This window comes from Watersipora subatra, chromosome 5 (assembly GCF_963576615.1).
Source record: "Watersipora subatra chromosome 5, tzWatSuba1.1, whole genome shotgun sequence".
NCBI lineage: Eukaryota > Metazoa > Bryozoa > Gymnolaemata > Cheilostomatida > Watersiporidae > Watersipora > Watersipora subatra.
The window spans coordinates 29,428,790-29,572,968 of record NC_088712.1 but is presented as its reverse complement, the minus strand read 5'-3'; the positions used below and the strand labels follow the sequence as shown (position 1 = coordinate 29,572,968).

The window sequence follows — 144,179 nt, the reverse complement described above, 5'->3', positions numbered from 1 at the left end:
CTCAACATAGAATGGAACAGTATAAATTGGTAAAAAATTACATAGTGTACTTATTTTCTTCCAGCTACTGCCAGTTTCTTGCTTGCGCAATCATCAGGCTGTAGATTTCAACTGAAATGAGATAATGACTTTTCAAATATCCACTCTGTCACGTGATTGGTGGATTATGTTGTGCTGTGATTGGCTTACTAGTAAAATTACAGAGAAGATAACTCTTAGAATGAGGGCAGGAGGAGGCAATTTCTGTTCTTCTGGCATGTCAGGTTTTATAATATTGTAATATTTTTCTGTAAGGCACAAATTGCACCTTTTGCTTAAGTTATTGTGCGGTTTAGCATGTTTTAGTATAGTCCAGTTCAATTTGAAGTCAATGTCTCTGTCTTCAAGTGCCCATATATGTTTACTCAGTTCTGTAGCATTTCTTTTGGTGCTATTATTTATACTGGTCTTATAATTACAGTATCTTGTTTTAAAATCGGTTTCACAAAGCCTTACCTAGGTCTCAGAAGTGTTGCTGTCTAGTCTTGTCACTTGTGCTTTGTATACTAGGCCCTTCTGAAGGCAGTTATGGTTCAGTAGACAGCCTGATTTCATTGTGCAGTTACATTTCTTAATGTCAGTTGTTGGTGGCTTTGAAAGTAGCCTTTTTTATGGCAATATATTTTGTTTTTAATGTTAAGCATAGTACAATAGCTTAATTTTAGGATAGTTTTGTTAAATAGTTAATGTAGGGTATTTGTCTCTAGGAAGCATTTGTTGATCAATGTCAAAAACTGTCTTCCTATGTTTGTTTTTACATTTGAGCTAAATGGTGGATTATACCGAGTTATGGTTCGTTGTCTAGTTTGTCTTTTTCTTTTGTTAACTGGGGCTGTATTTTCAATAGTAAGTATATGGTTGTATCCACTGTTTGTCAGTGCTGTCTGGTATGGTTGTTTTGCCTTGTCAAAGATCTGTTTGCTAGAAGAAAATCTGTTCAGTCATTTATTTATGTTAAGTAGTAAGTTTTTAGTTATGCAAGGGGGATGGTCGCTCATTCTATATACATACAAGATAGTGTTGTTAGGTTTGGTGTATGGGCTGTATGAGCCTTTGGCTAAGACAAGAGTCACATCTAAGAATTTGAAAATTTTCACGTTTGCTCCAATTGTTTTTTTGCAAATTGTTTGCTTTAAATATTTTGCAAATCGTCTTTTTTATTAAAAACTAACATTAAAAAAATAGAATGCCATAACAAAAGGCTATTTTCAAAGCCACCAACAACTGACATTAAAAAATGTAACTGCAGAACGAAGTCGGGCTGTCCACAGAATAATCAGAGAGCAGGATAACGTTATCTGTCATAAAAATAATTTCTATTCCTTTTCTCAACTTATGCAATTTTTTGAATTGAACCAGTAGTTTTAGCCCTTGTGGTGATAAGATTAAGCCTTGCATCCTGTACAACCATTCTGCTGCTGTCGGCAGCACTTGAAAGTTTATTCGGAGTTGTGTTACCTTTTCAGAGTTGTAGTACCTTTTTGCCATTAAGATTGCATGTTAAAAGAAATAAAACTAATTCAGGGAGAGTGTTCAGAGGCGAGAACTGTTCAGAGAACACTTACTAACATCTGTTGTAATACATAAACTTGGTTAAAGCATTTGATTTTGTTTTATTAAATAGTTATAGTTGGTTAGAAGATGAGATAACTCCAATGGAAAAATACTTACACTTCGTTGATGCTTCAACATCAATCGGTTTCATCTGCAAATAAAAAAATGTACATAATAGCACCATCCCTCCTGATAAAAATTTCATTTTGCTGACAATAATTATTAACGTTTTGAGGATAGCAAACCTTCTAAATATCAACAACAGTGATTAGCTACGAGTGTAACAACACACAAAAAACTAGTGTTTGGGCCTCGGCGGAATCTTTCTCAATTCTTGGTTAAGCATATTATGAATACACACAGATTAGCTTTATTGCAACATACAGTATAGGAAATAGATGCCATTTTGCCTGATGGGTCACACGCACACACAAATACAAACACACCTGGCTATGCTATTCTTTAATACTATTATGATGCATAATGTAAAACTTGCCAGACAAACACAGAAACCTTATAGTGTCTGAGACACAATCATCTTTTACATTCCGGTTTGAACAGCTATCTATAGAGCAGGCGCAGAGATCAGTGCAAGGTAATCCTTGCTTCTGGCAAAAGCACCTCCCAACACATGAGGTCTTGCATTGGCAGAACACAGTCTAAAATAACATCAAATAAGGTGTTACAACTTGGAGCAAATATAACCAATCTATAATTTGTCAGCCCTCCCCGCTTTTACTGTGTTTGAGGGTTTAGTATCTATATTTGTGTATTTGTGTATTGAGAAAGCGATGTGAAGCTACGATCGCTACAAAGCTAGCATTAAAGATTTTCATTATTTTACTTTGTAGCTGGTCATTCCGCTGCTGTTGTCTTTTGTATGCTTTCTGAAGCTGCATGTCACAGAAAAGAAAAATAAATTGAAAGTTTTAAGTCGAAGGCATTAAACAAAGTTCTGCTCAAACAATATACATGTACCACTGTATATCAGTCAAATTTAAAATTCTACTAATACTACACAACAAGCATTGGGTGTAAACTATTTAGTAAAATTAGATTGCTTGAATCAAATACAAGTTAAAATCAAACATTTTCTGTAACTCCTTATTGTCAATGTTATATATTACTTCTCTCATCTCTTCTCTATATCAATGACGATAAATTCTAGCATTGTTGGAGTTTGTAAATTTCAAATCCCTTAAAACATCCTTTAAATCTCAAGCTATTTAATTATATGATTAACAAACTTGCGGAATCCTAGTCACTTTTAAGGCTGTCATGGGAACTATGGCTAGTAGTTGTGTCATGAGAAGTATGGCTAGTAGTTGTGTCATGAGAACTATGGCTAGTAGTTGTGTCATGAGAACTATGGCTAGTAGTTGTGTCATGAGAACTATGGCTAGTAGTTGTGTCATGAGAACTATGGCTAGTAGTTGTGTCATGAGAACTATGGCTAGTAGTTGTGTCATGAGAACTATGGCTAGTAGTTGTGTCATGAGAACTAAGGCTAGTAGTTGTGTCATGAGAACTATGGCTAGTAGTTGTGTCATGAGAACTATGGCTAGTAGTTGTGTCATGAGAGCTATGGCTAGTAGTTGTGTCATGAGAACTATGGCTAGTAGTTGTGTCATGAGAACTATGGCTAGTAGTTGTGTCATGAGAACTATGGCTAGTAGTTGTGTCATGAGAACTATGGCTAGTAGTTGTGTCATGAGAACTAAGGCTAGTAGTTGTGTCATGAGAACTATGGCTAGTAGTTGTGTCATGAGAACTATGGCTAGTAGTTGTGTCATGAGAACTATGGCTAGTAGTTGTGTCATGAGAACTATGGCTAGTAGTTGTGTCATGAGAACTATGGCTAGTAGTTGTGTCATGAGAACTATGGCTAGTAGTTGTGTCATGAGAACTAAGGCTAGTAGTTGTGTCATGAGAACTATGGCTAGTAGTTGTGTCATGAGAACTATGGCTAGTAGTTGTGTCATGAGAACTATGGCTAGTAGTTGTGTCATGAGAACTATGGCTAGTAGTTGTGTCATGAGAACTATGGCTAGTAGTTGTGTCATGAGAACTATGGCTAGTAGTTGTGTCATGAGAACTATGACTATTAGTTGTGTCATGAGAACTATGGCTACTAGTTGTGTCATGAGAACTATGGTTAGTAGTTGTGTCATGAGAACTATGGCTAGTAGTTGTATCATGAGAACTATGGCTAGTAGTTGTGTCATGAGAACTATGGCTAGTAGTTGTGTCATGAGAACTATGGCTAGTAGTTGTGTCATGAGAACTATGGCTACTAGTTGTGTCATGAGAACTATGGCTATTAGTTGTGTCATGAGAACTATGGCTACTAGTTGTGTCATGAGAACTATGGCTACTAGTTGTATCATGAGAACTATGGCTACTAGTTGTGTCATGAGAACTATGGCTAGTAGTTGTGTCATGAGAACTATGGCTAGTAGTTGTGTCATGAGAACTATGGCTAGTAATTGTGTCATGAGAACTATGGCTAGTAGTTGTGTCATGAGAACTATGGCTAGTAGTTGTGTCATGAGAACTATGGCTAGTAGTTGTGTCATGAGAACTATGGCTAGTAGTTGTGTCATGAGAACTATGGCTAGTAGTTGTGTCATGAGAACTATGGCTAGTAGTTGTGTCATGAGAACTATGGCTACTAGTTGTGTCATGAGAACTATGGTTAGTAGTTGTGTCATGAGAACTTTGGCTAGTAGTTGTATCATGAGAACTATGGCTACTAGTTGTGTCATGAGAACTATGGCTAGTAGTTGTGTCATGAGAACTATGGCTAGTAATTGTGTCATGAGAACTATGGCTAGTAGTTGTGTCATGAGAACTATGGCTAGTAGTTGTGTCATGAGAACTATGGCTAGTAGTTGTGTCATGAGAACTATGGCTAGTAGTTGTGTCATGAGAACTATGGCTAGTAGTTGTGTCATGAGAACTATGGCTAGTAGTTGTGTCATGAGAACTATGGCTAGTAGTTGTGTCATGAGAACTATGGCTAGTAGTTGTGTCATGAGAACTATGGCTAGTAGTTGTGTCATGAGAACTATTGCTAGTAGTTGTGTCATGAGAACTATGGCTAGTAGTTGTGTCATGAGAACTATGGCTAGTAGTTGTGTCATGTGAACTATGGCTAGTAGTTGTGTCGTGAGAACTATGGCTAGTAGTTGTGTCATGAGAACTATGGCTAGTAGTTGTGTCATGAGAACTATGGCTAGTAGTTGTATCATGAGAACTATGGCTAGTAGTTGTGTCATGAGAACTATGGCTAGTAGTTGTGTCATGAGAACTAAGGCTAGTAGTTGTGTCATGAGAACTATGGCTAGTAGTTGTGTCATGAGAACTATGGCTAGTAGTTGTGTCATGAGAACTATGGCTAGTAGTTGTGCCATGAGAACTATGGCTAGTAGTTGTGTCATGAGAACTATGGCTAGTAGTTGTGTCATGAGAACTATGGCTAGTAGTTGTGTCATGAGAACTATGGCTAGTAGTTGTGTCATGAGAACTATGGCTAGTAGTTGTGTCATGAGAACTATGGCTAGTAGTTGTGTCATGAGAACTAAGGCTAGTAGTTGTGTCATGAGAACTATGGCTAGTAGTTGTGTCATGAGAACTATGGCTAGTAGTTGTGTCATGAGAACTATGGCTAGTAGTTGTGTCATGAGAACTATGGCTAGTAGTTGTGTCATGAGAACTATGGCTAGTAGTTGTGTCATGAGAACTATGGCTAGTAGTTGTGTCATGAGAACTATGGCTAGTAGTTGTGTCATGAGAACTATGGCTAGTAGTTGTGTCATGAGAACTATGGCTATTAGTTGTGTCATGAGAACTATGGCTACTAGTTGTGTCATGAGTACTATGGCTACTAGTTGTATCATGAGAACTATGGCTACTAGTTGTGTCATGAGAACTATGGCTAGTAGTTGTGTCATGAGAACTATGGCTAGTAGTTGTGTCATGAGAACTATGACTAGTAATTGTGTCATGAGAACTATGGCTAGTAGTTGTGTCATGAGAACTATGGCTAGTAGTTGTGTCATGAGAACTATGGCTAGTAGTTGTGTCATGAGAACTATGGCTAGTAGTTGTGTCATGAGAACTATGGCTAGTAGTTGTGTCATGAGAACTATGGCTAGTAGTTGTGTCATGAGAACTATGGCTACTAGTTGTGTCATGAGAACTATGGTTAGTAGTTGTGTCATGAGAACTTTGGCTAGTAGTTGTATCATGAGAACTATGGCTACTAGTTGTGTCATGAGAACTATGGCTAGTAGTTGTGTCATGAGAACTATGGCTAGTAATTGTGTCATGAGAACTATGGCTAGTAGTTGTGTCATGAGAACTATGGCTAGTAGTTGTGTCATGAGAACTATGGCTAGTAGTTGTGTCATGAGAACTATGGCTAGTAGTTGTGTCATGAGAACTATGGCTAGTAGTTGTGTCATGAGAACTATGGCTAGTAGTTGTGTCATGAGAACTATGGCTAGTAGTTGTGTCATGAGAACTATGGCTAGTAGTTGTGTCATGAGAACTATGGCTAGTAGTTGTGTCATGAGAACTATGGCTAGTAGTTGTGTCATGAGAACTATGGCTAGTAGTTGTGTCATGAGAACTATGGTTAGTAGTTGTGTCATGAGAACTATTGCTAGTAGTTGTGTCATGAGAACTATGGCTAGTAGTTGTGTCATGAGAACTATGGCTAGTAGTTGTGTCATGAGAATTGCTGCAAGGAATTGACTCTTGTAGGTGGCTGTCACTGTTAGTACTGGAAGAGACATCTGCAAAGCGACTTATAACATAGGCCAAAACTATCTTATTGATGTTAGAGCGCTCCATAGCATAACATTAGGCTACGACATGTTAATTCGAACCATGCCATAGGCTATACATGCCATCAAAATTTAGAGAGTATAATAAATAATTAATTACTAGAAAATACTTACTCATAAATATGTAACCATGGTCAATATGCGGGGCTACAGATCTACTCCCACTCTCATCGCCAGCTACAGGCACTTGTTCTGTAATGACAACATAAAAATAAGGTCACTTTAAACTTATATCTATAAATTCAACTAGTAAAGAGGGTGAAATTGCCACTCGGATATTTCAGTATTGCAAAAGGGCCTAACATGTTTTCATCTTGCCATGCATTCAACAACTTCTTGATGTTACAGCAAATTAAACTAAGTAGGAACAATGTTATTATAATTACCAGATGAATCTGCTAAATCAGAGTGCGCTCTTCTCCTTGGCTGTGATTTTGCAGGTGCAAAATTAAACACTGTAGGAACTGCATCTTCTTGAAGATCTTTACGCCTCTCCTCACTTCTGAATAGCAGTTATCAGTAAAGTGTGCCTGGAATAAAAATCAAATCAGAGATATTAACAGAAGTAATACTTACATATTTTCATAACAATAGACCTACCTAGAAAAGTTCGTACAATGTGCCGAAAATATAGCACTAGACAAGGATGTTAAACCTAACCAGTCTACAAGTAAACAAACCAGTTTAAGTGGCACAATGGGTGATGACATGAGTTGCCTTCCAAGACTAAGATTTTCTTCAAACTTATGAATTCTTAGTCCTGTAGAAGATTCCTTCACACTAAGCGACATCTTCTACTTTTACTAGCAGCGCTATTGTTAAGACTCATTAAATACGTGATCTTTTGTACTTAATACTAAACTTTATCTATTTATAAAATGTTACAACTTTTTGAGGCCATGCCAATGGAATGTCTGTGGCTATGGAATTGAAGGCATAGTTTGCTGACATGCATGATATCCTTGTTCATGGTGGAGACACAAGGCGCTCGAAGCAGTGTTAACTACTTTACAAGAGCAGGGGCTTATCCTGAACTCCAAAACATGTAAATACCGGAGAACTTTCATTTCCTTTGTAGGTCATCTCAACAACAGTAAGGTGAAAAGGCATGATCTATAGACGGACAGAGTTGAGAACGGTTACCTGCATGCTTAATCAGATGGCCAAATTCATACCCCATCTAGCTACTTTAAATGCCCCTATCATAGAACTCTTCAAAGAGCCATGTGACAAAATCTGTGGAAGGTCATGGCACATTACAGCCTGATGTCGGAAACTACTGTGTTCACAGATGCCAGCAGTAGCGGCAGCAATAGCAGCCAAGTGCGAAGCTGTTCCAGACTCAAGTTGATGGTTCACAACGACCAGTAAAGTATGCTTGGCACTCCCTTTCAGGTGCAGAAAGGAACTATGCCATGATAAAAAAGGGAGCACTAGGAAACATGTAGCTATGGAGAAGTATGATCAGTTCATTATAGGATTGTCTTTCACTATTGAGACAGACCACAACCCCCTGGTGCCATTGAAGACTAAGAAAAACTTAGATCGGATGTCAGCCAGGATTCTACACATGAGGCTAAGGATGATGTGATATAGCCCAAGGTTTCGATATGTGCCTGGAAATCATCATTACCTGCCTGACACTCTGTCGAGAATTGCGAACTCTGCACAAACAGATGAGCTTTTCATTGAGGAACCAAAATGGCTACTCATCACTTCACTCAAATCAATCTGCAGGTTGTTAGACTGCGAGGAGCACAGCACGAAGATCAATTGTGTAGAAAAGTATTTGGGTACAGAAAAGCGGCTGGCAAGCATATTAGAGTGGCGCTGAGTTAGCACCACAGCCTTTTTGGCAAGCCCAATCTCATCTAACCGCAATCGATGATTTGTTGTAGGACAGCCGCATTGTTGTCCCAAGGAGTCAGCGGCTGTCAATGTTAGACCGATTGCATTAAGCCCATCAAGGTATTATCAAATGCCACGCAAAGACAAAAAAACCATCTGGTGACTCTAAAGTTAAAAGATTTAACAAAGAAAACTGGCAAAATTTACACGATGTATTTAGGAATGTATCTGGCAAATGTATTTAGCTGTTTATTTAGCAATTGTATTTAGCAAGGGTTGTTGAGATTGTCTTTAGCAATGTATTTAGTATTGTATCTAGCAATTGTATTTAGCTGTGTATGTAGCAATGTATTCAGCAAGTGTATTTAGCTGTGTATGTAGCAATGTATTCAGCAATTGTGTTTAGCTGTGTATGTAGCAATGTAATTAGCAATTGTATTTAGCTGTGTATGTAGCAATGTATGTAGCAATTGTATTTAGCAAATGTATGTAGCAATGTATTTAGCAATTGTATTTAACTGTGTATGTAGCAATGTATTCAGCAAGTGTATGTAGCAATGTATGTAGCAATGTATTCAGCAATTGTATTTAGCTGTGTATGTAGCAATGTATTTAGCAATTGTATTTAGCTGTGTATGTAGCAATGTATGTAGCAATTGTATTTAGCAATTGTATGTAGCAATGTATTTAGCAATTGTATTTAGCTGTGTATGTAGCAATGTATTTAGCAAGTGTATTTAGCTGTGTATGTAGCAATGTATTTAGCAATTGTATTTAGGTGTGTATATAGCAATGTATTTAGCAATTGTATTTAGCTGTTATGTAGCAATGTATGTAGCAATTGTATTTAGCTGTTTATGTAGCAATGTATTCAGCAAGTATATTTAGCTGTGTATGTAGCAATGTATGTAGCAATTGTATCTAGCTGTGTGTATATAGCAATGTGTTTACCAATTGTATTTAGCTGTGTATGTAGCAATGTATTTAGCAATTGTATTTAGCTGTAACATAGCAATGTATTTAGCAATTGTGTTTAGCTGTGTACATGTATGTAGCAATGTATTCAGCAAGTGTATTTAGCTGTAACATAGCAATGTATTGAATACTTGCATTTAGCTGTGCATGTAGCAATGTATGTAGCAATGTATTTAGCAATTGTATTTAGCTGTGTATGTAGCAATGTATTCAGCAAGTGTATGTAGCAATGTATGTAGCAATGTATTCAGCAATTGTATTTAGCTGTGTATGTAGCAATGTATTTAGCAATTGTATTTAGCTGTGTATGTAGCAATGTATGTAGCAATTGTATTTAGCAATTGTATGTAGCAATGTATTTAGCAATTGTATTTAGCTGTGTATGTAGCAATGTATTTAGCAAGTGTATTTAGCTGTGTATGTAGCAATGTATTTAGCAATTGTATTTAGGTGTGTATATAGCAATGTATTTAGCAATTGTATTTAGCAATATATTTAGCAGTTGTAATTAGCAATTGTATTTAGCTGTGCATGTAGCAATGTATTTAGCAATTGTATTTAGCCATTGTATTTAGCTGTGTATGTAGCAATGTATTTAGCAATTGTATTTAGCTGTGTGTATATAGCAATGTATTTAGCACTGGCATTGAGCAATATATTTAGCAATAGCATTTATTTATAGACTGAATACACCATGTTCTACATAAAAATAAGTTTTAGAAAGTAAACAAAACAACCAAGACCATTGAAAACAGATAAAAATGCTGCCACAAAAAATAGACATCTCTGAGAAAGAAAAGCAAACAGCAGAGGCTAATACCCTAGGTGAAGTTAGAAGGGAAGTGTCAAATGTCACGAGACACATGATTGGGTACACTAGAGGTGATTACATGGAAAAAAAATCTTTGACAGAGGGGTACAGAGTAGGTATATAAGACTCCCACGACCTCTGCGCTTTTTTTCTCAGCCAGAGTTCGATCTTACGATCTCCAATAATTAGCAACTTGGACTGACTGACATCAATAGCCTCAGGGAGCTGGAGGTTGAACTTGTAGGTGAGATTGCCAATAGAAACTCTCACCTGTACAATCCTATAGCCAAACATTAACGAATATTGAAACATGACCGAACAAGCAGTGACAGCTGTGTTAGTAGTAGTGTTAACTAATACAATTGATGAAAAAAATTGATTATTTCATACCCTAGGACACTTATGTATTCGCCTCATCTAACTTTCGCATTTTCGCGGAGTCATCCTCTCGCGAAAATTTCATGAGCGAAACTAAACTATCATAACGAACGAGCGAAAACGCGGAATTGAATAGCTTTGTTCATTGATACTGTAGAATGGAAATTTATAACGTCATTTATTTTCACGTTTTTAGCTACCACTATCGCATCGTTAAATTATAAACCAACAAAATAATTTGACTGTCAAAATTTATTACGTTATTATTTTGCAATTAATTATCATTATTTTTCCATTAATAATGATTTATAATGATAGGAATTTGATGTCAATGCACACGCATTAGTAGCTGTATTGTTTGTTGGGGACATCAATCAATGCGGTGAGCACCGCGTGTTGAAAGAAAATAAAACACACTGACTCTCATAGTACTAAACAAGCAGCATGGCTCTGGAAAGGTTTGGATTCACCACTGACACCTCTTCAATAACTTGTAATGATTCAGAAGATGAGGCAATAGAGAAAGTGTTAGCTCTGATAAATAACACTAATAAAAAAGGAAGAGAAGAAGTTATAATAACTACACACTGCTAGTATCTGTAGCTGTAGTATTACTAGCAGCTGTATCATGTATGTATTTTTATACAACTTTTAATTACTGTAATAAAGATGTTCAGCAATTATTAGCAGCAGTTGGGTGTTTGGGAAAACGTTAAAGTTAATACCTATACACAACACCGTTGATCGTTAAAATTAAAATACGTTAATATAAAAACAAGCTAAATTGTGACAAAAACGTTAAAATTTTCAGCGTAATTAAATTCTATTCTACAGTAGTCCAAGAAACAAATGGCAGCGAGCGATCAAATTGCATTATGGATCTCGGCCATACAAATCTACCTGCGGTTCACAATTACAAACTAGTCCCAAATTGGAAATTTTTCCTTACCGGCGAACCGAACCTGAGGAATATAATTATGTTTGTTCCACTGCATTTATTTTCACATCAGTATATTTTCGCACTCATCAGAGTTGCGAAATTAAATTGCAGCGAAATTTTACTCTGTATGCTACTCACGAAACTAAATACTAGCGAAATATAAGTGTCCTAGGTTAACAATAGTATAGAAAGTGAGTGTTATATCATTACAATATAGAGAGTGAATATTATATCATTACAATATAAAGAGTAAGTATTATATCATTACAATATAGTGAGTGAGTATAATTTATACCATTACAATATAGTGAGTGAGTATTATATCATTACAATATAGTGAGTGAGTATTATATCATTACAATATAGAGAGTGAGTATTATATCATTGCAATATAGAGAGTGAGTATTATATCATTACAATATAGTGAGTGAGTATTATATCATTACAATATAGAGATGGAGTATTATATCATTACAATATAGAGAGTGAGTATTATATCATTACAATATAGAGAGTGAGTATTATATCATTACAATATAGAGAGTGAGTATTATATCATTACAATATAGAGAGTGAGTATTATATCATTACAATATAGAGAGTGAATATTATATCATTACAATATAGTGAGTGAGTATTATATCATTACAATATAGAGAGTGAGTATTATATCATTGCAATATAGAGAGTGAGTATTATATCATTACAATATAGTGAGTGAGTATTATATCATTACAATATAGAGATGGAGTATTATATCATTACAATATAGAGAGTGAGTATTATATCATTACAATACAGAGAGTGAGTATTATATCATTACAATATAGTGAGTGAGTATTATATCATTACAATATAGAGAGTGAGTATTATATCATTACAATATAGTGAGTGAGTATTATATCATTACAATATAGAGAGTGAGTATTATATCATTGCAATATAGAGAGTGAATATTATATCATTACAATATAGTGAGTGAGTATTATATCATTACAATATAGAGAGTGAGTATTATATCATTGCAATATAGAGAGTGAGTATTATATCATTACAATATAGTGAGTGAGTATTATATCATTACAATATAGAGATGGAGTATTATATCATTACAATATAGAGAGTGAGTATTATATCATTACAATACAGAGAGTGAGTATTATATCATTACAATATAGTGAGTGAGTATTATATCATTACAATATAGAGAGTGAGTATTATATCATTACAATATAGAGAGTGAGTATTATATCATTACAATATAGAGAGTGAGTATTATATCATTACAATATAGAGAGTGAGTATTGTATCCTTACAATATAGTGAGTGAGTATTATATCATTACAATATAGAGAGTGAGTATTGTATCATTACAATATATAGAGTGAGTATTATATCATTACAATATAGAGAGTGAGTATTATATCATTACAATATAGACAGTGAGTATTATATCATTACAATATAGTGAGTGAGTATTATATCATTACAATATAGAGAGTGAGTATTATATCATTACAATATAGAGAGTGAGTATTATATCATTGCAATATAGAGAGTGAGTATTATATCATTACAATATAGAGAGTGAGTATTACATCATTACAATATAGAGAGTGAGTATTATATCATTACAATATAGAGAGTAAGTATTATATCATTACAATATAGAGAGTGAGTACTATATCATTACAATATACAGAGTGAGTACTATATAATTGCAATACAGAGAGTGACTCACACCACAACCTTTGCCATAGAGTATATATTTACTTTTCTGTGAATTTATGTTCAACTTTCGTGCCGTCTACTGGTTTGCTGCTCATGAATTTTGTCTTTAGTTCCATCACCTCCAGGAAGATCTTGAAGTCCTTCCCTTTATCCTCTAAGGAGTCTGTAATACATACACTTCAGTGAAACACTACATAACTCTTTATAATTTCTGATACTTCCCTAAATTTAAACAGGCCACCATGTCATTGTACAGGCCACCATGTCACTGTACAGGCCACCGTGACATTGTTCAGGCCACCGTGTGATTTTTCAGGCCACCGTGTCATTGTAGAACTTAGGAACTAGTATAAAGGTTTAACAATTGAACACCTAACATCACATGAAACACCAACTTGAGAAAAAAGACCTCCAGTAGGACATGTATTTACAAAATCCTGTTGTATAGAACCACAAAGGCTGTTTACCTGACCTTGCTTTAGTTTTATACCTAAATGGTCACTCATGTTAAACTTTAAAAGATTTTATCAGAAAGTATTTTTTATCATTTGAGATTTTGATTGTTTTTTCATGTGATCTGACTGCCAGGATGTTTCAAGAATAAAATCAGCAAAACTTGATCGCGGTTAAAACACTCAAGAAAAACACGTGCAAAGACCTGCCCAAAAATGATGTTAGTAGTCGTACATATTGTTCTTAAGTGATAAATATACAACTTCATCAGCATCACATGGTGCTCACATGTTTACACAGCATTTAGAGAGCAAAAAATGAAACAATTTCTAACCAATTTATCTTTTAAGTCATTTGAAACATCTATAGAAATGTACCTGAGGCTATATTTGAAGTTTTATTCTAACAATCATGAGCAAACACAACATAAAATATATGTCAATAGACAATAGAGACGTGTAACTCTGTTACTTGAACACAATAGCCGATTTCATAACGAGAGGGATAAACAGGAAACACTGTCTGTCATCATTTATAGAGACATCCTTTTCTTTTGAGAGTTTTAACAGCGATCAAGTTTTGCAAACTTTAATCTTAAGACACCCTGGCAGTCAGATAGCATAAAAAACAAACAAAATCTCAAATGATAGAAAAATACTTTCTGATAAAATTTTGAAATATTTGATGTGAATAACCTTTCAACACATGTAATTTATGATGTGGGTCCATAATAATTCAGCGATAAGCAAGAGTCAAGTTTGCATCTGTAACTACTATTAACAACCCATCAGCTAGTTGGCAGTTATTGCACACCATCAACCAACCACATTTTTCCTGTAGAATTGTATACAATCTAATAGCACTCCATCTCATAACAATAGATTTTCCTAGGTGACCAGGTGCGATGTGTCCTAAATCTGGGTATTAATAGTGAAATGCCTAAATGTATTTTACCACAAATAATGGCTTGCAGGTGAACTCAGATTGAAACAAGGAATCATGATTCTCAGAGGCAACAGATCGGTGATTAGACAATTCCCATTCATTAATAAAAACGGTCTCTCCATTTTCCCTTGCTAGTACAGCTGACCTCTGCTTCTTCAGACTCCACCAACCTGGACTTTTATAATTGGCAAATAATTGAATAGCCGCCACACGAAATGATTTATTCGTTCAATCTGACCAAATTCACGAAATGAATGAGTAATTCGTGACCTGGGGCTGTACCTGTAAGGTAAGGCCAGACGATTCGAATTATTCGTTCATTCTGACCAAAATCACGAAATGAACAAAATTGTCTGAGCTGTGCATGTACACCGAATTCGTCGACGAAACGCTTTTAATTGGTTTAACAATTTTTTAGCTAGCAGGATTCTAGCAGCGTTTGCAATAAATATTACTACAACTCGCCATAGGAAATACGATGCATCTTACTTGATTGCGCCAAAGATGGCAACTCTTTTTACTACAGGACTTTGGTTGCTAAAATGAAATTATTATTATTAAAAAGAAAGTATTTGTAACCATGCTGTCCAACTAATAAAGAACCAACAATAGTGCAATTAAGGCAGCCGCATCGTATGTACTATGTGTAATTGCGCTGATACTTTTACTGCGTGTCATGGTACAGGTCTTGGACTATACCAATTGCAAAAGCTGCTAGAATCGTGCTCGCTAAAATAAAAAATTGTTTAGCTAATTAAAAGCGTTTCGTCGACGAATTCGGTGTACATGCACAGCTCAGATAATTCTGTGATATTTGGCCGAATAAATCTGTGAATTCTATGAATTTCGTGAATTCGGTCAGATTGAACAAATAATTCGTTACATGTGGCCGTACCTTTACACTGAGTATCGGTACTTTAACGCTATTGACATCTACATAATAACATCTAGCCTGTCTTGACAAACTTGTTTTTGCGGAGTTGTTCTCCCGTCGAGCGGGCGAGAGACACAACAGCTTGTCACAAGACGTACTGCACCTGATGCATCAGCTGCACTTATAGGGAGTTGTTCTCTTCCATTTATGCGGCTTGGTTGCGATGTTATGGCGGTCCCTCCATTAGTAATCATAACGGATTTCGCGCAAAGATTTATGTAGAAAAAAATAAGATTACAACGTTTAACCAGCGACCAGTCTCTGCGGTAAACTTTAGTAGAACTTGAGAACTTAGGCAACAACAGCGACTAAACATGTCGTTATTTGTGCACTCAGTCAGTTTTATTTCTATTTTTGTATCAGTCAGTTTTATGTGTTCTTATAGATTTTATTTTCAATTTATTTTATCCTTAAATTCTACTAACATTTACAAGAGAGACCGGTCTTTGGTTAAACGTTGTAATCTTATTTTTTTCTACATAAATCTTTGCGCGAAATCCGTTATGATTACCAATGGAGCGACCGACATTACTTCGCAACCAAGCCGGTTAGATGGAAGAGAACAACTCCCTATAAGTGCAGCTGATGCATCAGGTGCAGTACGTCTTGTGACAAGCTGCTGTGTTGCTTGCCCGCTCGACGGGGGTACAACTCCGCAAAAACAACAGGTTGTCAAGACAGGCTAAATAACACCTTATATTCTCTTAGCTTAGTAAAACTAGGAATATTATATAGCTTTCAATAACAACAGTGTTTATTTGCTATATAGCATATATACTATATAGCATATATGCTATATAGCATATATAGCATATAGCATATGCACAAGCTGGTAGACTGCATACAGCGCTATTATACATTCTTTAATTTCTCAATGTAAGTTGTTTGTTTTTCCTGGTTTTGGACAAATGTGAAATATTAAAGGTTGACTTGCAACAAAAGTCACATTACAGTTATTTGGTATCAAAAGATTCACCATGTCTTACTCTGTTGTGTTGTAGGTGCCAAATACGTGGAAATGTGATTACAAGCTCTTAAAAGCTCAAAAACGAAAAGCCGCCGTAGATTGGAATCTCTTTATTTATCTGACGTAGTCATTACAGTTGATTATTGTCTTGTCACGTGATGTTCTCACATGCATTGAAAGGCCAATAAAAAGCTCAATATAAAACTTATTGTACCACTAGTTTATGACAAACACTTCGGGCTTTACCGAAGACGCCGTATTTATATAGATACGCCGTAAATATAGATGTTCGCCACTTTACAGTTTTGTTTAGGCTTGGACTAATCGTCAAGTCGTAATCTGATCATGTGACCCAATACTTCGTAAATGATTTTTGCAGCACTTTTCGATTATCACAGGTAACCAACAGGCTCGTCATGATTATCAGACAATGATATGTACCCATTCGAGCTAAGGTTAAAAAGCTTACCGTAAGTCCTCATGCTAAAACCGCGCGGCTTGTGCTCAAAACCAGATGACTCACAAAAGTAAAAATAGTCCTCCAACAAGCCGCGCACGCCCACAGACCGCGGCTAATGAATGAGGTTTTGTCGTCCTTGACCCCTTCAGAAGCGAGAGTGTTGAGAAGAGTTTCGCTATACCCCCATTCTCTTGAATAAGAAAACAGGCTACATCAGTACGCGTGAAAAAAATTTTCTTTTACTTTCAAGTTCGAATTAAAAGTCCTAAACCCTTGCATCAAGAACTTGCTTGCCATGTCTCAGCTAGATTTTTATTGCGCTGTTAGAGGCTTCACGTTTATGTAAAGATGCGGTCAGGAAAGAAACGGTTTTAATGACCTATGACTGTGGTGAGTTAAACATTAGCGATAAATTCTTCGTTAGTCTAAACCCTAAAGTATTCCACAAACATGACCTTGAAAATAAACGAGTAGGTTTCCAAAATCCTGTACATAAAAGTGTATCATGGCTGCGATTCTATGGTTATAGCGTGGAACCAAGAAGAGACCGTATTTATCGAGAAGCCGCCCTAAGCCTCACGTAAGTTTTAAAAACTTGGCTTTAGCTGTGGCCTATGACTTTGAACTAGAAGCCGCACCCAACGACAAGCCGCGCGGCTTGAGCATAAGGACTTACGGTAACGATTTTTTACGGTAAGTTATAAGATATCAGTGCTAAAAGTGACAGCATTTCAATGACGATAAAACAGACGTGTAAGAACAATAGACATGGTTTTATTGAATGCGTGAAGCATATTTATTAATATATTTTGACGAATGAGATTGCATAAAAGTGTAAACAGAAACCATCCTGTAACAACTACGTCCCATTTGAGCCGTTTTGGAAAGCGAAGCCAAATTACGGCGGTCTCGTGTGGCTGCGATTAACTGTTCGTTTTTTAGCTTTTAAGAGCTTGTAATCACATTCCCACATATTTTGCACCTACAACACAACAGAGTAAGACATGGTGAATCTTTTCATATCAAATAACTGTAATGTGAATTTTATTGCAAGTCAACCTTTAAGCATATTTAAAATGTTTCGTAATCTTGTTTTCTTCAAAGCTTTTTATTTCTTCAATAGAGTTTTTGTATAATATAATACATAATATACAACATAATATAACATACAATATAACATGTAATACAATATACAATACAATATATAACATAATATACAATATAATCTATATATATATATATATATACATGTACTTCTCAAAGTATGTCTGTCTGTCATTCCGGCTATAGCTATTATCAGAATAGCTGTATCTGGACAACAATGCTGACGCAACGTCATGGCCTACCACTATTAGAAGCCTAGCCCCTATTAACTAGCTTACTGGCATTACTAGCTTACTTATTGTATAAGCTGATTTTTAACACCCGTGCAACACCGGGAGGCACAGCTAGTATAATATACAATATAATATACAATCTTTACTATAATAAGAGCAGTGTTAGTCTTAGAGAAGTGAACTTTTAATATACATTTATATATTCTGTGTGATAGGAATATTTTCATGTGATACAAGTGACATTGTGAGACAGAGAATAAATAAAAGAATAATAGCTACAGTAATAGAAAACTCTCACAAGATGGCTCTTTGATATCGCCTGCACCAGCCATGCTTCTAGTTCCTTCTAGATAGCTCTAGTCTCCTCATTCCAGTTTCTTCAGGACGTTATCACACTTTTGTTCATGGGAATAAAACACCTGGCAATAATTGATATGGAATGTCAATATTATTTCACACAGAGTGTGTCCGATATAACGCTTGTTGATGTTTTCTGTGTGACCTTTTAAATAAATCAATAATCATCATTGCCAATTATATATGTTAAAATTCTGATCAGCCTTCTCTACTTGCAGAAATCCTGCACCAGCCATGCTTCTAGTTCTTTCTAGATAGCTCTAGTCTCCTCATTCCAGTTTTTTCAGAACGTTATCACACTTTTGTTCATCGGAATAAAACAACTGGCAATAACTGATATGAAACGTCAATTATTCTACTCAGAGTGTCCCCGATATAACGCTTGTTGATGTTTTCTGTGTGACTTTTTAAATAAGTTAATAATCATCATTGCAAATTATATATGTTAAAATTCTGATCAGCCTTCTCTACTTGCAGAAATCCTGCACCAGCCATGCTTCTAGTTCTTTCTAGATAGCTCTAGTCTCCTCATTCCAGTTTCTTCAGGACTTTATCACACTTTTGTTCATGGGAATAAAACAGCTGGCAATAACTGATATGAAATGTCAATTATCCCACTCAGAGTGTGCCTGATATAACGCTTGTTGATGTTTTCTGTGTGATCTTATCACTTCTCACTGTTTATAAACTGATTTTTAATACCCGGGCAACGCCGAAAGGCACACCTAGTATAATATACAATGGTCTAAATAAGGACTATATTTCCAGGGTCTTATTTTACAGGTTTGGCACAAAAAACAAATGATTTAAATACTGATTTTGCTTAAAAAAATAAGATTTTATAATTTTGCAGAAATCAGTGTATTGACAAATAATCTTATTTTGATGTGTGTGTAACAAATCTGTAAACACTCCTCTGTCATGGATTAACAGGTGTGATGAAGATACAACTGAATTTATGTGTAGTACAATGCTACTTAAGGACATTTGATGTTGGGACCAGTGAGTTTATTTAGTAAACCTCAAAGCAAGATTAATTGTAAAGTAGCAACTGTAACTGGCAGTTTTCCCTCACTACTCTGTTTAATGAATGACATCACTCTTCACTGCAATCAGCTCAGGTGCAAGCATTGAAGAGTACACTCCACCTTTGGTTTCATTCATTAAAATCTAAAAAACCAGCAAAATGGTATTTATATTTAGCGTGATTAACCGCCTCAACCACACCACAGAAGAATGTTCTTAAATATTTCATAATACCTTTATTATGTCTTTAGCTCTTATTTGTACTTTGTGTGAAACTGTTAGTAGCTCTACTCCACTAACTTACATGCAGTTTGCACATTATAATGCTATATGGCTATTGAACGCAAAAAAATATATGATGTCAAATTAAAGCATGCAAATCACTAATATTAAAATGTGGACTCACCAGCATTCTGACTGGCAATGCAATTTACAGACAGTTTACACGAGCAAAAATGAGCAGACAAATCTAATTTATCAAAAAAATCAAAATAAATAGAAAAAATTTCATTTTTTTGAAACAAATATAATTTTTTTCAAATCTCCCAGTTAAATTCAATGCAGCGTATATATTATCTCATTCATCAAGTTTCATTATGAGTCACTGAGGTATTCAAACTAGGAAGCTAGCTCTCTCTTGGCTATTCCAAATGTCTTATGCTTCAAACTGATATGAGTAGGCAACTCTCAACACCATTTATCAACACTTAATGTACAGTGGTGTGTATAAACTTGGAATCACATTGTTTTGTTCACTCTATATCGAATGGATCTTCCATTTGCTTTCTATTTTCCCGCCAATTATGATGCCATGCCAGATATTATATATCAATCTGATCAGCAGAAGATGTGCTTTCAAACAATGCATTGATTGAAACGCAAGCAATCAAGACTTGGACCTCCAATGGCAGTCTTAAACCCACCTACTCTGCTGGACGACCCAAGAAGACGACTATCCGTGAAGATCGGTACCTGGTACGAAGATCCCTCGCTGACAGACATCTGAACAGTACTCAACTTTGTAAGGAGATCAAGGACAACAGAGATATTGAGATTCACCCCAGTACAGTGCGAAGAAGACTGCTTGCAAATGGTTTGAAAGGCTGCAAGACAAGGCGCAAGCCCTTAGTTTCTGAGAAACAGCGGAAGCGGCGTCTAGAGTGGGCTAAAAATAAACGGTTCTGGACAAAAGCCCAATGGCAAAGGGTCTTGTTCAGTGATGAGTCAACATTTACCATCCAAAACCACTCTGGAAATTGTTATGTGAGGAGACGACCTGGAGAGGAGTACAGCCCGGCTTGTACGCTACCAACCATCAAGCACCCTACTGGAGTCATGGTATGGGGTTGCATGACAGCTTTTGGTGTGGGAAGACTCTCCATTTGTGAAGGCATTATGAATGGAGACAAATACATCAAGACCATGGAAGATGTCATGCTTCCAAGTGCTCGGAGCCTGTTCACCAGCAACGACCAACCCTGGTACTACCAGGATGACAATGCACCCTGCCACCGTGCCAAGAGAGTCAAGGAGTGGATGACCAGAAGTAATGTGAGGGTAATAGACTGGCCAGCACAAAGCCCTGACCTGAATCCCATTGAAAATCTCTGGCAGCGTATTGGTGTGATAGTCAGCAAAGATAAACCAAAGACAAAACGAGAGCTCATAGAGAAGATTATTCATGCTTGGCATCACATCATCACTCCTGAAGAGCTCAGAAAGTTGGTAAACAGCATGCCTCAACGGTGTCAGATGGTGATCAAGAACAAGGGCTGGCCAATAAAATACTAATGCTCAGCTCAAGACACCTTACCAGTCCTTCTGAAAACCAACAATAACCCAACGGCCCTTTTCAGGGCCACCAATTTGTATAAAAGAGTTTGTTTGTATCCTATTTTATCAATTTTCACTAACAACATTCATAGCCTGCAATAAGTCTGCCTTTCGGTAGATCCACCCCCAGCGATAAAAATCTGAGAATATTTTCGAATATTTGGCATCATCTTGTTTTTCAGAATTTTCTCTTTCAAATGATATATATATTGATGGGGTTGAGGCACTTAACTCCAAAGAATTTCTTAGACAACAGCATATAAACATACATATTTGAAGATTTAACTGGTGATTCCAAGTTTATGCACACCACTGTAGAACTGTTGTAATGAATTTCTTACATTTGAAATTGAATAAATATAAATTAAGGAAATCAACCAAGTGCGGAGTAGTAATAGTGCAGAGTTGGCTGCATTTACCTTCTTGAAATGTCAATGTAACTCATGCATACGGCTCTCATCAAAATTTCTAGTTACTGCACACCAAATGGTTTTTGACAAATAAAATGAGTACATAAAATAAACAAATACAATAAATACTAAAAACAATTTAATGTTATGTTAAACTTAATTCTAACTATGTTTTCATTTTCAGGTTTTTACAAGTTTGTCTTCTACTGGTTTGGCTCCTTTCGACTCGCTTTCACTTTCACTTTTTTGCCAGTCGCTTTAAAACTTTTTCAAACTGATTTGACAAAAAAAGACCGAGCGATACACAGCCACCTAGTGGTCACAACAAGAGCCATCGTGTACACTTGTATCCCAAAATTGTCTCGTATCTCAAGGCAAATATTTGCTTGGAATTTTCCCCGTATCTCAAACTTTTCGTGTGTTGGGACACTCGTATGTCGAGGTATGACTGTATAGAGGTGCCTTTGCATACGCAGCTCTACTGAGTTTAGTCAGTAATTGCTTATCAATGAAATATCTGTTTTTCATGTCTTTTAATCCAAACATGATGTCTATACAGTATAACACTAATGAGAAAAACACGGCTGTTACAATGACTGGGTGATATCAAGCTATATATACATACATGAAGCTTCAACATTCTTCTGCCTCGTCAGCTAAAAACAACGCATCAGACAAGACTGTTCTGCATGTATGACAAAAACTTTTTAATCGGGATTACTTACATGTAGCCGACATGTTTAAAAGTTGACTTGCAACAAAATTCACATTACAGTTATTTGGTATCGAAAGATTCACCATGTCTTACTCTGCTGTGTTGTAGGTGCAGAATATGTGGAAATGTGATTACAAGCTCTTAAAAGCTTAAAAACAAACAGTTAATCGCAGCCATCACGAAAAGTCGAAAACGCTATAGGTTGGAATCCCTCTCCAAAAGGGCTCAAATGGGACGAAGTTGAGCACGATGTGCCTATGTTTTCACTTTTATGTAACCTCATTCGTCGAGATATTTCACAAATATACTTCACGCATTCAATAAAACTATGTCTGTTGTCCTTATGCGTCTATTTCATTATCATTTATCATGTAAAGTTAATAACATAAGCAAGTAAAGTAAGAAACGTTGAAACGTTTACTAAACACACACTTAAGGCCAATCACTTATCTGTTTTCGAATTCATTTTCACTATAACTTATAACGAATAGCGTTGAACTGAGATAGCGAGCATCATATATCTCTTTCAGGCGCTATTGCTATAGCTGGACAGACAGACGAACGACAAACAAAATTATGCATATTTATATATATTTATATATATATGAATAAAAGCGTAAAATCTGAGCAGAATGCTCAATGATACATGTAAAATTAGAGTTAGTAAATATTGGTAAAACAACCATCACTTTAGATAAAACTTCATTACTAATAATTTCATGCTTGCTGAGAGCAATCTTCAGATAAAATGTTTGTACCAGTTTTGGTTATTATATAGATAGCTAAAACTACTAACATTACTAAAACTTTGTAGCTTGATTATGGTCGTTGAAGGCTTCATAGAAACATCAGGTTTTAAAATTTGACAGTAAGTATTTGCTAGCGTGTCTACAGGCACTGATAACATCTGTAGTCATCCTTGAACATCACCTTTGAACCATAAAACAGACAGTCATTAAGTCTGTTTTATGATGCTCGGTGTAGCCTGTATATGATGTAAAACTATTCTTGTAGACACAAGGCACAGTTTACCCTGGGGGTAATCTGGGACATTTCACGACAAGTAGAGAAAATCAAAAAAGACCTTTGTGGGATATTAAAAAATCATGGACCGCAGATCACAGTTGAAGCGAATAGAGAGTCAGTCAACTATCTCGACATCACACTGGACTGGAACAACGGCAATGATGAGTTTTCAACAGGCCAAAAAACTTGTTCATCAACTTAAAATCCAACCACTCGAGAAACATCATCAAAAACCTACCAGTGGCCAGCTATAACCAACAGACTTTTGCACGATATCCTCTCACAGCAATGCATTTGAATCGTCAACCAAAATCTACCAAACAGTCTTAAAGAGCAGTGGGTACAACCACAAATTACAGTGCTCCCTATAACAACAACACCCTAAACTAAAAGGATAAACACCACATGGTATAAACCCCATTCAGCAAACACATCGCAATCAACCTCGGCAGACAATTCTTAAGAATCGTCAAAAAATAATTTCTCAAGAGTCATCCAATGCACACCATATTCAACAAGAACACTTTGCAAGTCAGCTACAGTTGTATGAAAAGTGTTTAACAACATCGACTCACACAACCAAAACCTCTTGAATGGTGAAAAAGAAAGAATAGAAACCAAAAGAAAACATTAGCAAACTCCTGTAACTAACTCCTGTAACTAACTCCTGTAACTAACTCCTGTAACTAACTCCTGTAACTAACAAATCCAGCAAATACATATGACGATTAAAAGACTCCAACAACGACTATTATATCAACTGGAGAATACTAGAGCAGTCCATCTCACTCACTAATGGCTTTAAAAACTGTGCCTTGCGTCTAAAAGGAAAGTTTTACATCATATACAGGCCACACCAAGCATCATTAAACGGACGTAATAAACTCATCAGTGCCTGTGGACAAACTAGCAAATTCTTACTGATAAATTTTAAAACCTGATGTTTTTGTGGAGCTTTCAACGACCTTAATCATCTAGCTACAAAGTTTTAGTAGTTTCAATAGTTTTAGCTATCTATAAAATAACCAATTCTGGTACAAACGTTTTATCGGAAGATTGCTCTCAGCAAGCATGTAACTTTTAGTAATGAAGTGTTTTATCTAAAGTAATAGTCTGTTTTACTGATTATATATAAAATCTAATATTTATACATATATTCATATATCTTTAATTATACATATACCGGTAAATGTAATTAAAGACCTCAGCGAGATATATATATATATATATATATACATGTTATAAATACATTGACAGCACGCATTCTTGTACAGTCTATCAGAGCTCAATTCACTGAAAATCTGTGGTCATTTGTCGTGGATTTCGTTGATAGGATCTTGAGGTTGCAGTGTGTAAGGCTGACTGTTTTTGGAGTGACAGTTATATGTTATCATGTTTATCCCTTATTTAAGAAAAATGTGTTCACTGAGTTAATTCCGACAATAACGCAAAATTAGCCGGTTTTGTCAAAAACTAGTTGCAACAAAAAACTATCTAGAAAGATAAAATATGCTTGCTTCAACAATCATTGTACAAGTGTATAGACCATCAGTTAAATTAAATGATCATTCCTGTGATATCATTTTGTTTGCATGTCGTGCAAACTATAGGCCTACTAATTGCGCTTATACCAAGGTTGAATACAAGCAAGCGTGGCACATCAAACTATATCAGTTTTATAAATTAGGTGTTAAAAAATCTGAAAAATAATTAAAAACTGAAAAAAATTACATGAGGCAGTCGCTTTAAGTCGTCGACCCTAATTTTGGCGCTTTAAGTTGCCGACCCTAATGTTGGCAAACACTCTCAATGGGCAGAAACCACTAGATGCTAAAGAGAATCACAGTCAAAAAGCAAATTAGGTATGTTAAGAGTAATGTACAAACAGAGCACAACTGTTAATTTTTTAAATAATAAAATTAAATAGCAACTTTTTATATCGTAGCTTATAAGTTCACATAATTTGTCAGACATCTTTAGTTACCAATTATCCGTTTGTTCTTTTCTGTCAATCGTTGCAATTTTTCTAAGAAGTCGCGCTCTTGAACGTATTTATACCTAGCCTTACTTACGGCTTAAAAATCACGTCCTTCGACTAGAGCAGAATGTTATCATTACTTCAAATCCACTCCGTGACGGTGGATGGGCATCTTCGCGACTTCATAAACGATAGAAACAAGTCTATCGAGCAGGTTGTAGGTCACTCACTGCACGCTAATTGGCTCGGGTGCATAATCAATAACTTTATCGGGTCTAACGAGCCTCTAATCTAGGTGGTGTATGACTCACAATAAAGGCCCAACCCTCGTGGTAGGGTAATTAAGTGATTAGTAGGACAATCCTAATTTCTCTTTTCTTATGGAGTCATAAAGAACAAATATTTTTGTATGTCACAATAGGGTCACAATATAACTTAGCTATTAATTTAGTTTAAAAATACCAAGTGCCACAAAAGAGATCATAATTATATTTGAAAACCCATTCAATTTCTACTGGCTGTGGCTTGAATGTATAGAGCTGCAACAATTTAGCAATTTTAATAAATAACAAAATGCAAATGCTGAATTGGCATGTATACAATGGCCTACAACAGCAAAATTTTAAAAATATTGAAGGGTGTGTGTTGGTAGGTTGGTTGGGCTCAGTGTTTCCTGTTAGGTCCGGCAAAAGCTTTCGATTTAGCCTGTGATCGTATGTATACATAAGATCCTAAACAATAACATTCTATAACATAGGTTTAGCTGATTTCACATGAACTAGTACTTTTGGCAGTCTTGTCTACTGTGAGGTTTTTCAGGGGTAATCAGTGCATGCATAATTATCCTCTGAAGTAGTAAGGCAACCGAGTCGCGTAATGGCTAGTTTGCCTGTCTGTGAAAAATGAGTCTGAGTTGAAGTCTCATGCGATGCTCCTGTTTTGGCTAACACTGTTACTATGACAGTCGGTCGAACACAGCTCTTATTATACTAAAGAGTAGAAACAATGCTCTGAATTTTTGCTTCTCCACTTGGTTCAGTCCTACTATGCAACTGTACTAGTGCCATGGCTGGGCTAATTACTATTTTGGCAGACCAATAAACCACCAAACTGGTCACTCAGAAGTCTTGAACTGAACTACAGACAGTAGTTTAAGATGGTGTGCATTGTAAGTAGTGCTATTGCAAACAATTGTTCCGGAACCTTCTATCGTGTAAGGCGTTGTCACCTTTTTAATAAAAGCATAGGAGCATGAAAAGTGTTATTTTACGTAAGCCAATGAGAAGAGTTCTCTGCATCTTGTACATTCTAAAAGACACTGTTAAGTCAGGGCTTATGTTTAATTCATTTTTATTGGTGTTAGTTGGGGATATACAGTAGATATCGATGTGTTAGTCTACCATCATCTTATTAGCATGCTGACCATCCGTATGTGAGTCAGTGAAAAGCAGTGCTTTAACTAGATTCCTGCCTGAACAGCACCTACCTGTGCTGTCTCTGTCCTCTTAAAGTTTCCTCTCTTCCTAAAAAGGTAAGGCTGCTGTTCGAAGTGACGAGTTACTCTACTTGGTCTAGTTGTCAAGGTATATATATAGGTATAAAAGGTATATATAGTATAGTGTATATATACACTATAGACCACATATATGTGGTCTATAGTGTATATATACACTATAGACCACATATATGTGGTCTATTTTGCGTTTCCAATAGCAAACTCACGATATTTGCATTTTTATATATACTATGTCTATATGGTGTATATATATACGTTATATACAGTGTATATACTATGTCTATATGGTGTATATATATACGGTATATACAGTGTATATACTATGTCTATATGGTGTATATCTATACGGTATATACAGTGTATATACTATGTCTATATGGTGTATATCTATACGGTATATACAGTGTATATACTATGTCTATATGGTGTATATATACGGTATATACAGTGTATATACTATGTCTATATGGTGTATATATAAGGTATATACAGTGTATATACTATGTCTATATGGTGTATATATATACTGTATATACAGTGTATATACTATGTCTATATGGTGTATATATACGGTATATACAGTGCATATACTATGTCTATATGGTGTATATCTATACGGTATATACAGTGTATATACTATGTCTATATGGTGTATATATACGGTATATATAGTGTATATACTATGTCTATATGGTGTATATATATACGGTATATACAGTGTATATGTATATAATGCAAAGTATGGAGTGACTAAACTTCAATTGCACTGCAACATTGCTTTGTATGGTTAAAAGCACAGGCTTAAAATCTGATCAAACAGACTCATCAGGTGCTAAAACAATGCTAAGTTTACTGAGTGTATAGATCAGCTAGTAGCTACCAAAAAAAGCTTATGTTTAAATGCTCCATAAGGTGGTGTTGAGGGTGTCAACATTGTTATTGTAAATTATGAGATGCTTTCCAACTAGGTAAAGGTCATATTGCTGATTAGTATTGCTTTGTAGTCACTGTTACATCGTATTTCTCTCCTGTATCTTTCATAGATTCAACTAAGAACATCACCATACTAAGTAAGTAGTGAAATTAAATTTTAGTCACTCTTCGTCGTGTTTTACTCAGCTCCTTTCTTATGTTGAGCACCTTTATAGTGAAGTCATCACTGGTTTCATGTATACGTGTATATATGAACACATATGCAACCGCTTCATCTAAGAAAATCTGGCAAATCAGTGAGCAAAGCCAAAATACAAAACTGCTTGCAAAAATCTGTAACTCAGAAATGGACCTGAGTTTATATATATTTTGCTCATGATAAGTAATAATATCTTGTTTCTTCATAATTGAGTACTATTTTATTCTTTATATAATGATATATATACATAATGCCACATATATTATATAGTATTATACAATATATATAGTATATATTTATATAGTATAATACTACATATAATAAAAATACCAATATAATGAGTTAGGCTGTATAGATTTGTCAAATAGACAGAGGCAAACTTGCAGAAAGAGGAATTTTGTTACATTCAGTTTAATTGATACAAAATCTTTTTATATGAATAAAAGCTTCCACTGCTTTTATAATGAAAAGTTGTGTTTTGTAATTCACTAGAAGCTCTGAATTTCCTTGCTTAACTTTGTGTCATTATTTTGAAGAAATATTTTTAAAATGAAGCTCTTACATGATGGTTAGATAGTTTGATTCTTATAAACGTAGCGATAACGGAGGCAGAGAGAATATGCTATGGCTGAAACTGAGAATAGGCTGCTAGTAGATAGACTCTACTAAACAAAATCATTATTGATATCTAGAAGAATGAGCCAACTAGAACATAAGCGCATAAGTATTTTCCCTGTAGACTCATTAGCAGATGTGATGAATCGTAATTGACTGGCCAGTACTTCCTCTGAGATAATGCGCATCTACTATCACTCTTTATCTTTCCGTCGAACATGATGGATAAACAGAGGAGAATGACAGCAAAAATAGTGAAGTTAGCAAGCTGCATGAGAGAGAAAGGCTCTGTCTCGATTGTATTAAAAGTAATAATTCTAAAACTACGTGATATGAGAAGTTTTACAAACAAATCAAAAAGTATCATTGGATTCCTTGTTTTAGCCAAATAGTCCTGCGAGCATGCCAGCAGGTAATATTTAACTATCAAAGGCCACAACAGCCACCGTAAAGTTGAACTAGTTGAACTGAACCGTAAAGTTTCAGTCTTGGTGTGAAAGCTGAAATCATTATGATCCAAAATTTTTTTGGTAGATTTCCATATGCAGTTTAACTTGGCATTAGATTATTAGTATTATTATTATTTCTTATTATTACTATTATTATCATGGTCATCCAAATATATATAGAATATAGCTGTTCGTAACGAAAACTGGTTCTACTTGAGAAGGCATCATCAAGTTTGCCTAAATATTCATAAGGAGGCAATATAGGCAATGACCCTCTCAACTCTGACTCATTGAATGGAAATTAGTACATATATCAATAGGAAAACCTGTGCACCTTTTTTTAAAACAAGCCAAACAAATTTCTTTTATCCCGGAGGTGCAAGCAGTTTTGCCACTGATTACTGTAAACCGGAAAGGTTGTTATACTGGCTAGTGGGCTAATACATACCAGCAGTTTTACTCAGAGCGCCTATGTAGTAGTCTATCTCATCTCTGTCACCGAGCGTGTTTGGAGGAACATGAGGCTATCTTTTCCTAGTTAATAACTTAAATAAAAGAGAGTGATTTTGATGCTTCAGTTGTTCTATAAATAGCTATAAATAGCTGACTAGCTAAAAATAATAATTTATTAAATGCATCAACATAATAAGTGACTGTGAATAAAATAGACAACATCTACATCAAGCACTGAGGCTATTCAAGGTCAGATGGCCATCTTGCCACCACCAATGAACTTTCACTCAATAAAATCTTTCTGTTCAATTTTATTTTTTACTGCCGGAAGAGTTAAATTACAGGAACGATAACTTCTATTAGAGAGCAAAATTAATTGGGTACAAATGTAAAGGAAAAAACTGCGGTTGAGCGAATCTGTTAGAGAATAAAGTATATAGTTTTCTGTCATAATAAAGCGAGGCAGGGCATCATCAGACACGTACTGACTCAACTAGATAACTAACACTTTCCCATCGTGTTACTCGACACTTGAGTTATCTAGTTGCAAAACCTCTGTACTTAATTGCTGTGATATCACAATCCTTTAACCCGGTGTAGTGTCCAGTGTTTGTCATCATAAGATAAAATTAACAAATATGACACACCTCCTTTGATAGAGGATATTGTTCTGACGAAGAGTTAGGTTGATTACCCATAATGTTTTTGGAAAGACAACTCTAACTTTTTTATAATTCAGTTTTGTAGGCGCAGTAAGCGTAGTAAAAAAATTAGTGATGGTTAATAAAAGTAAACCATGCTAGTATATTGTTAACAGTAGAAGAACATATTAGTATATTGTTAACAGAAGAAGAACATATTAGTATATTGTTGACAGAAGAAGAAAATAGACTTTTATTCAATCGAACACCGTCTTGTGTTATTTAGCAGCAAATAATAGGTTGTCATATTAGTTCTAAACACTTTGGCTTCAGGAGGAAAAGCCATAAGGGTCCCTGCAGCTCTCACAGCTACATGCATTTTTATCATAGTTATTATTAATATTACTATTATTATTATGCATACTATACAAAGTTTATTCAAATATAATCAATCATGAACTAGTTTCTGATGTTTTTTTATTTTGTATGTATAATTATCAGAAGTTATCAGAAGTGAGTTGCCTAAGTGACAATCATTCCTTGCAATTATTTGGTGTTTGCTCTATATGAAGTCAGTGACCTTGCCTCATGGCTAAATAGAGCAAACTCCAAATAATTGCATAGAATGATTCTCACTTGGGCAAAAATCAAAAATCATTAGTGGGTCCATTGTGTGTCTACTGGGTGTCTATTGCGTTTCTGACGTGTTTGTAACGCGTCTGTCTGCGCATCCGTTGCGAGTTTGTCATGCCCTCATTGCGCATCTGTTGCGTGTCTGTTGCACTTCCATCACACCTCTGTGCAATGTGCATCGCACATTTGTTGCATGTTTGTCGCGCGGCCATGGTGCCTCTGTTGCATGTCTATTGCGCATCTATTGATGGTTACTCAAAGTGACTTTACAATACCTTTTATCTACTTTAAGTTTTTACTTGTTTATGAAAGTAGTTGCCTAAAAAGTATTTATAATGTAATATATTAGCCAATCACAGAGTATAATTATACTGTTTTTGTTTACAAATATGCCCATAGCCTGATAATTAAGGCACTGCAAGGCAACTCCTAACGAAACAATTTAGTATTTTTGAAGTATTGATATTAAATGAAAAGTGTTTCTGTATAAATTGTGACAGACTTATTGGTAGAGTATTATTTCTAAGTAAACAAAGACACTGCAGGTGTTATTAAAGCCACATGTACCTGTTACATCTTTGTTTTATTACATCTTACATGGAGCAGGTAGATAACTGTCCTACCTACAAGCAGAATCACTGAACATTTTACAATGATAACCAATATAATATTTACTATAATGAGAGTCGTGCCCCTCCATTGGAACCCCTGGCTTCCAGGATTGAAAAAACATTGCTTTCAATAGGATTCAAACTCATGTCTTTCAGATTAGTAGACCAACACTCTACTACCTGCTCAAATCAACCGCATTGCTGTGTTATGGAATAATTGTGCAGTTATTTATCACACCTGCCGATCTCGCACGACAAACTAGACTGCTAGAGTACTAATGATAAGGAATTTGTAGAGGTAAATGCTACAACATGCTATAAAAACAACTTGATGAAACTTACCACAACAATGGTGTTGCAGAGTGTCAACTGTACAGGAAATGTCTGGAATACTGGACCTTGATGATTACATTACCGAGTGGGCCTGGAAGATGTTTGATGCTGTCAAAACAAAAGATGAGGCCAAGATATCAAAAGACCAACTGCAGCTCCAGATAAACTGGGGCCGGGTACGGTTCCAGCATGGTAAGATTTTAAAAGTATATTTACTAATGAACAATTAGATTGGTGGCTGCATTACCAATGTGGTTTGGTAAATTATTTATGAAAATATTTTAAATATAGTCTATAGCAAAAATTTCTGTTCAAGCTGAAGAATAGTTGAAATCTCTTTTCATGTTGTAGAAGTTGTCTTCTCCTGAAAATATTTGATTAGCACAGTTCCAATGTTTGAGCCACTCACTCACTGCCACAGTTTGTGTTATTAATCTTGTGATTTTGCCTCTGGCAGCTAGTTTTATCAAGTTTTATTGAATCATGTTTCGATTTGTGCCTCTCCCGTTAGGCAGCGCTTGTTTGCTGCTTGCGATACCAACAATAGATAAAAAAACAACGTTGTAAAAGTCTGTTGTGTTCACAAAGGTAACAATACAGCTGTAATCAATAATTAACCAGCATTAGATAATAATATACAGTTTATTAGATAGCTGTAGATCAGAGCATGTAACTGAGGAGAATATAAAGGAGAGTAAAGGACACTTTTGTTAAGAGTTCTCGATGTCAATTGATATGATCAACATAAATATTTGGTTCACTAAAATCGTAAGTATTAACATTATCAACAAAAGACGACTGCCTTATGAAAAAATAGCTCATGGAAATCTAACCTAGGTGCGCTGGACAAAAAATTGAAGGTTTGAACTTAAATGCACTAATGCATTCTTATCGAGTCTGAAATCTTAATGTTGATTGGTTGACATAGAGAATTCTTAAAGGTTGACTTGCACCAAAATTCACATTACAGTTATTTGGTATCAAAAGATTCACCATGTCTTACTCTGTTGTGTTGTAGATGCAAAATATGTGGAAATGTGATTACAAGCTCTTAAAAGCTAAAAAACGAACAGTTAATCGCAGCCACACGAGACCGCCGTAGTTTGGATTCTCTTTCAAAAACAGTCTTTCATAAGTCTTTTGTTGATAATGTTAATACTTACGATTTTAGTGAACCAAATATTTATGTTGATCATATCATCTACTCCAATTTTGCGCTGTTACGGAATTCTGAACTGATTGGTTTAGTTTAAATTTTCTAGCCTGATATGTAAGCATTACGGTGAAGTTAAGACTAAAGACTATTAGTGGAAAAAAGTGTGAGCTTACATTATTTGGTACATAAACAGAAAAGGGGAATCTTTAATAAAAAAACTGTATGAACCATGAAAATGACATACATGCATATCGTAATTCAAATCATACGTATATACAATGAATTTAATAACTAAATTTAAGAAACTATAGCAAAACTGAACATTTTACTGGGGAAATAATTACAAATCTTCATCCAAGAGTTACAGGCTTTATTTAAAACTGTCACAGTTGGCACAAATAAAGAGAAATAAATAATATTCCTCTATGTAAGCATGTCAGGTGTCACATGTCAGGGGTCAAACGTCACATGTCACATGAGTGGATGCAGGATGCTGAGCAGCTGTTGAGACTCCACATAAAGCACACTTGAGTTTCAGTCTTCTTTTTATGTGCGCAAAATATAATTTATATAAATGTAATTTATTTCAGAGAAAAAATATCAGTTGAAATCGCTTGATAGCTCTGATGGTTTACCAATGATTTTGATGCTTTTAAAGGGGAGCCAGAATACAGTGACAAACAAATACCAGTTGAACCCAAAGGTCAAGTGATATTCACAACAACGTTTGTAAATGATACCGAAGTCGAACATGAGTATAGCTTTAAAACGGAGAGGTCTACTAAATCGACTTGTGAAATAGAAGTTTCGAAAGGAGTGACAACAGGAGCCTCCATGGAGCTTACTCTGAAGACGCCTTGCGAGGTAACTGTTACTAGTTATTTAGATGTCTATGGTAAGAGTCTATGGTATAGATTCTTAGCCATGGACATCTATGTCTATGGTAAAAATCTATGGTATAGATTCTTAAATTACAATTGGTAAGTTTCATTAGTGTTCTATAAGTTTAATTAATCTAGATCAGATCTTAGTGAGTGTGAATAAGAAGCTGGTTATTTTGGGCTTATCTACTCCTGAAGGTAATGTGTATAAAAGTTGGGCAGCTTATTGGGTGGCCTGTACTATTGCACATGATTGTGTGAAATAGCAGAAACTTGGCATATTGCCTACTCATTGTCTACAGTTGTCCAATCGGGCACTATCTTTGCTAGTCCCCGAGAAGACAACTTACATCAAGTATAAACATGGCCACAGAAACTTCAGTAGCCATTGTTAATAGGTCTGTATTTAATTTAGATATATATTGCAATTTGCAATATAAAATATTTCTACCTACTCCAACAAATAACTAGATAAAATTGTGATGTTTGTCTCTAACGCTATGGTAGAGAGTATTGTTATGTGTTCCTCTAAGGCTATGATACAGAATGTAATAAATTCATTATATCCTTGACATTCAATTTCTTTTCACTTAACGACTTGAGCATTTAATGGCGGCGTAGAAAATATGCAAAATGTACTCGCTGTGATGCTGACTGCATACCGCAAGTTATGCTGACTGCAAGTTATGCTGACTGCAAGTTATGCTGACTGCAAGTTATGCTGACTGCAAGTTATGCTGACTGCAAGTTATGCTGACTGCAAGTTATGCTGACTGCAAACAGCGCTACTATGCATCTTTAAATTTTTTCATATAAGCTGTTTGTATTTTCTGGTTTTGGACAAAGTGTAAAGTATTAGGCAAATTTAAACTGTTTCGTAATTTTGTTTTCTTCAAAGCTTTTTATTTCTTCTTTAGAGTTTTTTGTATAATAAAAGATAATAAACATACTATACAACATAATATAATTATAATACACAATATAATATACAACTTAATAAAATATACAATATACTATATACTATACAACATAATATAATATACAGTTAAACATGGATAACTCAAACTTCACAGGACTGAGTGAAAGTGTTTGAGTTATCAAGACTTCAAGTAATCAGAGCACTGTCATAAGTCCATGTATTTATTAGCAAATACATGTACATACACAAACTATAATATAAATCAAAAGCATGAATGGCTTGTTTCAAATTAAATGCTTTTAATGTAAAGTTTGAAAATCTTTTATCAGAAAGTATAGAGATTTTTCTATCACTTGAGATTTTTTGTTGTTTCATATGATGCGACTGCCAGGACGTTTTCAGATTAAAATTAGTAAAATTTTATCGCTGTTGAAATGCTCAGAAGAAAAGACATCTTTTTATTTTGAGCGTTTTAACCAAGATCGGTTTTGCCGATTTCTCTTGAAGTTTATGCAAAGGTTACTTTGCTTTTCCTAGCTTTTGTAGGACCATCGCTAAGCGGATGTTTGGTAAAAATCAAATTGCGCCAAACCTTTAGAAAAGTCGTTGACGAAAATATTTTGCCGATGGTGGTAATAACGACGCCTACGAACTCCTAAAAGTTGGAGTTTATCTCTATGGCTTGGAATAAAGTGATATTCTAAAGCGATAACAACCGTCTCGGTAGCCGTTGAACAGAAAACTGTTTGAGTTAACGAAGCTGAGGTCGAGTTATCTGAAGCAATTTATCATTGCGTGGGAACGGACCAAACAAAACTGTTTGAATAAACCATGTGTTCGAGCTATCCGAGGGCAAGTTATCCATGTTTGACTGTACAATATAAAAATGCAACATATTATAATGTACAATATAGTATACAACATGATATAATATACAACATAATATACAACATGATATAATATAGAATATAATATACAAAATAATATAATATACAATATAATATACAACATGATATAATAAATGTATACAATATGCCTGAATAAATACTATGGAATAACACTGAGCATGCTGTGTAAGGTGTGTGGGTGAGGTTAATACATGTACAACACTTGTGGCTATTTAATACACTAGAAATTCCCCTGTCATACAGCCCACGACCAAAGTGATATTGGAAAGAGAAAGGGTACTGATGGTTGAAAAATGCAATATTAGCAGTCAAATGGCACTGCAGTGCAATAGGATAACTGCAATAGTAGCTGCAGTTATATTATATACAACAAACAGCAATAGTGAAAGGAAAAGATTATATGTTTATATCTTCCCCCTGCAATAGGAGAAATGCAATATTAGAAGTAAAATGCACTGATATTATTAGAATAACCAGTATTAATAATATAGTAATACAGTAATAATAGAAAACCAATGCACAATTATGTTTACATTTCAAATCGTCATAGCAACCACTATCAAGAAGTTGTGATATTTATCTAGTTTTTTAGAAAATCTATTTAACAAAATTATTTAGAAAAAATAATAATAGTAACATATTGCCCAACATCGGTCACTATATACTTCAATCTTGTAAATTCGAATGACTATTCTTATAACTAAATCTTATAAAATCGAATAATCATTCTTTTAATTAAGCATCGTAATAATCTTATAAGAATTGTTAAAAAAATATCATCGTCATTTCCTTTACTTTCACTGTTTTGAACATCAGTTGGAATACCAAAGTACACATTATAAGTATCTAAAATGTCAGTTACTTTGAAATCGGCAAAAAAGAAACAATTACTTTTCAGTATTTCTACATTAGTTAAAGAAATCTTTGGCAATTCGACAATGCTATAGACTGTTGAAATGTGCATGATTTTGTTGTGAAATGCGCACGACTTAATGGCTCTACTTTCTGTTTCTCGGCCTTCTCGGCGTTTCGTTGGCCAGTCTTAATTCTGAATAAAAAAGTCTTGTCAAAGCTTTAATAGCGATTTTAAGCCAAATTAATCTGTCTATTTATGTATAATCCAATCACATGGGTAAGGTTTAGGGTATTGTCTACAAATTTCAAAGACTTGGTAACATATCTACATGTAAATAGATTTATATGTGTTTTGTATTGTTATTATAGTTAAACACCTCCATTGAAAAATGGTTAAATTTGTTGATGAGATTTTGGTACAAGGGTTTGCGACGACCGTTGATGAATAATTTTCGTGAGTTGTGTGCACATATGCATTTATCATAAATCTCCCAAACAATCGCTTCGCTCGTGTTTAGTCGTGGGATTATACACTAGAAGAGACGCTTGCCATTAGGAGCAGTAAATTGTATTTTCCTTTTTAGGTATTTGAATTGAACGGTGGGTTCTCTCGTGAGGTTGCTGTGAGTCGAAGTGAAGGAGAGATAATAGAAAAGGAGCTCATCTGGTCAGTCGACAGTAACATCAGACTACCTTCCTTTACGAAGACTCTCGCTAGTTTGGTAATCAATCAGCAAGAGTTCGACGGAAGGTTCAAGGTTAAGACGAAGTTTTGGGGAAGAATAATAGTTAGTTTCCACAACCGCAAAGACAATAACAACTTCGTGAGATCAGTTGAGGGAGAAATGAAAGACATATTTAGATCTCAGGACGGTTTTACTGTGAATGGACGGATTGTTAGTTATATCAGTGAAGGAAAATGCCACTTTCGGTTTGGCGTCGAACAAAAAGTCATGTTACAGCAACTTCCGATTGATAAATCTATTGACAAGTGATCAGGATGACATGACCTTCACCTTAGCTCAGTGATGTATTTCCGCACTGATGCTCACTGATAACATTCTTGCTTGTCGTGTACTCGGACCAATGCACTAGTTATTACTGAGTGGTTAGGATGCTTTGGTTCCAGATTTATATCATATTATAATAATAGTATATTATAATAATGCAAATATATTTATTGGGATGATTGGTTGGTAAACAGCAAACTTCTACTATAGCAAGGGCTTAACACTAAGATCTAATAAAATGCATTGGAATGAAAGAGTTGAAAACATATTAGTGCTTTACAAAATTCAAACAGTGAATATAATTTTTTTAACTTGTATGTGTATTTTGATTTGGAAGAGAGAGCAAATAGTGAGCGATTTAAAGTTTACATATATATATATACATATGTATGTATATATATATGTGTATATATATATATATATATATATATACATATGTATGTATATATATATGTGTATATATATATGTGTATATATATATATATATATATATATATATATATATATATATATATATATATATATATATATATATATATATATATATATATATATATATATATATATATATATATATATATATATATATATATATATATATATATATATATATATATATATATATATATATATATATATATATATATATATATATATATATATATATATATATATATATATATATATATATATATATATATATATATACTCATGCTACAGACAGTACTGTTTCGGCTATTGAAGCCTCATCAGTGCAGCTCAGAGCTTTGGCAAGGGACACAAATCCCATTACCAATGAGAGTTGACTTCCTGCCATGAAACAACTAGGTTGCCTCACAGACTTTAAGAAAGTCAATGCGCTGGCATATATATATATATATATATATATATATATATATATATATATATATATATATATATATATATATATATATATATATATATATATATATATATATATATATATATATCAGATTGTGCTACATGGTAATGACTGTATGTCAACATGCCCCCTCAAGCATTAGCATGTGTACAGCCTGGCGGTGGCGTATCTTGTCAAATAATTATTTTGTAAGTACGTCGGCTACGTTGTTAGCTGCTGCAACATATTTGTATTCGATTGCTGGCTGATCTTTGATAAAATGATATCATATGTCAATATGTTTCATGCGGTCATGCTGGCTGCCTGTCTTACTAGCCCGTGCGATAGTCCTTTGATTGTCACAGTAGACAGGAGTTTTATCGTTGAGCGTTCGACCAAGTGCTCCAAGAAAGTTTCTTAAGTAAAGTGTTTCCTTGACTGTATCTGTCAGTGCGAGATACTCGGCCTCACATGGTGAGAGAGCCACTGTCCTTTGCTTACGTGTATTCCAGCTAATTGGTGCTGTGCCTAAGGTTACGGGGTAACCACTTGTCGAGCGGCGGTCTTCAGTGTCACTGGCCCAATCAGAGTAGGTAAACATGGTCAGCTCGTCTTTTGGTTTAGCTGAGAATTTTAAGGTATAGTGTTTGGTTCCTTTCAAGTAGCAAAGATAACGTTTGACGGCTTGTACGTGTGTGATGTTGAGTTTTTCGAGAAACTGAGAAAGCTTTGACATGGTCCAACCAATATCTGGTCGTGTACCAGTCATAAGATAAATGAAACATGTAAGGGCTTGATGATACAGAAACTGAGCGTCCTGATTGGTCTCTTGTTTGTCAGCGCTAGCTGTCAGAAGGCGTGTGTTCGTGTTGACGGGCGTTGCAGCTGGGTTACAGTCAGTCATATTGAATTTTGAGAGTATGGCATTGACATAACGTTCTTGGCTCATACAGTAGCTGCCATAAGGTTGTCGTTGGAAGTCAATACCTAGAAACCATCTTAGTTGGTTTCTTTCATCCATCTTGAAAGCAGTTTTTAGCATCTCCTTCACCGTGCTGACTTGTTTCATGTCACTGCTAGCAACTATGATGTCGTCAATCCAAAATACATGTAGCAGGTATATGTCATTTGTGTTGGTGTGTTTCTTGTATACACAGGCATCACTATCATTTGGTGTGAATCCATTTGATTTTAGGAATTCTGTCAATAGTTTGTGCTAGTTCTTACCAATTTGTTTAAGTCCATACAATGACTTGTTTAGTTTGCATGTCAGGCATGCGTTGTTTTGGTGCGTTACATACCCTGGTGGTTGTTCGACATATATTTCCTTATCTATCAGCGCATTTAAATATGCCCCCTTAACATCAAGTTGGTGTAGACGTAAGTTGGAGTTTGCGGCCAGCTGAAGAATTGTACGAATAGATGTGAATTGAGTGGTCAGCGAGTACGTTTTGTCGAAGTCTTGGCCTGGTATTTGTGAATATCCTTTGGCTACATATCTGGCCTTGTACTGAATTTGTCCATCAGCGCTTCCTTGTTTGTATGTATACACCCACTTCCCTTTAATCTCGTGCTGGTGAGGTGGTAGTTCTGTTACTTCCCAGATGTGATTGTCACCTGGCAAACAAATTTCAGAATCCATTGCTGCCTTCTATTTGTTGGCGTCGTTGGCCTTTATTGCTTCATCATATGTTGTAGGTAGTGTGGGCAATGCAGCACATGCGTAGTCGATGTTAGTCAGTAATTGATAGTCATCAAGATACGACGGAGGCCGTCGAGCTCTCTGTGGTCGTGACGATGTTGATGTTGGCTCTGCGTTAGTGATGGTATTAACTGCACCTGGTGCTGGTATGGGAGTTGTGCTCTCATCATCTGAAAGAGAGTCAACTTCTGGTTCGTTGTGTGTGTACAGGTTACGGGTTGTCATCACGTTGTTATTGCTGTTGTTGAGAACAAAATAGCCATTGTTAGTCGGGTTGATACCTAGGTTCTTTCCACGCTGTCTTCAAAGATGCAGTTTCTGTTTGTGAGTTTCGGTGTAGAACATACAGTTTGAACCAAATTTGTGTAGGTTCCTCATATCTGGTTTTCTATCTGTGAATAGATTGTAGGCGGTCGATTTTGACTTTTGCTGGAATGATCGGTTATGTAGGTGTTGAGCATAACGTATAGCAAATGTCCAGTATGATTTAGGGAGCTTAGACTCGTTTATGAGACATCTAGCCATATGTAGTAAGCTACGCCAAGCTCTTTTGGATTGTTCATTTTGGAGCGGCAAATATGGAGTGGTTGACGAGTGTTTTATACCATTGTTTTGTAGGATATTAGCGAATTCATTACTAGTGTTTTCGCCACCATTGTCTTTGTGTATTTCTAGAATGTTTCCTATCAGAGCTGTGTCAGCAATGAATCTCTTGAGTGTGGTTGGCACTTCATTTTTAGATCGATTGGGAATACAAAAATCATGCCCGAGTAGTCATCACAAAAGTTTACTATGTATCTGTGTCTACCACGTAAAACGGGTTCTATTGGCCCACATACATCAGAGTTCACGCGTTCTAGCGGTTTTGTTGCACGAGGCAGTGTGTCGTCACATGATTTTGGACTTCGACTCAGTTTATTTTCCTTGCATGTTTTTACCGCCTTTGTGCTGCGGACAGTCATGTTTTAGTCACTGTCGGTAGTTTTATGAGATCATTGTGACTCATGTGTTCGAGCGCTCGGTGCCATTGCGCAAGTGTACAAACATTGAGTGATATGTGTACTTTGCATGTCGATAAAAAGTACAAAGGTCCTTTTCGTGTAACAGTAAATGTTATATTTCTTGAAATAAGCTGTGTCTTTTCTTTACAGATTGTCAGGCTGGCACCTGTGTCAGTAGCAGGGTGCACAGAAAACAGGCTCATCAGAAATGACTGAGCGAGTAGTGCTTTAGTGAGCAGTATTTGTTTAGGATTACTGTCGGTGTTGTATACATGGAATTCAGCTGTTCCTCGTGCTGTTGCCATTTGATTACTTCAAGTACCGTTGGCAAGTTGAATATAATGGTTGTCGGCCTTAAAATCCGGGTCGAATGAAATAAAGCATTCAGCCTTGTTTACAATGTGTGTAGTGGCACCACAGTCCACTAGAAGAGAACGGCTGTCGTCGGATTGTTTTTGATTGGCTTTACTTTGAGCAATTGTGGTGTCTATTGCAAATGAGTATGTTGCTTCAAATTTGGAAGCAACAGTATTGGCGGATGTTGGCGTTTCACTGCCACTGCTCTTTCTCTTAGTTAAGCATATACTCTCAACATATCCAGATTTTCGGCAGAAGCTACAGCGTAATTTCGAACGTTGATGGCACGTTTTCGTATTGTGTCCAGTTTCCCACAGAAGAGGCATACTTTGCAGCTGCTAGGTTTTGCTTTTGCGTTGTAGTGACTGTTGTAATTGTTAGTATTACAGCGGTTAGCAGGCAGCTTATACGTCTTAGAGCTCATGGCGGTTGTGTGTGTAGGAGTGCAGATAGCTTCCGTATTTGAGTGGCTTGTTAGCGCGGCCTTAAACTCAGTGAGTGTTTTGATGAAGTCGGTTTGAGTATGTACTTCTGTGAACGAATTAAACAAAGCAGGCAAACCCTTTAAGAGCATAGCTATAACTAAATTTTCTGATATTGTTTCACCTGCAGAGCGAAGATGAGTTGCGGCTCTCTCTGCTCTTATTAGGTAGTCAGTGACATCTTTGGTTTCTTTCATTGATATTGTCGTTAATTCTTCATAGCCCTGAGTTATTACTCAGGGCTTCTCTTTACTGACATAATGCTACTAAAGCCTCACGCCTATTGTTAGAAGCGTCATTTATGATTAATTGCAGTGATCTGTCATCCAAAACTTGGACAAGTTCAGCGAAGGCTCTTCTGTTTTTGACATTAAAATCCTCATCTTCTACGCCAGTTGGTAGTGGGAGTATAGCTTTGTGTATCGAAATATCCAAAGCGTATAGATAGTTAATAAAATGCATTTTTCATATGCTGTACGTTTCTATATTACCATCAAAGTGCAGTCTGTTCCTGGGCCCATAACCTGTTGAGAGTTGTTTATGATGCTCACTGGCAGCCACTTATGTGTGGATGCTGCACTAGGATAGCATAAACATTAGATTTTACAGCAGCAGTTTTATCATATAGAACGCTTGACGCTGCATCGAACAGAAGAGAATAAAAAGGATATGACGTAGCGTAATATAACAGCGATGTTTGTAGTATAACTAAATATGACTTTTCATTCCATGGTGCACATAACTCTCAGTTTGGTGTACATAATATTCAGTAAAACGCATAAACTAGCAAGTTTAACAGGAGTATTGATATGAGTATTGATATAGATAGATGATATAAACATAGTATATATATACATTGTATATATGTATATATATATATACATATATATACAGGACAGATAGCGCAGTTGGTAAGGTATTGGGACCGTGATCATTAGGTCCTCAGTTCAAACCCCAACAACTGCACTTTTCTGGTGGTCCTTGGACAAGACCCTTGCTTGTATAACGTCTACAACCTCTATGATGAGTGCAATAACCAAACTGCTCGGACGTCGCCCGGTCAAACAAGGTCCGCGCTGCCTGTAGCTGAACCAGGACAAGGCAGTGAAAAATGGGCTACTGGTTCAAAACAGATGAAATGGACTCGGACTGATAACACGGACCTCATGCAGTGCTACTTTATGAGTGAACCTCAAAAGTGGGGCTATATGGGAAGGATGCATCAACTGTGGATAAACATGCTCCCTGACTTGCCACTAACCGCTAAGCAACTTGTAGCTCAGAGGAGTAACATAGTCAAGCGGCACCTCATATCGGAACTTGAGGTAGATGAAATTAGGGAACAGTTCACCCAAGTAACCTCAACCAACGAGGAGTGCATATCATCACACACTGTCACACATACACGATCATGTGTTGACTCACGGGTTGAAGAAGACATGCACTTGGACCTTGATCCAAGGATGAGAGAGCATGCAGAAAATATCATCAACAAGATGTCAGCTGCTAATGATTATGGAAGCAGGGTACCACTACGAAGAGTTAGCAAGTCCATACCTAAGAAGCTGTTAGAAGACATTAACATGGCACTGGAGTCAATCTCAACTGGATCAATCAGTGAGACTAATGCCTTAATCTACAGTACAGCAACCGTCATCTTGGAGGAGATGGATGGAGCCAATGCCAACAAGTTGTTAAGCCAATGCCAACAAGGCTTCAAGCCATTCCATCCTGGCAGCTGAGGCTACAAAATAAGATCAAGGACTTGCGCAAGAAAGTTAGTAGGCTCAGTGAGAGATGTAACCACAGTTCGGAGCGTCCAAAAGGGAAGCCACAATAGAAGCTCTAGAATCTGCCAAACAGCAGCTACTAGTAGCTCTCTCGGCACGACTGAAGCGGTACACCAAAGAGCGGGATAACAAGAGAATGAACAAACTGTTCATCAATAATCCATCTAGAGTGTATTTCCAGTTCAAAGGTGAACTGCAGAGGCCAATGTCTGAGCCTCCCCGATCTAGCACTTCAAAGTTCTGGAAGGACATCTGGAAGAAAGAGACTACTCATAACACCACTGCAAATTGGCTGAAGAGGCTTAAAGAGAGCCATCAACACACTGTGGCCCAGCAAAAACTCACCATCAGCAAAGAGGACATCAAGTGCAGAGTGCAGCGTATGAAGAACTGGGCAGCACCTGGCCATGACATGATTCAAGCCTTCTGGTTAAAGAAATTGACATCACTTCACACTAGAATGGCTAAGCAGATGGAATGCCCAATAGAACAAGGTGACCATCCAGAATGGCTGACCAAAGGTCGAACTGTACTTCTGATAAAAGATCCAAAGCAGGGGCCGATTCCTAAAAACTATCGACCAATAACGTGCTTGCCCACCACTTGGAAACTGCTCTCAGGAATAGTTGCAGACAAACTGGAAGAGCACATGAGTCACTATATGACCAGTGCTCAGAAAGGAATTGGGCGCAACACCCGAGAAGCTAAACATCAGTTACTGGTGGATCGGACGGTCTCTCAAGACAGCAAGAGAAGGCAAACCAATCTTGCCATGGCTTGGATTGACTACAAAAAGGCCTATGACTCAATTCCTCATAGTTGGATACTTGAGTGCCTCAGTATGTACAATGTTCACCCTGCTCTTGTGGCATTCATCAAGATGTCAATGACCAAATGGAAGACAGAACTGGAGGCTAATGGCAAAAAGCTGGCGAGTGTACAAATTAAACGAGGCATCTATCAAGGTGACTCCTTATCACCGCTGCTCTTCTGCATATGCCTAAACCCTCTAAGCAATACACTGGAGGAGACTCAATATGGGTACCAGTTTAAGAGTGACACCAAGATAAACCACCTTTTCTACATGGATGACATCAAGCTGTACGCTAACAAAGAAAGGGACATTGATTCGCTAATACACCTCACTCAGGTATACAGCAAGGACGTCAGAATGACCTTCGGTATTGAGAAATGTGGAAGGCTATTTCTTAAGAAAGGCCATTCTATGCTCACAGATGGCCTAAGAATGCCAAATGGTACCATCAAAGATATAGAAGAAGGGTACAAGTACTTGGGGATTATGCAAAGCAACATCAACCACGAAGCCGAGGTACGTCACAAAGCCATTACCGAATACAAGAAACGCCTTCGGCAGGTCTTACGGAGCCAGCTCAATGCCAAGAACCAAGTCATGGCAATAAATACCTACGCACTACCAGTAATAAGATATCCAGCAGGCATAATAAAGTGGACTGAGGAAGCCATCAAAGAAACAGATATAGCAACTCGTAAACTGCTGACCATGCATGGAGCACTCCACCCAAAATCTGATACTACTAGATTGTATCTTGATAGGAAAGATGGCGGTAGGGGACTCAAAATTGTACAGCAGACAGTGAAAGAGGAGGAGCAAAGCATCAAAGCATATGCAGCCTCCATGGCCATCTCAGATAAGTTGCTAGCTGAATTTCAATCGGCTGCTCTTACAACGGACCTACGCCCTGATGATGAAGAAATTGACTGGCACACGAAACCTCTTCATGGTGCTTACCACCAACAAATATGTAAGGTTAGCGATCTTCACCAGACATATATGTGGCTGAACAAAGGAAACCTAACGGCCAATACAGAGTCGCCAATCATGGCAGCCCAGGAGCAAGTGCTCCCAACAAGGCAACTCCAAACGAAAATCTATCACACTAGAGACGATCCTAGATGCAGACTGTGCAAAGATGCACCTGAGACCATCCAACACATCATCAGTGGATGCAAGCAGCTAGCAGGGAACGCATACACTGAGCGGCATAATCATGTCGCAGGTGTTGTGTATAGAAATCTATGTGATGAGTATGGCCTTAATAAACCACAACACTGGTGGGAAGCTCCTGGTAAGGTCAATGAAAATGACCGGGCTAAGATCCTCTGGGACTTCTACATCCAAACTGACAAGCATGTCCTAGCAAACCAACCAGATATAGTGGTGGTAGACAAGGAGAACAAGAGGGCTACTATAATAGATATAGCAGTATCCAATGACTACAATACAGCCAGCAAAGAAAAAGAAAAGGTAGAGAAATATCTCCCTCTTGGAGAAGAGATTGAAAAATGCTGGAATGTAAGAACAACTGTAATCCCAGTAGTCATTGGGGCACTGGGCGCAATAACACCGGCGCATAAAATGTGGCTTGCCCAAATACCAACAGCAATCAACTCAGGTGAGTTGCAGAAAAGTGCGCTATTGGGAACAGCTAAGATCTTGAGGCGAGTGCTCAAACTCCCAGGTCTCTGGTAGGAGACCCGAGTTAGAGCAGAATTTACCACCCATACGGGGTATCCGGGGTGAGGAAACAATTTATATATATATATACATGTACGTATACATATATGTATATATATATATATATATATATATATATATATATATATATATATATATATATATATATATATATATATATATATATGTATTAGATTGTGCTACATGGTAATGATTGTATGTCAACATGCACAACAATTCTAAAATCCAATAAGGTGGATAATGAGTGCAGTTGGTTTTGTGACGGGCTGCAAAGCTAAAGGTCGGTAGTTCAAATTCTGCATGGTGTAATATTTTTTCCAGCCTCTATCCATGACTCCGGACAAATGGACAGACACGGCTCTTATTGTAGTAAATATTATACAATATTATTTTTATGTATATTGCAATGTAGGATATATTATATTAATTATGTTTTATGAGCAGACAGTAAATGCCGAATTAGAATATAAATTCTGCATACCTAGGCTTAAAGAAAAAGGCCCTCCAAAGTAGCATTGCCAACAAGATTAGCCCCAAATATCTGCACCAACTAATCCTTCTATGACCTTGCCTTTTTCAAATTTTGCACGCTGGCCATTCTCTCACTTTTCTGAGTTTATCAGAGTTTTGAAGATACGGTTACAATGTATTATTTTTTTTAGATCATTTGCTTCAAAACCTGCATGTTGATCAAAACACCGCCGTATGATTAAGCGCGATAAAAAAAGAAGTTGTCTTCTCTCAAATCAAAGACTAGTAACTTCTATTATACCTACTGCGTGATATCGTATTGCTGTAGTTTTGCAATGTGTCATAGAATAAGTGAGTAATAGCTGCTAGCTAAGTTATTTAAAGCTGTAACCAACAGAAGTCAAATACATTCTGCGTAATCGTCGCATTTGTCAGAAGTCGCTGCATCTGAAATATGCAGTGACTCTAACTTATGAGATTTTTTAGATCTTTAAAAAAGGACAACAGATTAATTTTACTTGATGTACCTATGACTTTCACTTGATATGACTGATGACTATGATATAACTGGGGACTATGACTTACTACTAACATACCTCAACCAGTTATGAAATACCATAGAATTTCTATATGTGCTTCTCTAACCAGTTACCAACCTACCATTACCTATGACCGATGACAGCTAACTTACCAATGATGTGATTTTACATGCTTGGCATTTATTTGTTGAACTTTACAATTTAATAATGCTTATGACCAGCTCTGACTCAAATTCTTAATAATATCTACTTTAATTAATTGGTTTCACACACTCATCTGACCCTCAAAAACACTTTGCTATTGAGTTGAATCTTTGTTACCCATTTTTCACTTACAACTATCCCATGTCATTTGCACAGACTATTATTCAAAGCCGCAACTGGTGTATGTTTAATAAATTCAACCTAGCTAACCTTCGATGATGCCTTTCAATATTAAACACTGCCTTGCCCTTTGCTGCATTGTATTTAAAACATTAATTTACATTTACTCTTCCTTACACTTACAACATATACACATTATTGAGAGATTCAATCCTCTCCTTTTCGGCCCTTTCTCAATTTCCATTTAACTGAAGCTACACCATATCCATACTCCTATGCCGTACCCTTTTTATTTATTATTCGATCTGTTGGTTATAATGGTTCAGCAATGACTTCCAGCAGTCTTATAGTCTTAACAAATATTTCATGAATGTGAATATTAGTTTAAAAAGAAATATTAAAACATCAGAACAGAGAAAATAACTTGACATATTTTAATACAAAATTTTCACTTCACTATTTCCTTTGAAGATTGATTGTAAGATCGCCAAGTTAAAGTAAAAAAGCTACTGCTGGAATCACAACCGAATTCTAACTATAACAGACTGTTGACTTTCATTTTGTACGAACATCTTGTTTATAAAACTTGTTTTCTTTTACAAGTAACGCACCGGATTATTATTTTAGAAGTGGCTAACTGATTGTAACTGATAATTTTACTTTTGATTAATGCCTTCTGAAAAAAAATAGTTCGCCATATTAAAGCTAGCAGCGTGCCTCACAATAATGTTATAAAGGTTCGGTTTTCGAGTTTCTAAAATAGATCTTTTGTTGTGAGTAGATCGGCCATAGCAAAAAACGATCACTTTATTAAAATCTTTTTCTCTTTGAACTTTTTGTAACTTTTCACTTTTTAGTGTAAGATAGGCTAGCCAAAAATATGTATGTGTGTGTTTTAAATAAACTATTAAGTAGCACCACAAAAACAAACTTGCTGAATAAGTTCTTCAATAGTAACTGCTGTTAGTTTTTTTCCTTTTTTTGGAGGTACGACGATTTGTGTTTGGAATGTATGAAGTTTCTGTTTTATGTTATCATCTTCTTTTCCTATACAACTGCTATCCCAATGACCAAAGCAAAGCTTTCAGCCACCCGCACATACCGATATATGGAAGGACCCGTTTACTTTGCCAAAGGAGACGCGATACAAACAACAGGACAATAATACGTGATTCCAAAATGACAATTGAAACTTGCTTAAAACTACGCGACAAGCTAGCAACCATATCCTTCTGCTACTCTTCATATATGCCTTAATGCTTTGAGAAAATAAAAAAGTTTTGTAATGCTTTGTATGGTTTTTTAACTCATGGTTTTGTTATAATATGGTATAATATTATTATATTATACCATTACTTTTATTATATATAATGTGGTATAATATGGTTTTCAGATTATTACTGTTTAGTCACTATCTTTAACTGTTATTTTTTTCTATTAGCTATTATAGTTTTTTGCCCTTACGCCAGCGCCAACCTTACCATAGAACGCCGCCACTTACTTGAGGACATATCGTTCTTTAATGAAGAGAGATATGTTATATTGACATTTCACTAAAACTCAATACTGACAGAGAATGGAGTCAGACCATTGGATATACATGCATTATGCGTTGCTTGGAGATATTAAAACACCAACGAAGAATGAAGTCAGACCAGAAGATAGACATACGATACACACAATGGGATGTACAGATACACCACACCAGCAACAAAACTCCTGAAGGCATCCAAATTCCAATAATTAGAAAGCAGCAACAAGCTAACTAGGAACTCCAAACCGAAAAGAAACAACCACAGAAAAAGAGCTAATCATATATCAAAGAAACCATCAGAAAAATTTGAACTCCATTCCCCTGCCAGCTAACGCCAGACATTGACAAAATAACTTGAATATACCATCTCATTAATCTGGTGAATTTCCGAAGACGTACCCAAAGACAGTGCTCCCTCAATGACCAATCTCAGTAACATAAAGACACAATGCTGAACACTTATACATCTACCCTCCGGCTAATCGAATGCCTATAAAAGAGAACAATTATAATAGTTCATCCTCTTTTGAAATTGAGTCCTTGTAGACGTACAAGACTGAGCTTAAGGGCAGACACGGTCATGGCGTAAGATATATATTATATTACTTAGCTTTAACTACTGGTGATTATCTTTGATCTATTTTAGATTTTGCTACTTTATGTATTAAGTTTTGGTAATGAGAATAAAGAATATTGCTAGTGCTACATTTGAGAAATAGCATAGTTAGATCTGGGTCAAATTCTACAAAGTGAAATCTCAACTCTTGACAACCATAGCAAAATAAGGCGACTTGCCTTTGAGTAACCAACCATAAAAGCATAGTCTGAATAAAGCGAGAACATAGTAGTGACTAATCACTTATGTTAGTGCAGTGTTTGAGTGAGTAAATTCCTTAAATACCATACATAACACCATCCATACGGGAGTCAGTGAAAAGCAGTGCTTTAACTAAATTCCTGCCTGAACACCACCTACCTGCGCTTTCTCTCTTCTCTTAAAAATTCCTTTCTTTCCTAAAAAGGTAAGGCTGCTGTTTGAAGTGACGACTCACTCTACTTCATCTAGTTGTCAAGATCTATTCGAATTAGGCGCCCTAAAATCATGTGTGTGCAACTAAGGATAAAGAATAACTAAAAATCCACTAGTTCTTTCCAAAAAGCCTGCTTATTTCAAAGATTTTACCTGTTCTAATCATACTGTATTTAACAGTCACAACAGACAAACATGTGAGAATTTTCTCTCCCAACGCTTCTGTCTCTGATGTAAAATTTTTTTTTTCAGCAATCTAAAATAGTGTGTTCAAGTTACTTCATGAACAAATTCCAAGTATGCAGTATAAAAGTATAGATTTTGAAACCATATCTGAAGGCGTAGACAACGCTACAAATGGATTCCAGTCAGCCTTGTTGATATGCTGCCACTAACATAAGTGAAAGAGCACTGATCAGCAGCCATTTCGTATATTTTACTTTTGTTTCTCAAGGATATTTTCCTTAAGTTACTGTTTTGCAACACTGATTATGATGTTTAAAAAACAATACATAGATAGAGGCAGCCTGCCATGCATCCAAACTTTTAAAGTTGTATTACTGCACGACTTGAAGCTTATGATCAAAGTTTTATTGCATATTCAAATTTTATTTGAGAAGTTAACTCTTATGATCAAAGTTTTATTGCATATTCAAATTTTATTTGAGAAGTTAACTCTTATGATCAAAGTTTTGTTGCATATTCAAATTTTATTTGAGAAGTTAACTACTTTTAATTAACTCCAAAAAAAATTATATATAAAAGCAATTATATATAAAAACAAATGTATATAGAAAAACATCCTATATATTCTTTTTCTATGTTGGTCCTCAGGCGTTCTATATGTTCAGCAATAGCAATTAAAATCTTGGAATAAAGAATCTGTATCACCGAGGATCTGATCTCGGAACCTCCCACTAGTCAGTCTCAATACCTTTCCATTTTAGCCACACAAGCTTAATAGATTTGCTTGGCAATATATGTTGCTATATGGCAGCAAATGAGCTACAGCTTTCGGCCACAACTTAAAGTCATGGTGTAATGTCATGAGGTAGCTTTTATTAGTAAGCTTACTCAAATTATCCATTGGCAATGTGCCAGGCTAATAGCAAGTGGCAGACGGCTCTCATTATCTCTCATTGTTTATAAGCTTATCTTTAACATCCGGGCAACGCCGGCTAGCACAGCTAGTTATATATACAAAAACAATTGTTTCTTGAACCTGGCTAACCACACAAACACCCAGGGCTTCTATACCAGAGACCTGGGATTTTGTGTAAATAGACAGGTTTACTCATACAGGAGACCTTGACTGAGAGACCTTTACTGGGAGACCTTTACTGGGAGACCTTTACTGGGAGACCTTTACTGGGAGACCTTTACTGGGAGACCTTTACTGGGAGACCTTTACTGGGAGACTTTTACTGGGAGACCTTTACTGAGAGACCTTTACTGAGAGACAGGTTTACTCATACTAATACACTTTTTTTTTAAACAAGCCAAACAAATTTCTATTATCCAGAATGTGCAAGCAGTTCTGCCACTGATTACTGTACGTCGGGGAGGTTGTTATACTGGCTAGTGAGCTAATACATACCAGCAGTTTTACTCAGAACTCCTATGTAGTAGTCTATTGCATCTCTGTCACCGCAGCCCGAGCGTGTTTGGAGGAACATGAGGCTATCTTTTCCTAGTTGATAAGTTAAATAAAAGAGAGTGATTTTAATGCTTCAGTTGTTCTATAAAGAGCTATAAATAGCTGACTAGCTAAAAATAATAATTTATTAAATGCCTAAACATAGTAAGCGACTGTGAATAAAATAGACAACATCGAATTCCCAGACTAATCGATCACTGTGTCTATTCAAGGTCAGATGTCCATTCTGTCACCACCAATGAACTTTCAATCAAATCTCAACCATAAAGGGTAAAGCATGGCAGCACTCCATGAAAACATATGAAATTGTTCAATTTTATTTTTTTGCAGCAGGAAGTGTTAAATTACAGGAACGATAACTTCTATTAGAGAGCAAAATTACATTTGGTACAAATGTAAAGGAAAAAACTGCAGTTGAGCGAATCTGTTAGAGTATAAAGTATATAGTTTTCTGTCATAATAAAGCAAGGCTGGGCACCGTCAGACACGTCCTGACTCAACTAGATAACTAACACTTTCCCATCGTGTTACTCGAAACTTGAGTTATCTAGTTGCAAAGCCTCTGTACTTAATTGCTGTGATATCACGATCCTTTAACCCTGTGTATTGTCAAGTGTTTGTCATCGTAAAATAAACTATCAAATATGACACACCTCCTTTGATATAGAATATTGTTCTGACAAATATTTATGCTGATTACACACAGTTTTTTGGGACGACAACTCTAACCTTTTTATAATTCGGTTTTGTAGGCGTGGGGTAATAGTACTTTAGAGAACACAACTTAATAACTATAATAAGACACAACAATGCTAAAAATTAGTGATGGTTATTACAAGTAAGCCCTGCTAGTATATTGTTAACAGTAGAAGAACATGTTAGTATATTGTTAACAGATGAAAAAATAGGCTTCCATTCAATCAAACAATATCGTGTTATTTAGCAGCAAATAATAAGTTGTCATATTAGTCCTCAACATTTTGGTGTTCAGAGGAAAAGTCATAAGGACCTATTGCTGAACAAGTTATCTAGCTTTCACAGCTACATGCAGTTTTATCATAGTTATTATTAATAGTACTATTATTATTATGCAAACTATCCATAGTTTATTCAAATATAATTAATCATGAACTGGTTTCTGATTATTCTTTTCTGTTTGTATAGTTATCAGATGTTAGCTGCCTAAGTGAGAATCATTCCTTGCAATTATTTGGTGTTTGCTCTATTTAGCCATGAGGCAAGGTCACTGACTTCATAAAAAATCAAAAAGCATTTGTGTGTCTAATGTGTGTCTACCATGTGTCTATTGCGCCTCCGACGTGTTTGTTATGCATCTGTCATGCATTCCTCGCGAGTTTGTCCTGCCCTTGTCGCATGTTTGTATCCCTTCTGTTGCGTGTCTATTGCACTTCCATCGCACCTCTGTTGCGTCTGTACTGCGCGTCAATAATTTGATGGTTACTCAAAGTTACTTTACATTATTTTTTATCTACTTCAAGTTTTTGCTTGTTGATGCAAGTAGTTGCCCAAAAAGTATAAAATTATGTGATATATTAGCCAATCACAGAGTATATACTGCTTTTGTTAACAAATATACCCATAGCCTAATAATTAAGGCACTGAAAGACAACTCCTAACAAAAACAATTTAGTATTTTTGAAGTCTTAGTGTTAAATGAAAAGTGTTTCTGGATAAGTTATGACAGACTTATTGGTAGGCCAATATTTCTAAGTAAACAAAGACACTGCAGGTGTTATTAAAGCCACATGTACCTGTTGCATCTTTATTTTATTACATTTTACATGGAGCAGGTAGATAACTGTCATATCTACAAGCAGAACCATTAAACATTTTACAATGATAACCAATATACTTTTACTATAACGAGAGCTGTGCCCATCCACTTGAAGCCACACTTCCAGAATAATATAAAATATTGCTTTTAATGGAATTTGAACTCATGGCTTTCATATTAGTAGACCAACACTCTACCACCTGCTCAAATTAACCTCACTACTGTGTTATGGAATATTTGTGCAGTTACTTATTACCCCTGACAAACTACAAACTACTCACCCATGACAAACTATACTAGATTGCCAGACTTCTAATGATAAAGATTTGGTAGAAGTAAATGCTACAATATGTTATAAAAACAACTTGATGAAACTTACCAGGACATGGGTGTTGCAGAGTACTAACTGTACAGAAAATGTCTGGAATACTGGACCTTGATGATTACATTACCGAGTGGGCCTGGAAGATGTTTGATGCTGAAGAAGATGAGGCAAAGATCTTTAATGACCAACTGCAGCTCCAGATAAACTGGAGCCGGGTACGGTTCCAGCATGGTAAGATTTTAGGAGTATATTTTACTAATGAACAATTAAAATGGTGACTGCCTTACCAATGTGAGTTTGGTAGATTATTTATGAGAAAAAATTTAAATATAGTTTATAGCAAAAATTCCCTGTTTAAGCTGAAGAATAGTTGAAATCTTTTTTCATATGTTGTAGAAATTGTCTTCTCCTGAAAATATTTGATTAGCACAGTTCCAATGCTTGAGCCACTCACTGCCACAGTTTGTGTTATTAATCTTGTAATTTTGCCTCTGGCAGCTAGTTTTATCAAGTTTTATTGAATCATGTTTCGATTTGTACCTCTCCCTTTAGGCAGCGCTTGTTTGCTGCTTACGATACCAACAATAGATAAAGAGACAGCGGTGTAAAAGTTTGTTGCGCCTACTAAGGTAACAATACAGCTGTAATCGATAATTAACAAGCGTTAGATATTAACATACAGCTTATTAGATAGCTGTAGATCAGAGCATGTAATTAGGAAGAGTAAAAAGGAGAGAAGAGGTCACTTTTGTTAAAAGTTCTCGATGTCAACCAATCAACATTAAGATTTCAGATTTGAAAAGAGCGTAGAAGTGCATTTAAGTTCGAATCAAAAATTTTTCATCTAGATAGTTTTCTATGAACTATTTTTTCAGAGTCATTTTTTGCTAAAAATATTAATACTTTCTGATTTTAGCGAACCAAATATTGACATGCAAATTCTTTGCGCTGTTAGCGGCTTTATGTTGATCATATTAGCTACTCCATTTTTATGCTTTTGCAAAATTCTGAACTGATTGGTTTAGCCTTCATTGTCTGCTTGAACAGCATCAAAGTAAACTTAAGACTAAAGACTATTAGTAGAGAAGAGTGTGAGCTTACATTATTCGTTACATAAACAGAAGAGGTAGACATTTAATAAAAAAAAATGTGTGAACCGTAAAAAGGGCATACATCGTAATTCAAAAAATATATACAGTGAATTTGACAACCAAATTAAAGCAGTTATAGCAGAACGAAACATTTTACTGGGAAGATAATTACAAGTCGTCACCCATAAGTTACACGCTCTATTTAAAACTGCTACAGTTGGCAGAGGTCAAGGGAAATAAATAATATTCCACTATGTCAGCGTGTCAAGTGTCACATGTCAGGTGTCACATGTCAGGTGTCACGTGTCACATGAGTGGATAGAAGATACTGAACAGCTGTTGAGATGTTACATAAAGAACACCTGAGTTTCAGTTTTTTTGGCAAAAAATGTACAGTGGTGTGCATAAACTTGGAATCACATTGTTTTGTTCACTCTATATCGAATGGATCTTCCATTCGCTTTCTATTTTCCTGCCAATTATGATGCCATGCCAGATATTATATATCAATCTGATCAGCAGAAGATGTGCTTTCAAACAATGCATTGATTGATTTAGCACAATCATTTCTGAGTGATTTATATTAATCCTATTAAACAGATTAGCAATTTTATCTGGTCTTGTACGTAATCTGGTTATAACAGGTTAGCACAAACCTTCCCAGCTGAGAAAGTTTACTGCTTGTCAAATTTCAAAGAAAGTGAAATATCCTAAATCCCATCATGATGGCATTTCAGTTATACAATTTGCTGACTGTTGCATATTTAAAGCAGGACACTTGAAGTCGTATTCATTCTCAGTTTAACTTTGAACTCAGTTTGACTTTGAACTTTACCATGCCCAAAGTGTTATCTACAGAGAGAAGAGCCATCATTCTGCACCTTCACAAACAGCAAAAGACCCAAAGACAGATAGCTGCGGAAGTTGGTTGTTCTCAGAAGGCAGTCTACACAGCAATCAAGACTTGGATTTCCAATGGCAGTCTTAAACCCACCTACTCTGCTGGACGACCCAAGAAGACGACAATCCGTGAAGATCGGTACCTGGTACGAAGATCCCTCACTGACAGACATCTGAACAGTACTCAACTTTGTAAGGAGATCAAGGACAACAGAGATATTGAGATTCATCCCAGTAAAGTGCGAAAAAGACTGCTTGCAAATGGTTTGAAAGGCTGCAAGGCAAGGCGCAAGCTCTTAGTTTCTGAGAAACAGCGAAAGCGTCGTCTAGAGTGGGCTAAAGATAAACGGTTCTGGACAACAGCCCAATGGCAAAGGGTCTTGTTCAGTGATGAGTCAACATTTACCATCCAAAACCACTCTGGAAATTGTTATGTGAGGAGACGACCTGGAGAGGAGTACAGCTGGCTTGTACGCTACCAACCATCAAGCACCCTACTGGAGTCATGGTATGGGGTTGCATGACAGCTTTTGGTGTGGGAAGACTCTCCATTTGTGAAAGCATGATGAATGGAGACAAATACATCAAGACCATGGAAGATGTCATGCTTCCAAATGCTCGGAGCCTGTTCACCAGCAACGACCAACCCTGGTACTACCAGGATGACAATGCACCCTGCCGCCGTGCCAAGAGAGTCAAGGAGTGGATGACCAAAAGTAATGTGAGGGTAATAGACTGGCCAGCACAAAGCCTTGACCTGAATCCCATTGAAAATCTTTGGCAGCGTATTGGTGTGATAGTCAACAAAGATAAACCAAAGACAAAACGGGAGCTCATAGAGAAGATTATTCATGCTTGGCATCACATCATCACTCCTGAAGAGCTCAGAAAGTTGGTAATCAGCATGCCTCGACGGTGTCAGATGGTGATCAAGAACAAGGGCTGGTCACTAAAATACTAATGCTCAGCTCAAGACACCAATACACCAAGACACCAACAATAACCCAACGGCCCTTTTCAGGGCCACTAATTTTTATAAAAGAGTTTGTTTGTATCCTATTTTATCAATTTTCACTAACAACATTCATAGCCTGCAATAAGTCTGCCTTTCGGTAGAACCACCCCCAGCGATGAAAATCTGAGAATATTTTTGAATATTTGGCATCATCTTGTTCTTCAGAATTTTCCCTTTCAAATGATATATATATATATTGATGGGGTTGAGGCACTTAACTCCAAAGAATTTCTTAGACAACAGCATATAAACATACATATTTGAAGATTTAACTGGTGATTCCAAGTTTATGCACACCACTGTAAGTTATATAAATGTACTTTATTTCAGGGAAGAAATATCAGCTGAAATCGTTTGTTAGCTCTGATGGCTTATCATGATTTTAATATTTCTAAAGGGGAGCCAGAATACAGTGACAAACAAATACCAGTTGAACCCAAAGGTCAAGTGATATTCACAACAACATTTGTAAATAATACAGAAGTCGAACATGAGTATAACTTTAAAACGGAGAGGTCGACTATATCGACTTGTGAAATAGAAGTTTCAAAAGGAGTGACGACAGGAGCTTCCATGGAGCTCACTCTAAAGACGCCTTGCGAGGTAATTGCAACTAGTTATTTAGATGCCTATGGTAAAAATTTATGGTATGGATTTTTATCATAGACATCTATGGCTAAAAATCTATGTTTGTTGTAAGATTCAATGATGTGTTTGAGATGGACAGGTAAAAATGTTTTGTCTTAAGAGCATTGTCACACAAGCAATGGCTGTGTGATCCTGGTTGGACATGTCTGAGTTCAACGTGAGACATGCAACAGACCTTGCAACAACTGGAGACACACTCAGTTGCTTAGATGTTATCCCTGCCACCACCAGTGGTCTTTCTTGGGAATTGAACCCTAACATATAGCTTATAGGTCAGGTGTTCCAGACCGTTAGGTCACTGCTTTCTCTTCGTAGAATCTTGGTCTAAGTTTCATGTGTTTTATAAGTTTTATTTTTCCAGAGCAGATCTCAGTGAGAGAGAATAACTTTCAATTAGGAGGATTAAAATTCTAACTAGCAAACAATACAATAACATCACAGAGCAGAGTCCATTTCTAAGATGAAAATGATACATAAGCTGATTATTTTGGGCTTATCTAGTCCTAAAGTTCATTTGTATAATAAAAGTTACGCAAATTATAGGGTGGCTTGTATCTTTTAACATGGCTGTATAAAATAGCAGAAACTTGGCATTATGCCTACTCATTGTCTACTCAGATGCTAACGTTGCTAGTCCCCGAGAAGACAACTTACATCAAGTATAAACTTGGCCAAAGAAACTTTAGTAGCCATTGTTGATAATGTCTGTTTTTAATTGAGATATATACTGCAATATAAAATAATTCTACCTCCAACAAAAAACTAGATAAAATTGTGACGTGTGTTTCTAAGGCTATGGTAGAGATTATTGTTATGTGTTCATCTAAGGCTATAATACAGATTGTAATAAATTCATTATATCCTTGACATTCAATTTCTTTTCACTTAACGACTTGAGCATTTAATGGCGGCGTAGAAAATATGCAAAATGTACTCGCTGGGATGCTGACTGCAAGTTATGCTGACTGCAAGTTATGCTGACTGCAAGTTATGCTGACTGCAAGTTATGCTGACTGCAAGTTATGCTGACTGCAAGTTATGCTGACTGCAAGTTATGCTGACTGCAAGTTATGCTGACTGCAAGTTATGCTGACTGCAAGTTATGCTGACTGCAGGTTATGCTGACTGCAAGTTATGCTGACTGCATACAGCGCTATTATGCATCCTTAAATTTTTTCATATAAGCTGTTTGTATTTTCTGGTTTTGGACAAATGTAAAGTATTATGCAAATTTAAACTGTTTCGTAATTTTGTTTTCTTCAAAGCTTTTTATTTCTTCTTTAGAGTTTTTGTATAATAGATAATAAACATATTATACAACATAGTATAATACACAATATAATATACAATATAATATAATATATACAATATAATATACAGTATAATATAATACAAATGTATTATACAACATAATATAATAAAGAATATAATGTACAACATGATATAATAAATGTATACAATATGCCTGAATAAATACTATGGAATAGCACTGAGTATGCTGTGTAAGGTGTGTGGGTGAGGTTAATACAACACTTGTGGCTATTTAATACGAAAGTGATGTGTTAGTGCAGTTATATTATTATACAGAAGAACAGAAGAAAAGACGCTTGCCATTAAGAAAAGTAAATTGTATTTTCCTTTTTAGGTATTTGAATTGAATAGTGGTTTCTCTCATGAGATTTCTGTGAGTAGAAGTGAAGGAGAGATAATAGAAAAAGAGCTCATCTGGTCAGTCGACAGCGACATCAGACTACTCCCCTCTACGAAAACTCTCGCTAGTTTAGTAATCAATCAGCAAGAGTTCGACGGAAAGTTCAAGGTTGAGACGATGTTTTGGGGAAAAATAATAGTTTGTTTCCACAATCGCAAAGACAATAACAACTTCGTGAGATCAGTTGAAGGAGAAATGAAAGACATATTTAGATCTCAGGACGGTTTTACTGTTAATGGACGGATTGTTAGTTATATCAGTGAAGGAAAATGCCACTTTCGGTTTGGCGTTGACCAAAAAGTCATGTTACAGCAACTTCCGATTGATAAATCTATCGACAAGTGATCAGGATGACATGACCTTTACCTTAGCTCAGTGATGTCTTTCCACGCTGATGCTTACCAATAGCATTCTTGCTTTTCGTGTACTCGGACCAATGCACTAGTTGTTACTGAGTGTTTTGCATGTTTTGGTTCCAGATTTATGTCATATTATAATAATAATAATATAGTATAATAATGCAAATATATTTATTGTGATGATTGGTTGGTAAACAGCAAACTTCTACTATAGCAAGTGCTGAACACTAAGATCTAGTAAAATGCATTGGAATGAACGAGTTAAAAACATATTAGTGCTTTACAAAATTCAAACAGTGAATATATATTTTTTAACTTGTATGCGTATTTTGATTTTGAAGAAAGGGCAAATAGTGAGCGATTTACTGTTTACAGCTTTGTTTGGTAGACATGCTAAAAGTGTTGAAGAATAGGGAATTTAAAATCTGCATCGAAGATTTACACCAAGTATTGCTTAGACTAATGATTGGCACAGGTATTCACATAAGTTTGGGGGCTTAAAGAAAACCCATAACATAGTAAGTGGGAAACTTACAGTAACATATGACATAATAAGTGACAAACTTACTGAAATATACGACATAGTAAGTGGGGAAATTACAGTAATGTGACACGATAAATGGGAACTTACAGTAACATATGACATCATACGTGGAGAACTTGCAGTAAATATATTCTGTTCACCTTTGTGTACCTTGCTTTTGGCCCAGGCATACATTTAATTGTACAATACATCGTTTGGTCTAAAAGCAAATGTTTTATTTTGGTGAGTTTTCTTTTTAATGTGGTCGTATATATTACATGTATTTATAAAATGATACTAGTGCAGAGGTAGTAAAGCACATAGAATAAGTATGTGCACAACAATTCTAAAATCCAATAAGGTGGATAATGAGTGCAGTTGGTTTTGTGACGGGCTGCAAAGCTAAAGGTCGGTAGTTTAAATTCTGCATGATGTAATATTTTTTCCAGCCACTATCCATGACTCCGGACAAATGAACAGACACGGCTCTTATTATAGTAAAAATTATATTTTATTATTTCTATGTATATTGCAGTGTAGTGTATATTATATTAAATACATTTTATGAGCAGACAGTAAATGCCGAACTAGAATATATATTCTGCATACCTAGGCCCTCCAAAAGTAGCATTGCTAAAAAGATTAATCCCAAATATCCGCGTCAGATAAACCTTTTATGACCTTGACTTTTTCAATATTTGCATGCTGGCCATTCTCTCACTTTGCTGAGTTTATCAGAGAGTTTTGAAGATGCGGTTATAATGTATTCATTTTCTTTAAATCATTTGCTTCAACAATCGCATGTTGATCAAAATACTGCAATAGACCCCATCAAGCGTGCTAGAAAAAGGAGTTGTCTTCTCTCAAATCAAAGACTAGTAACTTCTATTATACCTACTGCGCGATATCGTATTGCTGTAGTTTTGCATTGTGTCATAAGATAAGTGAGTAATAGTCGCTAGCTAAGTTGTTTAAAATCGTAATCAACAGAAGTCAAAAACATTCTTACAAATGCAAAGGCCACAGCATGGACTTCAACAAGGAAAATAATTGGTGTCAATGGAAAGTCTACCACAAATACGCATACTTCCGAGATATTTTGTTTTTTATTATAGATGCAATATAAGTACAATATTTCTAATTATATTTTATCTTAAATAGATTTTTCGCATAAATACAATGTTTTAAAAATATTCTGAAAAGCAAGCTAGCTTTGTAACATTCACAAACATTGCAGCTTTGACATGAAGCCACAACTATCAACTTGAGAGTCGGGTGGTCTGCCACTTGTCCCATTCTCTGGTATAACTTTTTGAATTTTATACAAAGCTCTCAGACTGGTGAGAGATATCTAACATCTTTTATGTTGTATATATATTGTTTGTTTTAAGCATCACAAAGGCCTTTCGAGAAAAATATTTTACTGAATGATAACGATTGACTGTCTAATCTTTTTAGGTGTCAAAAATTTTTTCACCTTTTTGCTGCGTTTGTGGCATTCTGCATTCGCAATGAGTTGATGTTTGAGTAATTACGGAGTTCAGTAATTATTTTAAGAATTGCTTCCTTATTGAGGAAGCAACTCCTAAAACAAGGTGTTAACTGTGAGCTAGTTTTTCCGGTAGTGGCTGTCACCAACTCACATACAACTGCTTAAAATTAGGGTGTTTCAAATATGCCTTACTTTTTGTCCAGTACCCCAATAGATTGAAAAAAATGCATGAAAACCCTTGTATTATATGATTGGGCCTAAAAAGTAATTGCTTGAAGGTACATCATTGAAGGCCAATCAGCAGGCCAGGATGAGTTGGCCAATCAGGATAGCGAATCTCAACTATCCCAGAACAATGGGCTTACATCGCTAACACAAACTTCTGAGGAAACATCTCTTCTGAGGACAGATTTCACCAGAGAAAAGACGAATGAGTTCTCATCTGGTAATCTACTTAGACTACACCAGCCACAAATATTCATTTCAGTTGTCAGTTTGTTCGGCATATATGCATGACATTTAGTTGTCTCGGTCTTCAGGCAACTCATCTCCGATTCACCAACAAGAAATATTGGGGTACATCAACTTTAATTTATTAATGATCACTGCATGTAGTGCTATTTGATATCAGTCTAAAATTGTCATTACAGAAATATACAGCAGAAACCAAGGCTATTTGTTGAAAATGGAGCCATAAGCTCTCACCTTTTAAATTTCTACGATAGTTTAGTAGTAACTTTGCCATAATTAAAATCATAATTATTATTACATTCAACTGTATTCATTTCAGCCAATCATTCATTTTTGTTTTTATTCTCAGGAGACTATTAGTAGAAACTTTGTACAAGTTACGCCAATGACTAACAATAATGGAGTTGCCCACCCTACCATAATGTTCAAACTAGATAACTGCCAATATGCAGATAAAAAAAAAGAAATGTTTTAGCAATAAATATAATTTTTATAAGTTGGGTTCTGAACAATGTGTTGATAAAGCATAGAGTAAACAACTTGTGGCCATTAAATGAGGATTAGAGACAACTGTACAGAGACAAGCTGACATATTTATGAAACAAAGACCTAATTGGTTAGCTCTATAAGAGCTTCTACAACATTGCCCTGATGTTGCTTTAGCTTTCGTTCTGCGACTGACTTGGAAATTTCCATCTCATGAACCTATAAGAAAATACCACAAAAGCGTAAATGGTTCCTAAAACTAAAGCAAATGTGTGTTCTAATGTGGTGCATACTGTCATAGCTCAATTCTGCTTATCATGATTTATTGAAGACATTAAACACTTACCGACAACTCCCATAATATTGACAAAACCCATGGTTCCGACAAACCCTATTGTACCGACAAACCCCATAGTACCGACAAACCCCATAGTACCGACAAACCCCATAGTACCGACAAACCCCATAGTACCAAGAAACCCCATAGTACCGACAAACCCCATAGTACCGACAAACCCTATAGTAGCGACAAACCCCATAGTACCGACAAACCCCATAATACCGACAAACCCCATAGTACCGACAAACCCTATAGTAGCGACAAACCCCATAGTACCGACAAACCCCATAGTACCGACAAACCCTATAGTAGCGACAAACCCCATAGTACCGACAAACCCCATAATACCGACAAACCCCATAGTACCGACAAACCCTATAGTAGCGACAAACCCCATAGTACCGACAAACCCCATAGTACCAACAAACCCCATAGAACCGACAAACCCCATAGTACCGACAAACCCCATAGTACCAACAAACCCCATAATACCGACAAACCCCATAGTACTGACAAACCCCATAGTACCGACAAACCCCACATCACCGACTAAACGTAATCTAATCTATTTTTACATCTTCTCGCAACCCAAAGCTTTAAAACAATAAAATGATGCGAGAAACTGTCCTAAATAACAGTTTTAAATGCATGGCATATTAATAACTATGTATTCAATGGAAGATGTCATGAGGAATGTCATCGATATTTATGCTGTATTACATTCAACGATTATGTTTGACCATGACTATACTATGGTGTTTAAGAAATTGTACAAAATCAACTGAGTAAACGACAAATATTCAAAAGTATAATAACATAACATATATGATAAATAAATATGATAAATAATAATATAAATAAATATTATATAATTGATAAATACAAATGTCGAATGACATCGTGGAAAGCAGCTTCAAATAGACCGACTATGAGGAATGTAAACCTTCAGAGCCCGATAGAATGCTCACAGAACAAGAGACTGATACAAGTGGACTAGATGTTTCCAAGAATTAATAAGTTTCCATCGAGCGACACGTGTAGCGACACCTGGGTGCGCCACTACCGAAGCTTTACGCTGAGCCAACAAGCGGATCATGTTTCCAAAGGGTGATGGTCGTACAGCGACGGCTGTGTATCACCATATGTCTGCATTTGAAGCAACAGGAAAGCAAGACCTACGCATGCGCACAAGTAAGATGTTATAGGGTCGCTAAGACCATTTCCATGGCGCAAAGATAGCGCATCACACGGGTGTTTCGATTCCAAACAGCGACACTGAATCACGGACAGAATGAGATTGACACGACTGTTTTTATGACGATATTGCAGTGTGATTTGTGGTGTGTAGCTACTCTACTGCTGTATGGAAACTTAGCCAATAACCTGAGTTTTGTAAGGCTATATATGCTGAAGCCCGACACAAATCTTAAACAGAAACTAGTCAAATACTAGCACAAATACTACTCTTATCAATGTGAACACGATGGTCACTTGTGTTGTCTTTTGAATAAGGCAAGGTCATTAGGTTGTGGGCTCTTAAAAAGGAAAGGAAAATATCCATGTCTCCAGTTGTCTACCCATGTCTCCAATTGTCTACCCATGTCTACCTATGTTTACAGTTGTCTACCGATGTCTACAGTTGTCTACCCATGTCTACAGTTGTCTACCCATGTCTACAGTTGTCTACCCATGTCTACAGTTGTCTACTCATGTCTACATTTATCTAGCCAGGTCTACAGTTATCTAGCCATGTCTGCAGTTGTCTAACCATGTCTAAAGTTGCCCTAACACGACAGACAGGCGAAAGAAGACATCAGCGCACCTGGGTGTCAGTAATGATCAAAACAACTTACAATGAGATCTATGTCTTCCTGTTTGACTTTCACCTTAGCTAGCTCCTTCTCTCTTGCAGCTAGTTGCATAGCCTGTTCCTGCTTGCGTGCCAGTACAAGCTTCAATGTCTACAGACAACATTTTTTCAAATTAATTTCAATAAATTTAATTAAACTTAATTTCTACATAGTACATATTCCCACAATATTTTTCTAATTCTCCAAGTTCAAAAGGTCTGCCTGTTTAAAGATGAACTTGGACAAAACTTTAGTAATTTGATCCGAAATAATCGATATTTGCAATTGTTTTTAATGTTTGATGTGATCTGATTGCTAAGATGTTTTAGGATTGTAATCGATAAAACTTGATCGCGGTTAAAACACTCAGATTCTATTGAAAGTGTGATCATGTCTATAGTTGCACTTCTACACAGAAATCGACAGAATGGAAACGTGTAACACTGCAACTTAAAAGCGATAGACGATATCAATAACGAGAGAGACAAGCAGCCACTATACTAGTCACATCATTTAGTGCTTGGTCCAACTTACTAGCACCAAGCTGTTGATGATGCTATATCGCTGTCTGTAGCCATGACTATCAAAGCAATGAAAGATATCTACACAAATTGGTTGTCAGACTCGAAAATTGTTCGACTTGAAATTTATGTTCGTAAAACATGATTTCAGAAGCAAAAACTTGAGGATGAAACACACGAGTATATCTAGCGATAAAAGCAACATAGGCATGCTAACAATGCGCGAGGTGATTAGAATAAATAGGTATGCAAAGCGTTAATCAATAGAAATTCATTGGCACCCAAATGAGTACAATGGGAAAGCTGAAGATAGTCAATGGACTCTCCTAGACAACCATTGTTAGCCATACTTTCTGTATATCTTGAGCGGATATCTCCTGTTCCTCAACAAAATCTGTGACCTTCTCAAGGTCAGCCGCACCATCATTGTGTTTTCCTTTGAACGACTTTCCTTGTTCTTCTTCCGCATGATCATCTTCCACATTGGCGGATTTGGCCTTCCTGCTTGACATGACTTCAAGTAAAAAAGGAGTATAGTCATACTTCAACTTACGAGCTTAATGCGTTCCAAGACTGAGCTCGTATGTCAATTTACTCGCATGTTGGTGCAATTTATTTATATATAGAACAATTAAATATATATTGATTGGTTTCCATACTCTGTAAAATGCAAATAAAACACTCCCAAACAAGATATTGTAACAGAAATAACATGTTGGTTATTGTCCTAACTTACCACTTGCTTTCAAAAAGCAACAAATAAAAAATAATGCAAGGAAGTGTGTTAAATTAAAATGTAAAATTAAATACATACAATAGCAGCTAACGCTAGCATTTGCCAGAGAGAGATATATAAGTTATCCTTCATTACAACAGTTGACTTTGATAAATTTGGATTTTATCAAAGTCTTAAAAGACAAACTTAGACGCAAATCTAAAAGCAAACTTTCATTTTTAACTTAACATAATTAAAATTTCTTTGGCGTTCATAGTTTGAAGTTTCTCGCTAGTTAGCTAATTTTTCCTTTGTTTCGCTTTCACGACTAGCCGGCTGTTTTAAGATGAACCTATTTAAGGACGTTTGCCTTTGTCGCCCTTTCAACATGTCGCGATTAGGACGAACAGATGTGTCGTCACAAAGGTTTAATGCACGACTACTAGCCAACTTGTCCGAATGTCTATTTTTATAGTTTTGATAGATAGCAACGGCCTTTTCAAATAGCGTCGTTTCAGTTACGCTGTCACCGGCCAATTGTTTATCTTATATCCAATGCCTGAGCGGTCTCTCCATCAGCGGTGGTGAAGATCGCTGCGCCGTTTAGAAACTACAGTTAGTACTTTTGCGAGCTAAATGCCCTGAATATAATCCTTCTGTTTGATAATTGTGGATGTATTTCTGTCATATTGCTCAGCTAGCTCAATCATGCATACACATTTCGCATATTTTTCAATAATTTTCCGTTTAATAATCAATTGTTATCATTTGCTTTTTCTTTGCATTATTTTTCATTTTACAGGCAAACTTTCGGTCTACGCACAGTACTTTTAATTCACATAATTCTGCAGTTGAAAAATACAGATTGATGCTGTTGTCATAAAACACCTCCGGCATACTTGGCAACTGACTCACGTGCTCGTATCTCAAATATGGCTCGTATGTTAGTACTAAAACTTGCTTAAAAGCTGGCTCGTATCTCAAGTTTTTCGTACGTTGGAGCACTCGTAAGTTGAAGTATTACTGTAGATGTCACACTAAGAACTGCAGTCAGAAACACCACTTTCAATCAGATCAGGCTTGTTATATTTATTTACTTGAAGGCTTCAATTCATTTTGAAGAATATTTGTTACTATTTAATTCATTGCATATAGTTCAAGGTTTGTATATTTCCATTTTAGCAACCATTTTTAATGTAGTTTCTCTTTTAAATAATTATGTTCCAAATTAAAATATAAATTAAAACCTTACAGATGGCCATAAAAACAAACAAAAGATTACGTACTGATATAGGGAGATAAAAAGGAAGACAACAAAACCATTTACAGATTTACAATTCACCCATCAGCTTTAATAAGTTTCATGTTATAAGTGATAAGCCAGATTTTTTCTGAGAATTAGCTGAATTCCATCCCCTCCTAGACATATAATTATACCTCCATTCATCTTCCACTATTGTGAGAAGCTTTAACTTATGATTATGTAGTTCAAGGATTTTACAAAATTTTACAGCATCAAGGAGATAATGAGAACTCGGATTACTTGAGTTAGTGCTTGATGTGAAAAGATGTGAATGCGGCGTAGTGCTTTTGGGCGCCACCATTTTACCCAAATGATTTGGCTATATTTATCAAAAATACAGCTTAGCTTCAGAAGAATTATTTTGGTGCAGAAAAATAGATATTAAATATTTATTATCAACATTATTATATATTATCAACAGCCAGATGTTTTGTGCTCGTTTTAACCGCATACTTCTATGCTTGCAGCCAAAGCACCATGAGAACTTGAGCACCTGAGGAATCCAATTATGTTTGGTCCACTGCATTTATTTTCACATCACTATATTTTCGCACTCATCAGAGCTGCAAAATTAAATTGCATCGAAATTTTACTCTGTATGCTACCTACGAAACTAAATACTAGCAAAATGTAAGTGTCCAAAGGTAGTACTTTGGCAGTACTTTGGTAGTACTTTGGGTCGTTTTAACCACATACATATATACTTGTATGCTTGCAGCCAAAGCACCATGAGAATGGCCATTCAATTCCTTTGTCATTTATTGTTTTTAGTGTAAATATGGCTTTGTATTCATTCTTCTCCAAACATCTCACAAACTTTGCCGGAGGTTACTTCCTGCTATCCTTGTCAAATGCAAATAAATATTCATTGAAACAGAATTTTGGTTTATATCTTTTGTTCAATATTGTTTCTTCCATATTTGCAGGTGATGGGCCAAAAAGCAGTAGACCGAACCGGTGCCCAACTGTCGGAGTGCCAAAACATGGTAGGGCAAAATAATTTGGAGCCCAATAGTCAGTGCTGAAAATCGGCAACAAAGAAATGGCACCAAATCGATCTATTCCGGGGCAAATGGACACATTGTTCTATTAGATTATTATATACAAAATTCATATACCATTTTTCTATCACATAAGTTTAATAAAACATATTCACATCACCAACTCAGTTTTAAAATCTTAAATTAATCAAAACCTAACACCTCACATTATAACCAACCTTCTAGAATGACAGGTTCGTTAATCATAGACATGACTTTTGAAACAAAACTATGTATCTTATGTTACAGTGTTAAATGACAGCTAAATCAAAGTTAAAAAAATTTCAGCATTCAAGTTAAATTAAAACTGGTTCATAAAAAGCAAATGAAAGTGTGGAATGTCCAGAGAACAGATGTCACCAAATAAGTGCTTGTAGTAAACAGTTAAGTTGCTGTTATTGGTTAAATAAAAACCTAGCCATACACAGATATATACAGTGCTGACAAAATAGTTGGGACATGCCAACCTAACAGCAACGCATGTTCTTTCAGATTTGGACTTGAATAACTTAAAGTTTTACAAATAGATTCTGTAAACTATATATCTCATTTTCTTATATATATTCTTTTCTTATATCTATGCTAACTTTTATACACCATCAAACTTTTTTTAAAACCTTGCAAACTGTTATGATATTTGATAATCGCCCGCATCATTGTAACGCTTTATTATACTAATTCATATTTGTACATATTCGGAAATAAAACACCACTTCCGGTCACAAACTCTAAAATGGTGGCAGCAGGCTCTTTTTTATTCGCCATTATTGCCAATTTGAATTGCTAAATATTTCTTCAATCTCAAGGTGAGCTGAATCGTAATCGAACCGAAGATGTCCAAGCTAATCACAGTAAAAGAATTTGATTATTCACGATCTGATAGCTTCACCGACTGGCATAAACAATTCAAGCTATACAGAATCGCCAGCAGACTTATAAAATCAGATAAAAATGTCCCAATTGCTACTTAGCTGTATAAAATAAGTGGGCGACAGCCAGCAACTGTATGACACTTTTGCATTTACTCGAGAGGAAGACAAGGACAATTGTGACAATGTGCCTAAAGCATTTCAAGATTATTTACTCTTATTTAACCCTTAAGTGCAATACAAATTACTTGACATGCCAGTTTCACGCCAGAAACAAAATACTGGATAAAACTATTGAAAAATTTGTAAGAGAGTTATACAGAATAAGTGAGCACTGTGATTTTGAGTCAGAGAGACAATTCCATAGAAGACAGATTAGTAGTAGGCATTATCTAAACTATCTGCCAAGTTCCAACTAGAAGACACCCTTGGACTCAACAGTGCAATATCAATCTCCCAACAATATGAGCTCGTCAGGCAAAAGATTTCTAACTAGGGTGCTGTGGAAGCAGTTGCTTGCAGTCATTACACTCGCAGTTGCCGAAACCATGAAATGAGGCACAACCACAACTCAAACAACCAGCCCAACACTAATCCTCGCAATAATCTCGAGACAGCTACTGACCAATCCTACAACATCAACAACTGTAACGACTGTTGGAGTAGCTACCAACGTCGCCGATGTACTGAATATGACAAGCAATGTCATAATTGCAAAAAGAACAATAACTTCTCAAAAGTATGTAGGAGTAGGGGCAATCCAATGCCAAGTAGGAGAACTGCAACAGAAATCGTTGACTAGAGTTTGCCAACTATTGCTGACAACAACAATGTAATTAAAATAACCGACAACAATGATCCTTGGTTTGTTAGTATGCCTGTAAATGACTACTGTAGAATTCAAAGTTGACACTAGAGCAGATGTGACCATTCTGTCAAAGCAGACTTTGACTTCATAAATCTTTGCCTAACATACCCATATCTAAAGCTGACATTATATTAAAATCTATCAATTCTGATGTTACTGTTTATGGTTATTTTGTTCTAAATACTACATATGATAGCAATGACTATTCTCTGAACTGTTATGCAGCTGATACTACTAGATCCAACTTTCTGTCCAGGAGTGCGGTAGAGCAGATGGCGGTCATAGGCCCAGTGCTGATTAAGGTGAGCCAGCAACCATTAAGCTCCATGACGATATCCACATGTATATATGCTCCTAGCCGTATAACATTTCTCATGCTACATAAAGTAAACAATGAATTAGACAGAATGATCAGCGAGAGCATCATAAGACCAGCTACGCAACCCACTAACTAGTGTTCCACTCTAGTACCAGTTGAAAAAAGTTTGGGAAAGTTAGATTCTGTATTGATCTACGAGCATTCCACTGCGGTGTGATTCGGGAAATGTACCCAATAACATCCTTCGATTAAACTTAATGGTGTTGAAGTATTCTCAACTCTTGATACTTGCAGTGGGTATCACCAAATAGCCTTAAATGAGGCGCCTAGCTTATACATTACCACATTTATAAGACGCCATGGCAAATTCTGCTTCAACTGCCTGCCGTTTGGTATCACCAGTGTGAGTGAAATCTTTCATAGAAGAATGGAGGAAATTCTACAGTTTAGATGGAATAATTGTCTATCCAGATAACATCTTGGTATTTGAACCTAACTGGAATGAACATGGCAAACAACTTGACATGTTAATTACCAAAATTGCAGAACATAGGCTACAATTGAATAAACCGAAACGCACCCACAGACAATCAAGTGTAAAGTTTCTCGAACACATTCAATGGTAAAGGCACCCTGCCAGATCAAAAACAAGCCAGATCCAAGCGATATCACCAATAGAAGAGCTAATGGACATCCAGCACTGAGAAGATTCTGAAAAGCGGTGAGAAGCACTCTAGTGCTTTTTAGTGTGAGAAGCACTGAGAAGAGATAGTTTGATTTATGAAAGTCAACTCTCTTTAGTTGATATTAATGTAATTTGAAACTAATCTGTCTTGACGGTCTGACCACACCGTGGTCATACCGTCCTAATTTTTCCTAAATTTGTCCTAAATATTTCCTAATGGTCTCCTCTACCAAAACGGCTACGGATACCCTGATCCGTAGATGACAGTTTCACAAAAGACCATTTAATCTCCATCACTGTGATTGCATAACATTTCAAACAACTAGATTTATGAACACATAACTATTGAAACTATATTAAAAACAACATATGCATTTTCTTTAACCGATTGCTAACATACGCAATCTTTGAAGGATGTTGGTGCCATTTGAGCCTGGTGACTATGAAATACTGGTGAATGATTAGCCCTTGCTATATGAGACCAAACGCTTCACCACTGCTAAGCCAAAATGTGTTACAGGCAACCTTTTTATAATAGCGAATGGAGATGATAACAAAGACTTCCCGTTGTAATTTGGGGGTTGTTCAACACCCAAATCTATTTACTCTAACCAAGCCGCCAACTATAAAACCAATATTCACAACAGAATGTCTAAAGTTGGTCCACTTTGTTGCTAAGCTTCGTACACTGGTCCAAATTTGAATGACCTCTGCTTGACACTAAGAACTTTTTTACCAGAAATTTGACATAATAGGAGAAACAACAATAGTAAAGTTTGGAGAAGAGTGAGACATTTCGAGAAAGTCAAGGTCAACAACCTCTATGGTTTGTCTTAATACTCGATTGAAAGATTGCAAATTTGAGTATAAACAAGGTAATCTATATAAAACTGTAACGCTTAATACCGCAGCTATGATGGCCGTGTTTACGTTTACTTATGGCATTGTTACTGAACAATAACTCAGGATAATCTTCACAAAAAAACTTTCTTTAGGAATGCTATTGTGCTCATAGATAAAACATTATGCATAATAACAATTTCTGACTTCTTTCTGCCATAATTTACAAAGGTCACTGTCGTCTATGTATATATAGTAACCTATGTGTGCATGTATTTGCCTATATGTATAAAGGCTTATAAATGTATAAGCCTATATCATTTACTCTTGTGTATGGAATGTTATACTATTACTCATTTCTGTGTACAAGTATTGCTGTCTCATGTATTGCTGTCTCAGTGTTTATTACCTAGTGGTTATGTCTTTATTATGATTGTCTGTTTTGTGGCCTCGGTATTATGCTACTTCGTGATCTTATTATTATGCTATGATGGACTGCATGCTGTTATTGTGCCATTCAAATACAAGTGGTCTCAGTGTCAAGTTGGCTGGTGGATTACACGAGGATAAAAGTACCTACTACAATAACAAAAAATCTCTGTTCATGAAGTGCCAGAAAAAAAAGAATGAACACAATCCAGACCAAAATTTTCTTAAACGTTGTCAGAAAGCTAGACAGGGGTTAATTGCACTTTCCATCGAACAAGTAGAACAGTGAGAGACAGTCAGCCCTATTAGCCTATCTATGGGCTTTCACCAAAACATGTAGCATTTACATCTATTATACTTAGCTATACCTTGATGAGCCTATTGGTTAATTGAGACTGGTCTGACCCGAGAACAACACCTCGACCCTCACATGGTACCAAACTTACTCTGTAAAAGTAATTCATCTTTGAATTCAAAATAAAACTCATCTATTGACTTGAGCTTATTTTTAACCCTGAATAATAAGCACTACAAAGTTTTTAATAAATTCATCTGGCTTGAACTCCTGAAAAAAACTGATCAGGATTTGTAACAGATGACACGACTGCCACATAATAATCACTCACTGGAGTACTTTCAGCAACCTACAGGTAGTCAGTCAGCAGGTACACTTTAACATGCTTAATAGTAAATAATGAAGTTTGGATCATCATCTTGTTACTTACTCTATGACCAGCACGTCTGGATAGTATAGTGTCACACAGTAAAGAAAACAGATTGTTTAGGTATGAACAAAAAATCTCTTTAACGGATATGCCAACACTTTGTAGCAACAAAAACAAATTTAAGTTTCCCACACATAAATACGATATTTTGCTTTAAAGCCGAAAAGGCAGTTGGATAAAAATGACACCACCTGCTCAGTGCCATCTTTGTGAATTAGACTGAGAAGTGCATCCATACCTATAGCATCAATTAACTGCATGCTAGAGGTAATAATTTAATGTCAAATGGAACAAAAACTCCCAACACGGAAGAGCTTCTTTGATAGCATTAACAACATCAATGGCTAGTGTTCATTTACTCTCAGTTTGCATCAAACTTAGAGTTATTCAGAATAAGTTAGAAATAAACCTTGCTTAGTATTATCAACTACTAGTACATATGATCAATTTTAGATTGATCATGTAAGAAGCAATACAGATGTAGAAATGTAGAGATGTAGGAAGCAATACATCTTGGAGATGTTACAGAGGTTTGGCTTGCAACAGGCAAATCTTGTGTCAACACCAGCAGATGCGAATGTAAAACTGAGCAGTGATGATGGTGCAAATGGTTTGGCAGATGGTAACAAGTATCACGCTATGACTGGAAGCTTTCCATATGCTGCAGTTTGTACTCGACCAGATATATCTCAAGCAATGGAAACAGTTACAATGTATAACTCTAGCCCTAACAAAGCACACGTGATAGCTGTTGAAGGTTGATTTGAAACCAAAAATTACATTTCAGTTATTTGGTATCAAAAGGTTCACAAAGTTTAACTCTGCTGTGTTGCTGGTTCAAAATATGTAGAAATGTGATAACAAGCTCTTAAAAGCTCAAAAATGAACAGTTAATCACAGCTATCACGCAAACGGACGTAGGTTTGAATTCCTTATTTTTATGACGTATTCAACTCGACGTGGTTATTGTTGTGACACGTGATGTTATCACATGAAATGAAAGGCCAATAAAAGTCTTAACATAAAACGTCTTGTAGCACTAGTTTTGTGACAAACACTTCTAGTTGTACTGAGAAGCCCTTATCAAATATAGATGCTCGCTACTTTACAGTTTTGTTTCAATAGATAAAACATGAACTGAAACTAACATAATCTGATCATGTGATTAATATTTCCAGCCAAATGGCGCAAACGATTGTTGCAGCATTTTTCGACCATCACAGGTGACCAACAGGCTCCTCATGTGTATCAGAGCTTAGGTTCGATTACCTTCGAGCTAAGATTAAAAAATTAAACTGACTTTTAGGCTAGGTTTTGAGATATCAGTGCTTGAAGTGACAGCAATACAATGATAATGAAATAGACGCGCAAGGAAAATAAACATGGTTTTATTGAATGTGTGAAGTTTGTTTGTAAAATATTTCAACGAATGAGGTTGCATAAAAGTGTAGACAGAAGCACATAATGCTCAACTACATTCCATTTGAGTCGTTTGGAGAGGGATTCCGACCTATGGCCATTTTTGTGACGGCTATGATTAACTGTTCGTTTTTGAGCTTTCAAGTGCTTGGAATCACATTTCCACATATTTTGAACCTTCAACACAGCAGAGTAAGACATGGTGGACCTTTTGATACTAAATAACCGTAAGGTCAATTTTGTTTCAAATCAACCTTTAGGCACATTTTTAAGTATTTAAAAGGATCAGTAGATTTGGGTATCAAGTTTGAACACTCTGAGAAGAACGAATTGATTGGTTTTTCAAATGCAGACTGGGCTGGTGATCTAGACAATATACATTCTACATCAAGGAATCTTTTCATGATGACAATTGGCCCCATAAGTTAGCTTCTAGTAAGAAACAGCCTGTTATGGCACTTTCTACTGCTGAGGCAGAATATATCGCATTAAGTTTGGCTGCTCAAGAAGCTGTGTAGCGTAGGATGTTAGTGTCAAAACTTAATAAGTCTTGTGTGGCACCACCAACATTGACCTATGAAGACAACCAAAGAGTTATCGCGATAGCTCATAACCCTGTCTTGCACAACAGAACCAAATCAACCATATATGCACATCTCACTATATTCGACAAACGATCAAAGACAATGCAATTCAGTTAGCATACTGTCCATGTAAAGATATGGTTGCCGACATCCTTACCAACCCTTTACCTAGGAATCAACTAGTAACTTTTGCGCGATCTAATGAGCGTCACTAAAATCAACAATATCAAATAAGTAGGAGTATTGATAACAGGTATTAATAGTTATTTGACATTGTAGATGCTGCCGCAAACTCCTTGGGTTAGGTCTAATTATTTTCTTTCAGCTAATGTTAGTGCAGTCAGCTTTTTGTTTTTATACTGTCATCAACATATCTGTTATCTCCACTTAGCCACTTCCAGCCCCGGTAATTTTTCGTTGTCATATCCAGTACGAACTATTTTGTGTCCATGCTATTACTATCTAGTATATTCTGGTTTTTGCTTTTATTTCTTGTTAGTCAGTCGCAGTTCAACTGAGCTACAGTTTAGTGGTGCAATAAATGCTTTGCTATCTCACGTAAAATATCTTTAGTAAATAACAATCACCACTGATCGTAAAGCCAAAAAACTACTATAAACCGCTCAAGTTGATATGTTGAGTAGTTCCAACACAACCTTGAGTCATCTAGCTTCTGAATTACACATTTGGTAAATTTTACACAGATTGGTATTGAGCCATTTTTGACTATTACCGAAGACATATATCATTGAGATACCATGCACAATTATTAAGGCAGCTGTTCAAAACATTAAAAGTAAATAAATAAAAATTTGGGGTAGTCGCTAATTCAAATGGAAACCCACACTGTCTGAACAGTCTCTCCAAATTGTCGGATTTTTACTTTTATCAGTGAGTGGTAATCTGGCTGTAAGATGAATTGAAGACAACCGTGGAAAACCTCTGAATAGACCAGTGCTTCCATGTCAGGAATAGGAATTCCAAGCCATATACGGCTATCTTCTGGTTGCAAGCAGACAAATCTGTACGCATGCAAAACACTATCAGAAGATTTCTTGCTCATAATTCAGATGCAGAATATTCATGCAGATGAATCCATAGGATCAATAGTTTCCTCTTCAATTAACTGCTGCAACTCAAACAAAACCTTGCCTCTACAGCTTACAACAGAGCATGGTACTTAGCATGCTGTGGCCATGTGGGCTTAACAGAGAGGTTGCTAAGCCCACACGGCTTAGCATGTACATTACTCTCTGTACTTGAGTTGAGTTGTTAGGTCTAAAGAGACTGCCAAGTCTAAATCCACATCAAGGACAACACAAGATCCCAAAAAACCGCTGACTTTATCGGCAATATACAGCAGAGTTTTGCATGACTTACCCTGAATGTCAACAAATGCATTGCATCAGCTAGCTACTGGAAACGCCATACCAGAATTACCAGTCAACTCACATCTACCAGTGGGTCAGTGTAATATCATATCGGAAAATTGGCAAACCAGAACTAGTCTCTACCTTAACAGTAAGTGCATATGATTCACTAAGCATATTTACACCACACATATTGGCATCGGTCATGATCTTGGGCAAACTACGCCAATTGTAAATGCCTTCGATTCATCAGATTTTAGCTCAACTACTTTACATTCTGCCTTACCTTCACTTTGCAGCCCAACATTGTTCGTTCTTGCTTTGAGGTTAAAAAAAGATTTTCTGAATTTTATTTCCCAAGATAACCTTTACGTACCCTCCACACAGACTCATCCAACTGACTGAGACTATCTAACAATTCCAAGTACTCATACATCGTAATTCAAGACTCGTAAGCTATGCCAAGATTTCTAGGGCAATGGTTTTAACCAGTGTGTTGTAGTACACTAGCTTTCTATGAGAAATTGTCCGATGTGTCGTGGGAACATATCAACGACCGTTCTTTTTTCAAACTTCATCCATATTATTATTGGTTCTTTTCAGTCTGTCTGTTCACTTTTTGTCATAAAGCACAGAGATTTAAGTATCGGCACAGTTATTCTGAGGCACCAGAATGTAGGAGACTAGCGCGGTTAGAGTTTTATGCTGAGTGTCATGAGTTCAATCCTCACAAAATATGTTTTCCTTCTAGTAATGTTTTCTCAGATTGGTACCTTTATTCTGAGCCTTTGGAAGGGGGATGAGTAGCATATTAGATAATTAGCCAAGGCAGCTTATTGACTTGAAACAAGATCAGCATTTTAAGCTAAAAATTTGCTGACCCGTTATTGGACAGCTTTTAGTTATCTAAAATTAAATTATTTTTAATGGTCATCAATGTAATTCAAAAGAATTTCATATTTAAAGAATGAGCGCACTTATTCCAAAACCATTTTTTTACACATTCTACTATAACTGCTTTGACCCCCCAAATATGGCTTTTTAAAAGACCATTTCATTTCTGTTCCTCATATTACATATAATTATATAAAACTAGAACTTCTTGCATTGGTTCGTTTTAATCAAGCCTCGGATGCTATCCTATACTACAGGCAGCATGGCTTTAGAAGTGGTCTTAGTTGTGAAACTCAGCTCTGCTTTACATACCATGACCAGGATTCGAAAAATGGATTCGAAAAAGGCTAAGCCCTTCGTGTGGTCATATTTTTTTTTAAGAAGGCATTCGACAAGGCTCCACATAAATAATACTTACGCAATAAAATCAAACAGATTGATGGTATAGACCAAACCTATACAACTAGATACAGTTTTCTAACATACAAGAGCCAAAAAGTTTCTATCAGAGAAACATTGTCTCATACCATGTCAGTGAATTCTGACGTCTCAAAAGCCTTAATACTAGGCCCAAATTTGTTTTTATTAATGTAAATGAGCTCCAAAAATGCTGTGTAAAACCAGCCTATATTCAAATAATACATTTTTCTATTTACATTACATTTTATATTATCCATTTCTGGAATCAGCAATAGCAGAGAAGCCCAATGCTTTCAAAATGGCATTGATTAGCTCAATGACTGGCCAGTCAAGTAAAGAATGCCCTTCAACGTTAATAAGCGTGAACTTATGTTTTTTTTTCAAAAAACAAATGAATTTAGCTGGCTTATATTTTTGGCGGGTCTACACCACGTATAGTAACACAGACAAGATATCTTATTAATCAACTGCAATAATATCTGAGATTTGAAAAACACAGACAGAAAGATGGCCATTGCACCTAAGTTCCAAGCTGCCTCAAATACTCAATGAAACACCTATAAGTAAAAAAACTCCTCGCATACACCAACCAGCCTATGTAAACATGATCTGGAGTATGGAAAAGCTCTATTGGACCTATCTGACAAAACCACTTCTGACCCAATGGAATCAGTATTAAAATAAACAGTCAGCTTTATAAACAGCAGGTGGCAGCAGGCTGTCACGGCTTGAGAGAAGCACAAGAGCAACTTCAATGGCAATCACTAAATGATAGGCATAAATCACACAGAATATCTGTACTGATGAGAATACTCTCAAATGAAGATAGACTAAATACCCTCCAATCAGCTTATGTATGAACTTCTACATGACAGAAGCAACGCAACCATCACCATTTGAGATGAACCAACAGTTATATATGCTGCTATGCCGACCATTAAGTCTTGGAAAGTCAATCTATAATTAGATGCAATCTATAATTAGACGCATGCGAATGTAGCCTTTTCTGAAAGCATGCCGCTAGAATAAACGTGGTCTTTTGTGTGTTCCGTTAACACTTTTATCGATGTCAGACCTAGCCAGGTCAATACATATCTTCACAATCATCCATGCGTATCTAATATAACTGCTAACAATTAAGCGTAGTTATAATACAACATGAGCTATTATCAGAAAGCAGGTGAGACACAACATCGTATCAAGAGTGAACGTGACTCAGTGACTCGTTTACACGCGTACAAGCGTTGGGATTTGCATTGCAGTAACCAGTATTTGGTCCCTAGTCATTTGGCTTGACATTTTTCTTCAAACTGTAGCGCTATGACTCAAAATTTTGACCCTCCCAGCCCTTTGGTCCTAGATGAACTTAGAGTGGTGTTCCGTGCGTTCAAGAAGCAGTGGACGAAGTATGCAGTGGTTTCTGAGCTTTCTCATGAAAATAAAGCTTACCGTGTAGCTTTGTTGTTGTATAATGTTGGGGACCCCGCAGTAAAGCTTGTTGAATCAAGTGGTGAGGATCATAAGACAGTTGCTCAGGCTTTGGCAATCTTGAAAAACAATTGCATTGACACTAAGAATTAATAGTGCCATGAATTTGTATTTGGAACGGCTGACCAAAATACTCCCTTGCTATTGGGATCTTGCCTAAAGTGTGAAAGATGGCCCATGTAAAACCCATCTATAAAAAGGGAAATAGACATTTACCAAATAATTACAGGCCTGTATCCCTTACATGTATTACATGCAATTTGCTAAAGCATATCATCGTGAAGCATATTCATTTACATCTTGACTCTAAAACATACTGGTTGACTCTCAGCAAGGCTTCCGAAGTGATTGATCGTGCGAAACTCAGTTAATACATACATTTAATGATTTGGCTTTAAATCGGGAACAAAACTTAGTGACAGATGTCATCATTTTAGATTTTTCTAAAGCGTTTGACTTTGTCAATCATAGGAAGACGATATTTAAATTATATAAACTAAGCATAAATTCCCATTTATCCACTGGGTTGAGAACTTTCTCAGAAATCGCATGCAGGTAGTTGTGACCGATTGAGAAGAGTTTTCTTGGTGTGATATTTTGTCTGGTGTGCCTCAAGGTTCAGTCTTGGGTCCACTTCTCTTTTTGTTATATGTCAATGACCTGCCTTCGCAAATTACCTCCGAATGCCGATTGTTCGCGGATGACGCTTTGCTGTACAATACTAGAGCAAATTTGTTAGTTTCACAAAATTACATCAATAAACTGCAATTGCGGGCCTGTGATTGGCAGTTGTCTTTCAATTCCTCAAAATGTTCAGTGCTTTCTGTAGGAGAAACAAATTCTCAACAGGAATTTTACTTACATTATGTAAGGCTTAAAAATGTAAATTCACATCCATATCTAGGCATTGAACATAGTTGTATCCTTAAATGAGATAGACACATAAACAACATAGTGGCCAAAGCCTCTAGACTATTAGGCATGTTGCGCAAAGTGTTAAAAATCGCAGACACAAAAACAAGAAAAGTTGTTTATGAGACTTTGATAAGACATGGACTAAAATATGGATGCCAAGTTTGGGATCCATACATAAAGGGAGATATAAATAAATTGGAAAAAAATGCAAAACCAAGCACTGCGCTTCGTATTTAGATTGAGAGGTCAGGTTAGTTTTTCAAAGCTATGGGAAGACACAGACATTGTTTCATTAGCAGGGAAAAAGAGGGAAAAAAGAGTGTCTTTGTTTTTTAGAGTAAAATATAGTGACGTTATACGAGATACATACAATAACGCACCAAAAAACTCATATGATACACGCCAACCTTCGGGTCTTTTTGTTCTAACAATTAAAACAAACGCACTTTTTAATTTTTCTTTGCCTCGTACTGTAGCATTATCATATTACTTTGGTTCTCACGCTATTTGTTTACTCGTATGTTGCTGATTGTATTCGGAACAAATACACTTCACTCGCTCTTCCGGCACACTACTCAATGCTCACGGTTGTTACTTAATTAGTCTACAATTATCCAACGACATCCAACATGTAACAAGCGATAATACTAATGGTGCCAGCAAAACTCCTCTTCCTGACCAGTTGTTCATCATGGGAGAGGAGGAGAACCCTCAAGCGGCTGTTATTCCTAGATTTCATGCACCAAGATTGACACTTCCAGATAGATTCGATTTCACAGATCCGGCTCAATGGACTAGATGGAGGGCAAGGTGGTTACGATATAGGGATGTCAGCAGGCTATCTGAACAACCAGAAATCGAACAAATCAATACATTAGTATATACTTTTGGAGAGCAAGCAGAAGATATTATACTAGCCAGGAATATAGACGAAGATACACATGATAACGTGATCACGGCCTTCAATGACTACTTTGGTGTCAGAAATAACACCATAGTAGAACGTGCTAAATTTAATAAACTAATACAAGGCCAAGATGGAATGAACAGTTATATACATAAACTTTATAGACAGGCAGAGAATTGTGCGTATGGAACGCGGAGAGCGAAGAACTAATAAGAGACAGGTTAGCCGTAGGAGTTAGTGACGACCAACTGAGTGAAAAGCTGCAGTCGGAAGCAAACTTAACTCTAGCTGCTGCTGTAGAAATATGTAGGCGATTTGAAGCTGCTAAGGAAGCTCAACCTGTAGTAAGAGCTAACATTGCTGGTGGTACCGGTACAGTGGACATGGTGAGATCCAAAGGTTCCAGCAATAATCGAGATAAACGCCAGAATAGTCACACACAGAGACCCAAAACCGCAGAACACAGAGCCCAAACACAGACTACGTATAAACAGCATAACTCTAATAACTCTAGATGCACTCGATGCGGCAAAACTCCACAGCACAACAAGCAGTCTTGTCCAGCCATCAAATCCAAATGTGACTTTTGTAACCTCACGTGCCACTGGAAGATTATGTGTCGTAAGAAAACTGCTAATGTAACTGAAATAAACTTACCTGACCCATTCTTAGGTGAAGTTAGACTTGCTAACATTATAAACAAGCCTTGGTCTGCATCATTATTTGTATCCTTAGATGACAGTCATGAAGTAAAACATGATTTTAAGCTTGACACTGGCGCAGATGTGTCAGTGGGTAGTGACTTTGGTTGGCGTAGCAGTCAAATATGCCAGTCAGATAAACGTCTCATAGTCCCTGGCAACACTCTATCACCTGTTTTAGGCAAAGTAAATGCTAGATTGAGAATAGCTAATAGGCATGTAAATGAAGTTTTATACATTGTCCAAAACCAGCAAACTAATTTGTTGAGCAAAACTGCTTGTGTTTCTTTAGGTTTAGTTCATTGTGATACTGAGCATGTTATGAATGTTACTGATGCTACACATGTTACTGACTTTTGCAGATTTAAAACGGAATTTCCTGAAGTTTTTGAAGGCTTAAGTAAACTTTCTGAGTCATACAACATAGAGGTTAGGGACAATGTCGAACCTGTGGCGTTACACCTTCTGTATGATGTTTCACTTCCTAGACTGCCAATAGTAAAGAAACAGTTGGACGAAATGGAATCAAGTGGTGTGATATCTAAGGTGACGAGGCCGACCGACTGGTGTGCTGGTATGGTCCAAGTACCGAAAAGGGATCCAAACCAGATTCGCATATGTGCTGACTTGTCAAACTTAAATCGAGCAGTTAAACGTGACACACATTCTAGTAGCTCAGTAGGCAGTTCATTAGCCAAAATTTCAGGCGCTCGTTATTTGACTAAACTCGACGCTAACTTGGCTTATTACCAGATACCGTTAGCAGACAACTCGCGTTTATTAACGACATTCATAATACTCTTCGGTAGGTATTGCTACAACAGAATACCTTTTGGATTTGTTAGTGCTGGTGACATTTTCCAGAGATGTATGCGGGACATACTCGATGGATTGGATGGTGTAGTGTGTCATATGGACGATTTGATAGTTTATAGTTCTGTAAGTCGATCCGAGCATGATGTTCGCCTACGCCAAGTTCTAGACCGACTCAAAGCGGCAGGCATGACACTACCAAGTCAGAATTATAAAAAGTGTAAATTTGGACAATCAACAGTTAAGTTCTTGGGGCATGTTATAAGTGCAAACGGCGTCGATGTCGACCCCGACCGCATAAGAGACATTCTTGAACTATCCGACCCTACCAATAGAACACAACTCCAATCACTATTAGGATCCGTCAATCAGTTAGGTAAATTTTCACCGAGAATAACTGAATTAACCATACCACTCCGAGCTTTACTCCTTAAGGACACTCCATGGGTGTGGGATTTTGCACAGCGCCAGGCTGTCATTGATATCAAAGCCGAACTTAAATCCACTCCATGTTTAGCCTGGTATTGTCCGGAACGTCCCACTATTATTATGTGTGACGCATCTAATGAAGGACTAGGAGCAGTGATGTTTCAGATACAGAGGGACAACACTCGTCGCTTAGTAGCATGCAAGTCTAGATCGTTGACTGACACTGAGAATAATTGGTCTCCGATTGAGAAAGAGGCATTAGGAATAGCTTGAGCGTGCACCAAGTTTGAAATGTATATTCTGGGACACCCTGATGTCAGAATAGAGACCGACCACAAACCTTTAGTTCCAACCCTCAACTCTAAGGCTGTGAATGATCTGACAATACGTATCCAATGCCAGAGACTACGAACCATGAAATAATCGTTCACTGTGTCACACATACCGGGTAAAACCAATCACATCGTCAACCTACTTTCATGGCAACCGTCTAGCAAGCCGAGCCAGGACGATATCGAGTTGGCCAATAATGTGGAAATCGGTGCTGTTTCAGACATTAACTATTTGCCATTAACTGAGCCGAGATTAGCTGAACTCAAACGCAAACAGTCTGAAGATATCACACTTCAATTAGTTATCAAATATACACAACACGGTTGGCCGTCGTATCTCTCCGACGTGGAAACCAACTTGAAACCATACTGGTGCACCCAGTCCGATCTAACATTAACCGATGGTTTACTATTACATAGTAAACGTATAGTCATACCACTCTCAAAACGTCACGATATACTGTCACGTTTACATAACGGACATTTACGTATCCAGAAATATAGAAGAAGGGGCCCACCGCTCAGTGTGGTGGCCTGGAATCTCAGCTGAGGTAGCAGAGATGGTAAAGACATGCACAACTTGCCAGAAAAACCAGTCAGAGTACCGTGAACCGTTGAAGCCCAGGAAACTGCCTGACAGACCTCAACGTGTAGCGACAGACTTATTCTACTGGCAGCGAACTAACTACATCCTTGTCACAGATTACTTCTCGAGGTATGTAGAGATATGTAGAGATTAGTAAACTAGCCGACCTAAACAGCAGATCTGTCATAACATCTCTCAAATCTATATTTGCCCGACATGGCATACCTAAAACAGTTGTATCTGACAATGGGACACAATATTCTAGTCAAGAATTTAAGGAATTCACCAAAGATTACTCCTTCCAAAGTGTGACTAGCTCCCCATATTACCCACAAGGCAATGGAGCTGCTGAGCGTTCTGTTCGCACGGTCAAGAACTTGCTTAACAAGTTTGCTGACCCGTACCGAGCTCGACTAGCGTATCGTAGCACGCCCATACAGAATGAATACTCACCCGCCGAACTGCTGATGAATAGAAGACTTAGGACAAACTTGCCTGTTGATCCGTCTTCTCTAATGCCGACTGTACCCGACTACAATATCATCTCGGATCGAGAGCACACGTACAAACAGAATATGAAGACTAACTACGACCAACGTCATAATGCCCGTAAGTTACCAGAAGTCGTACCATCTGACAATGTATATGTACGTGATCTAGTTCAAACCGGTATTGTAACCCAGACACTTGCTGACAATTCTGTTCAAGTGCTCACTGACTCTAGTGAAGTTCGACGTAACCGACGTGCTGTTATACCTCTACCTGACAATCACATATCTACTACTCCTGAACCTACAGAGAGTAGACCGCACTTATATAGTTCGCCCAGACCACAGGTTACGACAACTCCTCGTCGGAGCACTCGAACCCGTAAAACGATAAACCGTCTCGACTTGTAGATGTAGGTTTACTGTTGTATTAGTCATTTTATTATAATCAGTAGTTCAGTAGATACGCTTTACGTTATCATTCTGTTTTATGCTCACGCTTTGCTGGTGCCTTTATATAATAGGGGAGATGTGGCATTATCATATTAATTTGGTTCTCACGCTATTTGTTTACTCGTATGTTGCTGATTGTATTCAGAACAAATACACTTCACTCTCTCTTCCGACGCACTACTCAATGCTTACGGTTGTTACTTAATTAGTCTCTACAAATATCCAACGCCATCTAACATGTAAAAAGCGATAATACTATACGTAGGGGAGACGGGGGCACCTTGGGACACGGGGCACTGTGGGACAGTGTCATTATTGGGAGTTGTGTTCTGTTCTCATTCTTTAGCATGGGAAAACTTACAGGAAATTACATCATAGGGAAGCCATTTTGTTCTCATCTCCATGCTGGACCTACTTTAGACAAGGTGAGTAAAAATGTAGATTTTCACCAAAAAAGTAAATATTTGCACCCAGGGAAAATGTTTCATAAATGGCACTAGAATTTGTATGACCAAATGTTAAGAATGCTAGTCATAGTAGCTTTCTATGCAGAATTCCCCTATATATTACAAGTGTAGCCACTGTTTTTTTTTCTGGGAGATATGACACCAAAGCCAATTTATCATCAGGCGGGGCACAGTGGGACAAAAGCTGGCGGGGCACTGTGGGATGCGTCCCACTGTGCCCCGTTGCATGTCCTGCTGTGCCCCGAACATTATTTTATGTAAGTCGTGATGATAATATTGTAGGAACCATGGTTCGAAACAGAAAAACCAGCGCCAAAGGAAAGATTGCTGATTCAGTGTTTGAATTAGCTATCAAAGAAGTTATTGATGGCAAGCTAAGCCTAAGAGCCGCATCTGAAAGTTATGTCATTCCGAAGTCAACCCTGGCAAGAGCGGTGACGAAGCGACGTAAGGCTGGAGAAGCTAGTGTTACATACCAACCACGTTGAGACAACAGACGTGTGTTTTTCACTGAACACGAAGTAATGCTGGAGTCATACCTTGCTGAGGGAGCAAAACACCACGCAAGGCCTCACCAAAGTCATGATGCAACAATTCGCGTATGAATACGCAAAAAAACTAAATCTAAAATACCCAAGCCTCTGGGATAAAAACGAGAAAGCAGGTTAGTACCTAATTTATAAAAAAAACTACAGTCTAATAGCCCTATCTGCTTCTCGCTATCTCTGTTCTTTAGAATGACCTGAAGAAAAGAGTAGAAAACAAACACAGATTAAATAAAAATATTTATACCGTTTTATTAAATCTGAATGTAGCCTTATAAATATCTAGGCCTATGTGCATAGCAGGCCGTTAAATTGAGGTCTATGGTTGTTCATTGAAGAAAGCTCATTTTGTGATTTTAGGGGAGGACTGGATATACTCTTTTATGAAAAGGCATCCCAACTTGTCAGTTCGCACACCCGAAGCTACGAGTCTGAGTCTGGCCACTAGCTTTAATCGAAGTAATGTATCGGCATTTTTTGTTAACCTAGAAGCTGTACTTCTGAAGTATAAGTTTGAGGCCAATCAAATTTACAATATGGATGAAACGGCTCTGACTACCGTTTACAAGCCTCCTAAAGTTATTGCACGCAAAAACTCCAAACAAGTTGGTCTCGCTACCTCTGCTGAAAGAGGTACTCTTGTAACACTTGTTGGTTCCATTAATGCTCAAGGTTCCTTTATCCCACCATTCCTCATATTCCCACGAGTCAACTTCAAGAATTCCATGCTAAATGGCACCCCACCTGGAAGCAGAGGTGCCGCTCATGTATCTGGTTGGATGAATCAGGAGATATTTCTACAATGGCTGGAGCACTTTGCTAAGCATGCTAAATGTTCTCATCAGCATCCCGTGCTGCTACTCATGGACAATCATACAAGCCATGTATCTATTTCAGCCATAGAGTCCGCTAAAGAGAAAGGCATTATTTTACTAACGTTCCCTCCCATTGTAGTCACAAGGTACAGCCTTTAGACCGCATCGTTTATGGCCCCCTAAAGCGCTACTACAATGATAGCTGTACGCGCTGGATGTTGAATAATCCTGCCCGGACAATATCCATACATGAGATCGGCGCCTTACTCGGTGAGAGCTTCAACAGGGCATTTACACCATCGAATATTTTATCCGGTTTTCGTGTGTCTGGTATCTATCCGTATAAGCCAGAAATTTTTGGTGACGACATGTATCTCGCCTCAGAAGTCACAAACCGTCCAGCTCCCGAGAACTTGGTTACACCATCTACCAGCCAGGATGATCCGATAGCAGCTCCTGCAGTGAACCAAGCACTACCAGCAGAGCCAGTCTATTCATCCCCATCAACCAGCCAAGTTGTAGCTACCCCTAAAGACCTTACACCATTAGAAGTACGGCCATTCCCAAAAGCCCCTCCACGACAAAACCAAAGAAAAAGGAAAACTGCAAAGTCACTAGTTTTGACAGACACCCCAGTAAAAGAAAGACTCGGAAGGGAACGCAACGAACAGAGGGCCAAGAAAACATCTAAAAGAGTGAAGAAGGTTATTCAGGATGTGGAGGTCAGTGATAGCAGTGAGGATGAGCGCCAAGAGGTCGCATGGAACACTAGGCTTGAGAAAGAGGACACTAGCGAGGATGACGGAGATAATGGGGTTGTCGAAATGGACAGTGAAATGGATTCAACAGAATATAACACCGGAGATTATGTGCTTGTAAAGTTCACAGTTACTGGCAAACAGAAGCTTGTAAAGCACTATGTTGGAATCATCGTCGAGATGGAGAGTTCTGATATGACATTAAGTGTGTCGTTCTTCAAAACTGTTCCTGGTGCCAAGCCTACATTTGTTAAACCAGAGCCAGAAGACTTAGCACTAGTCGACCACAGTGACATTCTATTAAAGCTTCCATCACCGAATATCACTGGTGGAACAAGCAGACTCTCAGAGAGAATGGCCTTCCCTATTAGTTTGGCACAATATTTCTAGCTATGTGAGGATTTCCATATTTGTTTTTATCGCACTTCTCTGCTGTTTAGTTGTCTTGTCTTGGTCATGTACACCTCATCATACTGTAGTTTTGTTTGTAATGTACCATACTACTAATTACTGTTCTACACTGTTTTATATTATACAATAAACTTGACTAAAATTCTTTTATGCACCATCTTTAGTGAAGACAGTAGGTAATTATATAGTCCCACAGTGCCCCGGCCGCTGTCCCAGGGTGCCCCCGATGCGGGGAACACTGGGACAGCGTGCCCCGCATCGGGGCACGCTGTCCCAAATTTTAATCTCATTGTAAAATTTTTTTAACTATTAGCAGGGGGAAATGTTTGGATATTTATATAGACAACATGTAAGGGCATCATCACAAGAAAATTCAGCTCATTATCAATTAAATTATTCGATGGGTTGTCAAAAGTGTAAATTTTGTCCCAGAGTGCCCCCCCCCCGTCTCCCCTACTATAAGGGCTATCCGAGGGGAGGTCGCAGGTTGCACTGAATAAATGTATATACTTGTGGCTTTTGTATTTTTGTTATAGAATAATAGGTGAATATACATTAATATGTATAAAACAAAAAATATAGGACATATTAATAAATGAGTTCTCACGCTTTTTTGCCTCATATCGAGGATCTTAGTAAGAAAACTCTATTCTGATAATTCTGTTTCGCAATGTCATCAAATTGTAAACCCTATGATACACTTTTTCTTATAAACCGTCTTTCCACTCTTTACCAGTTTAAAGGATCGCATACGACACTGAGTGTCATTATAGCAATAAATAACGACAACTAAAAAGGTAATTCAGACTACATAAATTAAATCAAAAGTAAACTTGAAAACTGACAGCCCACTTTGATCGTCAATTTGAGCGAATGAAAATCCGAGTGAAAGAACTAGGTTTATGAGCATACAACTACCAAAAATAAAATGCAACAAATTCGTTATACAGCAGTTTCTAATTGATTATCATTGCTTATTGAATCGCTTTATACACTTATGACCAGAAAAATTGTAAAATTGTTGTCGAAGAACAACGCGATCACGAAGTTTTAACTTTGTTGAGCCGGAAACGTAATTACATGAGCAAATACCCGACTCAGTTTTGTTCGATATATCGCACGCAACCATTGCGGCAATAAAATGTAAATCAAGGCCTACTTGCCAAAACTCAAGTCGTCTCACACTGCTAGATTACGAGTTCAATAACGCCATATAAACAATTTGTGTTTGCGGCGATCAGATATCGTGGACGACGAAACGAACTGGGGTAACGACTGGGTAATATAGCCACTTTTAATATCAACGTAAAAGAAGTCTAGAAGAAAGTTTATCAGCTCAACCAGACGTTCAATTGTAAGCTGCTTGTCAAAAAGTGTATCTTTAAAAACATTATCTGTATTCCAATTTATATTCATATCCCCAACAAGAATAATATTTGCTCGGTTAAGGATAGTGTTACTGAGTACATCAGACAATTCTGAGAGAAACTGAGCTTGGTTTATGTTTGGTGGAGCATAAATTGACCCTATAACGAAAGTGGATTTACTAGTGGAAACTTTAATCCAAACAGATTCACAGGTTTATCATCTGTTTATATCTGTTTATCTTCTGTATCATCTGTTTATAGGTAAACAGATGATACTTATTTATAATAACCTGTTTACACTGTGTTATGTATTATTAGTTTTTAAGCAAACACAAGGCAGTTTAAAAAACTCTTTATTGGATAGCGTTAATCTGTAATAAGATCACTGGCCGTTGTTTTAATTATCCGTTATAATTAGTTTTCCTATCATCTACTATCTCGCTCAAGATTTTTGTCAACCGCTAGCATGTATTGTTGCTATTGCAAATTATGAATACAATAACAAATTCATCGTCACACTTGTATTGATGTACGAATGGTGCTACCTATAACATCGTTGTAATTATATAAGTGTCAGATGTATTCACACAATAATCAGATTATAAATACACGACTGTACAGCTCAGCAGCGGCAATTCAAAAGAAAGCTTACATAACAAGACAGCCTAATGTGCTGACTTTCAATTCAAAACGAGGCTTGAATCCTGTCATATCTATGCCAATTAACTTGTTTACAAAACCCAGCAATAGGGAAGACGATTCCAATGTCTAGGATATTACACCTCTTGTTTACGTATAAGATTTAGCTAGTCAGTAATAAGAAATATTGTCAAACCCACAAATACATATATATATAATTATGAAATTATTGCATTTTAGCCATTTACATTAGTCTAAACGCCTGTTGCGGACACCGTAAATTGAACCCTGGCAGCATAATAAACCCAGCCGCAGCTGGGAAATCTCTGTTCCAGGCATGCCCCATAATAGGGCGGGTGTGCTTTCCCTTACAAGCACTCGGGATGTCTGTACCGTTATCTCGAGTGACTCAGGCTAGGGTTTGCTCCCTTTATAGCTAATGTATGCGTTGACGGCTTAGTTCATGTTATGTATTCGTTTAGATATGCCGGTGGTCTTCTGTCTCTTATTGGCCTTGCTGAGGATTCACTCTCAAGCGCACTGTCTCGTCCACTCATCGGGGTGATTGGACTAGCGGGTAGTTCTCTTGCGGGCGTATCCGGTCGAACTGGTGTGTTCGGCTCCTCTCGTACTGAATCCCAACAAGCAGTGTCGGTCTGTGGTCTTGTTGGTCGGCGGTCATAGTCGCAATTTCGGGCTGGTGATAGGGTGGTTCCTCCACTATTTCCAGCTTCATCTACAACAGATAAATTAGTTTCTGGGGAGTGAAAACGTCTAACATGCGTTACATTTCGTTTCACTATTTTGCGATCTACCGACTCTAACGTCAACATGGGACCGCATATTTCTCGCACTTTATATGGATCATGATGGAATGGTGTCTGGCATTTTGACTGAGTATCCCTTTTCAACAGCACTAAATCGCCCACTTCAAAGTCGTGCCCCGACTTGTTCTGATTACGTTTGACAACCATCTGATTTTTTACTTCTGCATCACGATCCCGTTCCTCCGACTCCCCAAAGATATCTTGCACCTGAGGGACCTTTACCCGTAATTTTCGCCCAAAAAGCATTTCTGACGGAGATTTACCAGTGATCGAATGTGGAGTGTTTCTGTAAGCCAACAGGTATTTCCTTAACTCTCCTGGTACGCTCCTACCCTCAGCTATGGCAATCCTAACTCTCTTCATCAAAGAACGATTCTGACGCTCTACCTCCCCATTAGACTCAGGCCATCGCGGTGTCACTAAATCATGCCTAATGCCCATACTTTCTATGTATCCAGCAAACTCCCGAGAAATAAACTGAGGTCCATTATCTGACTTTAAGCTCAAAGGCAGTCCATGCTTGTCAAAAATCTCAACCAAAGCTTCTATGATTTTGCCGCTAACAATAGACTGCATGAATACACACTCATAATACCTGCTATAGTAGTCTACCACGACAAATATATATCTACCATTCTCTAGTGGACCCAATAAGTCGCATGCTAAGTCTTCCCAGGGCCCATTTGGCAACTCAGTGACTCTAACTGGGTCTCTTTCCTGTGCCTGACCTACTAATTGACAACCCTTGCACCGCTTCACATAGCATTCTATTTCTGCATCCATACCCGGCCACCAGACCCTCGTTCTCAAGTTACGCTTAGTACCCACAATACCAAGATGTCCTTCGTGTCCCAGCTCAATCATTTTATGTCTCAACTCCACCGGTACAACTATCCTGTTTCCCCTCAACACTATTTGGCCAATAGCACACAGCTCATCAATAACGGGTCTAAATTGTTTTGCTATGTCTTTTGGTGCATTGTCAAATGAACCTTCAGCTATTGAACGCCTTACATAACCCAATTCCCCATCTCTGTCAGATATTCTCTCAACCTGTTTAGCCGTTATTGCCTCAAAACCTAACAAATCGTCCACAACTACCTGCCTAACAAAAAGCTCAGTGTCTTCTACAGACTCCACTGGAGATCCATATTGACCCGTCACCATTCTAGATAAGCAGTCTGCAATGTTCAATGACCCTTTTATGTATTTCGCGCAAAAATCATAACTCTGGAGACGCAAGACCCACCTCTCTATTCGAGCAGAGGGAGATTTCTTTTTGTGATTGGCATAGATCACCTCCAATGGCTGGTGATCTGTCATGAGAGTGAATTTAACCCCAAACAAATAATGGTGTAGCCTTTCGCATGCCCAGACTATGGCCAAAGCTTCTTTTTCTGTCTGACAGTATCGTTTCTCAACTTGAGTCAACGCTCTCGAAGCATAGCAGATGACCCTATCAACCCCTCCCTGTACTTGAACGAGCACACACCCTAAGCCCACGGGACTTGCATCTGTGTATAGCAAAGTATCGGAATCTAAGTCAAAAAATGCCAGTGTCCTTGTATGAGCTAACGCACATTTCAAATCCTGAAAAGCCTTTAATTCCTGCCCCCCAAACTCCAGTTGCATTGCAGACTGCTTGCCGATGGTCATGCTTCGCAACAATTCTGTTCTAGATGAGAAATCAGGAATAAACCTTGAACAATAGCTCACTAACCCTAGAAAACTTTTTAATTCCCCTACAGTTTTTGGTACTGATGCTCCTGATATGGCCTCAACCTTGTCTGAGCCTGGATCAACCCCCTGGCTAGAGATTCTATGTCCTACAAAAGTGATCTGCTTGGCCCCAAAAACACACTTGCCTTCATTTACAGTTAGCCCTGCCTTTTCTAGTCGCTCAAGTGTCAATTCTAAGCGTTCATTATGCTCTGCCATGTTACCTGCATGTACTACTATATCATCAGCCAAGTTCACTACCCCTGGAATCCCTGCAATTATGTCGGCCACTTTCCTTTGGTATATTTCAGGGGCAGCGCAAATACCAAAGCTAAGCCGTTTGTAACGGTATTGACCAGCATGGGTGGTAAATGTTGTAATATCCCTAGACTTTTTGTTTAAAACGAATTGATGAAACCCCATTTTCATGTCAATTTTCGAGAAAACCTTGGACCCGTTCATGTCTAGCAATAGCTCATCCACCGTGGGCACAGGGTAGTGATGTCTGATTATGGCTCTGTTGGCCTGCCTCATATCTACACACAACCTAATGCTGCCATCAGCCTTTGGCACAATAACCACCCCGCTACTCCATGTTGTAGGCCCCTCTACTGGTTCAATGATGTCTAAAGAGCATAACTCATCCAAGTGCTTTTCTAATTTTTCGCGAACAGAAAACGGCACCCTACGATATGGTTGAGCCACAGGCACAACTGTATGATCAATAGAAAGTGTTATCTCACCATCGACTTTTCCTATACCTCCTGAAAACAATTTTGGAAACTTACTTTTCCAGGCCGCCCCCTCCTCAATGACAAGATTCGTAGAAATACTGATCAGCCCCAACTCCGTACATGTTTCTATCCCCAATAGAGCCTCAGCCACGCTGTCAATCACCAAAAACTTGGTATTTTTGGCCATCTTACCATTACCAGAACAATGTACCTCTGCCCAAAACTGCCCTATCACTGATAGCGGTTTCTGTGATGTATATGAATAAATTTTCGGACCAGAGCGCTCTGACTTTTCAACTACAATACCACCTTTTTTAAGCGTTTCCCACGTAGGTTTATCTATGACATTGCAATCCGCCCCTGAATCCAAAATAAATTTTACATCTACACCTCCCACTTGCACCATTGCTCGGTGAAGTCCTACTTTGTTGATAGAATTTAATGTGAAAGCAAACCTATCAGGGTTCTGACTAACATTACCAGCGTCAGGCCTATCGCTAGAATCCTCGTCGTTCTGTTCTACATAATTTACATGCTTACCCCTACACACAGATTTAAAATGATTGTATTCTTTGCACTTGAAACATTGTCTGCCCTTGGCCGGGCACACAGCATGTGAATTTTCCCTACCACATCCATTGCATCGGGCTTTACCTCGAAATTCGTTAGCAACCCTACTACCCCTATCTAAGCCTGTCCTGCTGCCACGAAAACCATTACTACTTCTATTGGTGCCTGGCCTATTATCACTAACCCTGTTCAACAGCGGTCTGCTACTCATCTCCCGGAATCGACTTTCTACTGACTCGTGTGTACTAGCCAAAACCAGTGTGCGTTCGAGAGTTAAAGCGTTTCCTTCTTCCATCAAGCGCTTCCTTAGCACATCCGATATACAATATTCTACGATTTGATCCCTAATTTGATCATTCACATTGTGGTAATTGCATCCATTACCACCCGCCTTCCTTAATCGCGCACAGTATTGGCTCACTGTCTCATTTTCCAATTGCACCATCTTACGAAACACATGACGCTGAAAAGTCTCGTTAGGAGCCACCGTAAAATATTCGTCTAAATGTTGCCTAAACCCGTTGTAATCGTCTCTATTAGTAGCTGCCAACGTGCCATGAATTTCCCTAACCCTGGCGCCAGCATGGTACAACAAGAGCGCCTTTCTCTGAGCCCTCAAATTGATATTCCCTTCTCCATCCAAATTAAAAATTCCCTTCGAGTCAGAAAAGGCCTCAAATTCTTCAACCCACGATCTCCAATTCGTGGAAACTATTGAAGCATCGCCGTCTGGAGAGAAATTGCCTGGCCCCTTGCTATCCATTCTGAACCCAACTTTAATCAGCAATGAAGGAAGAAAAGAAAATACCCTAAAGATAAAGACCAATCTACTTAGCTTTTAGAGTGAGATGGTTGCCACAAACAGTCTGGATCCCATCCTCGTCGCCATTATAACATCGTTGTAATTATATAAGTGTCAGATGTATTCACACAATAATCAGATTATAAATACACGACTGTACAGCTCAGCAGCGGCAATTCAAAAGAAAGCTTACATAACAAGACAGCCTAATGTGCTGACTTTCAATTCAAAACGAGGCTTGAATCCTGTCATATCTATGCCAATTAACTTGTTTACAAAACCCAGCAATAGGGAAGACGATTCCAATGTCTAGGATATTACACTACCTGCGACGGTACGATTAAGGCTATTCAGCGCTGTTTAAGTTGCTGTAGGTGACTTGAATAATAACAAACCAATGTGATGAACTAACAATCACTTTAAGACTCCCGTCACGTGGGATTTGGAAGAAATTATGATATATACGCAATTAATCTTAATCTATATATAAAGCAGGGTTGAATTTGCTTTGTCATTTTATTCTCTTTTGACTAGTCTATGTTTAGTTTGTGCACCTTGGTTTGGGTTGTGTGAACTGATTTGATTATTACTGGTTCACACACTAGTGAAGGTGTTAAGCTATTATATACAATACTGATAATTACCAGTAAAATATACTTTTTTATTCTCTAAGTTCAGCAATTAAAATACACAATTAACAAAATTCTAAAACAATAATACTAATGACAAAAGGTATAAAAAGCCAATAAAAGTTACACCCTTGCTCAACAGTCGACCATGTTTGTTCACTCAGTTTTGTACAGCTGCGAGTTTCGACAGTCAAACTAAAGTCATAGATAAAGAGACTCAGCAGTTTAAATATAAGGAACCTTGGCAGTGAAGGAGAAGAGGCTCAGCAGATTCCACAGAGGTTCCACAGATGGAGGGGAAAGAGGCAGACTCATTGGGGCTGTTCTCTTTTACAGATGTTTTTGTTAGCCTGTGAGGTGTTTACATGCCCGTATTATGTTCTTTATGTTGCAGAGAGTTAGTATTTGAGTGGACTTGTTTTGAGTACGGTATGAGGTGTACAGATTGGAATTGATGACTAACTCCAGTTAATATAATTGTGTCTGTTAAAGATCTAGTTTTTTGGTGGTTTTTTGGCAGGCCAATTTACTCTTTCCTCTTGGATTACTTCCACTGGATGTTTCTAATTCGCTTGTGGATGGATGTATGATCATTATCTTTCTTGATAATCCTCTAATGTACCGGGTGTTTCGTTCTCTGCAGTAATATGTATATCTCCGAAGGTTTAGGTGTTGCTTCCTTCTGGCATCTGTATTTGCTAATATTTCCATACAACACCGCAATATGTACCAAGCGACCGCTCGTTGTAGCGATCACTCGTTGTAGCTTTTAGCGATCACTTGTTGATCGTATGATAACAAGCGCCTCATGTGTCAACAAGTCATTTGTACAACAGTCATTACCAATATATTACAGCTTCACTTGTCTAGAAGATAACTCAATGAAGATTAACCTCTGTTATTGATTTTTGTAAAGCATATGCCATTATAACCGTTGACAATTACCAACAGGTCATTTATCTCATCTGATCCGAATGTTCTTGTTTCATCTTTGTGTGTCTTATGTTTTCGCTTTTTCATGCCAAAGCAGTTTAGCTAGGCATCACCTAATGAATGTGCCAATATTTATTTGATTGGTTGCATAGCTTTCGTTTTATGTATGCAATTGTATGTAGGTTTTTATATATATTAAATTGCGTTATATATATGTGTTTTATTTTTATTAAACGAGCACTAATTGTACAAAAAATGTAAACGTCACTAAGACTAAGCTAAAGGAAGTTACCTTATGTATCTCAATTATCATCTTCACCTCCCTTCTCATGTTTTTTTTGCCATTCGTGAAAGAGATTTGTATTAATACTAAAGCTAAATCGTGATATTTTTATTTCGCTGAAACAAGCTTTTTCTCTTCAGTTGTTTAGATTATTCAAGTAGTCCTACGACCAAATATGAGCGGAGCGATTGTTTGAGAGATTTATGATAAATGCATGTGCACACAACTCATGAAAATTATTCATCAACACTGTCGCAAACCCTTGTACCGAAATCTCATCAACAAATTTAACCATTTTTCAATGGAGTCGTTTAAGTATAATAACGATACAAAACACATAAAAACCTATTTAAATATGTTACCAAGTCTTTGAAAATTGTCGACAATATCCTAAAACTTACCCATCTGATCGGATTATACACAAATAGACAGATTAATTTGGCCGAAATTCGCAATAAAAAACTTGACAAGCTTTTTTAACCAAAATTAAGACCTATTAAAATAAATAATAAATATAAAATAAATATTAAATAGTAGAACTATTAAGTAGGGCACATTTCACAAGAAAACCGTGCTCATTTCACCAGTCTATAGCATTGTCTAATTGCCGAAGGTTTCTAATATTTTTCCGTATTTAATATCTTGCAAAAATATTTAATTATAAGAATAATAATTTGATTTTATAAAATTATCATTAGAATAATTATTTGAATTTATTTGTTCGAAGGTTTCTGTAATAAACGTAGACCGTTTGAGGCGTAGACCGATTTACAGGTACAAAATTGTGGCACACAGTCTATCAGCCTATGTTTTTTCCCAATTACCGAAGGTTTCATTAAATTATTTAAAATGTTAGCCAAAATTCTTTACATCTTATGTACAAGCTAGGACCAAACTACAACGCTCCTTTATGACGAAAACATTTTTTTATTTTGCTCCAGTTTGCAGAAAACTTCCAAACGTGTGAACGCTCATACTTGCTTTCTGCTAGATCGCTATCAAAGCCATTCTACATTCAACACAACTAACTTTCAAACTGTGTATATTACACAGCAGCTCGCCATTTTACTTCTAATATGGCATTTCAGAGATATAATAAACATATTTCCTTATTGCTGTTGTTAAATTACATAAATTACAGTAGGTTAGGCCTACAGCTTTAATTAATATTCATTTTATTGTTGTAAAACATAGGTTTGAGATAGTAGTAGATTAGGTGTGAATTTTTTACAACCTTTCGTTTGGCATAGTTGAGTTTTTGAATTTAATTTCAAATTTTCTTGACAACTACCATAGACATACAACTTCCCAGAACACCACGTCGTGGCCGACGCAATGGCCGTCCACGTGTCTCTGAATTATTACAGCTCAATAGGAGGATAAATAGAAGGTCCTCACAGCAACCATCAACATAAAATGTTATTGTTCAACAACACGCTACTCAAATTAATAACAACAACTCATCTGATTCAGAGAATTCTTTAGTAGATGTTGTAGGTGATGTAAATGACATGGACTTGGCAGCCCTTTGTTTCCAGATGATGATCATGATTTTATGGACATCATTGACCATGAAAATGCTGCACAAAACAATATTGCTCCTCCCAATGCTGCCCCTTTCATCACATTCCTCATTTTCAATCTTTAGATTGAAAATGAGGAATGAGATGATTTTCAAGAACTCCGTAATAACTTTCTAGGCAGAGACTTGACAACAACATATCACAGCTCACGTGTACTGGATGTAATGAAAAACATTTTATTACATACAATGCTCAAATACAACTATGTCATACGTGTCAACAAGTTCTCCTGTCAAATTCCTAGATTGCTAGAATTTCCTTTTTGAAGTCATGCTCCCTCAAATTTATTTTATATCAGGGTTAGCAAAATATCGATATTTTTAAAACTATCATATCACTGATATATATCATGATATTTATTGATATTTATAGATATTTTTGAAACAAATGACGTTTTTGAAAAAAAATTGAAGCTAGGTTGAACTTGTATTGTATTTACATTGTGATTGATGTATTTTATAGATTGTATGTAGCCTGTTAGCAATGTTTGATACCAAAAACTTGATTTATTGTAAGCCTAGTATAATAATAATATTTATAAATATGAAAATGTTCATCAAATATTGGATTGGAAATTATGACATTATTGCTAAGTGCAAACAAAATAGTGCAAATAGTAAATACACACTATGATAGTCCAAGCATGTTTTAATGTCCTGCTTTTGTCTAGTTTAGGTATTTGTAAACAAACACCAGCTTGCCAACCTTCACCACACCGAGACAATTCCTCAACTTGCTGTAAACCAGTCCACATGATGAAAACACACACTCAACACCAGCAGTCAGAGTTATATCATCATATTTATATATTTTATACTTAGCCAGAATCCTTAGAAGCTATTCATTGAAATATTTTTTTAAAGAAAATGATGAGATGACTTACTATGTCATCTCAGTGAGTCAGTGTAATGTGCTTACAATTCTGTTTCTGGGTGTCAGATTGTTCAACTCAAAATCATGGCATATGAAGTTCAAAGGGTTTTCAGTAGGCTGGTCTTCCAATAAGGCAATAAAATATAACAGCTTAACATGAGATAATCAGGTTAGGGAGATAGTACTGGGATGAAGGAATACAATTTAGATCTGAAAAACTCTTCTCAGCTCAAACCCTAATTAATTGGTCTAGCGAATATCACCGCCTTGGTCTGGCTGTCTTTGTTTGTCTGTGTTGAGTAAGCCTAATAGGCACCTATACAAAAATTTAATGATTTTAGGTGTTGTTTAGCATTTTAGACTGTTAGCCATAGTTTCAAAATGAAAACGGAATGATAAAATGAATATCTTTCAAAAATATCGATTTTTTGACCCAGAAATATCATATCTATCGGCGATATATATCGATGATATATATCAAGCGCAATATATCAAACCAACCCTGTTTTATATCATCTCGAACAACTCTCATTTGCACTATACTCTGTCAATTCCTGCTGACAACTACTTTTTCAACAGCCAGCACTACCCTTTCTTTTTTCTATTATCACTTATTCCATTATTAGGTCGTGGGCTGTATGACAGGGGAATTTCTAGTATATGTTGGTCTGTCTCAGTTCTCTCTTGGTGATGAGAGCTAATAGTTGACAATTACCTTTTGTTACAGTTTCAAAGACAAAAAGATGGCAGACAACGATATAGTTATTACGGCATCTATTCAAAGAGTCACTAGGAGTGAAGGTATGGTCTTTCTTTGGGCAAGGCTCTTGCATATTTTCCTTCATTTGCAGACTACCTTATGCAGAGAAACTTAGGCTAGATTTTATCATCATGCGCAGCAGAAATTATCCTAAATTAAGATAAAATAAGAAATTATCCTATTCTGATATACTGTAGTGTTCTGTGAAGACGAGACAACATTTTCATATTCATATTATTTTCACTTTCAGATATCTGTAGCATAGGAGCCTCAAATTCCTCTCGTGAAGACTCAGGGGAAAAGCTAGTCGGTCTGAATACTTCTCTCGTATGTTCTTGCATATCTGATCCATGTGAGTACCATTACATTACATTAACTAGTACTATGTGAATTATTGCACAAATTTATATTGCAACAATACTGTTACAATACAATACTGTTTAAACCATTGCAAAACTTTTTATTGCTTTTCACTTTTGTTTTTATTAAAATAGTTCAAATACAACAAAAACAGCAATTGCATTGTCGCCTGTCATACAATATAAATATAATCAGTTTTTACAATGTATACTTATATGAAGTTTTGCAAAGGCAGCAGTAAAAGTGTAGTCGACAGCATTTGAATGTGCTATCACGCAAAGGTGAACTACATGAGGCTAGTACTAAGTGGATGTTGATATAAACTAAAATATCAAAATGTATTACCACAACCAGTTTTTAAATTCTCTGGTAAGGTGTTGAGAGGTTTTTGTGGATCGCTGTGTGGTCTATCTAGTTCAGATAATATCTAAAGAATTGTTCGTTTTCCAGCCTGCTATGATGATCTTCTTCATACAAGTCCTGAACACTTTCCAGATCTCAATCCTCTTTCTGAAGAGTGTGTCCAGCGTCTCAACACGTAAGATAACTGAGACATGTTTATTTCTTAAAATTCACTACTTTATACACGCGGACACTGAAAGTTCATGTTTTTTTTGTTCGTAAGAGCTAGAAAATCTTTAGATGTCTGTTTGTCTATTTACGTTATGCTCACTGTGTTTCCATGCTTTGGTCAGTGGTCATTTTAGCATATGTGTCCGCAAATACAACAAATGGAAGATTCGGTTCTTAAAATGCTGTTTATCGACAATTTTTTCTCATCAAAAAAATCAGTTTTACAAAGTTTAAAAATTGTGAAGATTGAATCTTTCAGAAGCAGCATTTTTTACAATGTTTGTAAGTGGAAGACTGGGTTTTACAATGTGTCCTTGTACAAGGGGAAACAATATTCTATGACAGATGGAAGCGACAATCTTTAAAAATATATGCCTTGAGCTGTGTCCATTCATTAAAATGACCTTAAATTGTCATTGACAGCATGCAAAATCTTAGCAGCTTTCTATGGTAAAGAATAATATAAATAGCTTTACTGTAACACCAAAACTATATACAGTCAAACATGGATAACTTGTCCACGGATAGCTCGAACACATGGTTAATTCGAACGGTTTCTTTGGTCCGTTCCCACGTAATGATAAATTGCTATAGATAACTCGAACTCAACACTGTTAATTCGAACTGTTTTTTTGCCCAACGGCTACCGAAACGGTTGTTATCGCTTTAGAAAATCACTTTATTCAAAGCCATAGAGGTAAACTTCATATTTTCGTAATTCATAAGCGTCGTTATTACCACCATCGGCAAAATATTTTTGTCAACGACTTTTCTAAAGGTTTGGTGAAATTTGATTTATACTGCTATACGATGAATAGCACGGGCTAGCCGGGTGATGCGCGCAAGGATTTTCGCCACGCACATTCAAAACAAAAATCGCATGTTGTTTTTGTTTTGTATGTGCGTGGCGAAAATCCTTGCGCGCGTGACCCGGCTAGCCCGTGATGAATAGTTTTCCGACGTTGATTCCGTGTTGAATCAACGTTGGACTGTTGAATGTTTAAAACGTCTTAAAAATTGTTGTAATTAAACGTATACGTTGTCTTAGCTACAAAAAACTATTCATCGTTTGACTTAAACACAGAATACGTGTGTACATTCAATAAGTATCTATTAAAAACGCGTGAGTGATATAGAATGTACCGTAAAACCTCGTAAAACTTCTAATTGAACTGCCTCGGAGTGTTGCTCTTAACGAATCCCAGGTAAAGTAAGGTAATCTTTGCATAAACTTCAAGAAAAAACGGCAAAATTGATCGTGGGTAAAACCCCAAAAAAAAGTCTTTTCTTTTGAGCATTTCAACAACGATCAAGTTTTGCCAATGTCAATCTAAAAAACGTCCTGGCAATAACCATCACCTCAAACAACAAACCAATCTCAAGTGATAGAAAAATCTCTATACTTTTTGATAAAAACGTTTTAAACTTTACATTAGAAGCATTTAATTTGAAACAAGCCATTTGTGCTTTTGATTTATATTATAGTTTGTATATGTACATGTATCTACTAATAAATAAGTAAATATATGGACTTGTGACAGTGCTCTGATAACTTGAACGCTCTGATAATTCGAACACTTTTGCTCGGTCCCGTGAAGTTCGAGTTATCCATGTTTGACTGTATAATACAACTGATCTTCAGTAAATAAACCATTGAACTGAACCACAAAGAGCCACTGACGGTATAAATTTATGGCCATTAGTAGCTGGGATCAGTGTTGATAAATATTATTAAATATTATAAAATGTAGGCTTTGGTTGGGATATATCAAAAAATGCATAAAATATTTAGTTTCAATCAGAAATTTTAAAAAAGTATTTCTATGCTATCTCATCTGACTGCGGAAATGCTTCTTCATTCATTTCCCCAAAGGAATAACAACTTCTGCTAAGAAGATATTTGAAGCACGGAAATACCAAGACTGAATGTTTGCAATACAGTTCACCCTCGGGATACCATTTTTATCTGTTTCAGGGTTGGCATCGCATGGGTCAAAATCGTATGTAGGGCTGTAAAAATCATAGTAATTATATAATGCAAACATCCCCTGGTAAAAATATAAGAGCTGTACATGTTTAGAACTAGTAATAAAATAGTATGTTAAAGATGTAGTTGCGTCAAAAAGGTCAATTTAATGAAATTAGGACCCATAAAAGGCTAAAACATCAGCTACAATTTGATGCCATTTTTGTCTTTGTAGACCAACCCTGTCTAGAGATATATGCGTTTGAATGAGGCCCTCTTTTAAAAAGCTCACGTTCCAGCGGGTGCCTATTTCGTGACGTCACAAGCAAGGTATCTGAAACGAAACCACGAGCAATAAATATGAGGTCGATTCGTTAGCCAATCATGCGTGCGAAATTTTTATATAGGCCGTAATAAATGTTATCACTCGTAAAACGCGTTGTCTGTGATCTCGAAGATTCTCCTAATTAGAAAATTCATTTTCATTACTCGTTACTGATTCAACGCGTTTCAACAATTACTAAGTTATACATAGTTTTAAAATGGCTTCAAGTTCGAGCGACCGCTACTCAGAGTTATCTGAGCAACTTTTAGTAAAAGATTAGAGTAGACAGCCTATGGCCAAAGCTGACAGGCGTCAGCAACGTTTTGCTGCAGAAGAAGACAGAATGGAGGTAAATTAACTTAGAGTCTTCTATACTTAAGTAAATGTAATATTTTTTATAGTCATAAATACATATACTAATTAATTAAATGATAATTCTTTGCTATCTCCAATCATCATTTCATAGCTTATCTGCCGTTTTACCTAGCTATATTTTTTTCGAATTTTCTTTGGTAAATTAGAGTCATGATTACAAATTATTTTCACTCGTAGGAAGTGGGTAAAATCGGTTGATCATTGCAAATCTTTAATTTCCAGAACCAAAGCTTCGAATCGTTGGCTTGGCGTACTTGTGCCTTTATTAAATGTTTATTCGTTTTTAAAATTACACTCGCAATCTATTTAACTCCCAATTTGGAAGCTGTCAATAGATACGCTTTAGAATGACATATCTATGAATGACATATTTATTGCATCTACTTTGTTTACATTTACTTTTTTTACTGATTACAGAATGTTTATGTCGTCCCACCAGCCGAAGAAGCTTTGTCAGTGTGGAAACTGCCATAAAGGAGAAAGCGAGGCTTGAATGCGTGCTGGATAAGCCATGATGTTTTGTTTGAGTTTGTTGCAGTAGATGAATTTGTCTTATTGTATCAGCTAATATTATGTGAGTGGCCACGACTTGATGAATATTTTTACTAAAAATATTCATCAAGTCGCTTATGCTTTATGCCGAGATGAAAATATTTTTGCTTGTAAAAATTATATAATAAAATAATATTGTTGAAAATAATGCAAAACATGATTTGCAGAATATTGTAGTGAATCGGATATGGTATATGGGTGTCCGCAGAACTGGAGAATGTGAGTTCAAATCCAGTTTGCAGCAGACTTCTCATCCTTAAAACTCTATCCCTGTCTATATTCTTTTCAAAGAGGTGGCTTGCTTATTTCACTTATTTAGTGTTCGGTAAGAATACTACTAGTAAGAAACTAGTACGTAGGCAATAGGTAATAGGCGACATAATGTGGGCGGGGCTTATGGGAGGCTGTATATCGTTTGTATGGGTAGCTGCAGAACTGTGCTGATACAAAGACCGCGTTCTACATAAATGACTTGACAGAATTACCGTAGACCCGTAGAATTGGTAGTCGGTACCCAAATGTTTACACAACATTTGGAGAAAGCGAGTAGAACAAATTTTCAATTTTCGTTATTTGAGGCCTTTGAAACATTCGTAATAATGCATCTGTAGCAGGATTTAAAATTTTATTCTAGCCAACATGAGCAAATACAAGATAAGATATATGCCAATAGAGCTGCGTAAGACTAGACTTTTATCGCAAATACCCGATGTGAATATGAGAGATAGAGACAGGTTGCCAAACGCGTGACATCATTTTGGGCAAGTCTGGGCACGTTTTGGTGGCCTGAGCATTTTTACGGCGATCAGATTTTTTCGGTTTTAATCTTCAAATATCTTGGCAATGCGATCGCGTAACACAACAAACAACATATCAACTGATAGAGAAAAAAAATGCTTTCTTTTAAGATCAACTTAAATTTGACGCAACTACATCTTTAACCTTAGTAACTATAATTACCTACAGTAACTTTATTATAACTAGTGAATTTATTGGTTATGATCTGCATTAAAATGTAACGTTACAGTATTAATGAACGGTACTATGTATCATAGAAATTTCTTACCTTCAAGATAGACGTATGCATGACAAAAAATTGAATTCACTTAAAATACTTTTAACTTACTAAACACACACACACTTAAAGCTGAGTTGTAGTTTGTATTTTTAACTATTTTTTTGAATTTCAACTTTTTATATCTAAAATTTTATCACTTATCAGTTTCTGTCTTCGCTTTTACTGTAACTTGTTGTGGGCCTGTTTAAAACTTTTTCAACCTAATTAGGTAAGAAAACACAAATGATGCTATTTTCGTAATGAAGTGGACTTTAATTGTTAGCGGGTTAAAACAAGTTGTCTGACCACGGGACTTTCTGTATGAAGGGATCGAAACTTCAACTTTGCTACTGGTTTCAAAGGGAAAATATCATTTTACACACGAGAAATGCTGAACTGTGAGAAATAAGTCGTCGTGTCTCTTTTAGGCGTTGTTAAAATATTTTCGGCGAACAGCATTTCGGTGTTTTCGTTATTTTGACGCGCGTAGTAAGTACACCTACTGCGAAATTTGAACTCAAGTAAAAAAAAATTGTTGAATTCGTATGGTGAAATAGGGCTCGTATGGTGACATGAAACAATTATCATGTTCCACTTCGTAAAATTAAAATATTGTATATCAGGGTATCGTATCCCAAGGGTGCACTTTAATTCTGTCTGCCAATTCTAGTTGCATTAAGAACTGTTGCCAGATTCCTATCCATCTAGCAAATGGTCTGAGTGGAATGTAGCTTGTGACAGCCCTGGCCGTTGAGATGTCAAATGAATGTTCGTTGTTTTGCAGATTATTTAGTGAGCATAAGATACAGCATGCCGCAATAGTACCATCCGTGGCAGACTCTGTATATGTCCTCGGAGATGATGTCGAAAGTATCAAGTCTGAAATCGAGACAATCTTTCAAGCAGTTACAGTCAAAATTGTTATTCGGAACAACAATGCTGAGGAAAGCACTCCCTTCACACAGCTGTTTAGTCGGGTTGAGAAATACGTACTCGAGTCTGGAGAGTGGCAGACGGAAAAGAAAGCTTATTGTGAGATCGCCGCTGTAGCCCAGGAAATGCGCAGAGGCAGCGGTAAGATTCGAGGAACCTTTTCTGCCTCGTTATCAAAGTATTGCGTTGTGCCAGCTCATCTACAGCGGCAGAGCCCATCTCAAACTGATTCTCAGACACCTACCGGCACATTTAAATACACATTCTACACAGAGAGTCTGCCTGCCCTCACTGTTCTGCCAACTGATATTTCCAAATACCGTATAGTCGATAAGGAGCCTGGCTTCTTCATGAATGACATTGCGTTTTTTAAGTTTGTGGGACTTCCGGCAAATGCTACAGCAAAACCGATGTCTGTGCTGCCAATTCCTACCAAGGCTCATATCGACTTGCTTGCCAGGAGACAACAGGTTGTTGTTGTTGGTGATGCCGAAGGAAGGGTAATCTTTTCACCTGTTTATCTAGGAGTCTCCGGAGAACATCTCGGACTACATCTTTCCTTTGTCATCACATCTTCAAAATCTAACAGTACTCAATCGTATGTCATTGACTTTTTTATTGCTTTGCATTCATAGTATTCATAGTGACTGTAGTTCTGTCTGCTAGCTGCTACTTTCACTATAGCTTTCAAAAGCTGGTTGCATTACTCACTCTCAACAGTTGTTGGCTGTTGGATTGTTTAGAAAGTCTCATGTACCCAATTTAATATGAGTAGGTCAGTTTTCTTTTAAAATCTACAATCATGTCTGCATGTGGCAATAGAGGATGACTTTGGATTGAGTACACATAAAAATATCTGTCATTGGCCAGAAAAACAATCATTACTCTTCCTACTCGCAGCTATAAACCAGGAGTTGTCCTCCCCTGTTGCGTTTAATGTTAGGTGATTGTTGTAGCTAATTTATTGTAGAAAATTTCATAGACAAAACCATTAATAACATTGTTACCGTTTAACAAACGTGTCTGTTATACAACTAGCAACCTGTCAATGTAGCCTACAAATACTCAATAGTGACTAATATCTTGAGTTAGGTTTTTATGTCGTAGAGGTACACGCCACGGATCTCGCATCCTATCATTGTACTAACTACTATAATGTTCTTTTGTGAGGGATACACATCGTTAATTTAATTACATGCTTTATTTTAAATAATATCTCTACACCTGTGTAATTAAACATGCCATTCTAATGGTTGTGTCACTTATGTCTGTAAGTCTCTCTGTGGCTGTAGTGGCTGTTGATGTACCCTGATATGACATATAATTTGTAGGCTGGGTGAAGGAGACAGCGGGAGGTTGGTCAGCTTCAAAGGGCGTGACAATCAGCTTATCCCAGCTGGCATGGTCATCGGCAAGTTCCCCCATTACATTCCCGAGTTTAATTCAAGCATCTATCAGGCCGTTATACTGAGCGAAGCTCTAAAAGAGATAGAAGCCGAAAACGGACATCTCATATCTGATCTAAATGTCCTAAAGATTGATGAATAAATAGAGTATGTAAGAGATAGTGGGTAGTGAGCTATCTCAGTGGTTACTACTACTATGTGTCAAGTATTTCCTCATTCCTGTTATCACTTTTTTAAATTTCCTTATTTTTGAATTTTAGTCTCAGAATATTAGTAAATTTATAGTTGGGGACTCTTCACTATTCGGCATCTTAAATCTTGAATAGGTTGACTAGAAAAGCATATTATATTCATTACTTATGAAAAAAGCTTACTTAGTTTTAGCTTTAGTTTATAGTTTCAGAAGTCAGTCAATGTCACGTTCTATTTTAGAAGTACCACAGGCTATAGTTCCACATTTTTTTAACGAACCCTCACAATGCCATCACAGCTAATTTCCCCAAATGATTTTTAGTTTTATAAAGTGGCCGAATCTGCATAATCAGTAAACAAAGTTTGAGATGTGTCTCGCTATCTACGACTAGATTAAGGAGCTAAGGCTTGGAAAGTTTGTGCTGACATACATGTATTCATATCATTATTCAACAACTAGCAAAGCTAGTAGTTTTGTTACATCCTGTTAGGCTAATGCTAAAATGGAATATGTAGTTAATTTTTTAATTTCTGGTAACATCATAGACTAACACACAGTGTTAATTGTTATGACGTGTAGTAGTGGTCAGCACCACAATTCTTCAATCGGCTTCAACTCACACAATCACTTTTGGTATGCAGTCTAATCATAAACTAATCCTAGCATTTCATTAATGTGTCGTTCACTCTATTTATTAGCAGGTTGTAGAGATAGCAACTTTTATTGATTGGTTTTATATATTTGGTAGCAAATGATTCATTTACTTCTTATGTTTGATAAACTGTAACCTGTGTTTGCTAGAACGTAGTTGTCAGCACATTTTTTAAATTTTGCTGATTTTTTATGGGTGAGAATCAATTACAATATACATACCCTGATATTGATCTGTTCAATAACTTCTTGATAGCTACTATTCCTGGTGAGTTAGTCGAGATAGCAGGGATAACACTGCAGTCTATCTGATTAAATGTCTTATAGGAGAACCTTCATCGTTTTACTTGCCGAATGACATGTTTCTCATAAAATCTGCTGGCCTACTATTATTCATGTCAGCGTGTCAGAATTCCTGTCAACTAAGGTACTGATAGCATGCTCTGTAGTGGTGAATGATATACATGTACATGTAGTTATGATATTAGGAAAGTTTCCATTGTGGGTGTGATGTGGATTTGGAATTGTGCACACTTGAGTAACCGTGTGTTAACTGTTAACACGCTGCATTAATACAAAAGATAAATATCTTTACATCAAATGCTGTAAACGGTGCTTTCTGAACTTCCACAATTAAAATAGGAACAGCTAGTGTGGAAAATTATTAAATTTGAAGAACTTGCTTGGCTATTTGCTGTGCATCATTCAAAAGAGCCATGTCCATCATTCGTAATAACGTTTGATACAAATTTGCGAGCATTAACAAAACTCGCCTAACTTGCAGATTTTCCCCATTTCTATCTTGCGGATGAGGCTAACATGCTGGTTAACCGTGCCATAAAAACAGCGGATTAGGTGCAGTCGCTTATTATACTTGCATGCCGTTATCCAAACGTAAATAATATCTCATCTCCATATAGGCGATGGGCCGAGCAGGCAAAAGAGCTCTAGAAATGATGTTCTGCTGGCACCCCTTTCAGTGGCAATTTCTGTGGTGATTTAGACTAATTTTGGTATGGAGAATTCAAAACTGAAGAGTTGCCACAGCTGCCATTCCCATTTCTATGAGAGAATTGATAAAAATGATATTTTAGGATTTATCTCCCCTGTAAATAAGATTCTTCCCATAGAAACATCAGATTTGCAACTTTTTATCATAATTATTTTGCTGTGATTTAGGATCTCATTGGTAAAGTCAAAATTCATCTTCCATCTATTTTCGAACATCCTATATCCTACGATTGTTACACCCACATGTAAACTATATACATGTATATACGTATATGTACATGTGTGTATAATTGTATGGTTTAATAGCTTTATTTTACAAAAGAAATTCAAAACACTATAATTATGTTTTATAACCTGACACAGATGAATCATAGAAAATAATAAGATACAAGATAAGTGCATTCATGGTTTGAGCTTTGACATGACTCGTGTAGCCCACTTACATGGCTCTCAAGAAATTAATTTGATAAACATTGACTAATCACACAGGTCAAACGCTTAGTCATTGTCTAGAAAACTATAGAAACCCTTTTTAAAGAGCCTGAAAGGTCTGTTTCAAATGGGGTATGCCTTCAAGTTGTCTGCAAGGGCTACCAGATTCACAGAACATATGCTATCAAAAACTAACAACAGCAAAATTGAGCTTGCTATAAGAAAAGACAGTGAGGTGACTATTTTTTTAGAGTTGTGATACTTTACTACTCAAACATTTAAGGTGAGATAACGGGACTCATAATTATTCTATAAAATAATTATGTAATTTAATTACATAATTATTATTAAGATGAAAGGAATGCTGACATGGTAATGTGTACAAACCAGTTGTGGTGGCTACTGATCAAGATGCTTGCATTCAGTTAGAAAAATAACTAAATTTCCATCTAGCCATGCATTAATCATTAGTCTTGCCCTTGTTTATCAAATGGACAAATCATGCATGTATTCACTCTAGTTTATTGGTCTACGCCATAGATATAGTAAACCCATAGATATAGTAAACCATAGATATAGTAGGGTTTATTATATCTATGGTCTACGCTGACTAAGTAATAGTGATTTTCCCAGTCAATGTTGTCCTGGCATTCATTTAGCTACGTGAAGAAGTTGAAAAGAAGGTGCGGTACTGCTCACACAAATCAACTACTCGCAAAGCTGTCTTTCATGTGACCAAAACTGTGTCTGCTGGTGTGTCCATCTATCCTGTAAATTAACCTAAGATATGATTTCTTGAGTTGCTTTGACTATGATTAAGTAATTGATAAGCAGTATGCTGTATTGTTTTGCAGACCAACTTGTGCTGGTGCATTTTGTGTAGAGATGGCCTCTCATAACAAGTGTTATGACGAGTATATCTGCGTAATGCTCGATACGCAACTGCGTAAGTGGTGAAAATGTTGATCAATCTTGCCCCAACAGAATCAATTAAAATTGTTCGCTACTTACCTATGGTATCTTGGAACTTTGTATGTAAGGGAACAAGCAGAGAGCTGTGCCTCTAACTGCAGTTTGTGGATATTACAGCATAGGTTCGCAGAGGGCAACTGAATTAGAAACCTTCTCAAAGGACTAGTTCATGTCTATGGCAGACATGATTGAACTACCATAAATGCAGTGACTCCAAGCTATTGAGGATGTGGGGCCATTCTTATGGATGCCATGGGGCTTAGCCAAGCCCTGTCCGCCATTGCCATTCCTTCAGCATTCCGTCATCTTGCTGATACCATTCTTGATGTGCTTTTTGCTCATGCTAAGAAGTACAAGGCTGCTCGTGTGGATTTTGTGATCGTAAACTATTGCAAGAATAGAGCTAAGGCTACAATGCTCGGAGATTAACTTCCAATGTGAAAATCTGATATGTTTGCTTGGTTTCTCTGGCTGTGATGCAGTTTCATCCTTTGCAGGCAAAGGGAAAAAGAGTCATAGGAAACCCATCAAAACAGAAGTCGACTTTCAGCAGGTAATGAAAGGACTCTGAGAATCATATAAGTTTCTTATATATACTTTCTTATCATATACTTATTCTCTCTGTGAGGCTTACATATGCAGACTCTATGACCAAGAAGATAGCCCCCAGGAAAATGGCACAGACTTAAACTGACTAAGGGACAGGCTTTTTGTGTTTAGGTCACTCAGTCCCTCCCTCCCTTCAATCGCTAATAAGCCATGTGCATTGTGTCAACTTTGTAGTAGCTACCTACATGTATATGGAAAAAGTCAACAACACAACTTGCCAATGCACCATTTCCTTCTTTACATCGGCGGATACTGGGTATGAAAAACGATAAGTATGCAGTAAAGTGTCATACCTGAATCATCGCCTCACCTGATATTCTGCAAGCAGTTTTATGGAAGTGTCAAAAATCCAGGTGCCGAGGGAACTGATGTGCCAGTGCCATGGGAGAGCTGCCTTACACTGCCAATGCACATGCGTGCATTGAAACAAAACGGTAGCAGGAGTAGCAGAGGATGCCGATAGTAAGGAAAATGACTAAAAACTCAACATATTGAACAAATAGTTAGGATATGCGATATTTTAAAATATCCCAGCTGGTTTTGTAAAACTGTTGACATTAGCTACTAATACTGCTAATAATAATCACCAATTATTATTTTCTATGATTCATCAGTGTCAGGTTATAAAACATAATTATAGTGTTTTGGAGTCTTTTTGTAAAATAAAGCTATTAAACCATGCAATTATATGCACATGTACATATATGTATATACATGTATATAGTTTACATGTGCGCGTAACAATCGTAGGATATGAAATGATCGAAAATAAATAGAAGAATTTTGACTTCAACACTGACATTCTAAATTACTGCAAGGTAATTATGATAAAAAGTTGCAAATCTGATGCTTTTATGAAATGAATCTTATTTACAGGGGAGATAAATCCTGAAATAACATTTTTATCAAATTTCTCATAGAAGTGGGAATGGCAGCTGTGGCAACTCTTCAGTTTTAAATTCTCCATACCAAAATTCGTCTGAATCACTGCAGAAATCGCCACTGAAAGGGGGTGCCAACAGAAATGCAAGATAAATTGCCTTGGCCCACGGCCTAATACAAACCATAGTTCAATTTGTTACACTTGAGCCTTAGACCTGCATTAATATCTAAATGTGACTTTTCTTCTCATTACATGTAGATGTCATAAAAGATATATATTTATATGGCATAGAAAACTGAATCAAAATATAAAAGAATTTATAAAAATTTAGGTACAGCTGATACCTCCAAACTGAAATAGCGGACTTCCTTATAAATAACTACAAATTTAAAGTGACATGAGATGACAACTCATCTCAAGCCAGCACTTAGCCGGTTCTTAACATACTCCGCAACTATGCCTGTATTACCATCATTGTATGTCACAATGAATGGATGGTCTATGAGTGCCTTTGGATGAGGGCGTTGTTCAGGAGCCCGCATTAAACATTGACTAACAAAAAGACAAAAACTAGCTGAGAACTTGGCTCTAGGCAGTGAGCTGATCTTTCCTTCAACGATAGATTTGAACAATGGAACAGGTGAAGCCAAACTCTCTGTGGGAAATGGATGAACTCCCTCAGCCATCTCGTAAAGACTTACGCCTGTAATTAGGTCATAGTATTATCACAATAATCTTCTACTAAGTTCAAGGTTATAGAAGAGAGTATGACTGAACATCTTTTATTAGACTAGCCTGTTGAAGGACATATTCCGATAAGACTGCATTGTATTTATTGTATAGCACATAAACCTAACAAATACCTAGCATTTAAACAAGAGGATCATATACAGCTCTGCTAAAATCTAAATGTGAAAAAATTGAACTAGGGGGGGGGGTGTTAATAGAGATACACAGGCTAATGAACTAGAGGGGGGGTGTTAATAGAGATACACTGGCTAATGAACTAGAGCGGGGGTGTTAATAGAGATACACAGGCTAATGAACTAGAGCGGGGGTGTTAATAGAGATACACAGGCTAATGAACTAGAGCGGGGGTGTTAATAGAGATACACAGGCTAATGAACTAGAGGGGGGGTGTTAATAGAGATACACTGGCTAATGAACTAGAGCGGGGGTGTTAATAGAGATACACTGGCTAATGAACTAGAGCGGGGGTGTTAATAGAGATACACAGGCTAATGAACTAGAGGGGGGGTTGTTAATAGAGATACACAGGCTAATGAACTAGAGCGGGGGTGTTAATAGAGATACACAGGCTAATTTACTCTGTATGCATAAGTTTCCATTGGCATTGATGATCATACACAAAATGATGTTTTCGTTACAGGCCAAAAGAAAGAAAACAAAAAAACGAAAAGACCGAAATCAGGAATTAATAAGTGAGTGTTGAACAAGTGCGTTTTAAAAGTTGGTAAACTAATAAATTGTTTAACAGAGGCGGGAAAATGAATTGAAGGTCGCAGTACCAGAAAGTTAACAAACTGAACCACGATGGTGTATGTAGGATTTCGGTGTCACAAAATGAAAAGTAATGTTTGTCATATGCGAGGAAAGATAAACACAAATATTATGGACATAGATTAAGTAAAGTTAACCTAACTCAGTTTTTAATTTATTTTGCATCTTTTACTTTCATCAGCCTCTTGACTTTCATATGCACAGCAAATATGTGGTGAGAAATTGTGAAAGTCCAATCTTAAATTTGCTGAAATTTAATATTATAAATTAGGAACATTGTATCGATAAATTTGGATAAAATCGACAGTATCATAAGTTGGGAACTGTGTATTGTAGAGGTTTGACTGTATCATAAGTTAGAAACATTATATCATAAGTAGAGGCTTGACTGTATCATAAGTTAGGAACATTGTATCATAAGTTAGGAACATTGTACCGTAAGCAGAGGTTTGACTGTATCACAAGTTAGAAACATTATATCATAAGTAGAGGCTTGACTGTATCATAAGTTAGGAACATTGTACCGTAAGCAGAGGTTTGACTGTATCATAAGTTAGGAACATTATATCGTAAGTAGAGGCTTGACTGTATCATAAGTTAGGAATTTCGTATCGTAAGTAGAGGCTTGACTGTATGACGAATTGAATAGCTTTTCAATGCTAATGAGAAATGTATCAACTGTAATCACCCCATTTAGATATACACATACCTAATGACCAAAGATCAGACTGTATCTTATAACCTTTGGACTCATTTAATCTCTCAGGGGACATGTAAGCGTGCGTCCCGCAATATGTGAGTGCAGTAGAATTAATGAGTTGTCGGCTGACTCCAAAGTCACAGAGCTTAACAATTCCTGTTGAGAAAGGAAATGTTAACTTTCATAAATAGAAAAGGCCAACAACATAGGCCTATAGATGAGCGGGTCAAAAGAATGAGACCCGTCTTTGACATTCAACACGCAGAAGCAAGACTTAACACATGGAGAATGGAAAAAGTGCCAATTATTATTAAACAAGGCCTACTAGCTGTTTCTATATACCCAAAGCTGAGCATAAGAACATCAAACTATGTTTAAACACATCCATATGTACATGTAAGTCACGCCTGTGTATTGGTTTTGCAGAAATTATCAAATTTCTCAAATTTATTGTTACACAACTGTGCTGCGGAATAATTACACAAAAACTGATCTCGATCTAAGGGTGATTACAATGCGGTCTGTACATTGAAATCTTAAATTCGCAAGCTCTTCCACTATCCTATCCTAGTTCTTCACGAGCTGTTTTGAGAATATTCAAGGGAGAAATTTAACCGCAAAAAGAACAGACACTACCTCTTGTTGTTTGACAGATGGCTTTAGGTGTTACCTTTTATATACTCTTATATTTCCCAAACTGCTAGCAAAACAAAACTGAATCCAAACAAACACTAACCAGCTAGTTACTGAGAGTTAACTTTTGAGTAAAAAGGCAGGATGTATTATAGCAGTAATTTAGGTTTGACTACACCAATGATTAACTTGAAAGTGAAGTACTATATACTGTATCTTATACAGTAATACTTCGACTTACAAGCTTAATGCGTTCTGAGACTGAGCTCGTATGTCAATTTACTCGCATGTTGGTGCAATTTATTTATATATAGAACAATTAAATATATATTGATTGGTTTCGATACCCTAAAAAATGCAAATAAAACACTCAAAACAATATATTGTAACAGAAAGAACAAGTTGGTTATTGTATTAACTTACCACATGCTTTCAAAAAGCAAGAAATAAAAAATAATGCAAGGAAATGTGATTAATTAAAATGTAAAATTAGATACATACAATAGCAGCTAACGCTAGCATTTGCCAGAGAGGGAGATATAAGCTATCCTTCATTACAACAGTTGACTTTGATAAATTTGGATTTTATCAGTCCTAAAAGACAAACTTAGAAGCAAATCTAAAAGCAAACTTTCATTTTTATCTTTAATTAAAATTTCTTCGGCGTTCTTAGTTTCTTCGCGCTAATTAGCTAATTTTTCCTTTGTTTCGCTTTCACGACCAGCTGGCCGTTTTAAGATAAACCTATCTAAGGACGTTTGCCTTTGTCGCCTTTTCAACATGTTGCGATTAGGACGAACACAGGTGTCGTCACAAAGGGTTAATGCACGACCATTAGCCAACTTGTCCAAATGTCTATTTTTTAGTCTTGATAGATAGCGCCGGCCTTTTCACATAGTATCGTTTCATTTACGCTGTCACCGGCCAATTGTTTGTATTTTATCCAAAGCCTGATATGAGCAGTCTCTCCTTCAGCGGTCATGAAGATCGCTACGCCGTTTAGAAACTATGGTTAGTCCTTCTGTAAACTAAATGCCCTAAATATAATCCTTCTGTTTGATAATTGTGGATGTATTTCTGTCATAATGCCGAGCTAGTTCAATCACGCATACACATTTCGCATATTTTTCAATAATTTTCCGTTTAATATCAATTGTTATCATTCGCTTTTTCTTTCATTTTACTGGCAAACTTTCGGTCTACGCACAGTACTTTTAATTCAAATAATTCTGCACTGAAAATTGCACACAAAAACACGGTACAAAAGTATAACCTAAGCAGTTGAAAAATACAGAGTGATGCTGTTCTCATAAAACACCTCCGACATACTTGGCAACTTACTCGCGTGCTCGTATCTCAAACATGGCTCGTATGTTAGTGCTAAAACTTGCTTAAAAGCTGGCTCGTATCTCAAGTTCCTCGTACGTTGGGGCACTCGTAAGTTGAAGTATTACTGTATATAAATATAGTATATAGCATATTGATTAGTATACTCTGTATAGTCTATACTGTACACTATACACTCACCAACAGTATTGACAAGCATGTTACTTGGTTTAACATCTCGATGCATGATACCCCTAGACCAGAGGTATTGAAGGCCATGAACCACCATAACTGCAATTCTACCTAACACAGGCTCTATGATTGGCTGATATCTGTCAAGAGAGCCTCCATCCATCAGCTCTGTTGCTATGTAAATTTCGTTACCATGGAAGAATGCTCCGCAGAAACTGCAATGCATACGACTCTTGGTTTCACAACTCGTACAAGAAGGTCACGAGTTGCTGCTGTCAATGTCATCACACTTGGAACAGCAGCTGGAATAATTTAGCAGAACCAGCACAGCATGATCCCTGGCATACCCTAGGACACTTATATTTCGCTAGCATTTAGTTTCGTGAGTAGCATACAGAGTAAAATTTCGCTGCGACTTAATTTCGCAGCTCTGATGAGTGCGAAAATATAGTGATGTGAAAATAAATGCAGTGGAACAAACATAATTAGATTCTTCAGGTTCGGTTCACTGGTAAGGAAAAAGTTTTCAATATGGGACTAGTTTGTAATTGTGAACCGCAGATAGAATTGTGTGGCCGAGATCGATAATGCAATTTGATCGCTTGCTTCCATTTGTTTCTTGGACTATCAATAAACAAAGCTATTTAATTCCGCGTTTTCGTTCGTTCGTTATGACAGTTTAGTTTCGCTCATGAAATTTTTGCGAGAGGATGACTCCGCGAAAACGCGAAAGTTAGATGAGGCGAATCATAGATATAGTAAACCCTAGATTGGCGAATAGCCATCATTACGATGGAGTGAAAGTGAGGCCTATAATTGGCTGTTGTTTTCACGACGTTACGTCGTAGTGATGTGCATCACAGCATCAAAGCCTTCAATTGAGCAATAAGTTCAGTAGTGGAAGCACGCTTGGCATGCTAGTTTTTAAGTCATAAACGTAACAATAAGACCAAATTCTTAGTGAAATGTCATCAGAAGAGACCACAACACACCAGGTATTTCCTCAATTGCCCATAACGAGACAGCACTTCAACTCAAAACAAGAAGTTCTCAACAATATCATTAGCTATCTATGCCGATTAAAGACAGCCAAGCTGAAAGATGCTAGTGGAAAATAATAGGAAAATCATCCTCATTTCGTCATTGGTTTTGAGTCAGCAGCCAAATCTGTACATGGCATTGCTCAGTATCTTTTCAGCAACTACCCTTACATCAACTACTTCCTAACCTTTAAGATCAACCAGGATCACATTGAGATTCTGTTTTCCACAATACGATCTAAGGGTGGCTATAACAATAACCCGGATATGCAGTGCTTTAGATCTGAACTTCGAGCACTGCTCATAAAAGCAGATATCACACCGTCCCAATGCTAACTGTACTGATCTTGATGTGAGCAGGGCTGAAAAAACTGGCCAACTCCTGCTACATTCTCTGGCTAGAAAGAAAAAGAAAGAAGAGACAAAAGCTGAGGAAGGTGAAGATGAGGAGTTCAGTGATGAGGATTTTTTTCTAACTCAAATGTGATGAGTGTATCAAGTTCTTGACCGGTGTAGAAGTAGTGGGAAGTAGAAATAGTGATGACATAACCCTAATCTCAGTTAAAAACAGAGGAGGATTGGTGACCAGATTGATAGGCCAAATATGTATTGCTGCAGAAAAGTGCCTACGTTCACACATGGGGAGCTATGGTATCACACAGAGAGCTTTTAAACAAGTAACATCACAGACAATAACATATATGTCTTATTACATAACCTCAATCAAGGTTTTACATGTCCAGTGCATGCCAACAGTCTACTGAAAACTATAGTAAATCGCTATACTAAAATCAGAATACACTATGCCGCTTCAAAGCAGGAATCTAGTTCAACCAACCTTAGACAAAAACTATCTCGTCTAGTTATTTTCAGTCATGTCTAATGGGTGTTTAATACAGTGGTCCAGCGTAACTGCTTCTAAATCTCGTTTGATTCATCAATTTGTTATTAGTTTAATTTATATTTGGTCACTCTTTGTATTATCAATGATATAGAAGCTTCTAAATCATTGGTATTATTCATTACCATGCGTGTAAGATTCTTGCCTTTCTCATCCAAAGTCATTACAGTCATACTTCGACTTACGAGCTTAATGCATTCAGAGACTGAGCTCGTATGCCAATTTACTCGCATGTTGGTGCAATTTATTTGTATATAGAACAATTAAATATATATTGATTGGTTTCCATACTCTAAAAATGCAAATAAAACACTCAAAACAATATATTGTAACAGAAAGAACATGTTGGTTATTGTCCTAACTTACCACATGCTTTCAAAGAAGAACAAATAAAAAATAATGCAAGGAAATGTGATTAATTAAAATGTAAAATTAAATACATACAAAAGCAGCTAACGCTAGCATTTGCCAGAGAGGGAGAGATAAGTTATCCTTCATTACAACAGTTGACTTTGATAAATTTGGATTTTATCCAAGTCTTAAAAGACAAACTTAAAGCAAACATAAAAGCAAACTTTAATCTTTAACTTAACGTAATTAAAATTTCTTCAGCGTTCATAGTTTTAAGTTTCTCGCTGGTTAGCTAATTTTTCTTTTGTTTCGCTCGCACGACCAGCCGGCCGTTTTAAGACGAACCTATCCAAGGACGTTTGCCTTTGTCATCCTTTCAACATGTTGCGATCAGGACGAACACAGGTGTCGTCACCAAGAGTTAATGCACGACCACTAGCCAACTTGTCCGAATGTCTATTTTTATAGTCTTGATAGATAGCACCAGCCTTTTTACGTAGCATCGTTTCAGTTACGCAATCACCGGCCAACTGTTTGTCTTTTATCCAAAGCCTGAGCAGTCTCTCTATCAGTGGTCGTGAAGATCGCTGCGTCGTTTAGAAACTATGGTTAGTCCTTTTGCAAGCTAAATGTCTTGAATATAATCCTTGTGTTTGATAATTGTGGATGTATTTCTGTCATATTGCTGAGCTAGCTCAATCACGCATATATATTTTGCATATTTTTCAATAATTGTCTGTTTAATATCAATTGTTATCATTCGCTTTTTCTTTGCATTATCTATCCTTTTACCGGCAAACTTTCGGTCTACGCACGGTACTTTTAATTCACATAATTCTGCACTAAAAATCGCGCACAAAAAACATGATACAAAAGTATAATCTGAGCAGCTGAAAAATGCAGAGTGATGCTGTTCTCATAAAACACCTCCGACATACTTGGCAACTGACTCATGTGCTCGTATCTCAAACATGGCTCATATGTTAGTGCTAAAACTTGCTTAAAAGCTGGCTCATACCTCAAGTTTCTCTTACGTTAGGGCACTCGTAAGTTGAAGTATTACTGTATATAAGTTTTACACATTTTCAATAAAATATGCAGTCTCAGATGCACAAACTATGGAAAAATTGAGCAGTTTTTAGTGCTAAGTCAATAGGAGTTCATTGATCAGCTGATTCGCTTTGCACATCACCATGACGTTGCGCCATGCTAATTATAGGCCTCACTTGTTTTGATTATTCGCATATCTAGGGTTTACTATATCTATGAGGCGAATACATAAATGTCCAAGGGTAACTAAAACTGTAGCAGTAAGACAGGAGCACGATTTAAAAAAACTCTCCATCGAATAAAATTCTGTGGGTGGTCTTAGATCATGACTCATCAACGATGCTTCCAGAACCAATAAGAGTTTTGACACACAGACGTGTAGAAATTACCTGATAATAAACGGAGACTTGCATCTGTGTAAGATGCTCAACTCAGATATGATTTGCTTCTGCTCAGCTGCAGACGTGGCGTCAAGTCCGATTATTTTGAGAGCCACAGTCGTACCCATCGTCTTGTGGTACACTTTGAACACGCTTCCTCCATTGCCTAGAAACACAGAGTACATCTTCAACACATTCCCTCCAGTGCCTGGGAACACAAGGTACCCTTTGAAGACATTTCCTTGATTGCCTAGAAACACAAAGTTAATTTTGAACACATTGTTTCCATTGCTTGGGAACACAAGGTACACGTTGAACATAGGTAATTGTATTTCCTCTATTGCCTGGAAACGCAATGTACGCTTTGAACACATTTCCTCCATTGTCTGGGAATGCATGGTACAATTTGAACACATTTCCTCCATTGCCTAGTGAGAGTTGTACAAATTTTCCCACCTAATAATCATGAATGTCAACTACCCTCACCACGCTACCTGGAATCTTATGTACAAGATCATAATTCTGGTTTATTATATATAATAAGGAACATGCCATCCCTGGTTTACACCAACCTACTTAGTGCTGAGGAAATATATTGACAGCACATTGTCATTAGCAATACAGACGGTTCCCAACCTACGAACGAGTTACGTTCCGAACGATTGTTCGTAAGGTGAATTTGTTCGTAAGTTGCTTCAGTGCTATATTTTGTATTATAATTCATGTTTAAGGCCTATATAAGTATATTGAAGGTTTATATAAGTATGTTTAAGGCTTGTATAAGTAACCTGTATTGGTTTGTACTGAAAAAAATTTAATACAATGGATATAATACTTTGGTGGACGCCAGGCCATGACACTGCATTTCTTATTTATTGTATGTCTTGTCATTTTTATTATATTGTTGTTTTAATTGTTATGCTATCACTTATCGTTGTTGTCTTATTTTTGGATGTGTTGTCCGTTTATTATATCGCTGTTTCACTCGTTATGCTATTGTTATATCTGATATACAGTCATAACACTATCACTTATCGTCACTTATATTGTTGTCATACCAACGCGCTAGCGGTCCTATTTATTCACCTTGTTAGCCGGTGTTCTTACCGTTTGCCGTTAGCCGGAACGGTTGATATTATTGTATATAAAGGAGTGCGCTCACTTAGTTGAGCAGAGCAGATAGCCGTATACTCCTCGGCTAGTAAAATTTCCTTCAATAATTAAAAGCTGAATGAAACTACACGCACTCTCTTCTCTTTATTTATTAGTCTAGATCATGCCAAGTAAAAACCGGCAAATCCCTTTACAATACGTGCCGTAAAAAAAAGTTCTTTGCGCACTGGAGATACGTTCACGCACCTATGTACTGCAACGAACTGGGCAGAGAAAGGTGGATGCTGGGTGGTACTTCTGAGTAGTGCCTACGCGCAGACCTGTTCGTATGTACCGTTGTTCGTAACTCGAATGTTCGTAAGTAGGGAACCGTCTGTACCACATCCACAACTTATAAATGATGTAGGATTCACTTTTGCATGATTTTTTGCACGTAAACAAAACTTTGTTCAGTAATGTTTTTCATTTTGTTCTTTTCTCTGATAACTTGTTACGATCCACTTTGCATCTCTTGCCGTTGATTGGGTGAGATATGGCATGAAATTTAATTGCATCGAGCCGACCATTTCATACAAGCATAAGTTGAATGTTTCTGTTCTGGTGGCCTTGTATTTAATATAGCTACTCTTTCAGAGAGTATACACATTCAGACTATTTTACACAAGCAGAAAGAATGCAATACCTATCTATAATAGCCTTAGTTTCACCAACTTACCCGCCCCCAACCTATCAGATCCAGGATCATAGACCAGTTGGTCTAAGCTGAGCGGATCAGCGTCTGCGCTGAGTGGTGCATTCATAATGCTCGCTAGTTTGATAGAGTCAGGTGAACCGGTGCCGTGTGAGGTCGCGCTGCCATGGTTAAGGTTCATGGGCGAAGCTGACTGTATTCCACCACTAGACGATGTCGATTGCTGATGCACGCTGCCTCCTGAACCCTTACCTATTGGAGCCGAACCAGGCACCTGTAGAAAAGATATCCTTAATGACGGATAGACATACAGTGGATAGATTGTACTATAATTGCCCAAGTATAACGCTCTTTTTTCGTCCCAAATTTCAAAAACAAAAAGCTGGGAGAGCTGTGAGTCTTCGAGAAATCCTATTTTGCAAAATTGATTTCTGTTTTATTATATATCGTATTATATTATACATATATATTATACATTAGAACATACATGTTTTATATATTGGAACACATTATATATTGGAATATATTATTTATTGGAATATATTATATATTGGAATATATTATATGTTGGAATATATTATGTATTGGAATATATTATATATTAAAAAATATTATATATTAGCCAAATGTGCGGAGTTGCACGGGTATTCAAAAACAGCTTATAAACAGTGGCAGATAATGTAGTTGCCTGTGGCTTGCCATTAGCCTGGCTCATTGCAAATGACTAATTTGAGTAAGCTACTATCCGTATTGCTAAATTTACTAATAAGAGTTGTGAGAGCAAGCTTTAGTGATTTGCGTAGTGAAGAGCGCTATGCGTTTTTAACCAAGCTACTATGGTTCAGTATTATGACTCAACATATTCAGTATTATAACTCAACATATTCAGTACAATGACTCAACATATTCATTACAATGACTTAACATATTCAGTACAATGACTCAACATATTCAGTACAATGACTCAACATATTCAGTATTATGACTCGACATATTCAGTACAATGACTCAACATATTCAGTGCAACGACTCAACATATTCAGTACAATGACTCAACATATTCAGTAGAATGACTAAACAAGGCTCACCATTACTCATTAGCAAGACTTTCTTCAGAATTCATCACAATGTTTACCATCGAGCTAAACCATCTTTTATTACTAGTTAAATAAGAGAGCAACAGCCAGGACCTAAAAACATCCCTAGGTGAAAGAGGCAATGCTGCAGAAGAGACAACTCCATAATAGATAGTCAGCCTGACTATAGCTGTTAACATTTTTCTACACAACTCTTTATTGGCAGCTCGCTCATGTAAATCAGCTGACAAATGCACTAAACACATGAGGTGGCACAATTCTCAAAACCAACACACATCGAGCGATTCCTGTGCTTTAGTTTTTGTGTGACGGGGTTTGGGACCCAGATTATGTTAAGGTCTGAGGTCATGGCTAGTGGAGTGGTCACAGCAGTTGCATGAAGTTGATGAATCTAGGGACTAAGTACTAAAGCTACTATGTACATATAAGTGAGAGGAGAGAAAAAGATGGCTGTTCTTTTAGATCGCCACATTTAAGTTACCTGCTTTACTCCACACAACCTTCATTAAGCACATTTATTTTATAATAATTCATCTCATTCCAATATTCCATATAGTATATACGCCATCTACCTCAACGTGCAGGTTGGGGCGGTTTTTAAGGCCTGCGCTGCCTGGCTCCTGCACGCTGTCATTGCTCGGGTATATCATCAGTGGAGCAACAAAAGCGTTTGATGACCTGTCAAAGTTGGCTGTTACATATGCTTTTATCATCTCTGCTGTTTCTCTGTCCGTTCGTACTGTAACAATGCATGATAAGACAATACCAAACAGGTTTACATACTTCACACCTCGTCAGAATTAAAAACTTGCTGCCTTTTTTTAATTCATCTCAATCTATACATATATTTCTCAGTGTTGGTATGTGTGTCTTTCCAGCTATAACCATTAAAATTTTAGAATTAAAATTTCGCGGCTCTGACAGATTTGAACTAACAACACATGCATTCGCAAGATTTATTATCCAAACGCTCTACCACTGAGCTACATAGACCTTCTTGATCGAAGATGTTATCATACTCCCTATACCGTATGCATACGATTATTATTTGAGCAGTTACGTTAGCGTTACAATGCCCCTGTTAAGAAATATTTTCCATAAGGTTCGATTATTATATCTGGGGTCAAGGCCAATTCTTCTCACGCGGACAATTATATTACCTTCATAGGAAGAGCCTCAACATCATCTCTCCGTTCGGTCAGACAAAGACAGTAGATATCTCACTTTTACATTAGTACCAGTATCAAGAGGTACCAGTATCGTCATATTCAAAGTTTGGATGGATAGCTTATGGAGGAACAGTAACCTTTTTCATACATGCACACTTCTATGCAAGAATCGTTATTATTAATTCAACATATACAGGATTTTGACTTGTTTTCTTAGTTCGTATCAATTGTATTATTACCGAATCATCTTATATTGTAATCGTAGCAAAACTGACTTCATTTAGGAAAAAATAAAAACAACTGTAAGGTTTTCAAACTTTGGCAAACAACTGTAACTTTCAAACTTCATATCATGAGAAAAATGTTTTGCGCAGGTCAAATAAATTTTAAAAAATAAAACAACTAGAAAAGCGTTTAGATTTAAATGTGAAATAATTAGCAAGTAATAGTAGTAGTAAGTTATTCCAACTACACAAAACATGATATGTAGTTTAAAAGTTAGAATGGCAAATGTTGTTATGTGTTAAATACAAATCAAATTTCTGTGCAGACTTTTATTACTCGGGCAATGCCGGGTGGTATATATATAGTATTTATATAAATCTCAGCGTTTGTCTTTTTGGTTAAATCCTGTGTCCAGCTACAACTGAACACAGAGTTTAAGAATTAAAATCTAGCAATAAAGTCACATGACACTAGATTTGATCTCGGAACCTCCAGATCTAGAGGCAGTGAACTCAACTATCAAGCTGCACGAAATACATTGGGTTCATTGGCCAATAGTCATTACATTGGTTAAAATACTCATGCTTAAAGCGCTTACTTGGGTTAATAACTAGCACTGTTGACCGTTACGCGTAAAGGTTGTTAAGCTGGCCTAAATCGTCATTAGACCAAATGGTATATTAGACGAATAGATTTTAGACTAATCGTCATTAGACCGAATGGTATATCGGATGAATAGGTTTTAGACTAATCGTCATTAGACCAAATGGCATATCGGACGAATAGGTTTTAGACTAATCGTCATTAGACCAAATGGTAAATCAGACGAATAGGTTTTAGACTAATCATCATTAGACCAAATGGTGAATCAGACGAATAGGTTTTAGACTAATCGTCATTAGACCGAATGGTATATCGGATGAATAGGTTTTAGACTAATCGTCATTAGACCAAATGGCATATCGGACGAATAGGTTTTAGACTAATCGTCATTAGACCAAATGGTAAATCAGACGAATAGGTTTTAGACTAATCATCATCAGACCAAATGGCATATCGGACGAATAGGTTTGAGACTAAATGCCTTTGGACAAATTAGTTTATTAGACCATTCGTCGGACAGATTGTACCAAATACAATATAAACTTGGGACATATCCAAGCTTAACCCAAAGAAGTGCGAGGCTTACTTGTCCTAAAATGTTTATAACTAGCCTGTCCAACGAGGAAATGCTCATTTAAATAAACTTGAGATAAGTTGGCGGATTGATCAGTAACCAATCTATCGGTAACCAATCACTAAGTCTTCAATCTATTTCGAGATGTCTGCACCAAAAGTTTCTTTGGCTCATTATTTTGCACCATGTTTTATGAAAAAAGAACAGACAGAGTAAAAATTCAAAATTAAATGAATGGCTACTAAATTAAGTAGTAACATGTTACAAATTCGTACAATAAAGAAAATTAATTTTTTAAGATGAATAATTTTCGGTACAAACTAAGGGTGAAACATAGTGAGTTACCGTTGTCTAAATTGAGAGTATTTTAAGAAGCCGCTTAGTTGTTAAATTTTTTGGAATTTTGTAGCTTAAATTGGTTAGATCGTATGAAAACTATTGACTCTAATCCCATTTCGATAAACCTTTCAACCTAAAACAAATTGATCTGTAATTAGAGTGCAGTTGGTAGTGTTTTTTCATGTTAACCAATCAGTGAGATAGACACTTAGCGAGTTTTATGCCGACATTTGTCTGCTGAAAGCAGAGCGAGTTGAGATGAGCAAGACTCAATCACCCTCATTTGAATGATATCGTCCTCATGATGCTCAAAAACTCGCCACCTTTAAAAACAGCAGATTTTAAAGTCTATTTTTTTACTAAATATGGTCCGAGCGTGTCTTTGAATAGTTTTCATTTCTCGCCTCACAGATGCCTGGTCTTGCCTTTCCAGCCTAAATTTATTTTAATATTCTCTTTTTACCGCTGACTCTTTATTACTCTATAAACATTGTCACACCTGTGATATAGTCTCCCTCATCGTCAACGTATTGGAAGGCATGTATGGTTGTCTGCGGAAGATAATGCTACAAAAGAAAAACACGTTTTTTTCAAATTCTTAAACACATAACAAGACCTTCTGTAATATTCATGCTATTAAAATAAACTATTACCAATGCTCTCAATATTTGATGAAAAATTAGTCATTACCATAATCTATAAGCAAACTTTGACAAATACAATGTATATAACAAAGTAAACTTGGATAAGTTTATATATTGATTTAAAAAATGTATATATTACTTACTAGCTGAACAAATAAATAAATAAAACAGCTTATAAACTCTGGCAGGTAATGCAGTTGCCATTGGCTAAACTTATTTATCCCATAAACTTGAGAGGTTGACTTGCAACAAAATTCACATTACAGTTACTTGGTATCAAAAGATTCACAATGTCTTACTCTGTTGTGTTGTAAGTGTCAAATATGTGGAAATGTGATTACAAGCTCTTAAAAGCTCAAAAACGAAAAGCCGCCGTAGAGTGGAATCTGTTTATTTCTCTGACGCAGTCATTACATTTGGTTATTGTCTTGTCACGTGATGATCTCACGTGAATTCAAAGGCCAATAAAAAGCTCAACATAAAACTTATCGTAGCACTAGTTTATGACAAACACTTCAGGTTTTACCGAAGACCCCGTATCAAATATAGATGCTCGCTGCTTTACAGTTTTGTTTCGGCTTGATCTAAACGTCAAGTCGTAATCTGATCATGTGCCCCAATACTTCGCAAATAATTTTTGCAGCACTTTTTGATTATCACAGGTGACCAACAGGCTCGTCATGATTATCAGACACTGATATGTACTCCTTCGAGCTAAGGTTGAAAAACTAAATGAATTTTTACGGTAAGTTATAAGATATCAGTGCTAAAAGTGACAGCATTACAATGATGATAAAACAGACGCGTAAGAACAATAGACATGGTTTTATTGAATGCGTGAAGTATATTTGTGAAAATATTTCGACGAATGAGGTTGCATGAAAGCGTAAACAGAAACCATCCTGTAACAACTACATCCCATTTGAGCCGTTTTGGAAAGAGAATTCCAACTACGGCGGTCTCGTGTGGCTGCGATTAACTGTTCGTTTTTTAGCTTTTAAGAGCTTGCAATCACATTCCCACATATTTGGCACCTACAACACAACAGAGTAAGATATGGTGAATCTTGTGATACCAAATAACGTAATGTGAATTTTGTTGCAAGTCAACCTTTAAGCTAGCAGCTTAATCTTGTCTAAATCTTTACTATAATAAGAGCCGTGAAGCCAGCTTGCAATTTGTCATGATTTCTCCCACAACAGTTATCTTCAACTGTGCTAGTAATAGCCAATAGTATTTTCACAAGCTCTGTAAGCATGCGTATTAGAACTAGTGTAATAGGTTTGTGCACAGTTATTCCATGGTATGGTGAGAACAGGTTAGCTTGCCTCGGGCAATAACTAGCACTGTTGACCGTTACGCGTAAAGGTTGTTAAGCTGGCCTAAATCGTCATTAGACCAAATGGTATATTAGACGAATAGATTTTAGACTAATCGTCATTAGACCAAATGGTATATCGGACGAATAGGTTTTAGACTAATCATCATTAGACCAAATGGTAAATCAGACGAATAGGTTTTAGACTAAATTCACATTACAGTTACTTGGTATCAAAAGATTCACAATGTCTTACTCTGTTGTGTTGTAAGTGTCAAATATGTGGAAATGTGATTACAAGCTCTTAAAAGCTCAAAAACGAAAAGCCGCCGTAGAGTGGAATCTGTTTATTTCTCTGACGCAGTCATTACATGCAGAACTAGAGGTTCCAAGTTCAATTTAATGTGAAGCGGAGTTTTCGTTCCTTTTAATCTTTACAACTGGACACTCGAAAGGCAAACACTGAGATTTATGTATATACATTGTTATTATATACTTGAATTATCAATATTTATATATTGATACTGTTTATATCGATATATGATACCACAAATATTGATATTTGTAACTGAAAATAAGTTAAACAAAAAACACTAGAAATGTAACCAAGCTAAACAGCAAAGGCTAAAACGTGGGTAAGGATCTCACCAAAACACAGACTAGAGACACTGGTACGGCTGTTAACCGATGCCGAGCTAAAAAATCCTGACCATACCCATAATAGAAGTGAGCTGCACAGGTGCTACAAACTGAATCGAGAAGAGTAATGAGAGCAGAAAAATGAATTGTTAATCCGAAAAAGAAAAACCACATACCTGGATGGCACCTATGATGTTGAAGTAAGTGAGCTGCTCAGATGGGTTGGTAACATTAAGCACGGCCAACTGGGTCTGATCATGGCTAAAGATCTCAAGAGAGAATGGAGGCAGGTGGGCTGCCATAGATTCTGTGACAAAAACACAATCAAAGATGCAGAAATCTTTTTTCTTTGAGTTGAATTTTAAGAAGGAACTGCAAAAACACGCTTAAAGTATTAAATCATGCATGAGCTGCCTAACGGTTTTCTGCTGAATTCTTTAATGCGAGTTCAAACATTATTTTGAGACTACTGAAAATTTTATATGCTACTATATGCTTGCTTACTTTAAATATATATCATCTGAAATATTTTCTATGGTATGCGTGTTGCTTTGCATGTGGATAATAATATAATCGTCGTGGTTTAAATCTTGATGAGCAATCGTTACAAGCTCTACTGTTGTATGCTGAATAATTATTAATGCCTCTGTATCTACCTATAAGTACCATCCAGTCTTTTATTGGTGTGACTTGATCTGACATGCTTTATATGTGTTATTACTTTATGGTATTTTACGTTGCGTCTTTACAGTTTACAACTCAATTTTCCTATAAATCTTTATCAAGCTTATATTGTTTGCTATAATTTTTATAATCAATTTAGAAAAAATGTTGTGTTTATGTTCAAATTCATTATTATTATTGGATTGTCCCACTAAAACCACACTTAGCAAGCGCGTAAATGAGTGTTTTATTACTATGCTATTATTATTATTTGATTACTAAAAACCATATTTTCGTAATCAAGAAAAGCGGTTCCAAATAAGAACTTAGATGTGTCTATATTTTCTGTTGTCTCTAACTTTATCTGCATGCGTTAAATACTTTTCAAGATCTTAACTCCCTTAGTGTGCGAGTCCAAAAAGACTGATGAAACAGATCGGCTCTTATATATAGTGTATATGTGTTTGTTCTTTAACGAGTATTATAACCTATGCCCACTAAAACGGTGGCTCAATACCTTCAGCCACGCTTATAACAAACAGTCTATGCTTTCCCTGCTTTCTCCTCTCCCTCAGAGACTCAATACCAGTATCTTCTGTCTGTTTTGTAAAGCTTTTCTGTCCTTTGATGTTAAAAATAAAGCGTAATGCTTCATTTTGTGACTTTCCGAGCTGTTTAATGTATTTTTTCATAAGGATCCCAGATCAAAGAAGCATACTCAAATAAAGATCCCATCAAAGAAAAGTAGGCAATTTTTAGGTGTGTCAGCTGATTTTAAAATCATTCTTATCAGTGCTAGTTTAGTTATTTTGTCTACGTGCTCATTCCATTGTAGATTTGACTATAATACCATACAGATAACATACAGCATAGCATTAATGTAGTCTAAACTGAGTAATCTTGTTATTTTAATAATAGCATGTACTCACAATTTTGGTTGTGACTTCGTCTCTCTTTCCTTGTTAATAAGGGTAGCATGCGTGAAATCAAAGTTCTCTAACTTCCAATGCGATTATCATAAAGTTGACAATTAGTCATCCTTCTGAGCCTGCAAAAGTAGTCGCAAAAATAAATCTCTTCAAAAGCAAATTGTTTCAAGATGTTTGCATGTTTAAAAGCGTGAGTGTTTTGCTTAACATTAGGTCATAACAACTTTACAAAACAACTTAACATAAAACATATATGATAACTAAACCTATTGAAAAATTCCTACAGTAAAGATGGTGTCCAGCTTTTTTTATTGTTAACAAAAGTTGGCACTCACAACGCATTCTTCGTCAAGAAAAAGTGAAGTTTGCTGAGACCTTGGAAAATTATGCTACGCAAATCGCTAAATATAATTCTAGCACAAAATCTAAAGTAATAGCTGAGATGCCAAAACATCCCGTCGCAATATTTAACTGCGTTAACTTCTCCAATTGTCAAGGTCATAATATTGGCTTTCTGTACTGTATCGGCGATGAAGTTAAATTATATTGGCTATGTCACATGTGTAACTTTTGTTTGTTAGATATTCACACAACGTACAATATTTGATATGCCTATTTTGAAGCTAATTTTGCTGGTAAGTTGAAATTAATTTTTTATGTTAAGGCTTTTACAAATGGGTTCATGACTTTCTTCTCAATCTGAACTAAGAGTGAGCACTCTGTAAGACCAGGTTCCTCACATTGCTCTGTGTTAGGACCCACGTTAATCCTGGCATATATTAATGATTTTTCGACCTATGGTTATTGCAGTTTTAGTTTTTTTTATTGATGATACGCTTATTTACCGAGTTGTCACCAACAGTTATGATAAGTAAAAATTCCAAGCTAATGAAGAAAACTCGTAGACGTGTGGTGGAGACAACCCTTACTTCTAGCGTGTTTGCGCTGGACTCAACGCTGCCGACGGTACAACCTGCTCAACCCAAAAAGGAAGGAGCTGAAACCAACTCACTTGTGCTCTGCTGATCCCACGGCTGCCGATAATACAACCTGCTGAAACCAACATAGTGCGCTGAAACAAACACTGTCGACGATACAACTTGCTGAAGCGAGCAGGGGGTGCGGAAACCAACTTACTTACAAGTGCTCTGCTGAACCCAACAGAATGCGCTGATCCCAACGCTGCCGATGATACAGCCTGCCGAAACCAACAGAAGGGGGCTGAACCCAACTCACTTGTGCTCTGCTGAAACCAACAGAGTGCGCTGAAACCGACGCTGCCTGTGATACAACCTGCTGAAACAAACAACAGGGAACACAACTCTTGTAAGAACAATAACTTTAGTTATCTAATTATTTGTTACAATTTTATCCGAGCTTGCTGCTAGACTTGTAATAAAGATCAGAAATGATATTTCTCCAACAAATAAACGATTTTATTGTAGTAATAATATCACATGTCTCTTTCAAAAGGAAAACACAAGCTTACTTGCCTAAAAATTGCAGCAGTATTTGTATTACATAAGCAAATGACCCAGAGATTAACAGTTATTGTTTAAACTGACCAATCACATTGCTTTCCTTTCATGACTGCTGACTTTGTAAACTTTACCCATTCTTAAAGGTTGACTTGCAACAAAATTCACATTACAGTTATTTGGTATCAAAAGATTCACCATGTCTTACTCTGTTGTGTTGCAGGTGCCAAATACGTGGAAATGTGATTACAAGCCCTTGAAAGCTCAAAAACGAAAAGCCGCCGTAGATTGGAATCTCTTTATTTATCTGATGTATTCATTACAGTTTGATTATCGTCTTGTCACGTGATGTTCTCACATGTATTAAAAGGCCAATAAAAAGCTCACTATGAAACATATTGTAGCACTAGTTTATGACAAACACTTTGGGTTTTACCGAAGTCCCCGTATTAAATATAGATGCTCGCTACTTTACAGTTTTGTTTCGGCATTATTCAATCGTCAAGTCGTAATTTGATCACGTGACCCAATACTTCGCAAATAATTTTTGCAGCACTTTTCGATTATCACAGGTAACCAACAGGCTCGTCGTGATTATCAGACAATGATATGTACTCCTTCGAGCTAAGGTTAAAAAGTTTAACGATTTTTACGGTAAGTTATAAGATATCAGTGCTAAAAGTGACAGCATTACAATGACGATAAAACAGACGCGTAAGAACAATAGACATGGTTTTATTGAATGCGTGAAGTATATTTGTGAAAGTATTTCGACGAATGAGGTTGCATGAAATTGTAAACAGAAACCATCCTGTAACAGCTACATCCCATTTGAGCCGTTTTGGAAAGCGAATCCAAACTACGGTGGTCTCGTGTGGCTGCGATTTTCTGTTCGTTTTTTAGCTTTTAAGATCTTGTAATCGCATTCCCATATATTTTGCACCTGCAACACAACAGAGTAAGACATGGTGAATCTTATGATACCAAATAACTGTAATGTGAATTTTATTGCAAGTCAACCTTTAACAATAAAAAAACTATTGAGGGATAACTAGCCATTGCAGTACAATAATCTAAACTCTAACAGAATGTCCATAAAATATTACATATAGGCCTACAATGTAGGGAACAATACTTTTGAGAAGCAGTAAGACACATCCCTACAGTAGGTCCGCGCTAAATATTAGCTTTTGCTATCACGCAAATGGCCTTCTTTGGATGCTCGTTGTCTAGTTTTCATCTCTTTTGTATATATTTAAATGTTAATGATGAAATAAAGCAAACAAACAAACATCTTGATAACGAAAGATACTAAATACAAAATATTATCTCGAGAAAAAGTAACTACAAAAACTTAAAAATATTACATAAATGACTTTAACAGATAGTACTTAATTGGAACAGATACTTAGATTATTCTGACAAGCAATTATGAACATAAATAAATTTTTCGAACACGCGAACAGTAAAAATAAATTTGTTAAAGATTGTCCATTGCATACAAATTTTCTATAAATCTTGATAAATGGTGTCTGTCATCTTTTCTAGGTAAACCTAGGTCCCAAAAGTCCTTGCTCTATATATATCGGCTTGGTCGCCTTATCTTTTCATCAGTCCTTTCAAAAGTAGAGTTGCTCCACCATGGCCCTTTGCAGTACCATCCCTCATTTGATAGTTTTCTTGCTGGAATAACATTTGTGGTTTTTTTAGGTTTGCTAAACTAACATCGATATCAAAACTTGGTATCTTTTCTTCAATTTTGAAAAGTGGTCTTTTTAGTGTTCAATTTTTTAGCTTCCTTACTCAATGCTGATTATGTACTAAATGTTTCTCTATTAAAGTTTGCTCAAGAAACAAGATATATAGGTGTAATTCTGCCAAGAGATCTGAAGTTTGGCACCTTCAAACGAAAATAGAACAAGCTAACAAGGACCTCAGTATGATCAAACACACCTTTATGGTGCTCTCGCTGAGGCTGATCTGCTTGCAGACCCTAGCCTGTGTAAACCACATGTAGAATATTTTGCTACTGTGTGGGATATTTCATTAGACTACCTTATGATGTTCACATGGTAGCTCATTGATTAACACGGTAGCCTATAGAATAGTAGCCATAAAATCTACCCTAGGACACTTATATTTTGCTAGTATTTAGTTTCGTGAGTAGCACACAGAATAAAATTTCGCTGCAACTTAATTTCGCGGCTCTGATGAGTGCGAAAATATAGTGATGTGAAAATAAATGCAGTGGAAAAAACAGATTACATTCCTCAGGTCCAGTTTGCTAATAAGAAAAAAATTCAATTTGTGACTAGTTCGTATTTGCAAACCACAGGTTGAAACATGTGGGTGAGATCGGCAATTCAATTTGATCACTTGCTGCCATTTGTTTTTTAGACTATCAATGACGTCTAGGTTCCTCCCGCTGTGACTTTCACACTCGAATCCCAAGAAAAAGAAAATAGATAGGTAGCAACCAACTTCACAACCAAAACTGTACAACCCTTACGCTGCCATAAACGCATTTATTCGTTTTCTAGGGGCCACTGCCATAAACGCATTTTTGGACTTTCTCAGCAATTGTCTGGTATCCTGATTTTATTATTTGTTGACTACATAACCCACAGTCTTTAAGTGTTTTATGAAATTGACTGTGTTGTCCGAAGATTTCTCTATAAAATCAGCCTAAAACAACGAAGCAATATTAAACTTTTGTTTGAGAATTGCTAATCTAAAAACGAACATTTTTCTGTGAGTTCATTAACTACCCCGCGCAAGTCATAAAACAGGTAATTAGTTGTTGATGACATAATAGCCAATTTAGATTTTCGTGATTATACAGATAATTAAAGTAGAACTTGAAAAAATACTGTATACATATCATGAAGCAATATCGGCAATTTCGGTAAAATGGCTGGCACTAGGCCGGTAGCTAATTTGTACATGGTTGGCAGTGGAAGAGATAATGTGGTTAGACCTGATGAGGGTTGATATTGTTTTTGGTTGGTAATAAAATTCATCACTACAATAATTATTCTGCAATTTTATGACTTCACCTACCAGACTTTCATCCTCATCAGTTACAAATTCGGTGACTAAACTGATATAATCTTAATTTGCTTTGCCATGCTGCTCAGTCGGTGTATTAGCTATAATGAGTTTACCAGAAATTTCCCATTGAGCCCAACCACAGACGAAAATTGCCTGCATTTCTAATATGACGATTTTATTGTGAATATCAATGAACAAAGCTATTTAACTTCGCGTTTTCGCTCGTTCGTTATGATAGTTTAGTTTCGCTCATTAAATTTTCACGAGAGGATGACACCGCGAAAACGCGAAAGTTAGATGCCGCGAATACATAAGTGTCCTAGGGTATATCAAATCTTAAGTGAAAAGAATGGTCAGCATAACAGGTTCTCTGTTATGGTCTACTAACACTCTGATCTAGAGAACCTCTTATCTAAAATTCTAGTCGATTGACGTATGAAAATCAGACATTAGCTTCTCATGCATTTGATGTCTCACGGAGAAAACTACAATTGCTAATAGCATGAATTAATTTTGATGAACTCATGACTAAAAACCAAATACAATTATCACTTGAGATTTTCACTCTCTACACTACCAAGTCTGTTTATAACAACAGATTTCTGCCTAAGACAGTTCGTGAACTCAAATCTAACCTTGCATTTTGAAAATCAACTGCAGATAATATTCAAATATATATGTATTACAAGTAGCGGCATTGAGGTGCAATAGTTGTTACAACCTCACAAAGGGTTTAAATTAGCCTAAAAACTTAAATTGAAGGATTTAAACAGAATCAATCAAACTAGTTGATTTTTCAATAGATTGCCATTTGAATAGGTTATTTAATTATAAATAGCTCAAAAATTAGCCTAATCAACTTGTAATTAGTGTTTCTATATTAGAAAAAAGTAGGCCTAAGGCTATGCTCGTCGTCATAGGCTTTTTTTAGCCAAATGCTCTGCAAATACGCAAATAACATCTATGTTACATAAATAAATAAAAACTATATTCATTGTTATACTACTAGCAATATATTTTTGTAGTAAAGAGTAAACACTTCTGAACATTTTTGTATCAGGAGTAGAAAGTGTTACCTTAAAATTCGTTAAGATCGTCAAAGTGCAACTGATATATAATAACACTTTATATCAACAAGTGAACAGCGCAATTTTAGATGACTGACCACCAATGTTACACAAAACTGTTAGTAGTGCGTGTATTACTAAATTATTTGAATAACTGTGACAGCATCAGTGTGCCCTGACCTTATCGAGGTCTTGACCTTTATAATCTAAGTGTTGTGGTAAGGCAGCACTCCTAGGTTTCACGACTAACTTCATACAAGCAGCAAGTATAAGGAATATATGAGATTTAATCACTCTACTTGTTCTGTAATTGCAGCAATAATTTTATCATAGAAACGTTAAAAGTGTAATATCCAAAGTTTATATATCCAAACAATAATTCTAAATACACAGTTCGATTATATTAAGTTATTGGAGCAGATTAGTCAAACCTTTGGAGGAAGATGGCTATAATTTATGCAATGTTAACTGAATAGATTACATCACAGATTTATGTAATGTATTAATTATATTCATGTAATATTACATTAATATAATAGTTACATTATATAATGTAATATTGCATCAAAATAATGTAACTATTATATTAATGTGATATAATAAACTGCCAGTTTAAGTAAAAGATCTTACAGATATTCTATGAAGAAGAAGGTTATGATGTCAGATCCTGCAATGAGTTCTGTTGATGTCAGCTAAAGGCAAATTGATGAGATTTTTTAACAGAACTAAAGTTATATTTAATATATTGGCTAAAAAATCCAACTTTTATTGTATTACAAGTATCAAGTTGAACAATTTTAGCCTATAATAATAAGTTTTAAATAGCTAATTTTGATTTCACGAGTCTTCAATCATGGCATGTGTAACGCTGCTGAGTTTCTGTTGCCAGGCATCCGCAAGGAATTCTTTTGGTTTCGCTGTCAGAAGAAGAAGCAATCAAATTCAACTATGCAGACACAAATACACAATCTGTCGGCCAATGAAACCAAAATCAGAAGATATCAACCCTTTGCTTGAAGATCCTAGACTTGTGAGCTTTTTCCTATTTCTTTCATCAAGTTAATCCGGCCAAGTCATTCAGATTTCTAGTCACTTTCAATGACGGGCTTTGTGATTTAATTTGAATTGATTTGTTAATTTAACTATTAATTCAATTACTTTACAAAATAATTTAGTAATTTAATGCACAATTTAATCTGAATTGGAAGTGAATTTGGCAATTTAATTTATAGGTTGAGCAAAAACTAACCCAATTAAATAATAATTCTATACATTCATTATATTATACATATAATGCTGCCATGTAAATACATAATTGTGTTATGTATATTTTGTTGAAATATGTGATGGTTATGTATTAAATATGTATGTTTCTGATAACTACGTAGCATGTGATTCCTGAGAGAGAAGAGTATCCTGAACTGTGGTTTCATGTGAAAGGCTACGATCTAGCTCCGGTAGAGTCTTACACCCGTTTCCTCCATAAATTTATCAAAGGCCTTGACCCAACTGCTGACCGGTGAGACTTCTTAAATCAATCATAACATCAATCAAATGACATTTAGTACGTACTTGTTCGTATTAAATGTCATCAGTATCACTGGTGTGACATCTGTCTATCAGTGTCATTATAAACCTGTTATTGGTGTCACTAAGTATTCGCATTATGACACCTTATGACACAGTCTTCCAATAGACTTGCGTAAAATTTCAACACTTGGCAGCTTTAAAAAAGATGTTAAGAGCCATTTGTTAAACCTAAATTCATCAAGAATGCCTACTTTTCCAATTTTGGTGAAGTAATGGATGTTGTCTTCATTGCCTAGTAATACCAACCTTTGTGGGCCCGACGCCTCGACTAGCTGCAGTGCATGTGGGCCTCATCATACCTTTTAAAATGTAGGAATTAGGCTTTTATTTATTTTTTTCATTTAATCAATATTAATATCAATGTAACTATATTTATGTTTTGTCTAATGTTACATTTTTACTAATTGGTGAAATAGAATACATAAACGTCTTCAAGCGTCACTGATAAATGTCGATTACTACGAGTGATAAGGTTTGTACATCATTTGTAAAAGGTAAGAGGCAGCAAAAGAACAATGTCAATGAAATTTTAGTGTCGCTCAGTTTTCTCACAAATAAATAAAAATGGAGCCTCTTAGAAATCTTTGCATGGGTAGAACATTTTCGTTATACATGTACAACTGTATTTTACTGCGTTCACTGGTTTTTCAGTTTCATTTATAAAAGTGCAAATGAAGGCATGAAAACACAACAGTATTTCTCAGCTTTGATTTATTTTACCACTCTTTCAATTTTACCCAAAGTCAGCAGTTAAAAGTAGTTCTGTACAATATTTAGCATTAATTAAAGTAAAAAAATATTTGTCACCACCTAATTGTTGTCATTTTATATTGTTATAGACTGTACTGTTGCGAGATCCTAGTATTTTGGCTAAAAAAAACTCTGGATCAACCTGAATGAGATATAAATTAGGCTTTGATGGTGTTGAGCATCAGTAGGTGTTATTATTCATTGATTATTGGTTTGTTTAACTCCCAGAGTTGTGATGCCTCCTCGCACCTGGAATGTGAATACATTTAAGCCACGGTCGGAGATCACAGATCACCAGTACGAGCTGAAAACATCCCACAGAATCATTAAGGTATTGTTAGCGTTACTCACCAACTTCCTGTTCTTTTTCTAACAATGTTAATTCTTGAATTCGAATGGCAATCACTTGTCTTTTGTAACTATTTGCTGAAAATGATGGCATCTCTCAGTTTAGTCAGTCACATGAAGCTTTGTGCGTTCTTGGAGAGCCTTCTTATACACACACCTTCAGATGCGCAGAGGAAAAATACATGTATATTTTGATATTTCTAATGCAGATAAGAATGTATTTGTATACTAGTTACAGCTTTGTTTAGACACCTGCATTTACTAGTCATAGCTTTCTTAGACACTTGTATTTACTAGTCATAGCTTTCTTAGACACTTGTATTCACTAGTCATAGCTTTGTTTAGACACCTGTATTCACTAGTCATAGCTTTGCTTAGACACTTGTATTTACTAGTCATAGCTTTGTTTAGACACCTGTATTTACTAGTCATAGCTTTGCTTAAACACCTGTATTTACTAGTCATAGCTTTGCTTAAACACCTGTATTTACTAGTCATAGCTTTGCTTGAAGGTTTTCTTGCAACAAAATTCACATTACAGTTACTTGGTATCAAAAGATTCACCATGTCTTACTCTGCTGTGTTGTAGGTGCAAAATATGTGGAAATGTGATTACAAGCTCTTATAAGTTCAAAAACGAACTTTTAATCACCGCCATCATGAAAACGCTGTAGTTTAGAATCTCTCTATTTCGATGACGTACTCAAACATTGTGGTTATTGTTTTGACACATGATGTTATCACGTGAAATAAAAGGCTCAATATAAAATGTCTCGTAGCACTAGTTTATGACAAACACTCCGGGTTCTACCGGAAAGCCCGTTATCAAATATAGGTGCTCGCTACTTTACAGTTTCGTTTCAGCCTGGTCTAATCGTCTAGTCGTAATCTGATCATGTAACCCATACTTCCTGCCAAATGGCGCGAAAAATTTCTGCAGATTTTCCGATTATCACAGGTGACCAACAGGCTCCTCATGTTTATCAAAGGATGATATGTACTGCTTCGAGCTAAGGTTCAAAGATTAAACAAATTTTGACGGTAGGTTTTGATATATCATTGCTCAAAGTGACAGCATTACAATGATGATGAAACAGACGCGCAATGACAATAGACATGGTTTTATTGAATGCGTGAAGTCTATTTGTGAAGATACTTCGCCAAATGAGGTTGCATGAACGTGTAAACAGAAGCCATCGTGTTCAACTACATCCCATTTGAACCGTTTTGAAAAGGGATTCCAATCTACGGCGTTTTCGTGTGGCTGCGATTAACTGTTCATTTTTTAGCTTCTAAGAGCTTGTAATCACATTTTCACATATTTGGCACCTACAACACAACAGAGTAAGACATGGTGAATCTTTTGATACCAAATAACTGTAATGTGAATTTTGTTGCAAGTCAACCTTTAAACACTTGTATTAACTAGCCATGACAGTGCTTAGGTCTATTTGTTCACTTTTCGCAGCTTGACTTTCCGAGTCAATTTCTAAGTTTGCATAGCTTACACAGGTTCTATGTGTATTACCTTGAGTCTATAAAGGATTTCTACCTTTTGGTGATGCGTACAGGTAGGATGAAGTTGCTGTGCAATGTTTTAAGTTTGTGTTGTATGTATTAATATCAAGCGGGGAAGTGGACTAACGACTACCACTTCTATATTGGTATCTGTGTTCTATGGTTGTAGGTGCATGGCATGGCAAACAATATCACTTCTCTTCTGCTTGATATGGTCACTCGGCATTTACCTCCTGGTGTTGAACTTTCTCTCACCGAACCATCTGAAGAACTAAATGAATTCAAATATGTTCCTGATGCGGATATAAAAGCTCTCCAAAATGAACTAGACAACCTTCTTGAAGAATTTTAGTGCTCTGCATTTAGTTGACTAGGCATTTTGTAGCCTCATGGTTGACTGTTACAATTCGTTTCTTACTGCGGACTAGTATATCGTGAAAGTTGCAACATGAACTTGTTTGACTGGTTCAGCCTTTGCAAGGCTTGGATGGTCTCTGCTTTAACTTGCATTTTATTATCGACATACTTAACCCTGTAGATAGGTATAAATTACAAAGATTATAATGAAACTGAGGGTATATAATCACCATTCAATACATGGGAGTAAGTTTATTCTCACTTGCTTGCATTTACCATAAAGGCCTTTTAATGTGTTTTAAAGAGTATGTTACCCAGGCAGTCAGAATGTACAATCGTGCTAAAACTACAATTTTGAGTTATTTAAAGATTTAAAATCAGCAAATTCTAGGATTTTAATGCATTTAAAATTTTTTAAATTGGATTATTTATGCCCAGGTTATGCAATATTTAGTAGAGAAGGTCTCGCAATGAACTAAAACTTTTGTTTTGAGTTTAAGCAGGATAAAGTTGATGATTCATGAATCGTAAATCATGGTGTTTACAAATCAAAATGCCATAGCAACCGACCACTTAAACTCAACCTATATTGATGAAACCTGCCATTCTACACATTAAGCCATGAAAAAAATGATGGTCACATTTTTATTCAAATCCGATTGACGGTCGACCTCCCAAAGGTCATGGTAAGGTCAATAATATGTTTAGTGAACCTGCACGTAACATATTATGTTACATGCAGTTTTATTAAACATGCACTTATTTTAAAATATTGAATTGTAAAATTTATTATTTATTGATGAAATATTTATCCATTAACTTGAAGTCAGCAGTTTGGGATTGTAAAACGGTGACATTTGAATGAGATAGTTTTGGAGACTTTTCAAAACAATTGTGCAACAATTTGGGGCACAGCACAATTGAGTCATGTTCATATGCTCTCCTATAAACCATCATTATGGTTTAGGTATGAGTAGTTTACAACTACTGTATGTACCTAGTTTCCCTGAATCCAAAAACGGTTAAGGCTATTATCAATATCCTTGTGTATTTCTCCTTCCAAATTCATACGACAAAAAACGAATGTTGGTAATTGTTGACACTTTCTGCAAGACACCTGCACTGTGTGTCAGGACACCAGTGTTGTGTGACAGTGGCATCTCATTCCAATGACAGCTGGTAATACTGAAATTCAGTTTCACTGAAAGCTGGTAAAGGTACTAAGTTGGTAGTGAAGCTCCTTGTCAATACGCTGTGATTGAGTTAGGCATAATGACAATAACAGCTGATAACTTTGACAGTCAATTTTATTAGACACTGGTGGCATTATGAATCAAGCACTTGCGCAGTGTGACAATATAACTTCATATCTTTTTAAGTTGACAAGATTGGTACTCATTGACCTTTTACATAGACTCCTTCATGAAAAGATTACTTGTTGGCACTGACACTTGCCTGTGTTGGCACTGACACTTGCCAGTGTTGGCACTGATACTTGCCTGTGCTGGCACTGACACTTGTCTGTGTTGGCACTGACACTTGCCTGTGTCGGCACTGACACTTGCCTGTGTCGGCACTGACACTTGCCTGTGTCGGCACTGACACTTGCCTGTGTTGGCACTGACACTTGCTAGTGTTCACACTGAGTGCACTCAATTTATATAGCAATGACATAATGTTATTATTTTGAGAGTGCTCGCCATTCAGTCAGTATCCAGGTAGAACTAAACTTACTATTGTTGTGAGTTGATTTTAGCACACTGTAACAATCAAGAGAGAGCATTTTCGCAGCTGTTGCTGCAGAAAGGACATTTTTGGCTTTAAAAAGAGAGGTAAGTAAATTGTGCTCACTAGCTACTTTTGGTTGGAGGTAAGAGTAGACCAATCTTGGGTAGAAATAGCCTTTTTGGGTGCTATAGAGCCTTTATAACAACCCGTTAGGCTGTATGGGAGGGCTTTAGTTTAAACAGAAAGCTGTTCTAATTGTAACAGAAATTTACTTCTATGCAGTTTAATTTCTGTGGTTACAATGAAGCACTACTGCAGATATTAAGAAAACTAAACTCTTCTCTAGGTCCATATCTCGACAAATCAGCGTGTCGTAATAGACACCTGTAATAAACCTGTGTGTGGTTTCATCTGCAGCGTGCCATGAAACAGCATGTTTTGACATGCTAACTCGTAAGCCAGTATTTCTTTCTTGCTATATGTTAGCCTAATGGCTTTTTAATTATCAGGTGGGTCCAGTATTGCCTGTAGCAGGTAAAAGTGCGTTGGAGCAAGTAAAAGTATGTATTTGCTCTGGCTTGTGTGGCTGAGCATACAACTCAAATTCCAAGCAAAAATTCTTAGGCTAGTTACTAACCATTTCTCGTGTCGCAAAATAAAAAGTACTTGTCTGTTATCAGTTCAGTTAAAATGTTTTCCTGAATTGGATTATATAGTCTGTCCCCTAATCTAATTTGTTGCGATTTTTGAGGTCGGCAAATACACAATTCTTCCAATGGGCTTTCTCAGATGTTGTTGTGAAGAGATTCTTTCATCGGGCTCATTAATTTTTAAGAGTTTCTCAGTTTTTTGTTACTGTACACAGTCTTCAACCATGATAGACATCTGTCATGGTCTGTATTACAATGACAGTCCATGACAGGTGATAATCGTCTGTTTGTTTTGAGCTCACCTTTTCTTTCTCTTCTTTTTTCTTTTTGCCCTATCCGTTTTCTCTATCTTTCTATCTCTCCCTTTTTCTATCTTCTATTTTTTCATCTCTCTTGTATCTCAATGTTTTTCTCCCTTCATCTTTTTGTCGCTTTTTCCTTTAAAGCATATTAAGTTACTTAATATAGTACAATATCATAGTACAATATCAACTTCATACATTACTTCATATAGTATTAAATCACCTCATATGACAAACATCATTTTCTATTCCGTGACACCAACATACTACATCCACCATCATATATTTAAATTTATAAACTTTCTGTTACTACTACCTTCAATTCACTATCCTGACTCCTCAACAATATCATTAGATTACCAACTTTTTATTTTTGTTTATTTTCTGTTTGTTACATCAAACATCCTTTTGCAGACAATTGCCAAGGTCAATAAAAGGCTATAAATATAGTGACTGTACGCTTCAAAAAGTTCCCTTTGTTACTGTCATGACCATGTTAATAAAAAAATATTATTCTGACATTCTTTTAACATTTAGTTTCAAAAAGATTTAAAACAAGCGTCTGTGAGGAGATGGAGTTGTCTACCCTTGGCTCTCTGGCCAACAACACAGCTGCCATATCGGAGCCATTGGGCAGCCTCAGCCATTTTCCATGCGCTGAGTTGTGGGACAACTGCACTATAGACCTCGTGTTAACCAGCTCTACACCTACTCACCAGAGTGATGTGCCAGAATCTTGCAACAATCACAGGCTATGTCTAATGGAGTACCACAACTCCCGCTTATCATCTCGACGTATGTACAATATACCTATTAGACAGACAACCTTTTGTTTCATTTCTCATTCTCATCAATCGTTAGCGAGAAAAAACAGAATATGGTTCACTCTTACAGATTCTCAGTTTCAACCCTATGCAATTACATTTTAAACAAACTCAAGGCAGACAAGCGAGGTATTAGTTTTATTCTTGATATTAGCAATTGTCGTTCAAATAACTGTGTCTGAATGTATAAACGCAAGCTGATCTGCCTCATGGTTGGTAGTCTTTCTTTGTAGGAGTAGTCTTTTCTTGGTGTAACTACTAGCAGTTTTAGATACTGTCAAAGAAATCCATAGCAACCATGTTTCATAGCCTATATTTGATAGTTGTGTCAAACAAAGTG

General features: G+C 36.5%; 7 protein-coding genes across 9 annotated transcripts; 4 read left to right on the top strand and 3 right to left on the bottom strand.

Moving 5' to 3' along the window:
• Positions 1-9,904: 9,904 nt before the first annotated feature.
• LOC137396842 (uncharacterized) lies at positions 9,905-25,751 on the bottom strand. Of its 2 annotated transcripts, none has more exons than XM_068083152.1 (4): positions 25,662-25,751; positions 18,521-18,641; positions 13,169-13,289; positions 9,905-10,357 (listed from the first exon to the last, which is right to left on the bottom strand). In XM_068083152.1, exons 2-4 carry the CDS (start codon positions 18,552-18,554, stop codon positions 10,153-10,155), a joined length of 360 nt encoding a protein of 119 aa, XP_067939253.1. In that variant the 5' UTR covers positions 18,555-18,641; positions 25,662-25,751; the 3' UTR covers positions 9,905-10,152. The 2 variants fall into 2 exon arrangements, with proteins under 2 accessions (XP_067939253.1, XP_067939252.1); XM_068083151.1 differs by having other exon boundaries at positions 25,574-25,681.
• Positions 25,752-26,990: 1,239 nt separating this feature from the next.
• LOC137396734 (uncharacterized) lies at positions 26,991-37,814 on the top strand. 2 transcript variants are annotated; one of them, XM_068083045.1, is made up of 5 exons: positions 26,991-27,098; positions 28,127-28,153; positions 31,979-32,142; positions 33,765-33,970; positions 37,254-37,814. In XM_068083045.1, exons 3-5 carry the CDS (start codon positions 31,998-32,000, stop codon positions 37,662-37,664), a joined length of 762 nt encoding a protein of 253 aa, XP_067939146.1. In that variant the 5' UTR covers positions 26,991-27,098; positions 28,127-28,153; positions 31,979-31,997; the 3' UTR covers positions 37,665-37,814. The 2 variants fall into 2 exon arrangements, with proteins under 2 accessions (XP_067939146.1, XP_067939145.1); XM_068083044.1 differs by lacking the exon at positions 28,127-28,153.
• A 16,344-nt stretch (positions 37,815-54,158) lies between these two features.
• LOC137396770 (uncharacterized) lies at positions 54,159-59,841 on the top strand. The gene is made up of 3 exons (XM_068083081.1): positions 54,159-54,297; positions 57,470-57,675; positions 59,366-59,841. Exons 1-3 carry the CDS (start codon positions 54,159-54,161, stop codon positions 59,774-59,776), a joined length of 756 nt encoding a protein of 251 aa, XP_067939182.1. The 3' UTR covers positions 59,777-59,841.
• A 2,543-nt stretch (positions 59,842-62,384) lies between these two features.
• Positions 62,385-65,992, bottom strand: LOC137396606 (huntingtin-interacting protein K-like). Its single transcript, XM_068082921.1, has 3 exons — positions 65,824-65,992; positions 64,956-65,063; positions 62,385-62,981 (listed from the first exon to the last, which is right to left on the bottom strand). The coding sequence occupies exons 1-3, from the start codon at positions 65,983-65,985 to the stop codon at positions 62,886-62,888; spliced, it is 366 nt and encodes a 121-aa protein (XP_067939022.1). The 5' UTR covers positions 65,986-65,992; the 3' UTR covers positions 62,385-62,885.
• Positions 65,993-89,288: 23,296 nt separating this feature from the next.
• LOC137396394 (uncharacterized) lies at positions 89,289-108,404 on the top strand. The gene is made up of 6 exons (XM_068082651.1): positions 89,289-89,340; positions 99,748-99,821; positions 100,031-100,132; positions 100,591-100,678; positions 105,773-106,519; positions 107,253-108,404. The coding sequence occupies exons 2-6, from the start codon at positions 99,764-99,766 to the stop codon at positions 107,467-107,469; spliced, it is 1,212 nt and encodes a 403-aa protein (XP_067938752.1). The 5' UTR covers positions 89,289-89,340; positions 99,748-99,763; the 3' UTR covers positions 107,470-108,404.
• Positions 108,405-112,333: 3,929 nt separating this feature from the next.
• Positions 112,334-130,566, bottom strand: LOC137396348 (dual specificity mitogen-activated protein kinase kinase 5-like). The gene is made up of 10 exons (XM_068082582.1): positions 130,512-130,566; positions 130,177-130,295; positions 128,761-128,891; positions 126,483-126,549; positions 123,646-123,812; positions 122,001-122,250; positions 120,182-120,338; positions 116,460-116,665; positions 114,309-114,455; positions 112,334-112,781 (listed from the first exon to the last, which is right to left on the bottom strand). Exons 3-10 carry the CDS (start codon positions 128,884-128,886, stop codon positions 112,489-112,491), a joined length of 1,413 nt encoding a protein of 470 aa, XP_067938683.1. The 5' UTR covers positions 128,887-128,891; positions 130,177-130,295; positions 130,512-130,566; the 3' UTR covers positions 112,334-112,488.
• Positions 130,567-130,717: 151 nt separating this feature from the next.
• On the top strand, positions 130,718-140,590 carry LOC137396307 (small ribosomal subunit protein uS10m-like). Its single transcript, XM_068082523.1, has 5 exons — positions 130,718-130,811; positions 136,662-136,802; positions 137,161-137,291; positions 138,341-138,443; positions 140,148-140,590. Exons 1-5 carry the CDS (start codon positions 130,785-130,787, stop codon positions 140,328-140,330), a joined length of 585 nt encoding a protein of 194 aa, XP_067938624.1. The 5' UTR covers positions 130,718-130,784; the 3' UTR covers positions 140,331-140,590.
• Positions 140,591-144,179: the final 3,589 nt, after the last annotated feature.

What these genes read in the sequence shown, in the direction of transcription:
- LOC137396842 (XM_068083152.1), bottom strand. Translation starts at nt 18,554, where the DNA reads ATGGCTGGTGCAGGCGATATCAAAGAGCCATCTT. An exon ending in CGATATCAAAGAGCCATCTT is followed by an intron (nt 13,290 to 18,520) that starts GTGAGAGTTTTC and finishes TATGTATTACAG; the next exon opens with ACTCCTTAGAGGATAAAGGG. An exon ending in GAACATAAATTCACAGAAAA is followed by an intron (nt 10,358 to 13,168) that starts GTAAATATATAC and finishes GTTTGGCTATAG; the next exon opens with GATTGTACAGGTGAGAGTTT.
- LOC137396734 (XM_068083044.1), top strand. Translation starts at nt 31,998, where the DNA reads ATGTCTGGAATACTGGACCTTGATGATTACATTACCGAGTGGGCCTGG. An exon ending in CCGGGTACGGTTCCAGCATG is followed by an intron (nt 32,143 to 33,764) that starts GTAAGATTTTAA and finishes ATGCTTTTAAAG; the next exon opens with GGGAGCCAGAATACAGTGAC. An exon ending in CTCTGAAGACGCCTTGCGAG is followed by an intron (nt 33,971 to 37,253) that starts GTAACTGTTACT and finishes TTTCCTTTTTAG; the next exon opens with GTATTTGAATTGAACGGTGG.
- LOC137396770 (XM_068083081.1), top strand. Translation starts at nt 54,159, where the DNA reads ATGTCTGGAATACTGGACCTTGATGATTACATTACCGAGTGGGCCTGG. An exon ending in CCGGGTACGGTTCCAGCATG is followed by an intron (nt 54,298 to 57,469) that starts GTAAGATTTTAG and finishes ATATTTCTAAAG; the next exon opens with GGGAGCCAGAATACAGTGAC. An exon ending in CTCTAAAGACGCCTTGCGAG is followed by an intron (nt 57,676 to 59,365) that starts GTAATTGCAACT and finishes TTTCCTTTTTAG; the next exon opens with GTATTTGAATTGAATAGTGG.
- LOC137396606 (XM_068082921.1), bottom strand. Translation starts at nt 65,985, where the DNA reads ATGTCAAGCAGGAAGGCCAAATCCGCCAATGTGGAAGATGATCATGCG. An exon ending in CCGCTCAAGATATACAGAAA is followed by an intron (nt 65,064 to 65,823) that starts GTATGGCTAACA and finishes TGTTGTCTGTAG; the next exon opens with ACATTGAAGCTTGTACTGGC. An exon ending in AGGAAGACATAGATCTCATT is followed by an intron (nt 62,982 to 64,955) that starts GTAAGTTGTTTT and finishes ATTTTCTTATAG; the next exon opens with GTTCATGAGATGGAAATTTC.
- LOC137396394 (XM_068082651.1), top strand. Translation starts at nt 99,764, where the DNA reads ATGGCAGACAACGATATAGTTATTACGGCATCTATTCAAAGAGTCACT. An exon ending in TTCTTGCATATCTGATCCAT is followed by an intron (nt 100,133 to 100,590) that starts GTGAGTACCATT and finishes TTCGTTTTCCAG; the next exon opens with CCTGCTATGATGATCTTCTT. An exon ending in AAATCTAACAGTACTCAATC is followed by an intron (nt 106,520 to 107,252) that starts GTATGTCATTGA and finishes TATAATTTGTAG; the next exon opens with GCTGGGTGAAGGAGACAGCG.
- LOC137396348 (XM_068082582.1), bottom strand. Translation starts at nt 128,886, where the DNA reads ATGGCAGCCCACCTGCCTCCATTCTCTCTTGAGATCTTTAGCCATGAT. An exon ending in AAGTCTCCGTTTATTATCAG is followed by an intron (nt 116,666 to 120,181) that starts GTAATTTCTACA and finishes TATGCATTGCAG; the next exon opens with TTTCTGCGGAGCATTCTTCC. An exon ending in GTCTGATCTTTGGTCATTAG is followed by an intron (nt 112,782 to 114,308) that starts GTATGTGTATAT and finishes ACCTAATTACAG; the next exon opens with GCGTAAGTCTTTACGAGATG.
- LOC137396307 (XM_068082523.1), top strand. Translation starts at nt 130,785, where the DNA reads ATGCCTATTTTGAAGCTAATTTTGCTG. An exon ending in CTTGACCCAACTGCTGACCG is followed by an intron (nt 137,292 to 138,340) that starts GTGAGACTTCTT and finishes TTTAACTCCCAG; the next exon opens with AGTTGTGATGCCTCCTCGCA. An exon ending in CATCCCACAGAATCATTAAG is followed by an intron (nt 138,444 to 140,147) that starts GTATTGTTAGCG and finishes CTATGGTTGTAG; the next exon opens with GTGCATGGCATGGCAAACAA.